A 129,641-nucleotide genomic window follows, 5' to 3' on the forward strand; every position below is an offset into this window, starting at 1 on the left:
CACTAATACAAGTGCAAAAGTGGGTTCCTGCACCAATACAAGTGGGAAAAGTGGTTTTCAATACTAACACAAGTGCGAAAAGTGGTTTTTCAACACTAACACAAGTGCGAAAAGTGGTTTTTCAACACTAACACAAGTGCGAAAAGTGGTTTTTCCACACTAATAGAAGTGCAAAAGTGGTTTCCTGCACCAACACAAGGGCGATAAGTGGTTTTCAACACGAGCACGAGCACGGAAAGTGCTTTTGCAACACCAGCTCAAGTGTGGAAAGTAGTTCTGCAACACGAGCTCAAGGGCAGAAAGTGGTTTTCAACGCCAGCATAAGTGTGGAAAGTAGTTCTGCAACACGAGCTCAAGGGCAGAAAGTGGTTTTCAACACCAGTACAACTGCGGAAAGTGGTCCTGCAACACTAGCTCAAGTGCAGAAAGTGGTATTCATCGCCATCACAAGTGTGGAAAGGAGTTCTGCAACACCAGCTCAAGTGCGATAAGTGGTTTTCAACGCCAGTACGAGTGCGGAAAGTGGTTTTTGCAACAATAACACAAGTGCGAAAAGTGGTTTTTCCACACTATTACAAATGCAAAAGTGGTTTCCCGCACCAACACAAGTGCGAAAAGTGGTTTTTCAACACTAACACAAGTGCGAAAAGTGGTTTTTCAACACTATCACAAGTGCGAAAAGTGTTTTTTCCACACTAATACAAGTGCAAAAGTGGTTTTTCAACACTAACACAAGTGTGAAAAGTGGTTTTTCAACACTAACACAAGTGCGAAAAGTGGTTTTTCAACACTATCACAAGTGTGAAAAGTGTTTTTTCCACACTAATGCAAGTGCAAAAGTGGTTTCCTGCACCAACACAAGTGTGAAAAGTGGTTTTTCAACACTAACACAAGTGCGAAAAGTGGTTTTTCAACACTATCACAAGTGCAAAAAGTGTTTTTTCCACACTAATACAAGTGCAAAAGTGGTTTCCTGCACCAACACAAGTGTGAAAAGTGGTTTTTCAACACTAACACAAGTGCGAAAAGTGGTTTTTCCACACTAATACAAGTGCAAAAAGTGTTTTGCCACACGAATACAAGTACAAAAGTGGTTTCCTGCACCAACACAAGTGCAAAAACTGGTTTTTCAACACTAACACAAGTGCGAAAAGTGGTTTTTCAACACTATCACAAGTGTAAAAAGTGTTTTTTCCACACTAATACAAGTGCAAAAGTGGTTTCCTGCACCAACACAAGTGCGAAAAGTGGTTTTTCAACACTAACACAAGTGCGAAAAGTGGTTTTTCCACACTAATACAAGTGCCAAAGTGGTTTCCTGCACCAACACAAGTGCAAAAAGTGGTTTTTCAACACTAACACAAGTGCGAAAAGTCGTTTTTCAACACTATCACAAGTACAAAAAGTGTTTTTTCCACACTAATACAAGTGCAAAAGTGGTTTCCTGCACCAACACAAGTGCGAAAAGTGGTTTTTCAACACTAACACAAGTGCGAAAAGTGGTTTTTCAACACTATCACAAGTGCAAAAAGTGTTTTTTCCACACTAATACAAGTGCAAAAGTGGTTTCCTGCACCAACACAAGTGCGAAAAGTGGTTTTTCAACACTAACACAAGTGCGAAAAGTGGTTTTTCAACACTATCACAAGTGCGAAAAGTGGTTTTTCAACACTAATACAAGTGCAAAAGTGGTTTCCTGCACCAACACAAGTGGGAAAAGTGGATTTTCAACACTAACACAAGTGCGAAAAGTGGTTTTTCAACACTAATACAAGTGCAAAAGTGGTTTCCTGCACCAACACAGGTGGGAAAAGTGGTTTTTCAACACTAACACAAGTGCGAAAAGTGGTTTTTCAACACTAATACAAGTGCAAAAGTGGTTTCCTGCACCAACACAAGTGGGAAAAGTGGATTTTCAACACTAACACAAGTGCGAAAAGTGGTTTTTCAACACTAATACAAGTGCAAAAGTGGTTTCCTGCACCAACACAAGTGGGAAAAGTGGATTTTCAACACTAACACAAGTGCGAAAAGTGGTTTTTCAACACTATCACAAGTACAAAAAGTGTTTTTTCCATACTAATACAAGTGCAAAAGTGGTTTCCTGCACCAACACAAGTGCGAAAAGTGGTTTTTCAACACTAACACAAGTGCGAAAAGTGGTTTTTCAACACTATCAAAAGTGCAAAAAGTGTTTTTTCCACACTAATACAAGTGCAAAAGTGGTTTCCTGCACCAACACAAGTGTGAAAAGTGGTTTCCTTCACTAACACAAGTGCGAAAAGTGGTTTTTCAAGACTAACACAAGTGCGAAAAGTGGTTTTCCACACTAATACAAGTGCAAAAGTGGTTTCCTGCACCAACACAAGTGCGAAAAGTGGTTTTTCAACACTAACACAAGTGCGAAAAGTGGTTTCCTTCACTAACACAAGTGTGAAAAGCGGTTTTTCAACACTAACACAAGTGCGAAAAGTGGTTTTTCAACACTATCACAAGTGCGAAAAGTGGTTTTTCCACACTAATACAAGTGCAAAAGTGGTTTCCTGCACCAACACAAGTGTGAAAAGTGGTTTCCTTCACTAACACAAGTGCGAAAAGTGGTTTTTCAAGACTAACACAAGTGCGAAAAGTGGTTTTCCACACTAATACAAGTGCAAAAGTGGTTTCCTGCACCAACACAAGTACAAAAAGTGTTTTTTCAACACTAACACTAAGTGCAAAAAGTGGTTTTTCAACACTATCACAAGTGCAAAAAGTGGTTTTCCACACTAATACAAGTGCGAAAAGTGGTTTTTCAACACTAACACAAGTGCGAAAAGTGGTTTTTCCCACACTAATAGAAGTGCAAAAGTGGTTTCCTGCACCAACACAAGTGCGAAAAGTGTTTTTTTAACACTAACACAAGTGCGAAAAGTGGTTTTTCAACACTAACACAAGTGCGAAAAGTGGTTTTTCCACACTAATACAAGTGCAAAAGTGGTTTCCTGCACCAACACAAGTGCGAAAAGTGGTTTTTCAACACTAACACAACTGCGAAAAGTGGTTTTTCAACACTAACACAAGTGCGAAAAGTGGTTTTTCCACACTAATACAAGTGCAAAAGTGGTTTCCTGCACCAACACAAGTGCGAAAAGTGGTTTCCTTCACTAACACAAGTGTGAAAAGCGGTTTTTCAACACTAACACAAGTGCAAAAAGTGGTTTTTCAACACTATCACAAGTGCGAAAAGTGGTTTTCCACACTAATACAAGTGCAAAAGTGGTTTCCTGCACCAACACAAGTGAGAAAAGTGGTTTTTCAACACTAACACAATCGCGAAAAGTGGTTTTTCAACACTATCAGAAGTGCAAAAAGTGTTTTTTCCACACTAATACAAGTGCAAAAGTGGTTTCCTGCACCAACACAAGTGGGAAAAGTGGATTTTCAACACTAACACAAGTGCAAAAAGTGGTTTTTCAACACTATCACAAGTGCAAAAAGTGTTTTTTCCACACTAATACAAGTGCAAAAGTGGTTTCCTGCACCAACACAAGTGCGAAAAGTGGTTTTTCAACACTAACACAAGTGCGAAAAGTGGTTTTTCAACGCTAACACAAGTGGGAAAAGTGGTTTTTCAACACTATCACAAGTGCAAAAAGTGTTTTTTCCACACTAATACAAGTGCAAAAGTGGTTTACTGCACCAACACAAGTGCGAAAAGTGGTTTTTCAACACTAACACAAGTGCGAAAAGTGGTTTTTCCACACTAATACAAGTGCAAAAGTGGGTTCCTGCACCAATACAAGTGGGAAAAGTGGTTTTCAATACTAACACAAGTGCGAAAAGTGGTTTTTCAACACTAACACAAGTGCGAAAAGTGGTTTTTCAACACTAACACAAGTGCGAAAAGTGGTTTTTCAACACTATCACAAGTGCAAAAAGTGTTTTTTCCACACTAATACAAGTGCAAAAGTGGTTTCCTGCACCAACACAAGTGTGAAAAGTGGTTTTTCAACACTAACACAAGTGCGAAAAGTGGTTTTTCCACACTAATACAAGTGCAAAAAGTGTTTTGCCACACGAATACAAGTACAAAAGTGGTTTCCTGCACCAACACAAGTGCAAAAACTGGTTTTTCAACACTAACACAAGTGCGAAAAGTGGTTTTTCAACACTATCACAAGTGTAAAAAGTGTTTTTTCCACACTAATACAAGTGCAAAAGTGGTTTCCTGCACCAACACAAGTGCGAAAAGTGGTTTTTCAACACTAACACAAGTGCGAAAAGTGGTTTTTCCACACTAATACAAGTGCCAAAGTGGTTTCCTGCACCAACACAAGTGCAAAAAGTGGTTTTTCAACACTAACACAAGTGCGAAAAGTCGTTTTTCAACACTATCACAAGTACAAAAAGTGTTTTTTCCACACTAATACAAGTGCAAAAGTGGTTTCCTGCACCAACACAAGTGCGAAAAGTGGTTTTTCAACACTAACACAAGTGCGAAAAGTGGTTTTTCAACACTATCACAAGTGCAAAAAGTGTTTTTTCCACACTAATACAAGTGCAAAAGTGGTTTCCTGCACCAACACAAGTGCGAAAAGTGGTTTTTCAACACTAACACAAGTGCGAAAAGTGGTTTTTCAACACTATCACAAGTGCGAAAAGTGGTTTTTCAACACTAATACAAGTGCAAAAGTGGTTTCCTGCACCAACACAAGTGGGAAAAGTGGATTTTCAACACTAACACAAGTGCGAAAAGTGGTTTTTCAACACTAATACAAGTGCAAAAGTGGTTTCCTGCACCAACACAGGTGGGAAAAGTGGTTTTTCAACACTAACACAAGTGCGAAAAGTGGTTTTTCAACACTAATACAAGTGCAAAAGTGGTTTCCTGCACCAACACAAGTGGGAAAAGTGGATTTTCAACACTAACACAAGTGCGAAAAGTGGTTTTTCAACACTAATACAAGTGCAAAAGTGGTTTCCTGCACCAACACAAGTGGGAAAAGTGGATTTTCAACACTAACACAAGTGCGAAAAGTGGTTTTTCAACACTATCACAAGTACAAAAAGTGTTTTTTCCATACTAATACAAGTGCAAAAGTGGTTTCCTGCACCAACACAAGTGCGAAAAGTGGTTTTTCAACACTAACACAAGTGCGAAAAGTGGTTTTTCAACACTATCAAAAGTGCAAAAAGTGTTTTTTCCACACTAATACAAGTGCAAAAGTGGTTTCCTGCACCAACACAAGTGTGAAAAGTGGTTTCCTTCACTAACACAAGTGCGAAAAGTGGTTTTTCAAGACTAACACAAGTGCGAAAAGTGGTTTTCCACACTAATACAAGTGCAAAAGTGGTTTCCTGCACCAACACAAGTGCGAAAAGTGGTTTTTCAACACTAACACAAGTGCGAAAAGTGGTTTCCTTCACTAACACAAGTGTGAAAAGCGGTTTTTCAACACTAACACAAGTGCGAAAAGTGGTTTTTCAACACTATCACAAGTGCGAAAAGTGGTTTTTCCACACTAATACAAGTGCAAAAGTGGTTTCCTGCACCAACACAAGTGTGAAAAGTGGTTTCCTTCACTAACACAAGTGCGAAAAGTGGTTTTTCAAGACTAACACAAGTGCGAAAAGTGGTTTTCCACACTAATACAAGTGCAAAAGTGGTTTCCTGCACCAACACAAGTACAAAAAGTGTTTTTTCAACACTAACACTAAGTGCAAAAAGTGGTTTTTCAACACTATCACAAGTGCAAAAAGTGGTTTTCCACACTAATACAAGTGCGAAAAGTGGTTTTTCAACACTAACACAAGTGCGAAAAGTGGTTTTTCCCACACTAATAGAAGTGCAAAAGTGGTTTCCTGCACCAACACAAGTGCGAAAAGTGTTTTTTTAACACTAACACAAGTGCGAAAAGTGGTTTTTCAACACTAACACAAGTGCGAAAAGTGGTTTTTCCACACTAATACAAGTGCAAAAGTGGTTTCCTGCACCAACACAAGTGCGAAAAGTGGTTTTTCAACACTAACACAACTGCGAAAAGTGGTTTTTCAACACTAACACAAGTGCGAAAAGTGGTTTTTCCACACTAATACAAGTGCAAAAGTGGTTTCCTGCACCAACACAAGTGCGAAAAGTGGTTTTTCAACACTAACACAAGTGCGAAAAGTGGTTTCCTTCACTAACACAAGTGTGAAAAGCGGTTTTTCAACACTAACACAAGTGCAAAAAGTGGTTTTTCAACACTATCACAAGTGCGAAAAGTGGTTTTCCACACTAATACAAGTGCAAAAGTGGTTTCCTGCACCAACACAAGTGAGAAAAGTGGTTTTTCAACACTAACACAATCGCGAAAAGTGGTTTTTCAACACTATCAGAAGTGCAAAAAGTGTTTTTTCCACACTAATACAAGTGCAAAAGTGGTTTCCTGCACCAACACAAGTGTAAGTGGATTTTCAACACTAACACAAGTGCAAAAAGTGGTTTTTCAACACTATCACAAGTGCAAAAAGTGTTTTTTCCACACTAATACAAGTGCAAAAGTGGTTTCCTGCACCAACACAAGTGCGAAAAGTGGTTTTTCAACACTAACACAAGTGCGAAAAGTGGTTTTTCAACGCTAACACAAGTGGGAAAAGTGGTTTTTCAACACTATCACAAGTGCAAAAAGTGTTTTTTCCACACTAATACAAGTGCAAAAGTGGTTTACTGCACCAACACAAGTGCGAAAAGTGGTTTTTCAACACTAACACAAGTGCGAAAAGTGGTTTTTCCACACTAATACAAGTGCAAAAGTGGGTTCCTGCACCAATACAAGTGGGAAAAGTGGTTTTCAATACTAACACAAGTGCGAAAAGTGGTTTTTCAACACTAACACAAGTGCGAAAAGTGGTTTTTCAACACTAACACAAGTGCGAAAAGTGGTTTTTCAACACTAACACAAGTGCGAAAAGTGGTTTTTCAACACTATCACAAGTGCAAAAAGTGTTTTTCCACACTAATACAAGTGAAAAAGTGGTTTCCTGCAACAACACAAGTGCGAAAAGTGGTTTTTCAACACTAACACAAGTGCGAAAAGTGGTTTTTCCACATTAATACAAGTGCAAAAGTGGTTTCCTGCACCAACACAATTGGGAAAAGTGGTTTTTCAACACTAACACAAGTGCGAAAAGTGGTTTTTCAACACTATCAGAAGTGCAAAAAGTGTTTTTTCCACACAAATACAAGTGCAAAAGTGGTTTCCTGCACCAACACAAGTGGGAAAAGTGGATTTTCAACACTAACACAAGTGCGAAAAGTGGTTTTTCAACACTAATACAAGTGCAAAAGTGGTTTCCTGCACCAACACAGGTGGGAAAAGTGGTTTTTCAACACTAACACAAGTGCGAAAAGTGGTTTTTCAACACTAATACAAGTGCAAAAGTGGTTTCCTGCACCAACACAAGTGGGAAAAGTGGATTTTCAACACTAACACAAGTGCGAAAAGTGGTTTTTCAACACTAATACAAGTACAAAAGTGGTTTCCTGCACCAACACAAGTGGGAAAAGTGGATTTTCAACACTAACACAAGTGCGAAAAGTGGTTTTTCAACACTATCACAAGTACAAAAAGTGTTTTTTCCATACTAATACAAGTGCAAAAGTGGTTTCCTGCACCAACACAAGTGCGAAAAGTGGTTTTTCAACACTAACACAAGTGCGAAAAGTGGTTTTTCAACACTATCAAAAGTGCAAAAAGTGTTTTTTCCACACTAATACAAGTGCAAAAGTGGTTTCCTGCACCAACACAAGTGTGAAAAGTGGTTTCCTTCACTAACACAAGTGCGAAAAGTGGTTTTTCAAGACTAACACAAGTGCGAAAAGTGGTTTTCCACACTAATACAAGTGCAAAAGTGGTTTCCTGCACCAACACAAGTGCGAAAAGTGGTTTTTCAACACTAACACAAGTGCGAAAAGTGGTTTCCTTCACTAACACAAGTGTGAAAAGCGGTTTTTCAACACTAACACAAGTGCGAAAAGTGGTTTTTCAACACTATCACAAGTGCGAAAAGTGGTTTTTCCACACTAATACAAGTGCAAAAGTGGTTTCCTTCACTAACACAAGTGCGAAAAGTGGTTTTTCAAGACTAACACAAGTGCGAAAAGTGGTTTTCCACACTAATACAAGTGCAAAAGTGGTTTCCTGCACCAACACAAGTTCAAAAAGTGTTTTTTCAACACTAACACTAAGTGCAAAAAGTGGTTTTTCAACACTATCACAAGTGCAAAAAGTGGTTTTCCACACTAATACAAGTGCGAAAAGTGGTTTTTCAACACTAACACAAGTGCGAAAAGTGGTTTTTCCCACACTAATAGAAGTGCAAAAGTGGTTTCCTGCACCAACACAAGTGCGAAAAGTGTTTTTTTAACACTAACACAAGTGCGAAAAGTGGTTTTTCAACACTAACACAAGTGCGAAAAGTGGTTTTTCCACACTAATACAAGTGCAAAAGTGGTTTCCTGCACCAACACAAGTGCGAAAAGTGGTTTTTCAACACTAACACAACTGCGAAAAGTGGTTTTTCAACACTAACACAAGTGCGAAAAGTGGTTTTTCCACACTAATACAAGTGCAAAAGTGGTTTCCTGCACCAACACAAATGCGAAAAGTGGTTTTTCAACACTAACACAAGTGCGAAAAGTGGTTTTTCAACACTATCACAAGTACAAAAAGTGTTTTTTCCACACTAATACAAGTGCAAAAGTGGTTTCCTGCACCAACACAAGTGCGAAAAGTGGTTTTTCAACACTAACACAAGTGCGAAAAGTGGTTTTTCAACACTAACACAAGTGCAAAAAGTGTTTTTTCAACACTATCACAAGTGCAAAAAGTGTTTTTTCCACACTAATACAAGTGCAAAAGTGGTTTCCTGCACCAACACAAGTGCGAAAAGTGGTTTTTCAACACTATCACAAGTGCAAAAAATGGTTTTCCACACTAATACAAGTGCGAAAAGTGGTTTTTCAACACTAACACAAGTGCGAAAAGTGGTTTTTCCACACTAATACAAGTGCAAAAGTGGTTTCCTGCACCAACACAAGTGCGAAAAGTGGTTTTTCAACACTAACACAAGTGCGAAAAGTGGTTTTTCAACACTAACACAAGTGCGAAAAGTGGTTTTTCCACACTAATACAAGTGCAAAAGTGGTTTCCTGCACCAACACAAGTGCGAAAAGTGGTTTTTAAACACTAACACAAGTGCGAAAAGTGGTTTTTCAACACTATCACAAGTGCGAAAAGTCGTTTTTCAACACTATCACAAGTGCAAAAAGTGTTTTTTCCACACTAACACAAGTGCAAAAGTGGTTTCCTGCACCAACACAAGTGCGAAAAGTGGTTTTTCAACACTAACACAAGTGCGAAAAGTGGTTTTTCAACACTAACACAAGTGCGAAAAGTGGTTTTTCCACACTAATACAAGTGCAAAAGTGATTTCCTGCACCAACACAAGTGTGAAAAGTGGTTTTTCAACACTAACACAAGTGCGAAATGTGGTTTTTCAACACTATCACAAGTGCAAAAAGTGTTTTTTCCACACTAATACAAGTGCAAAAGTGGTTTCCTGCACCAACTCAAGTGCGAAAAGTGGTTTTTCAACACTAACACAAGTGCGAAAAGTGGTTTTTCAACACTAACACAAGTGCGAAAAGTGGTTTTTCCACACTAATACAAGTGCAAAAGTGGTTTCCTGCACCAACACAAGTGTGAAAAGTGGTTTTTCAACACTAACACAAGTGCGATAAGTGGTTTTTCAACACTATCACAAGTGCAAAAAGTGTTTTTTCCACACTAATACAAGTGCAAAAGTGGTTTCCTGCACCAACACACGTGCGAAAAGTGGTTTTTCAACACTAACACAAGTGCGAAAAGTGGTTTTTCAACACTATCACAAGTGCGAAAAGTGTTTTTTCCACACTAATACAAGTGCAAAAGTGGTTTTTCAACACTAACACAAGTGTGAAAAGTGGTTTTTCAACACTAACACAAGTGCGAAAAGTGGTTTTTCAACACTATCACAAGTGTGAAAAGTGTTTTTTCCACACTAATGCAAGTGCAAAAGTGGTTTCCTGCACCAACACAAGTGTGAAAAGTGGTTTTTCAACACTAACACAAGTGCGAAAAGTGGTTTTTCAACACTATCACAAGTGCAAAAAGTGTTTTTTCCACACTAATACAAGTGCAAAAGTGGTTTCCTGCACCAACACAAGTGTGAAAAGTGGTTTTTCAACACTAACACAAGTGCGAAAAGTGGTTTTTCCACACTAATACAAGTGCAAAAAGTGTTTTGCCACACGAATACAAGTACAAAAGTGGTTTCCTGCACCAACACAAGTGCAAAAACTGGTTTTTCAACACTAACACAAGTGCGAAAAGTGGTTTTTCAACACTATCACAAGTGTAAAAAGTGTTTTTTCCACACTAATACAAGTGCAAAAGTGGTTTCCTGCACCAACACAAGTGCGAAAAGTGGTTTTTCAACACTAACACAAGTGCGAAAAGTGGTTTTTCCACACTAATACAAGTGCCAAAGTGGTTTCCTGCACCAACACAAGTGCAAAAAGTGGTTTTTCAACACTAACACAAGTGCGAAAAGTGGTTTTTCAACACTATCACAAGTACAAAAAGTGTTTTTTCCACACTAATACAAGTGCAAAAGTGGTTTCCTGCACCAACACAAGTGCGAAAAGTGGTTTTTCAACACTAACACAAGTGCGAAAAGTGGTTTTTCAACACTATCACAAGTGCAAAAAGTGTTTTTTCCACACTAATACAAGTGCAAAAGTGGTTTCCTGCACCAACACAAGTGCGAAAAGTGGTTTTTCAACACTAACACAAGTGCAAAAAGTGGTTTTTCAACACTATCACAAGTGCAAAAAGTGGTTTTCCACACTAATACAAGTGCGAAAAGTGGTTTTTCAACACTAACACAAGTGCGAAAAGTGGTTTTTCCACACTAATAGAAGTGCAAAAGTGGTTTCCTGCACCAACACAAGTGCGAAAAGTGGTTTTTTAACACTAACACAAGTGCGAAAAGTGGTTTTTCAACACTAACACAAGTGCGAAAAGTGGTTTTTCAACACTAACACAAGTGCAAAAGTGGTTTTTCAACACTAACACAAGTGCGAAAAGTGGTTTTTCCACACTAATAGAAGTGCAAAAGTGGTTTCCTGCACCAACACAAGGGCGATAAGTGGTTTTCAACACGAGCACGAGCACGGAAAGTGCTTTTGCAACACCAGCTCAAGTGTGGAAAGTAGTTCTGCAATACGAGCTCAAGGGCAGAAAGTGGTTTTCAACGCCAGCATAAGTGTGGAAAGTAGTTCTGCAACACGAGCTCAAGGGCAGAAAGTGGTTTTCAACACCAGTACAACTGCGGAAAGTGGTCCTGCAACACTAGCTCAAGTGCAGAAAGTGGTATTCATCGCCATCACAAGTGTGGAAAGGAGTTCTGCAACACCAGCTCAAGTGCGATAAGTGGTTTTCAACGCCAGTACGAGTGCGGAAAGTGGTTTTTGCAACAATAACACAAGTGCGAAAAGTGGTTTTTCCACACTATTACAAATGCAAAAGTGGTTTCCCGCACCAACACAAGTGCGAAAAGTGGTTTTTCAACACTATCACAAGTGCAAAAAGTGTTTTTTCCACACTAATACAAGTGCAAAAGTGGTTTCCTGCACCAACACAAGTGGGAAAAGTGGATTTTCAACACTAACACAAGTGCAAAAAGTGGTTTTTCAACACTATCACAAGTGCAAAAAGTGTTTTTTCCACACTAATACAAGTGCAAAAGTGGTTTCCTGCACCAACACAAGTGCGAAAAGTGGTTTTTCAACACTAACACAAGTGCGAAAAGTGGTTTTTCAACGCTAACACAAGTGGGAAAAGTGGTTTTTCAACACTATCACAAGTGCAAAAAGTGTTTTTTCCACACTAATACAAGTGCAAAAGTGGTTTACTGCACCAACACAAGTGCGAAAAGTGGTTTTTCAACACTAACACAAGTGCGAAAAGTGGTTTTTCCACACTAATACAAGTGCAAAAGTGGGTTCCTGCACCAATACAAGTGGGAAAAGTGGTTTTCAATACTAACACAAGTGCGAAAAGTGGTTTTTCAACACTAACACAAGTGCGAAAAGTGGTTTTTCAACACTAACACAAGTGCGAAAAGTGGTTTTTCAACACTAACACAAGTGCGAAAAGTGGTTTTTCAACACTATCACAAGTGCAAAAAGTGTTTTTCCACACTAATACAAGTGAAAAAGTGGTTTCCTGCAACAACACAAGTGCGAAAAGTGGTTTTTCAACACTAACACAAGTGCGAAAAGTGGTTTTTCCACATTAATACAAGTGCAAAAGTGGTTTCCTGCACCAACACAATTGGGAAAAGTGGTTTTTCAACACTAACACAAGTGCGAAAAGTGGTTTTTCAACACTATCAGAAGTGCAAAAAGTGTTTTTTCCACACAAATACAAGTGCAAAAGTGGTTTCCTGCACCAACACAAGTGGGAAAAGTGGATTTTCAACACTAACACAAGTGCGAAAAGTGGTTTTTCAACACTAATACAAGTGCAAAAGTGGTTTCCTGCACCAACACAGGTGGGAAAAGTGGTTTTTCAACACTAACACAAGTGCGAAAAGTGGTTTTTCAACACTAATACAAGTGCAAAAGTGGTTTCCTGCACCAACACAAGTGGGAAAAGTGGATTTTCAACACTAACACAAGTGCGAAAAGTGGTTTTTCAACACTAATACAAGTACAAAAGTGGTTTCCTGCACCAACACAAGTGGGAAAAGTGGATTTTCAACACTAACACAAGTGCGAAAAGTGGTTTTTCAACACTATCACAAGTACAAAAAGTGTTTTTTCCATACTAATACAAGTGCAAAAGTGGTTTCCTGCACCAACACAAGTGCGAAAAGTGGTTTTTCAACACTAACACAAGTGCGAAAAGTGGTTTTTCAACACTATCAAAAGTGCAAAAAGTGTTTTTTCCACACTAATACAAGTGCAAAAGTGGTTTCCTGCACCAACACAAGTGTGAAAAGTGGTTTCCTTCACTAACACAAGTGCGAAAAGTGGTTTTTCAAGACTAACACAAGTGCGAAAAGTGGTTTTCCACACTAATACAAGTGCAAAAGTGGTTTCCTGCACCAACACAAGTGCGAAAAGTGGTTTTTCAACACTAACACAAGTGCGAAAAGTGGTTTCCTTCACTAACACAAGTGTGAAAAGCGGTTTTTCAACACTAACACAAGTGCGAAAAGTGGTTTTTCAACACTATCACAAGTGCGAAAAGTGGTTTTTCCACACTAATACAAGTGCAAAAGTGGTTTCCTTCACTAACACAAGTGCGAAAAGTGGTTTTTCAAGACTAACACAAGTGCGAAAAGTGGTTTTCCACACTAATACAAGTGCAAAAGTGGTTTCCTGCACCAACACAAGTTCAAAAAGTGTTTTTTCAACACTAACACTAAGTGCAAAAAGTGGTTTTTCAACACTATCACAAGTGCAAAAAGTGGTTTTCCACACTAATACAAGTGCGAAAAGTGGTTTTTCAACACTAACACAAGTGCGAAAAGTGGTTTTTCCCACACTAATAGAAGTGCAAAAGTGGTTTCCTGCACCAACACAAGTGCGAAAAGTGTTTTTTTAACACTAACACAAGTGCGAAAAGTGGTTTTTCAACACTAACACAAGTGCGAAAAGTGGTTTTTCCACACTAATACAAGTGCAAAAGTGGTTTCCTGCACCAACACAAGTGCGAAAAGTGGTTTTTCAACACTAACACAACTGCGAAAAGTGGTTTTTCAACACTAACACAAGTGCGAAAAGTGGTTTTTCCACACTAATACAAGTGCAAAAGTGGTTTCCTGCACCAACACAAATGCGAAAAGTGGTTTTTCAACACTAACACAAGTGCAAAAAGTGGTTTTTCAACACTATCACAAGTACAAAAAGTGTTTTTTCCACACTAATACAAGTGCAAAAGTGGTTTCCTGCACCAACACAAGTGCGAAAAGTGGTTTTTCAACACTAACACAAGTGCGAAAAGTGGTTTTTCAACACTAACACAAGTGCAAAAAGTGTTTTTTCAACACTATCACAAGTGCAAAAAGTGTTTTTTCCACACTAATACAAGTGCAAAAGTGGTTTCCTGCACCAACACAAGTGCGAAAAGTGGTTTTTCAACACTATCACAAGTGCAAAAAATGGTTTTCCACACTAATACAAGTGCGAAAAGTGGTTTTTCAACACTAACACAAGTGCGAAAAGTGGTTTTTCCACACTAATACAAGTGCAAAAGTGGTTTCCTGCACCAACACAAGTGCGAAAAGTGGTTTTTCAACACTAACACAAGTGCGAAAAGTGGTTTTTCAACACTAACACAAGTGCGAAAAGTGGTTTTTCCACACTAATACAAGTGCAAAAGTGGTTTCCTGCACCAACACAAGTGCGAAAAGTGGTTTTTAAACACTAACACAAGTGCGAAAAGTGGTTTTTCAACACTATCACAAGTGCGAAAAGTCGTTTTTCAACACTATCACAAGTGCAAAAAGTGTTTTTTCCACACTAACACAAGTGCAAAAGTGGTTTCCTGCACCAACACAAGTGCGAAAAGTGGTTTTTCAACACTAACACAAGTGCGAAAAGTGGTTTTTCAACACTAACACAAGTGCGAAAAGTGGTTTTTCCACACTAATACAAGTGCAAAAGTGATTTCCTGCACCAACACAAGTGTGAAAAGTGGTTTTTCAACACTAACACAAGTGCGAAATGTGGTTTTTCAACACTATCACAAGTGCAAAAAGTGTTTTTTCCACACTAATACAAGTGCAAAAGTGGTTTCCTGCACCAACTCAAGTGCGAAAAGTGGTTTTTCAACACTAACACAAGTGCGAAAAGTGGTTTTTCAACACTAACACAAGTGCGAAAAGTGGTTTTTCCACACTAATACAAGTGCAAAAGTGGTTTCCTGCACCAACACAAGTGTGAAAAGTGGTTTTTCAACACTAACACAAGTGCGATAAGTGGTTTTTCAACACTATCACAAGTGCAAAAAGTGTTTTTTCCACACTAATACAAGTGCAAAAGTGGTTTCCTGCACCAACACACGTGCGAAAAGTGGTTTTTCAACACTAACACAAGTGCGAAAAGTGGTTTTTCAACACTATCACAAGTGCGAAAAGTGTTTTTTCCACACTAATACAAGTGCAAAAGTGGTTTTTCAACACTAACACAAGTGTGAAAAGTGGTTTTTCAACACTAACACAAGTGCGAAAAGTGGTTTTTCAACACTATCACAAGTGTGAAAAGTGTTTTTTCCACACTAATGCAAGTGCAAAAGTGGTTTCCTGCACCAACACAAGTGTGAAAAGTGGTTTTTCAACACTAACACAAGTGCGAAAAGTGGTTTTTCAACACTATCACAAGTGCAAAAAGTGTTTTTTCCACACTAATACAAGTGCAAAAGTGGTTTCCTGCACCAACACAAGTGTGAAAAGTGGTTTTTCAACACTAACACAAGTGCGAAAAGTGGTTTTTCCACACTAATACAAGTGCAAAAAGTGTTTTGCCACACGAATACAAGTACAAAAGTGGTTTCCTGCACCAACACAAGTGCAAAAACTGGTTTTTCAACACTAACACAAGTGCGAAAAGTGGTTTTTCAACACTATCACAAGTGTAAAAAGTGTTTTTTCCACACTAATACAAGTGCAAAAGTGGTTTCCTGCACCAACACAAGTGCGAAAAGTGGTTTTTCAACACTAACACAAGTGCGAAAAGTGGTTTTTCCACACTAATACAAGTGCCAAAGTGGTTTCCTGCACCAACACAAGTGCAAAAAGTGGTTTTTCAACACTAACACAAGTGCGAAAAGTGGTTTTTCAACACTATCACAAGTACAAAAAGTGTTTTTTCCACACTAATACAAGTGCAAAAGTGGTTTCCTGCACCAACACAAGTGCGAAAAGTGGTTTTTCAACACTAACACAAGTGCGAAAAGTGGTTTTTCAACACTATCACAAGTGCAAAAAGTGTTTTTTCCACACTAATACAAGTGCAAAAGTGGTTTCCTGCACCAACACAAGTGCGAAAAGTGGTTTTTCAACACTAACACAAGTGCAAAAAGTGGTTTTTCAACACTATCACAAGTGCAAAAAGTGGTTTTCCACACTAATACAAGTGCGAAAAGTGGTTTTTCAACACTAACACAAGTGCGAAAAGTGGTTTTTCCACACTAATAGAAGTGCAAAAGTGGTTTCCTGCACCAACACAAGTGCGAAAAGTGGTTTTTTAACACTAACACAAGTGCGAAAAGTGGTTTTTCAACACTAACACAAGTGCGAAAAGTGGTTTTTCAACACTAACACAAGTGCAAAAGTGGTTTTTCAACACTAACACAAGTGCGAAAAGTGGTTTTTCCACACTAATAGAAGTGCAAAAGTGGTTTCCTGCACCAACACAAGGGCGATAAGTGGTTTTCAACACGAGCACGAGCACGGAAAGTGCTTTTGCAACACCAGCTCAAGTGTGGAAAGTAGTTCTGCAATACGAGCTCAAGGGCAGAAAGTGGTTTTCAACGCCAGCATAAGTGTGGAAAGTAGTTCTGCAACACGAGCTCAAGGGCAGAAAGTGGTTTTCAACACCAGTACAACTGCGGAAAGTGGTCCTGCAACACTAGCTCAAGTGCAGAAAGTGGTATTCATCGCCATCACAAGTGTGGAAAGGAGTTCTGCAACACCAGCTCAAGTGCGATAAGTGGTTTTCAACGCCAGTACGAGTGCGGAAAGTGGTTTTTGCAACAATAACACAAGTGCGAAAAGTGGTTTTTCCACACTATTACAAATGCAAAAGTGGTTTCCCGCACCAACACAAGTGCGAAAAGTGGTTTTTCAACACTAACACAAGTGCGAAAAGTGGTTTTTCAACACTATCACAAGTGCGAAAAGTGTTTTTTCCACACTAATACAAGTGCAAAAGTGGTTTTTCAACACTAACACAAGTGTGAAAAGTGGTTTTTCAACACTAACACAAGTGCGAAAAGTGGTTTTTCAACACTATCACAAGTGTGAAAAGTGTTTTTTCCACACTAATGCAAGTGCAAAAGTGGTTTCCTGCACCAACACAAGTGTGAAAAGTGGTTTTTCAACACTAACACAAGTGCGAAAAGTGGTTTTTCAACACTATCACAAGTGCAAAAAGTGTTTTTTCCACACTAATACAAGTGCAAAAGTGGTTTCCTGCACCAACACAAGTGTGAAAAGTGGTTTTTCAACACTAACACAAGTGCGAAAAGTGGTTTTTCCACACTAATACAAGTGCAAAAAGTGTTTTGCCACACGAATACAAGTACAAAAGTGGTTTCCTGCACCAACACAAGTGCAAAAACTGGTTTTTCAACACTAACACAAGTGCGAAAAGTGGTTTTTCAACACTATCACAAGTGTAAAAAGTGTTTTTTCCACACTAATACAAGTGCAAAAGTGGTTTCCTGCACCAACACAAGTGCGAAAAGTGGTTTTTCAACACTAACACAAGTGCGAAAAGTGGTTTTTCCACACTAATACAAGTGCCAAAGTGGTTTCCTGCACCAACACAAGTGCAAAAAGTGGTTTTTCAACACTAACACAAGTGCGAAAAGTCGTTTTTCAACACTATCACAAGTACAAAAAGTGTTTTTTCCACACTAATACAAGTGCAAAAGTGGTTTCCTGCACCAACACAAGTGCGAAAAGTGGTTTTTCAACACTAACACAAGTGCGAAAAGTGGTTTTTCAACACTATCACAAGTGCAAAAAGTGTTTTTTCCACACTAATACAAGTGCAAAAGTGGTTTCCTGCACCAACACAAGTGCGAAAAGTGGTTTTTCAACACTAACACAAGTGCAAAAAGTGGTTTTTCAACACTATCACAAGTGCAAAAAGTGGTTTTCCACACTAATACAAGTGCGAAAAGTGGTTTTTCAACACTATCACAAGTGCAAAAAGTGTTTTTTCCACACTAGTACAAGTGCAAAAGTGGTTTCCTGCACCAACACAAGTGCGAAAAGTGGTTTTTCAACACTAACACAAGTGTGAAAAGTGGTTTTTCAACACTAACACAAGTGCAAAAAGTGTTTTTTCAACACTATCACAAGTGCAAAAAGTGTTTTTTCCACACTAATACAAGTGCAAAAGTGGTTTCCTGCACCAACACAAGTACAAAAAGTGTTTTTTCAACACTAACACTAAGTGCAAAAAGTGGTTTTTCAACACTATCACAAGTGCAAAAAGTGGTTTTCCACACTAATACAAGTGCGAAAAGTGGTTTTTCAACACTAACACAAGTGCGAAAAGTGGTTTTTCCACACTAATAGAAGTGCAAAAGTGGTTTCCTGCACCAACACAAGTGCGAAAAGTGGTTTTTTAACACTAACACAAGTGCAAAAAGTGGTTTTTCAACACTAACACAAGTGCGAAAAGTGGTTTTTCCACACTAATACAAGTGCAAAAGTGGTTTCCTGCACCAACACAAGTGCGAAAAGTGGTTTTTCAACACTAACACAAGTGCGAAAAGTGGTTTTTCAACACTAACACAAGTGCGAAAAGTGGTTTTTCCACACTAATACAAGTGCAAAAGTGGTTTCCTGCACCAACACAAATGCGAAAAGTGGTTTTTCAACACTAACACAAGTGCGAAAAGTGGTTTTTCAACACTATCACAAGTACAAAAAGTGTTTTTTCCACACTAATACAAGTGCAAAAGTGGTTTCCTGCACCAACACAAGTGCGAAAAGTGGTTTTTCAACACTAACACAAGTGCGAAAAGTGGTTTTTCAACACTAACACAAGTGCAAAAAGTGTTTTTTCAACACTATCACAAGTGCAAAAAGTGTTTTTTCCACACTAATACAAGTGCAAAAGTGGTTTCCTGCACCAACACAAGTGCGAAAAGTGGTTTTTCAACACTAACACAAGTGCAAAAAGTGGTTTTTCAACACTATCACAAGTGCAAAAAATGGTTTTCCACACTAATGCAAGTGCGAAAAGTGGTTTTTCAACACTAACACAAGTGCGAAAAGTGGTTTTTCCACACTAATACAAGTGCAAAAGTGGTTTCCTGCACCAACACAAGTGCGAAAAGTGGTTTTTCAACACTAACACAAGTGCGAAAAGTGGTTTTTCAACACTAACACAAGTGCGAAAAGTGGTTTTTCCACACTAATACAAGTGCAAAAGTGGTTTCCTGCACCAACACAAGTGCGAAAAGTGGTTTTTAAACACTAACACAAGTGCGAAAAGTGGTTTTTCAACACTATCACAAGTGCGAAAAGTCGTTTTTCAACACTATCACAAGTGCAAAAAGTGTTTTTTCCACACTAATACAAGTGCAAAAGTGGTTTCCTGCACCAACACAAGTGCGTAAAGTGGTTTTTCAACACTAACACAAGTGCGAAAAGTGGTTTTTCAACACTAACACAAGTGCGAAAAGTGGTTTTTCAACACTAACACAAGTGCGAAAAGTGGTTTTTCCACACTAATACAAGTGCAAAAGTGGTTTCCTGCACCAACACAAGTGCGAAAAGTGGTTTTTCAACACTAACACAAGTGCGAAAAGTGGTTTTTCAACACTAACACAAGTGCGAAAAGTGGTTTTTCCACACTAATACAAGTGCAAAAGTGGTTTCCTGCACCAACACAAATGCGAAAAGTGGTTTTTCAACACTAACACAAGTGCGAAAAGTGGTTTTTCAACACTATCACAAGTACAAAAAGTGTTTTTTTCCACACTAATACAAGTGCAAAAGTGGTTTCCTGCACCAACACAAGTGCGAAAAGTGGTTTTTCAACACTAACACAAGTGCAAAAGTGGTTTCCTGCACCACCACAAGTGTGAAAAGTGGTTTTTCAACACTAACACAAGTGCGATAAGTGGTTTTTCAACACTATCACAAGTGCAAAAAGTGTTTTTTCCACACTAATACAAGTGCAAAAGTGGTTTCCTGCACCAACACACGTGCGAAAAGTGGTTTTTCAACACTAACACAAGTGCGAAAAGTGGTTTTTCAACACTATCACAAGTGCGAAAAGTGTTTTTTCCACACTAATGCAAGTGCAAAAGTGGTTTTTCAACACTAACACAAGTGTGAAAAGTGGTTTTTCAACACTAACACAAGTGCGAAAAGTGGTTTTTCAACACTATCACAAGTGTGAAAAGTGTTTTTTCCACACTAATGCAAGTGCAAAAGTGGTTTCCTGCACCAACACAAGTGTGAAAAGTGGTTTTTCAACACTAACACAAGTGCGAAAAGTGGTTTTTCAACACTATCACAAGTGCAAAAAGTGTTTTTTCCACACGAATACAAGTGCAAAAGTGGTTTCCTGCACCAACACAAGTGTGAAAAGTGGTTTTTCAACACTAACACAAGTGCGAAAAGTGGTTTTTCAACACTAACACAAGTGCGAAAAGTGGTTTTTCAACACTATCACAAGTGCAAAAAGTGGTTTTCCACACTAATACAAGTGCGAAAAGTGGTTTTTCAACACTATCACAAGTGCAAAAAGTGTTTTTTCCACACTAGTACAAGTGCAAAAGTGGTTTCCTGCACCAACACAAGTGCGAAAAGTGGTTTTTCAACACTAACACAAGTGTGAAAAGTGGTTTTTCAACACTAACACAAGTGCAAAAAGTGTTTTTTCAACACTATCACAAGTGCAAAAAGTGTTTTTTCCACACTAATACAAGTGCAAAAGTGGTTTCCTGCACCAACACAAGTACAAAAAGTGTTTTTTCAACACTAACACTAAGTGCAAAAAGTGGTTTTTCAACACTATCACAAGTGCAAAAAGTGGTTTTCCACACTAATACAAGTGCGAAAAGTGGTTTTTCAACACTAACACAAGTGCGAAAAGTGGTTTTTCCACACTAATAGAAGTGCAAAAGTGGTTTCCTGCACCAACACAAGTGCGAAAAGTGGTTTTTTAACACTAACACAAGTGCGAAAAGTGGTTTTTCAACACTAACACAAGTGCGAAAAGTGGTTTTTCCACACTAATACAAGTGCAAAAGTGGTTTCCTGCACCAACACAAGTGCGAAAAGTGGTTTTTCAACACTAACACAAGTGCGAAAAGTGGTTTTTCAACACTAACACAAGTGCGAAAAGTGGTTTTTCCACACTAATACAAGTGCAAAAGTGGTTTCCTGCACCAACACAAATGCGAAAAGTGGTTTTTCAACACTAACACAAGTGCGAAAAGTGGTTTTTCAACACTATCACAAGTACAAAAAGTGTTTTTTCCACACTAATACAAGTGCAAAAGTGGTTTCCTGCACCAACACAAGTGCGAAAAGTGGTTTTTCAACACTAACACAAGTGCGAAAAGTGGTTTTTCAACACTAACACAAGTGCAAAAAGTGTTTTTTCAACACTATCACAAGTGCAAAAAGTGTTTTTTCCACACTAATACAAGTGCAAAAGTGGTTTCCTGCACCAACACAAGTGCGAAAAGTGGTTTTTCAACACTAACACAAGTGCAAAAAGTGGTTTTTCAACACTATCACAAGTGCAAAAAATGGTTTTCCACACTAATACAAGTGCGAAAAGTGGTTTTTCAACACTAACACAAGTGCGAAAAGTGGTTTTTCCACACTAATACAAGTGCAAAAGTGGTTTCCTGCACCAACACAAGTGCGAAAAGTGGTTTTTCAACACTAACACAAGTGCGAAAAGTGGTTTTTCAACACTAACACAAGTGCGAAAAGTGGTTTTTCCACACTAATACAAGTGCAAAAGTGGTTTCCTGCACCAACACAAGTGCGAAAAGTGGTTTTTAAACACTAACACAAGTGCGAAAAGTGGTTTATCAACACTATCACAAGTGCGAAAAGTCGTTTTTCAACACTATCACAAGTGCAAAAAGTGTTTTTTCCACACTAATACAAGTGCAAAAGTGGTTTCCTGCACCAACACAAGTGCGAAAAGTGGTTTTTCAACACTAACACAAGTGCGAAAAGTGGTTTTTCAACACTAACACAAGTGTGAAAAGTGGTTTTTCCACACTAATACAAGTGCAAAAGTGATTTCCTGCACCAACACAAGTGCGAAAAGTGGTTTTTCAACACTATCACAAGTGCAAAAAGTGTTTTTTCCACACTAATACAAGTGCAAAAGTGGTTTCCTGCACCAACACAAGTGCGAAAAGTGGTTTTTCAACACTAACACAAGTGCGAAATGTGGTTTTTCAACACTATCACAAGTGCAAAAAGTGTTTTTTCCACACTAATACAAGTGCAAAAGTGGTTTCCTGCACCAACACAAGTGCGAAAAGTGGTTTTTCAACACTAACACAAGTGCGAAAAGTGGTTTTTCAACACTAACACAAGTGCGAAAAGTGGTTTTTCCACACTAATACAAGTGCAAAAGTGGTTTCCTGCACCACCACAAGTGTGAAAAGTGGTTTTTCAACACTAACACAAGTGCGATAAGTGGTTTTTCAACACTATCACAAGTGCAAAAAGTGTTTTTTCCACACTAATACAAGTGCAAAAGTGGTTTCCTGCACCAACACACGTGCGAAAAGTGGTTTTTCAACACTAACACAAGTGCGAAAAGTGGTTTTTCAACACTATCACAAGTGCGAAAAGTGTTTTTTCCACACTAATACAAGTGCAAAAGTGGTTTTTCAACACTAACACAAGTGTGAAAAGTGGTTTTTCAACACTAACACAAGTGCGAAAAGTGGTTTTTCAACACTATCACAAGTGTGAAAAGTGTTTTTTCCACACTAATGCAAGTGCAAAAGTGGTTTCCTGCACCAACACAAGTGTGAAAAGTGGTTTTTCAACACTAACACAAGTGCGAAAAGTGGTTTTTCAACACTATCACAAGTGCAAAAAGTGTTTTTTCCACACGAATACAAGTGCAAAAGTGGTTTCCTGCACCAACACAAGTGTGAAAAGTGGTTTTTCAACACTAACACAAGTGCGAAAAGTGGTTTTTCAACACTATCACAAGTGTGAAAAGTGTTTTATCCACACTAATGCAAGTGCAAAAGTGGTTTCCTGCACCAACACAAGTGTGAAAAGTGGTTTTTCAACACTAACACAAGTGCGAAAAGTGGTTTTTCAACACTATCACAAGTGCAAAAAGTGTTTTTTCCACACTAATACAAGTGCAAAAGTGGTTTCCTGCACCAACACAAGTGTGAAAAGTGGTTTTTCAACACTAACACAAGTGCGAAAAGTGGTTTTTCCACACTAATACAAGTGCAAAAAGTGTTTTGCCACACGAATACAAGTACAAAAGTGGTTTCCTGCACCAACACAAGTGCAAAAACTGGTTTTTCAACACTAACACAAGTGCGAAAAGTGGTTTTTCAACACTATCACAAGTGTAAAAAGTGTTTTTTCCACACTAATACAAGTGCAAAAGTGGTTTCCTGCACCAACACAAGTGCGAAAAGTGGTTTTTCAACACTAACACAAGTGCGAAAAGTGGTTTTTCCACACTAATACAAGTGCCAAAGTGGTTTCCTGCACCAACACAAGTGCAAAAAGTGGTTTTTCAACACTAACACAAGTGCAAAAAGTGGTTTTTCAACACTATCACAAGTACAAAAAGTGTTTTTTCCACACTAATACAAGTGCAAAAGTGGTTTCCTGCACCAACACAAGTGCGAAAAGTGGTTTTTCAACACTAACACAAGTGCGAAAAGTGGTTTTTCAACACTATCACAAGTGCAAAAAGTGTTTTTTCCACACTAATACAAGTGCAAAAGTGGTTTCCTGCACCAACACAAGTGCGAAAAGTGGTTTTTCAACACTAACACAAGTGCAAAAAGTGTTTTTTCCACACTAATACAAGTGCAAAAGTGGATTTCCTGCACCAACACAAGTGCGAAAAGTGGTTTTTCAACACTAACACAAGTGCGAAAAGTGGTTTTTCCACACTAATAGAAGTGCAAAAGTGGTTTCCTGCACCAACACAAGTGTGAAAAGTGGTTTTTTAACACTAACACAAGTGCGAAAAGTGGTTTTTCAACACTAACACAAGTGCGAAAAGTGGTTTTTCCACACTAATACAAGTGCAAAAGTGGTTTTTCAACACTAACACAAGTGCGAAAAGTGGTTTTTCCACACTAATAGAAGTGCAAAAGTGGTTTCCTGCACCAACACAAGGGCGATAAGTGGTTTTCAACACGAGCACGAGCACGGAAAGTGCTTTTGCAACACCAGCTCAAGTGTGGAAAGTAGTTCTGCAACACGAGCTCAAGGGTAGAAAGTGGTTTTCAACGCCAGCATAAGTGTGGAAAGTAGTTCTGCAACACGAGCTCAAGGGCAGAAAGTGGTTTTCAACACCAGTACAACTGCGGAAAGTGGTCCTGCAACACAAGCTCAAGTGCAGAAAGTGGTATTCATCGCCATCACAAGTGTGGAAAGGAGTTCTGCAACACCAGCTCAAGTGCGATAAGTGGTTTTCAACGCCAGTACGAGTGCGGAAATTGGTTTTTGCAACAATAACACAAGTGCGAAAAGTGGTTTTGCAACACTAACACAAGTGCACAAAGTGGTTTTTCAACACTAACACAAGTGCGAAAAGTGGTTTTTCCACACTAATACAAGTGCAAAAGTGGTTTCCCGCACCAACACAAGTGCGAAAAGTGGTTTTTCAACACTAACACAAGTGCGAAAAGTGGTTTTTCAACACTATCACAAGTGCAAAAAGTGGTTTTTCCACACTATTAGAAATGCAAAAGTGGTTTCCCGCACCAACACAAGTGCGAAAAGTGGTTTTTCAACACTAACACAAGTGCGAAAAGTGGTTTTTCCACACTATTAGAAATGCAAAAGTGGTTTCCCGCACCAACACAAGTGCGAAAAGTGGTTTTTCAACACTAACACAAGTGCGAAAAGTGGTTTTTCCACACTATTAGAAATGCAAAAGTGGTTTCCCGCACCAACACAAGTGCGAAAAGTGGTTTTTCAACACTAACACAAATGCGAAAAGTGGTTTTTCAACACTATCACAAGTGCAAAAAGTGTTTTTTCCACACTAATACAAGTGCAAAAGTGGTTTCCTGCACCAACACAAGTGCGAAAAGTGGTTTTTCAACACTAACACAAGTGCGAAAAGTGGTTTTTCAACACTATCACAAGTGTGAAAAGTGTTTTTTCCACACTAATACAAGTGCAAAAGTGGTTTCCTGCACCAACTCAAGTGCGAAAAGTGGTTTTTCAACACTAACACAAGTGCAAAAAGTGGTTTTTCAACACTATCACAAGTGCAAAAAGTGGTTTTCCACACTAATACAAGTGCGAAAAGTGGTTTTTCAACACTAACACAAGTGCGAAAAGTGGTTTTTCCACACTATTACAAATGCAAAAGTGGTTTCCCGCACCAACACAAGTGCGAAAAGTGGTTTTTCAACACTAACACAAGTGCGAAAAGTGGTTTTTCAACACTATCACAAGTGCAAAAAGTCTTTTTTCCACACTCATACAAGTGCAAAAGTGGTTTCCTGCACCAACACAAGTGCGAAAAGTGGTTTTTCAACACTAACACAAGTGCGAAAAGTGGTTTTTCAACACTATCACAAGTGTGAAAAGTGTTTTTTCCACACTAATACAAGTGCAAAAGTGGTTTCCTGCACCAACACAAGTGTGAAAAGTGGTTTTTCAACACTAACACAAGTGCAAAAAGTGGTTTTTCAACACTATCACAAGTGCAAAAAGTGTTTTTTCCGCACTAATACAAGTGCAAAAGTGGTTTCCTGCACCAACACAAGTGTGAAAAGTGGTTTTTCAACACTAACACAAGTGCGATAAGTGGTTTTTCAACACTATCACAAGTGCAAAAAGTGTTTTTTCCACACTAATACAAGTGCAAAAGTGGTTTCCTGCACCAACACAAGTGTGAAAAGTGGTTTTTCAACACTAACACAAGTGCGAAAAGTGGTTTTTCCACACTAATACAAGTGCAAAAAGTGTTTTGCCACACGAATACAAGTACAAAAGTGGTTTCCTGCACCAACACAAGTGCAAAAACTGGTTTTTCAACACTAACACAAGTGCGAAAAGTGGTTTTTCAACACTATCACAAGTGTAAAAAGTGTTTTTTCCACACTAATACAAGTGCAAAAGTGGTTTCCTGCACCAACACAAGTGCGAAAAGTGGTTTTTCAACACTAACACAAGTGCGAAAAGTGGTTTTTCCACACTAATACAAGTGCCAAAGTGGTTTCCTGCACCAACACAAGTGCAAAAAGTGGTTTTTCAACACTAACACAAGTGCGAAAAGTGGTTTTTCAACACTATCACAAGTACAAAAAGTGTTTTTTCCACACTAATACAAGTGCAAAAGTGGTTTCCTGCACCAACACAAGTGCGAAAAGTGGTTTTTCAACACTAACACAAGTGCGAAAAGTGGTTTTTCAACACTATCACAAGTGCAAAAAGTGTTTTTTCCACACTAATACAAGTGCAAAAGTGGTTTCCTGCACCAACACAAGTGCGAAAAGTGGTTTTTCAACACTAACACAAGTGCAAAAAGTGGTTTTTCAACACTAACACAAGTGCGAAAAGTGGTTTTTCAACACTAACACAAGTGCAAAAAGTGGTTTTTCAACACTAACACAAGTGCGAAAAGTGGTTTTTCAACACGAACACAAGTGCGAAAAGTGGTTTTTCAACACTATCACAAGTGCAAAAAGTGTTTTTTCCACACTAATACAAGTGCAAAAGTGGTTTCCTGCACCAACACAAGTGCGAAAAGTGGTTTTTCAACACTAACACAAGTGCAAAAAGTGGTTTTTCAACACTAACACAAGTGCGAAAAGTGGTTTTTCAACACTAACACAAGTGCGAAAAGTGGTTTTTCCACACTAATACAAGTGCAAAAGTGGTTTTTCAACACTAACACAAGTGCGAAAAGTGGTTTTTCCACACTAATAGAAGTGCAAAAGTGGTTTCCTGCACCAACACAAGGGCGATAAGTGGTTTTCAACACGAGCACGAGCACGGAAAGTGCTTTTGCAACACCAGCTCAAGTGTGGAAAGTAGTTCTGCAACACGAGCTCAAGGGCAGAAAGTGGTTTTCAACGCCAGCATAAGTGTGGAAAGTAGTTCTGCAACACGAGCTCAAGGGCAGAAAGTGGTTTTCAACACCAGTACAACTGCGGAAAGTGGTCCTGCAACACTAGCTCAAGTGCAGAAAGTGGTATTCATCGCCATCACAAGTGTGGAAAGGAGTTCTGCAACACCAGCTCAAGTGCGATAAGTGGTTTTCAACGCCAGTACGAGTGCGGAAAGTGGTTTTGCAACACTATCACAAGTGCGAAAAGTGGTTTTTCAACACTAACACAAGTGCGAAAAGTGGTTTTTCCACACTAACACAAGTGCGAAAAGTGGTTTTTCAACACTAACACAAGTGCGAAAAGTGGTTTTTCCACACTATTACAAATGCAAAAGTGGTTTCCCGCACCAACACAAGTGCGAAAAGTGGTTTTTCAACACTAACACAAGTGCGAAAAGTGGTTTTTCAACACTATCACAAGTGCAAAAAGTGTTTTTTCCACACTAATACAAGTGCAAAAGTGGTTTCCTGCACCAACACAAGTGCGAAAAGTGGTTTTTCAACACTAACACAAGTGCGAAAAGTGGTTTTTCAACACTATCACAAGTGTGAAAAGTGTTTTTTCCACACTAATACAAGTGCAAAAGTGGTTTCCTGCACCAACACAAGTGCGAAAAGTGGTTTTTCAACACTAACACAAGTGCAAAAAGTGGTTTTTCAACACTATCACAAGTGCAAAAAGTGGTTTTCCACACTAATACAAGTGCGAAAAGTGGTTTTTCAACACTAACACAAGTGCGAAAAGTGGTTTTTCCACACTATTACAAATGCAAAAGTGGTTTCCCGCACTAACACAAGTGCGAAAAGTGGTTTTTCAACACTAACACAAGTGCGAAAAGTGGTTTTTCAACACTATCACAAGTGCAAAAAGTGTTTTTTCCACACTCATACAAGTGCAAAAGTGGTTTCCTGCACCAACACAAGTGGGAAAAGTGGTTTTTCAACACTAACACAAGTGCGAAAAGTGGTTTTTCAACACTATCACAAGTGTGAAAAGTGTTTTTTCCACACTAATACAAGTGCAAAATTGGTTTCCTGCACCAACACAAGTGCGAAAAGTGGTTTTTCAACACTAACACAAGTGCAAAAAGTGGTTTTTCAACACTATCACAAGTGCAAAAAGTGTTTTTTCCGCACTAATACAAGTGCAAAAGTGGTTTCCTGCACCAACACAAGTGTGAAAAGTGGTTTTTCAACACTAACACAAGTGCGATAAGTGGTTTTTCAACACTATCACAAGTGCAAAAAGTGTTTTTTCCACACTAATACAAGTGCAAAAGTGGTTTCCTGCACCAACACAAGTGTGAAAAGTGGTTTTTCAACACTAACACAAGTGCGAAAAGTGGTTTTTCCACACTAATACAAGTGCCAAAGTGGTTTCCTGCACCAACACAAGTGCAAAAAGTGTTTTTTCAACACTAACACAAGTGCGAAAAGTGGTTTTTCAACACTATCACAAGTACAAAAAGTGTTTTTTCCACACTAATACAAGTGCAAAAGTGGTTTCCTGCACCAACACAAGTGCGAAAAGTGGTTTTTCAACACTAACACAAGTGCGAAAAGTGGTTTTTCAACACTATCACAAGTGCAAAAAGTGTTTTTTCCACACTAATACAAGTGCAAAAGTGGTTTCCTGCACCAACACAAGTGCGAAAAGTGGTTTTTCAACACTAACACAAGTGCAAAAAGTGGTTTTTCAACACTATCACAAGTGCAAAAAGTGGTTTTCCACACTAATACAAGTGCGAAAAGTGGTTTTTCAACACTAACACAAGTGCGAAAAGTGGTTTTTCCACACTAATAGAAGTGCAAAAGTGGTTTCCTGCACCAACACAAGTGCGAAAAGTGGTTTTTTAACACTAACACAAGTGCGAAAAGTGGTTTTTCAACACTAACACAAGTGCGAAAAGTGGTTTTTCCACACTAATACAAGTGCAAAAGTGGTTTTTCAACACTAACACAAGTGCGAAAAGTGGTTTTTCCACACTAATAGAAGTGCAAAAGTGGTTTCCTGCACCAACACAAGGGCGATAAGTGGTTTTCAACACGAGCACGAGCACGGAAAGTGCTTTTGCAACACCAGCTCAAGTGTGGAAAGTAGTTCTGCAACACGAGCTCAAGGGCAGAAAGTGGTTTTCAACACCAGTACAACTGCGGAAAGTGGTCCTGCAACACTAGCTCAAGTGCAGAAAGTGGTATTCATCGCCATCACAAGTGTGGAAAGGAGTTCTGCAACACCAGCTCAAGTGCGATAAGTGGTTTTCAACGCCAGTACGAGTGCGGAAAGTGGTTTTTGCAACAATAACACAAGTGCGAAAAGTGGTTTTGCAACACTAACACAAGTGCACAAAGTGGTTTTTCAACACTAACACAAGTGCGAAAAGTGGTTTTTCCACACTAATACAAGTGCAAAAGTGGTTTCCCGCACCAACACAAGTGCGAAAAGTGGTTTTTCAACACTAACACAAGTGCGAAAAGTGGTTTTTCAACACTATCACAAGTGCAAAAAGTGTTTTTTCCACACTAATACAAGTGCAAAAGTGGTTTCCTGCACCAACACAAGTGCGAAAAGTGGTTTTTCAACACTAACACAAGTGCGAAAAGTCGTTTTTCAACACTAACACAAGTGCGAAAAGTGGTTTTTCCACACTATTACAAATGCAAAAGTGGTTTCCCGCACCAACACAAGTGCGAAAAGTGGTTTTTCAACACTAACACAAGTGCGAAAAGTGGTTTTTCAACACTATCACAAGTGCAAAAAGTGTTTTTTCCACACTAATACAAGTGCAAAAGTGGTTTCCTGCACCAACACAAGTGCGAAAAGTGGTTTTTCAACACTAACACAAGTGCGAAAAGTGGTTTTTCAACACTATCACAAGTGTGAAAAGTGTTTTTTCCACACTAATACAAGTGCAAAAGTGGTTTCCTGCACCAACACAAGTGCGAAAAGTGGTTTTTCAACACTAACACAAGTGCGAAAAGTGGTTTTTCAACACTAGCACAAGTGTGAAAAGTGTTTTCCTTCACTAATACATGTGCGAAAAGTGGGTTTTCAACACTAACACAAGGGCGAAAAGTGGTTTCCTTCACCAACACCAGTGCGAAAAGTAGTTTTTCAACACTAACACAAGTGCGAAAAGTGGTTTTTCCACACTAATACAAGTGCAAAACTGGTTTCCTGCACCAACACAAGTGCGAAAAGTGGTTTTTCAACACTAACACAAGTGCGAAAAGTGGTTTTTCAACACTAACACAAGTGCGAAAAGTGGTTTTTCCACACTAATACAAGTGCAAAAGTGGTTTCCTGCACCAACACAAGTGCGAAAATTGGTTTTTCAACACTAACACAAGTGCGAAAAGTGGTTTTTCAACACTATCACAAGTGCAAAAAGTGTTTTTTCCACACTAATACAAGTGCAAAAGTGGATTTCCTGCACCAACACAAGTGCGAAAAGTGGTTTTTCAACACTAACACAAGTGCGAAAAGTGGTTTCCTTCACTAACACGTGCGAAAAGTGGGTTTTCATCACTAACACAAGTGCGAAAAGTGGTTTCCTTCACCAACACCAGTGCGAAAAGTGGTTTTTCAACACTAACACAAGTGCGAAAAGTGGTTTTTCAACACTAACACAAGTGCGAAAAGTGGTTTTTCAACACTAACACAAGTGCGAAAGTGGTTTTTCCACACTAATACAAGTGCAAAAGTGGTTTCCTGCACCAACACAAGTGCGAAAAGTGGTTTTTCAACACTAACACAAGTGCGAAAAGTGGTTTTTCAACACTATCACAAGTGCAAAAAGTGTTTTTCCACACTAAAACAAGTGCAAAAGTGGTTTCCTGCACAAACACAAGTGCGAAAAGTGTTTTTTCAACACTAACACAAGTGCGAAAAGTGGTGTTTCAACACTATCACTCGTGCAAAAAGTGTTTTTTCCACACTAATACAAGTGCAAAAGTGGTTTCCTGCACCAAAACAAGTGGGAAAAGTGGATTTTCAACACTAACACAAGTGCGAAAAGTGGGTTTTCAACACTAACACAAGTGCGAAAAGTGGTTTACTTCACTAACACAAGTGCGAAAAGTTGTTTTTCAACACAAACACAAGTGCAAAAGTGGTTTCCTGCACCAACACAAGTGCGAAAAGTGGTTTTTCAACACTAACACAAGTGCGAAAAGTGGTTTCCTTCACCAACACCAGTGTGAAAAATGGTTTTTCCACACTAATACAAGTGCAAAAGTGGTTTCCTGCACCAACACAAGTGCGAAAAGTGGTTTTTCAACACTAACACAAGTGCGAAAAGTGGTTTCCTTCACTAACACATGTGCAAAAAGTGGGTTTTCCACAATAACACAAGTGCGAAAAGTGGTTTCCTTCACCAACACCAGTGCGAAAAGTGGTTTTTCAACACTAACACAAGTGCAAAAAGTGGTTCTGCAACACTAGTTCAAGTGCGGAAAGTGGTTTTCAATGCAAGCCTTCATGTGGAAAGTGGTTTTGCAACACCAACACAAGTGCTAAAAGTGGTTTTTCCACACTAATACAAGTGCAAAAGTGGTTTCCTGCACCAACACAAGTGCGAAAAGTGGTTTTTCAACACTAACACAAGTGCGAAAAGTGGTTTTTCAACACTAACACAAGTGCGAAAAGTGGTTTTTCCACACCAATACAAGTGCAAAAGTGGTTTCCTGCACCAACACAAATGCGAAAAGTGGTTTTTCAACACTAACACAAGTGTGAAAAGTGGTTTTTCAACACTATCACAAGTACAAAAAGTGTTTTTTCCACACTAATACAAGTGCAAAAGTGGTTTCCTGCACCAACACAAGTGCGAAAAGTGGTATTTCAACACGAACACAAGTGCGAAAAGGGGTTTTTCAACACTAACACAAGTGCAAAAAGTGTTTCTTCAACACTATCACAAGTGCAAAAAGTGTTTTTTCCACACTAATACAAGTGCAAAAGTGGTTTCCTGCACCAACACAAGTGCGAAAAGTGGTTTTTCAACACCAACACAAGTGCAAAAAGTGGTTTTTCAACACTATCACAAGTGCAAAAAGTGGTTTTCCACACTAATACAAGTGCAAAAAGTGGTTTTTCAACACTAACACAAGTGCGAAAAGTGGTTTTTCCACACTAATACAAGTGCAAAAGTGGTTTCCTGCACCAACACAAGTGCGAAAAGTGGTTTTTCAACACTAACACAAGTGCGAAAAGTGGTTTTTCAACACTAACACAAGTGCGAAAAGTGGTTTTTCCACACTAATACAAGTGCAAAAGTGGTTTCCTGCACCAACACAACTGCGAAAAGTGTTTTTTCAACACTAACACAAGTGCAAAAAGTGGTTTTTCAACACTAACACAAGTGCGAAAAGTGGTTTTTCCACACTAATACAAGTGCAAAAGTGATTTCCTGCACCAACACAAGTGCGAAAAGTGGTTTTTCAACACTATCACAAGTGCAAAAAGTGTTTTTTCCACACTAATACAAGTGCAAAAGTGGTTTCCTGCACCAACACAAGTGCGAAAAGTGGTTTTTCAACACTAACACAAGTGCGAAATGTGGTTTTTCAACACTATCACAAGTGCAAAAAGTGTTTTTTCCACACTAATACAAGTGCAAAAGTGGTTTCCTGCACCAACACAAGTGCGAAAAGTGGTTTTTCAACACTAACACAAGTGCGAAAAGTGGTTTTTCAACACTAACACAAGTGTGAAAAGTGGTTTTTCCACACTAATACAAGTGCAAAAGTGGTTTCCTGCACCAACACAAGTGCGAAAAGTGGTTTTTCAACACTAACACAAGTGCGAAAAGTGGTTTTTCAACACTAGCACAAGTGCAAAAAGTGGTTTTTCCACACTAATACAAGTGCAAAAGTGGTTTCCTGCACCAACACAAGTGCGAAAAGTGGTTTTTCAACACTAACACAAGTGCGAAAAGTAGTTTTTCAACACTAACACAAGTGCGAAAAGTGGTTTCCTTCACTAACACGTGCGAAAAGTGGGTTTTCAACACTAACACAAGTGCGAAAAGTGGTTTCCTTCACCAACACCAGTGCGAAAAGTGGTTTTTCAACACTAACACAAGTGCGAAAAGTGGTTTTTCAACACTAACACAAGTGCAAAAGTGGTTTCCTGCACCAACACAAGTGCGAAAAGTGGTTTTTCAACACTAACACAAGTGCGAAAAGTGGTTTTTCAACACTATCACAAGTGCAAAAAGTGTTTTTTCCACACTAATACAAGTGCAAAAGTGGTTTCCTGCACCAACACAAGTGCGAAAAGTGGTTTTTCAACACTAACATAAGTGCGAAAAGTGGTTTTTCCACACTAATACAAGTGCAAAAGTGGTTTCCTGCACCAACACAAGTGCGAAAAGTGGTTTCCTTCACTAACACATGTGCGAAAAGTGGTTTTTCCACACTAATACAAGTGCAAAACTGGTTTCCTGCACCAACACAAGTACGAAAAGTGGTTTTTCAACACTAACACAAGTGCGAAAAGTCATTTTTCAACACTAACACAAGTGCGAAAAGTGGTTTTTCCACACTAATACAAGTGCAAAAGTGGTTTCCTACACCAACACAAGTGTGAAAATTGGTTTTTCAACACTAACACAAGTGCGAAAAGTGGTTTTTCAACACTATCACAAGTGCAAAAAGTGTTTTTTCCACACTAATACAAGTGCAAAAGTGGCTTCCTGCACCAACACAAGTGCGAAAAGTGGTTTTTCAACACTAACACAAGTGCGAAAAGTGGTTTCCTTCACTAACACATGTGCGAAAAGTGGGTTTTAAACACTAACACAAGTGCGAAAGTGGTTTTTCCACACTAACACAAGTGCAAAAGTGGTTTCCTGCACCAACACAAGTGCGAAAAGTGGTTTTTCAACACTAACACAAGTGCGAAAAGTGGTTTTTCAACACTATCACAAGTGCAAAAAGTGTTTTTTCCACACTAATACAAGTGCAAAAGTGGTTTCCTGCACAAACACAAGTGCGAAAAGTGGTTTTTCAACACTAACACAAGTGCGAAAAGTGGTGTTTCAACACTATCACTCGTGCAAAAAGTGTTTTTTCCACACTAATACAAGTGCAAAAGTGGTTTCCTGCACCAACACAAGTGCGAAAAGTGGTTTCCTTCACTAACACATGTGCGAAAAGTGGGTTTTCCACAATAACACAAGTGCGAAAAGTGGTTTCCTTCACCAACACCAGTGCGAAAAGTGGTTTTTCAACACTAACACAAGTGCAAAAAGTGGTTCTGCAACACTAGTTCAAGTGCGGAAAGTGGTTTTCAATGCAAGCCTTCATGTGGAAAGTGGTTTTGCAACACCAACACAAGTGCTAAAAGTGGTTTTTCAACACATGCTCAAGTGCGGAAAGTGGTTTTGCAACACAAATACGATTGCAAATAGTGGTTTCGGAACATTAACACAAGGGTGTAAAGTAGTTTTGCAACACTAGCACAAGTGCGAAAAGTGGTTTTCAACGCCAGTACGAGTGCAGAAAGTGGTTTTTGCAACAATAACACAAGAGAGATAAGTGGTTTTCAACACTAGTACGAGCGCAGAAAGTGCTTTTCCAACACCAGCTCAAGTGCGGAAAGTGGTTTCAACGCTAGCATAAGTGTGGAAAGTGGTTTTGCAACACTAACACAAGTGCAAAAAGTGGTATTCAATGGCAGCACAAGTGCGGAAAGTGGTTCTGCAACACCAGCTCAATGGCAATAAGTAGTCTTCAACGCCAGTAAGAGTGCGGAAAGTGTTTTTTGCAACATTAACACAAGTGCGAAAAGTGGTTTTGCAACACTAACACAAGAGCGATAAGTTGTTTTCAACACGAGCACGAGCGCGGAAAGTGCTTTTGCAACACCAGCTCAAGTGTGGAAAGTGGTTTTCAACGCCAGCATAAGTGTGGAAAGTAGTTCTGCAACACGAGCTCAAGGGCAGAAAGTGGTTTTCAACGCCAGCACAACTGCGGAAAGTGGTCCTGCAACACTAGCTCAAGTGCAGAAAGTGGTATTCAACGCCATCACAAGTGTGGAAAGGAGTTCTGCAACTCCAGCTCAAGTGCGATAAGTGGTTTTCAACGCCAGTACGAGTGCGGAAAGTGGTTTTTGCAACAATAACACAAGTGTGAAAAGTGGTTTTGCAACACCAACACTTGTGTGTAAAGTGGTTTTCAATGCCAGCACGAGTGCTGAAAGTAGTTCTTAATGCCAGCATAAGTGTGGAAATTAGTTTTTGCAATACTAAAACAAATGCGAATAATGGTTTTCAACACTAGCACGAGTGCTGTAAGTGGTTTTGCAACACTAATAGTAACGCAGAAAGTGGTTTTCAACACTAGCACAAGAGCAAAAAGTGCTTTTCAGCACTGACCCAAGTGCAAAAAGTGGTTTTCAATGGCAGCACTAGTATGGAAAGTGGTTTTGCAACACTAGCTCAAGTGTGGAGAGTGGTTTTCATCGCCAGCACAAGTGTGAAAAGTGGTTTTGCAACACTAACACAAGTGAGACAAGTGGTTTTGCAACACTAACACAAGTGCAAAAAGTGGTTTTGAACACTATCACATGCGCGAAAAGTGGTTTTCAACACTAGCCCCCCCTATAACCCCCCCCCCACGTCCCTTCCCGCATTCCCCTTTAACGCAGAGGGCCACATGTGATGATCTTGATATTGTTGCAATTTTATTTTATCTTGCAATGCAATGATATTATTGCAAAAACATTACGGAAAGTGGTTTTCAATGCCAGCACAAGTGTGGAAAGTGGTTTTGCAACACTAACACAAGTGTAAAAAGTAGTTCTGCAACACTAGCTCAAGTGCGGAAAGTGGTTTTCAACACCAGCATAAGTGTGGAAAGTGGTTTTGCAACACTAACACAAGTGCAAAAAGTGGTTCTGCAACACTAGTTCAAGTGCGGAAAGTGGTTTTCAACGTCAGCATAAGTGTGGAAAGTGGTTTTGCAACACCAGCTGAAGTGGGGAAAGTGGTTTTCAATGCCAGCATAAGTGTGGAAAGTGGTTTTGCAACACTAACACAAGTGCGAAAGTGGTTTGGCAACACTGACACAAGTGCAAAAAGTGGTTTTCAATGCCAGCAGAAGTATGGAAAGTGGTTCTGCAACACCAGCTGAAGTGGGGAAAGTGGTTTTCAATGCCAGCATAAGTATGGAAAGTGGTTTTGCAACACTAACACAAGTGCGAAAGTGGTTTGGCAACACTGACACAAGTGCGATAAGTGGTTTTCAACACCAATACTTGTGCATAAAGTGGTTTTGAATGCCAGCACGAGTGCGAAAATTGGTTCTGCAAGACCAGCTCAAGTGCGGAAAGTGGTTTTCAATGCAAGCCTACGTGTGGAAAGTGGTTTTGCAACACTAACACAAGTGATAAAAGTGGTTTTTCAACACTTGCACAAGTGCGGAAAGTGGTTTTGCAACACAAATACGATTGCAAATAGTGGTTTCGGAACACTAACCCAAGAGTGTAAAGTAGTTTTGCAACACTAGCACGTGTGCGAAAAGTGGTTTTCAACACCAATACTTGTGCATAAAGTGGTTTTGAATGCCAGCACGAGTGCAAAAAGTGGTTCTGCAAGACCAGCTCAAGTGCGGAAAGTGGTTTTCAATGCAAGCCTACGTGTGGAAAGTGGTTTTGCAACACTAACACAAGTGCAAAAAGTGGTATTCAATGCCAGCACAAGTGTGGAATGTGGTTTTGCAACACTAGCTCAAGTGCGGAAAGTGGTTTCCTTCACCAACACCAGTGCGAAAAGTGGTTTTTCAACACTAACACAAGTGCAAAAAGTGGTTCTGCAACACTAGTTCAAGTGCGGAAAGTGGTTTTCAATGCAAGCCTCCATGTGGAAAGTGGTTTTGCAACACCAACACAAGTGCTAAAAGTGGTTTTTCAACACATGCACAAGTGCGGAAAGTGGTTTTGCAATACAAATACGATTGCAAATAGTGGTTTCGGAACATTAACACAAGGGTGTAAAGTAGTTTTGCAACACTAGCACATGTGCAAAAAGTGGTTTTCAACATCAATACTAGTGCATAAAGTGGTTTTGAATGCCAGCACGAGTGCGAAAAGTGGTTCTGCAAGACCAGCTCAAGTGCGGAAAGTGGTTTTCAATGCAAGCCGACATGTGGAAAGTGGTTTTGCAACACTAACACAAGTGCAAAAAGTGGTATTCAATGCCAGCACAAGTGCGGAATGTGGTTTTGCAACACTCGTTAAGTGCGGAAAGTGGTTTTCAACACTAACATAAGTGCGGAAAATGGTTTTTCTGCAGGAACACAAGTGCGAAAAGTGGTTTTGCAACGCAAACAAAAGTGCGAAAAGTGGTTTTGCAACGCAAACAAAAGTGCGAAAAGTGGTTTTGCAACACTAACACAAGTGCGAAAGTGGTTTTGCAACACTAAGACAAGTGCAATAAGTGGTTTTAAACGCCAGTACGAGTGCAGAAAGTGGTTTTTGCAACAATAACACAAGAGAGATAAGTGGTTTTCAACACCAGCACGAGCGCAGAAAGTGCTTTTCCAACACCAGCTCAAGTGCGGAAAGTGGTTTTCAATGCTAGCATAAGTGTGGAAAGTGGTTTTGCAACACTAACACAAGTGCAAAAAGTGGTTTTGCAACACTAACACAAGTGCGAAAGTGGTTTTGCAACACTAACACAAGTGCAATAAGTAGTCTTCAACGCCAGTAAGAGTGCGGAAAGTGGTTTTTGCAACATTAACACAAGTGCGAAAAGTGGTTTTGCAACACTAACACAAGGGCGATAAGTTGTTTTCAACACGAGCACGAGCACGGAAAGTGCTTTTGCAACACCAGCTCAAGTGTGGAAAGTGGTTTTCAACGCCAGCATAAGTGTGGAAAGTAGTTCTGCAATACGAGCTCAAGGGCAGAAAGTGGTTTTCAACGCCAGTACAACTGCGGAAAGTGGTCCTGCAACACTAGCTCAAGTGCAGAAAGTGGTATTCATCGCCATCACAAGTGTGGAAAGGAATTCTGCAACACCAGCTCAAGTGCGATAAGTGGTTTTCAACGCCAGTACGAGTGCGGAAAGTGGTTTTTGCAACAATAACACAAGTGCGAAAAGTGGTTTTGCAACACTAACACAAGTGCGCAAAGTGGTTTTCAACACCAACACTTGTGTGTAAAGTGGTTTTCAATGCCAGCACGAGTGCTGAAAGTGGTTCTTAATACCAGCATAAGTGTGGAAATTAGTTTTTTCAATACTAAAACAAATGCGAATAATGGTTTACAACACTAGCACGAGTGCTGTAAGTGGTTTTGCAACACTAACAGGAACGCGGAAAGTGGTTTTCAACACTAGCACAAGAGCAAAAAGTGCTTTTCAGCACTGACCCACGTGCAAAAACTGGTTTTCAATGGCAGCACAAGTATGGAAAGTGGTTTTGCAACACTAGCTCAAGTGTGGAGAGTGGTTTTCATCGCCAGCACAAGTGTGAAAAGTGGTTTTGCAACACTAACACAAGTGAGACAAGTGGTTTTGCAACACTAACACAAGTGCAAAAAGTGGTTTTGAACACTATCACATGCGCGAAAATTGGTTTTCAACACTAGCAGAAATACGGAAAGTGGTTTTCAATGCCAGCATAAGTGTGGAAAGTGGTTTTGCAACATTAACACAAGTGCAAAAAGTAGTTCTGCAACACTAGCTCAAGTGCGGAAAGTGGTTTTCAACACCAGCATAAGTGTGGAAAGTGGTTTTGCAACACTAACACAAGTGCAAAAAGTGGTTCTGCAACACTAGTTCAAGTGCGGAAAGTGGTTTTCAACGTCAGCATAAGTGTGGAAAGTGGTTTTGCAACACTAACACAAGTGCAAAAAGTGGTTTTCAATGCCAGCAGAAGTACGGAAAGTGGTTCTGCAACACCAGCTGAAGTGGGGAAAGTGGATTTCAATGCCAGCATAAGTGTGGAAAGTGGTTTTGCAACACTAACACAAGTGCGAAAGTGGTTTGGCAACACTAACACAAGTGCGATAAGTGGTTTTCAACACCAATACTTGTGCATAAAGTGGTTTTGAATGCCAGCACAAGTGCGAAAAGTGGTTCTGCAAGACCAGCTCAAGTCCGGAAAGTGCTTTTCAATGCAAGCCTACGTGTGGAAAGTGGTTTTGCAACACTAACACAAGTGATAAAAGTGGTTTTTCAACACTTGCACAAGTGCGGAAAGTGGTTTTGCAACACAAATACGATTGCAAATAGTGGTTTCGGAACACTAACACAAGGGTGTAAAGTAGTTTTGCAACACTAGCACGTGTGCGAAAAGTGGTTTTCAACACCAATACTTGTGCATAAAGTGGTTTTGAATGCCAGCACGAGTGCGAAAAGTGGTTCTGCAAGACCAACTCAAGTGCGGAAAGTGGTTTTCAATGCAAGCCTATGTGTGGAAAGTGATTTTGCAACACTAACACAAGTGCAAAAAGTGGTATTCAATGCCAGCACAAGTGTGGAATGTGGTTTTGCAACACTAGCTCGAGTGCGGAAAGTGGTTTTCAACACAAGCATAAGTGCGGAAAAATGGTTTTGCTGCACTAACACAAGTGCGAAAAGTGGTTTTGCAACACTAACACAAGTGCGAAAGTGGTTTTGCAACACTAACACAAGTGCAATAAGTGGTTTTCAATGCCAGTACGAGTGCGGAAAGTGGTTTTTGCAACAATAACACAAGTGCGAAAAGTGATTTTGCAACACTAACACAAGAGCGATAAGTGGTTTTCAACACTAGCACGAGCGCGTAAAGTGCTTTTGCAACACCAGCTCAAGTGCGGAAAGTCGTTTTCAACGCCAGCATAAGTGTGGAAAGTCGTTTTGCAACACTAACACAAGTGCAAAAACTGGTATTCAATGCCAGCACAAATGCGGAAAGTGGTTCTGCAACACTAGCTCAAGTGTGGAAAGTGGTTTTGCAACACTAACACAAGTGCGGAAGTGGTTTTCAATGCCAGTACGAGTGCAGAAAGTGGTTTTTGCAACAATAACACGGTGCGAAAAGTGGTTTTGCAACATTAACACAAGAGAGATAAATGGTTTTCAACACCAGCACGAGCGCAGAAAGTGCTTTTCCAACACCAGCTCAAGTGTGGAAAGTGGTTTTCAACGCCAGCATAAGTGTGGAAAGTGGTTTTGCAACACTAACACAAGTGCAAAAAGTGGTATTCAATGCCAGCACAAGTGCGGAAAGTGGTTCTGCAACACGAGCTCAAGTGCGGAAAGTGGTTTTCAACACCAGCATAAGTGCGGAAAAATGGTTTTGCTGCACTAACACAAGTCCGAAAAGTGGTTTTGCAACACTAACGCAAGTGCGAAAGTGGTTTTGCAACACTAACACAAGTGCAATAAGTAGTCTTCAATGCCAGTAAGAGTGCAGAAAGTGGTTTTTGCAACATTAACACAAGTGCAAAAAGTGGTTTTGCAACACTAACACAAGACCGATAAGTTGTTTTCAACACTAGCACAAGCGCGGAAAGTGCTTTTGCAACACCAGCTCAAGTGTTGAAAGTGGTTTTCAACGCCAGCATAAGTGTGGAAAGTAGTTCTACAACACGAGCTCAAGTGCAGGAAGTGGTTTTCAACGCCAGCACATCTGCGGAAAGTGGTCCTGCAACACTAGCTCAAGTGCAGAAAGTGGTATTCAACGCCATCACAAGTGTGGAAAGGAGTTCTGCCACACCAGCTCAAGTGCGATATTTCAACGCCAGTACGAGTGCGGAAAGTGGTTTTTGCAACAATAACACAAGTGCGAAAAGTGGTTTTGCAACACTAACACAAGTGCGCAAAGTGGTTTTCAACACCAACACTTGTGTGTAAAGTGGTTTTCAATGCCAGCACGAGTGCTGAAAGTGGTTCTTAACGCCAGCATAAGTGTGGAAATTAGTTTTTTCAACACTAAAACAAATGCGAATAATGGTTTACAACACTATCACGAGTGCTGTAAGTGGTTTTGCAACACTAACAGGAACGCGGAAAGTGGTTTTCAACACTAGCACAAGAGCAAAAAGTGCTTTTCAGCACTGACCCAAGTGCAAAAAGTGGTTTTCAACGCCAGCACAAGTGCGGAAAGTGGTCTTGCAATACTAGCACATGTGTGAAAAGTGGTTTTCAATGGCAGCACAAGTATGGAAAGTGGTTTTGCAACACTAGCTCAAGTGCGGAGAGTGGTTTTCATCGCCAGCACAAGTGTGAAAAGTGCTTTTGCAACACTAACGTCTAACACAAGTGAGACAAGTGGTTTTGCAACACTAACACAAGTGCAAAAAGTGGTTTTGAACATTATCACGTGCGCGAAAAGTGGTTTTCAACACTAGCACAAGTGCGGAAGTAAGAGGAATCTGCCAATACCCTTTCAGCAAGTCAAATTTAGTTACAAATTTAGCTGGGCCTATTCTATCAATACAGTCATGAATCCTCGGGATGGGATATGAGTCGGTATTGGTCACTGCATTAACCCGTTTTAAATCCGTACAACAGCAAAAACTGCCATCGGGTTTTGGAACCAACACACATGGTGAGCTCCATTCACTGCTGCTTGGTTCGATGATGTCATTCTCCAACATATACTGAACCTCCTTCCGAAGATACTCCATCTTCACAGGGTTCATCCGATAGGGGTGTTGCTTCACAGGAGTGGCTTCCCCCACCTCAATATCATGATATACCAAGTCAGTACGACCAGGTACATCTGTGAACAAATGTGCAAACTCAAAAATTAGGCTGGATAGTTGTCCTTGTTGTTCCCTCGTCAAATGACCTAATTTCTCATCTAAATGACTCAACACTTCCGAGTTCGTCAATCTGGGACAAGCCTGGTCATCAAAGTTATCAAACTTCACACCGGCCTCAACCTCTGGATTCTCTTGCACCCCATTGCAGGTGAGACAGGTGAGACAGGAACCACTTTCCCCACCGGCTTCCTCTCATAATATTTCTTCAGTCGGTTGACATTACACAGCTGCCGCTTTTTTCGTCGGTCGGGAGTTGTCACCACGTAATCTGTTTCATTAACCCTCCTTTCGATTGCATAGGGACCAAAATATCTAGCCTGTAGTGGCTGACCTGGAACAGGAAGCAACACTAACACTCGGTCCTCAGGACTGAAATTTCTTATCTGAGATTTCTTGTCATGTCTCACTTTCATTTTATCCTGTGTCACTTTCAAGTTTCTTCTTGCAACTTCACAAGCCTTTGCCAATCTGTGCCGAACCGTTGACACATACTCTACCACTATTGACTGTGACTCCTCCTGTAGCCACTGTTCTTTCACCAATTTCAATGGTCCTTGAACTGCGTGTCCAAACACAAGTTCAAAAGGACTGAATCCCAATGACTCGTGAACAGATTCCCTCGTAGCAAACAACAATAAGGGTATTCCTTCATCCCAATCCTTGTCACATTCAAAACAATACGTTCTGATCATATTCTTCAATGTCTGGTGAAACCTTTCCAAGGCCCCTTGGCTCTCGGGATGGTAAGTACTTGATCTTACTTGCTCCACTCCCAACAGGTGTACCACTTGCTGAAAAAGTGTTGACATGAAATTGGAACCCTGATCAGACTTGATGACCTTAGGTAGGCCAACCAAAGTGAAAAATTTAATCAAGGCCTTCGCAATAACTGCCGCAGTAATTTTTCTCAGAGGCACTGCCTCTGGGAACCTTGTGGAAGCGCACATGATGGTCAGCAAATACTGATGTCCAGCCTTAGTTTTAGGTGAAGGGCCTACACAGTCAATAATGACATGGCTGAATGGCTCTTCAATAGCTGGAATTGGTTTTAAAGGTGCGGATGGGACTTTCTGATTAGGTTTTCCCACCAGCTGGCAAGAATGGCAAGATTTGCAGAACTCCGCCACATCACGTCACAATCCTAGCCAGAAAAAATGTACTAATATTCTGTCACATGTCTGGTTCACTCCAAGGTGCCCGGCCAAAGGTGTCTCATGCGCCGAACTCAATATCGCCTTCCGGTACGGCGGTGGCACCACAATTTGGTAATGAAATTTCCACTCATCGTTTGCTGGCACCTCCGGTGGTCTCCATTTTCTCATGAGTATTTCCCCTTTCATGAACTAACCAACAGGTATCTTCATAGCCTCTTCCTCTGTAACGGCTTTACCAATTAAACTCCGGAGCTCCGAATCTCCGTGTTGTTCTTCAACAAGTCTCTTTCGGACCAGCACCGTTTGTTCAGCCTCGTTCCCAGATGTCTCCGACGGACACTCCATTACCTCTTTTGTTCCAGATGCCCCCTTTTCCTTCGGTTCCTTGATGTCACTCCCTTTCCTATTATCTCTTCCAGACTTTTCCTCCAATATCTCTAAGTAACCCAAATCCACATCGCCTTCCTTCTCCTTCTCTTCAGAGCACTTCCTACCCATTGCACGAGTCACTGCACAGGATGGAAATATACCCGGAATCTCCTGCTCTAACTGTGCGGTGTTATTTTCCATACTGAGCTTTTCAACCAACATTGGATTACCAGAAACTCGACCACCGGCCAAATCATTCCCGATAATAAAAGAGATTCCCTCTACAGGAAGAGTGGCTTGTAAACCTTTCGGTGACCGGTTCTGACACAAAATCAGACTTCAAATGGATGACATGAAGAGGAGCTTTAACATAGCCACCAACCCCCTGTAAAAGAACACTAACACCAGTTGCCGTCTTCTCTGACAATGGCAAAATGCTGTCAAGCATCAAAGATTGATGTGCTCCTGTGTACCCCAATACCCTAACAGGTCTCTGGTTCGTTAAGTCTCCATCCAGTGACACAAACCCCTCTGAAATAAAAGGTTTGTAACCGACTTGAACAAGGTCGTTCTGTGATGCCGAAACTTTGGCACGGGAACCTTCACAAGGCACTGTCCTCCAAGGACGATTTCTCGCATTGGCCAATGCATTCGGAGTTGCATTAGTTTGACTCCGCTCATGATTTTTCCATTTCAGGGCATAACATTGGGACATCAAATACCTAGGTTTCTAGCAAAAAGCGCAAGTAGGCCCAGAGGAAAATCTCGTGGTCTGCCTCGGGCCCCCCGGGAGATAAGTCTGTCTTGGAACTGTAGTCTTCTGACCCCTAAAAGAAGCGGTATCAGATTTGTCCCCATAGTCCTCTCTAGGCCGCCTCCATGAAAATTTGTTCTCCGAACCTGATTTTCCATAACTCCCCTGGCTAACTCTAGGCGGGAAGTTAGGTTTGTGGAACCCCATCCTGTGTGTCAAGGCATAGTCATCTGCCACAGTTGCTGCCTCATACAACTCTGGTACTTTCTTTTCATTCAAATGTACTTTGATGTCCACGTGGACACACTGTTTGAATTCCTCCACCAATATCAATTGTCACAAAAGGTTGAAGTCTTTCCCAATCTCCTTCGAGTCACACCACCTATCAAACATGGTTTCCTTCATTCTGGCAAACTCCACATGAGTCTCACTCTCCCTCTTCCTGGCATTCCTGAATTTTTGCCGGTAAGCTTCAGGGACCAATTCATAGGCTTTGAGACTGGCTTTCTTGACTATCTCATAATCTGCACATTGGTCAATCGGCAAAGCCGAAAATATACCTTGAGCTTTACCCACCAGAACACTTTGCACTAACATAGTCCAGGACCCCACAGGCCATTTTAGCATTTGAGCCACTTTCTCAAAATGTAAAAAGTATCTTGGCTACCCTCCTTTTCATTGAAGGGTGGAACCAGCCTCACATGCCTTCCAACATCCCAAGAGTTCTCACTAGTTGTCGAACTAGCCGGCATGGATACTACTTCTCTCCGTTCTCCCAGTAATTCCAGCTCCTTGAGTTTAAGTTCCTTCTTATACTCCATGTCACGTTCCTTTAACTCCCTTTCGGCTCTCCTTTCCTCTGCTCCTTCCTCTGCTCTTCTCTCCTCGAGTTCTCGCTCCTGTTCTGCTCTTTCCTTTTCAGCTCTCCTTTCCTCTGCTCTTTCCTTTGCTCTTCTTTCCTCGAGTTCTCGTTCCTGTTCTGCTCTTTCCTTTGCTCTTCTTTCCTCGGCTTTCCATTTCAACTCTTTTAACCTTTCCTGGCTCTGCAGCTGCATCTCCATTTTCCGGAGCTCCACATTTCCTTTTTCCTGGGTTAACCAATCCAAGGCTACCTCTTCCCATGTTCCTTGTCCCACTAGAGACTCCACCACCAATGTATGAATCTCTGCTTTCTTCATACTAACTCGGACCTCCAAGTTAAAATATTTGGCCAATATCATGAGTTCCGATCTTTTTAACGCCTGGAACTGTGCCTCATTAGGGGATGTCGCAAACTTTTCTGCGTCAAACACCATGGTGACTATCAGTTAGCACCTGTTAACCTTCACACAAATTTTTTTCACATTTTTAGAAAAATTTGGGAATGTTAGAAAATTCCAAATTTGGGAATTTTGGGAATGTTAGGGAATTATATCCCGGACGAGGCCCCCAATTTCTGTTACGTGCTCCTCCCCAAACCCCGGTTACGGTGTACCTCCGAGCCCCGAGAGGAGTCACGGCAGAAAGATGTGTTATTCTGTATGTCAAAGATCAATGGTGAAACCACACCAATTGTTCCCAACAAACAAGTGTTGTATTAAGGTCACACAGGAATAACAGTACAATAACAATATTAATCAATTGTACAACCAATATATCATTCCTATCATGGTACCATCAGTTTCATACAATGTAACTCACTGTGCACCAAGTGAGCGAAAAGAACATTCCCAATGTCTCTATCCCGGCATCAAGCCAAAGTCGATCCAAGCTCCAGTGATCGTCAGAACGATGTCGTATCGAGACCAGAATCCCGTTCAGTTGACAGTCACACTGCCAAACATGGGCAAAGGTGTCCTCAAGAGGCGACTGGGAAATCACACCTTCGGGTATGGACGTTCAACGGCTCCCAATCAGCGAACCGCAAATTCCCAATCAAAATCCACGTTACACACACACACCAGGTTAACGTCTGTATGCGGTGAAATGGTTGAAGCGAGGTGAAGAGCCTAGAGCGATGCGAAATCGGGCACGAGGTAAAACGGCCAACCGGCCCATACTCGAGGCGCAACGGCTCTCCAACAATTCTCTTCGGAATCAATCACAAAACCTGTCACGCAGGTTTATCTGTCACAGCGATAACAACTCTGTCGCAGGAATCCCTTTCCCAGGAAATCCAAAGTTCACTCGTGACCCCCGTTCGCCAGCGTTTGCTCAAGACCTCAAAGCAGCTCGGCTCTTCTCCACCTTACTCGCTCCGCCTCCTTTTCCTCGTCTTATTCCTCTTCTTCTTTGTCCGGTTACCGATCCAGTTTCCGGTTTCTTTTTAAAACATTAATTTTTTTAACCTTTTGAAAACAGTTATCTCCAATTCACTTAAATGATAACAATAATAGTACATGGAACCAAAAATGTTTACAGTGGATGAGAACCACAGCAACGGAAGTGACAAATCTGTAACACTACAAAGAATCCAGAAGAATTCCCATGTTTCTAAACGCACGCCATGTTAAGGTGTATAGAGCAGCTTAATAGGTCCTTCCATGGCATGCCATTCTCATTACTAAATAAATAACAAAAACAATGATAATATTGTTACGGTTCTACGCCGCCCTACTTCCCCTTACAAAGGGGGGATTAATCAATCTTAACTTATCCCCTGGACTCGGGCCCATCACACACTCACACAGGGAATTGCAGATGGGTAGATGTTCAGCCAACGCATCGACGTGGTCGTCCAGAGACGGTCCCCGTCCGGCTCTCCATGGTCCCCGCACGTCCCGCGAAGATGGCAGCAGGCGATGGCAGGAACCTCGTAGCGTGTCTCCTGAACAAGGCAGATGATGAGGCGGAAGGGCAAAGGGCGGGACTCTCAGCGCAGCGGGCGATTACACAGCCGTTTTCCTCACTCACGCGACTTAATGCATTGTATAGCGATCAGCTTCAAACTCAACCGAGCGCCACACATTAAAAGCGCGTATTTCGGTTCATGCGCGTCAGGCCTCGCCCGCGTATTTTGTACAGTTCTGGGACGCTCATAACTCCTCTTCCTCGATCCCTCCAAGCTGGTTGGTCAGTGTGTGCGAGTCCTTTGCTCATCAAGTCTTTCGCTGCAAGTCCTATCGGGTTCTTCGTTCATCTGCGAGTCCTTCGCTCATCAGTGTTCCCGCGCTAGTCATTCTCTCGCAAGTCCTTTTGAGTGCAGGTTCCTGACGCAAGTCCTCATCAATCCCTTTCACGTGAGTCCTTTCGAGGGCTTGCAGCGGGTTTTATAGCTACGCCCCCGAAACTTCTGGAACCCTCTCGAACCTTCTCACCATGCCCTGTGATGCAACGCCGCCGCCACCACCTCTGAGCCCTGATTGGCGGCTCGTGCTTACCGTCAGTGCTTCTGCCGCTCCGCCCTCGGCTCCACCCGACCTTCCTCGCCTGCCTCGTGTTAACTTGCCCAAAATGAAACAAAGTTAGCGCAAAGGGGCATGAGGCTAGGGTAGCTGGAAAGTCGGTGGAAGGAGGGCCTATTCTCCTGACTCTACTTCAACGCAGAACTCACATAGGAAAAGGAACTAAGCTCACAAATACTAAGACATAACTATACTATCGCGAGGCTACATGTTGCTTGTGTGACTAACTATGAGGGGGGAAATTTTAACCTTTATTAAACTCACTGTACAAACTCAAAACTGCAGCAATATTTTACAAAGCATTTATTACAATTCAAGCACTAGGCCTATAGCAGGCAGGTATGCTGCAAGGCCATGAAAGCCGATGAAAATTTGGTCCATTTGGACCAACGGGCTCACTGGTTGTTATAAAAGACCTGTGCACTCCCATGGTGTGAAATGATGGCGATGACAGACTGTGTGCTGGGCAAAGCCCGGCACAGCCATGCGCCAAGGTTGTGAAGATCAAGGCAGGGGATTCTCCCCACAAAAGAGATCAGATAGGACAGTGAATGTGAATTATTTTATTAATCGTAAATTATGCTATTTTTGAATAGACGGCGCTTGTGTTTCTGAATGAAAATGTCACATACATCATGTGGGGATATGGTGAAGTCATGGTGTATGTTCATGAGGGCCAGATATGCCATCTGACTTTCTCCCATGGAATTTCTTAGGTAGGTCTTCAGACGACGCAGGTAAGAAAATGAGCGTTCGGCCTCACAGGAGCCTGCAGGGAGGGTGGGTGCAATGGTGCATCCAATATGGAGTAGGACTTTGATGGATGGAAATTCGTCTCCATCTACTGCGCAGAAACAATCCATGAATGTGTTTTTGAAGCGTGTTGTTGGGCTTCCTTCTCCAAAACATCTTCCAGTCTCTAAGCTCATTGATCAGTCCTGCGGGATGTTCCATGTCGTTTTTCCAACGCAATAGCTTCTGATGTATTGCTGGAATGTCGCAGGTATCAGCGATTATTGCAGATGGCATCAGCAGAAACAGATCACTACCTTCCCGGTTTTCAGCACAGAATCGGGTGTCCATTTCCTGGCTGAGGTGGTCGAGAAATGGAATGGACATGTTTCTGAGGTGGAAGAGCAAGGGAGTATTGGCGGCAGTGTTTGGACGATGGATTTGTCGTTTTACAACTCTCGGCATTGTGACGTCACCTCCTCCAGATTCTATCATGGCCTCAGCGTGATCGAACCAAAGAGAGAATTCAGTTTCAGCATTTGACTGTAGTTGAGTGAGCGCGTCCTTCTTGTCGTCAATCATAGAGTATGCCTCCAGCACATCCATGCCGTTGCGTTGAAGAGTGGGTGGGAGGGGGGGTGCGCACCCCCTGCACCCTCCCCATCCTGGATCCGCCACTAATCTCTCATATCAATGATGTGCACATTATGATAGTTTGCGCTGTAAATAGACTTCTTTTTTTTTAAATAAAAATGATTCAATGAACTTTTGAGGTGGTCTTTGAGGATGAGACAACTTTTCCTCCAACATCCCTTTAACTCGGACACCACTCCTCAAGTCATATAACTGCATATTTAACCCCCAGTCTCAAGTCATATCACAATTATTTAACCGATAACGATATATTATCTCTTATTATGATAGAGCAAACGTATATGGTTATGTATGTACTGTATGTATGTATGCTTGCATGCATGCATATGTAGTTATATAATATGTTTGCATATGTAGTTTAAATTGTCGCACACACAAGTGGTAGAGCTAAGAGTTTTAAAAAAAACTTTTGGATAGGAGGTAACTGTACCTGCCACACTATGTTTGCAATGCAACAGTAACTGGCCCAACTTGTTGTGATTGGTACTACGTACTGCGTAGTGACGTCTGGGGGCGTGGCTTCAGTGGTTAATGGCGGCTCGTCATGATGGCCGTGTGCTCTGTGAGAGCTTGGTATCGTCTTTAATAAACCGCTTGATTAAAGGAGATTCCTGAACTTACTACATGGTGGCAGCGCGGGATCGTGAAGATCAACAAACAGTTTGACGTTTGGTCTTGTTTCCTTTGCGGATTACCACGGCGGCACGTTCCGTGTTTTTTTCAACATGGCGAAGTTCCCGACAATGGACTGGTCAAGCTCGGACCTGGCGGAGACCTTCAAGTTATTCAAGCAACGAATGAACTTGGTGCTGTCGGACGAGGGCATCGATACTAAAGCCAGACAGGCCATCAAAATTCAGATTGCTGTGGGACACGAAGGACTGCGGCGGATCAATGCATCGACTCTGAGTGAGGATGATAAAAAGGATCCGGATAAATTATATAAATTATTCGAGGATCAGTTTGACATTCATGTAAACTTTCGGATTCACCAGCTGGAAATGATGAGATTTCGGCAGCAAGAAGGAGAGTCCATTGATGATTTCGTCAACCGATGCCGACGGAAGGGAAGGTTGTGCAATTTCTCCGAAGCAGAACTCTCGGAACGGATTATCGAGTTATTGTTGCGAGCACCCCACATGATGATTTTCAAAAGCATCTGCTCGACCAGGAAGTCGGGTACGACATGGACCTGGTTTTAAGTGAGGGACACAAGTACGAAGCAATGGTAATCGGAAAGCAGGCCATCCAGAAGATGGAAGGGCCTTCATCGTCTGTGAATGCCATGACACATCGACAAAATTGCAAAACGTGTGGACTATCACATCCACCACAGAACTGCCCAGCATACAATGATTATTGTAAGTATTGTGGTGAACTGGGACACTGGGCCCGTTGTTGTGAAAATCCCAAACGAAGCACAAGATATGCTGATGGATACGAGTGGAGCCGCCGTCCTGCAATGGGTGGAAGAGGCCGTCAAGTCATCAAAAGCAAGTTGAGAGGTATGCTTCGGGGAAGTAACAATAATGGGACCTCAGTGAATGAAGTGTCGGGGGTATTGTACTGAAGGCGATGAAGACAGTTACGAAAGTGACACTGACGCATATGAACACACCAAGCTGTTTCACGTGATCAGGGTATCCGCACTGTGTATGAAGCAGACGAGGGATGAAGTGTACACACTGTTGAACATTGTATGCCCTGACATGAAATGTGTATACAAACTGCAGTTGAAAGTGGATACAGGTGCGTCAAGGAATACTTTGCTAACGCGTATTGTGAAGGACATGTATGGAAACAAATGGATGTCAAAACTGACTCCGCTTGGTGGGACCAAGCTCACTGCTTACAATGGCAGTGAGATCAAGTGTCATGGAATCCTCAAGCTTTTGTGTCGATATAAAGACTCAGATTGGTTCAAGTACAGGTTCTATGTGGTTGAAGTACCTGGACCTGCAGTACTTGGACTACCAGTGTGTGAACAGCTCAACATCGTCACCATAAACAGCATTGCTGGGCAACGGAGGACATTGCTGAAGGCTGCACCTCCAGCATCAAGGATTCCGAAACCAATGCGCCATGAGGAACAGGCCTACAAGGTGAATTCCGTGGATGATTTGAAAAGGCTGTTCCCGGACAGGTTTGACTGCATTGGGAATTTTAAAGGAAAAGTGAGGCTTCATCTAAAGCCTGATGCAAAGGCATCGATTGATGCACCAAGGAAGTGTAGTGTTCACATCAAAGGGAAGTTGAAGGAGGAACTAATGAAAATGGAAAAACAGGGTATCATCAGGAAAGTGGACTATCACACGGATTGGTGCTCTTCCATCTGTAATAGTGTAAAGAAAGATGGGAGCTTAAGAGTATGTCTCGATCCGAAACGCCTGAACTCTTGGCTGAAGAGGTGTCCACATAAAATACCGACATTAGACGAGCTGAACCCAGAATTTGCTGACGCCACAATATTCTCAAAATTAGATGCTCGGGCTGGTTATGGGCTGTGCATCTGGATGAGGAAAGCCAGGCTTTGACCACATTCTGCACACCTTTTGGGCGCTGGTGCTTCAAGAGATTGCCTTTTGGGTTATGTGTCAGCCAGGATCTGTTCCAGAAAGCCATGGACCGCATACTCGAGCAAGCACCAGGCTGTATTGGTATCTCCGATGATGTGGCAGTATCAGGACGAACTGAAGAGGAGCATGATCGTAATCTTCTGAACCTGATGAAAGTAGCACGAAGAGAGGGTCTGGTTTTCAACTCTTTGAAATGTATCATCAAGACCGACCGTATCAACTTCTTCGGCTCGATCTACAGCAAACAAGGAATCTCACCTGATCCTGGGAAGATCTGCGACATCCGGAAGATGCCGTCACCACAGGATAAGGAAGACTTGAGCCGATTCATTGGACTGATGAACTATCTGTCACCACATATTCCCCACTTTGCAGATAAAGTGGCACCCCTCCGAGATTTACTGAAGAATGGAGTGCCATTCATGTGGCAGGAAGACCATCAGTTTGCATTTGAGCAACTGAAACAGAGTGTTGATGCAGACGCCTGTCTAACATACTATCATCATGACAAGGAGACAGTTTTGGAAGTGGATGCGTCACAGAAGGGACTGGGTGCATGCGTTTTGCAGGATGACAAGCCTGTTGCTTTTGCGTCACGTACTCTGACACCCACTCAGTCTGCATATTCAAACATTGAACGAGAAACCCTGGCCCTTGTTGCTGGCATACAGAAGTTCCATACTTATGTGTTTGGGAAACGCTTCAAGGTATACACAGACCACAAACCATTGGTCATGATCATCAGCAAACCGCTTACAAGCGCCCCTCCACGGCTTCAGCGCCTTCTTGTGAAAATCCAAGACTACGATTTTGATCTGGAGTATAAGGCCGGCCGTGAGATGATGCTATCAGACACGCTGTCGAGGCTACCGAACCCAGAGAACAATCAGGAACTGCAGTTGGACACACGTGTAGATGGTATTGAGCTTGATGATGTGGATGATCATCATCGCTTTGACCTCATTGATTTCAGCTCAAGGAAACAGGACCAACTCAGAGAGTGTGGAAAGGCTGATAGAACCTTTCGAGCATTGCAGCAGGTTGTTCATGGAGGGTGGCCTGCTAGGATTACAGAGCTGCCTGTGGACCTACGTCCGTACTGGCCATACCGTGATGAAATTGGTATTTGTGACGGTGTTCTCTTCAAAGGTCGACAGGTACTAATTCCAGAGCAGCTACGGAAGGATATCCTCGACCAGCTCCATGAGGCGCACATGGGGATCGAAAAGACAAAACGTCTAGCACGCGAATGTGTTTACTGACCAAGTATATATCTGGACATTGAGAGAGTTGTCAGAACATGTAAGGCATGTCAAGAGAACCAACCAGAACAAACGTGTGAGGCTATGATAGCTCATGAGATACCAGCGGTACCATGGACAAAGGTAGCCAGTGATATGTGTGAGCTACACGGGCAGACCTACCTCTTGGTGACGGATTATTACACCAAGTACCCAGTTGTGAAGAGAATGGAATACACGACGAGTAGTGCAGTAGCCAAGGCCACATCGGAATGTTTCAGTATGTTCGGCCCACCTCTGGAGATCATATCAGACAATGGACCTCAATATGTGGGTAAGCCATACCGTGATATGTGTACCAAATGGAATGTAAAACACACGACAACATCGCCGAGGTATCCACGCAGTAATGGATTGGTTGAGAGACAAGTTAAAACAGTGAAGAACATGATCAAAAAGTGTATTAGATCAGGGAGTGACATAGATATTGCACTACAACACCTGAGGTGCACACCTGTAGATTCCCACCTCCCAAGTCCAAGCGAAATGCTGTTCAACCGGCCCATACGCACCAACCTACCAAGTCGTCTGTTGGTTCCTGCACAACAAAGGCATCAGGAAATTCAGGAACGATTGAAGGAACGTGGAGACCGGATGGCGAAGCAATACAACAGAACGGCTGGGCCGCAATTACCTGAATTGGCTATTGGACATCGGGTTCGGATTCTGAACAAGGACACGCACCAATGGTACCCCGGGAAAGTTGTGGCTCGCTGTAATGAACCCCGCTCGTATATAGTACAGACGCCTAACGGGACGCATCTTCGAAGAACCAGGGCACACTTGCGTGAACTTCATCCACCCGATTGTGGCGCCAAGTGGAAGGACGAACCGACCCGACCAACACATCAAAGTCTACCAACTGCTCGACACGTACATTTCAACAACGATGCTTCACAAATGGAAACTAATGGCTGCTCCAGCTCCAAGGATGACAAGAGTGCTGAGACAACAAGGCCGGACAACTCTCCGTACTCGACCAGATCAGGCCGTGTGATTCGAAAACCATTGAGATATCGTGATAGTGAATAACGACCATCAGAAATCAGCCCTTGTAATATTGGTGCAGAGACAATGCGTTGATTGGAATGATTCTGTGTTTTCTCTGTTTTAGCTAATCATACTGAGCAGTAATTACATTTTGGTTAAGAGTTATAACAGTAACCCCCGATCCAATCTATGTGTGGTTCAAGTTGTGTCTGATTGTGTTTATTATTTTGATTTAGTTTAGTAGTGTTTTGTTGCATACAAACATAATAATTTCAATGTAAGGGAGATGTTGCGATTGGTACTACGTACTGCATAGTGACGTCTGGGGGCGTGGCTTCAGTGGTTAATGGCGGCTCGTCATGATGGCCGTGTGCTCTGTGAGAGCTTGGTATCGTCTTTAATAAACCACTTGATTAAAGGAGATTCCTGAACTTACTACACAACTCACCATGCGTCTCGCATGTGTGAACGACTCGGGACGAGGCTGGGGAAGAGAAGGGGAATTTTGCGGTGCTCAGAGGCAATGGCAACCACCATACAGGTCCCTTAGTGCCGTTATTTCCATAGTGTAATATTAGAATAGCTCCTTCCCCTTCTATTCTATACTGTAAAAGGCACCGTGCGTGCGTGCATCCGTCCGAGACAGCAAAATGTCCCTTCTGTTTCGAGACAGCGAAATATATAGACTAGCACATCATCTTTAGGGCAATTACCCCACAGGTGATGTGCGAGTCTATATTATAATAGCAAAGCTACCCAGCGTTGCCCGGAAAATATATAGTCAGTCACTCAATTTAGTTTAGTGGGCTTTTTATAGTCAGAGGAAGCCACGCCCCTTGGGCACGCACAGCTGCCACGCCCCTTGGGCACTCCCCTAGTCTAAATCTGATGCGCCCATGTTTTATGTCATGAAAAGTTACCCCCCATGGATCCCCTCTTCCCTCTCTAAGTCACTTCCTTAGGCTGTCCATAAGGCATAACCAAACAGAGACGTTCACATTTGTATGCATAAAATCATACTAAAATACGCCATTTGTGTCTGTCTGATGAATTTTTGACGCCAATACATTCCGTCCTTACTTATCCAATCTCAAGCAAACTTGACAGGATGACCAAGGGTTACATAATGAAGGTTGTAGCGCATTCATTTGCGCCCTCCCCAAGGGGGTTTCCCCCCAGTGGGTTTTCCCCGCCATTGCCGCCAATGGGTTGCATGTTGAGGTGTATAGCCATATTAAGTTAGCTTTATCGTGGCGTTTTTCCAAGGCCGCTTCGAATAACAAAACTAACGATAATGACATAATATTAATGTTATTACAAAACAATATTAATACCAATAATATCCCACCTCCCCAAGGGGGTTTTCCCGGCGAGTCAATGTATATAAATAGCTTATCATTGCGTTTTCGTGGGAGCAACAGCCTCTACCAGAAGTAATGAACATTAATGAACAGTAATTAATATTATGAACCACAAACACATATGATTAGCTTTTTTAAAAGTCGCAATGCTGTTTATAACACTAAATGAAGAAATTTGGAGGAATCCCGACATCCGTGAGGTAAGTTTTACTTACAGAACTGAGCGAAGATCTACTGTACTCTAGGTACCCCATATGTGTTGGGTTCATAACATGACCCTTCCTGGCGCTAATGTGGCGTTTTTCGTAATGAACTTTTGAAACTCGCTCCTTCTGTTTAAAACGAAACTGAAAGGGAGGAAGCCTGTGGTGCGCTCATTTACCAAGCAGCTAGCTAGCGCTTGCCAAGCCAACCATTCCTTAACGGTTTTGAATGGAGTGCTTGCTCGAATGCTTAAACCACTTGGCGATCTCTCCACAAGAAACTTGGTAAATGAACACATACCCAATGTTCTTGAGACCCGACCATTGATCGACTGTAATCTATGTACCCAAAATAGGATTGACCCTTTCTGCCCCTCCCGTATTGGCGGGTGTACTAGTAAAGATAAAGTTGTAATCTTTCTACCTTTCCGTCCATCAATAGAATCGGTCACACAGGTAGTCGCCCCCACATATTGTATACCGTTGGAAACCTCTTGGCTAATGGAGATGCAACAAAACATTTTCAAACCTACAGTGTAGACATTAAACGCAAATAATTAAAATATATATTTCTTGGAAACCGCTGAATGGAAAAATTTGAAACCTGGCACATTGTCAAGTACTTCCAATAGGGAACAAAAGCCTGATAATGGTGACATCATAGGTGAAGTGGTATACCAGTCAAAAATGTTTTAATCTAATTCCTTATCGTAAAAATCTGAAATTGCATGCACATGATCTATGACCCATTTGTATTGCAACATTAAATGTATGACATCATAGGTCACATGGTTTGGCAGCCATATTGGATTTAACCTTAAACACTAAAAAAACATCTTCTCCCAAACCACCAAATCGATTGATTTGAAACTTTACATGTATTATTGACTAGGTATGGCGATTAAAAAATTATCAAGAAAACATCATTGGTCACATCGTGTGGCAGCCATATTGGATTGAAGGAAAATATTAAATAATTATATCTCTGAAACCACTTATCCTATCGATGCGATTTTTTACAAATATCATCCAGCACCATTGCTACATATCTTTTGAAAATGATGATGTCGTACGTCACGTGCTTTGGCAGCCAGTTTGGATAGAAAAACGAAACTTTTCCGATCAAAATGAAACTTCACAAACGTCATACCATACATATGCAGAGTGTACATTTTTTAAGGTAGTATGTCACGTGGTATGGCAGCCATATTATCTTGAAAGGTGGTATTTAAAAAAAATCCCTTCTTTGAAACTGCTTCTGGTGGAGAAGATTGTCATGGGGCCCACAAGGCTAACCCCCGCTCTAGCAGGGAAAATGGCCTTAAAATGCCTGTTGTTGTTGTGTGTCTGAAACTGCTTCACCGATTGATGTGAAACCTATCATAGCTGGTGAAAATGTGATACTTGAAAACAGCTGGAGGGATTTAAATCAAACTTGTTTATTTTTAGGACAGTGAACGATGGCATCTACCCGTTGTGGGACTATGCGGAGGCATATTGTCGACACAGTCGAATTGTTCTATTTTTTTTTTTAGAAGCTTGTACAAAGAAGACATGATGTTGGCGAAATCCAAAACAAAGCGGTGAAGGAAATTTGCGAGGCCTATGAATGACTGCAATTCCTCTCCGTTTTCAGGGGCCGCTGCTTGTTGGATTGCTTCAAACTTCTGTTTCATAGGGAAAATCCCCACAGCCGAAATACCAAACCCAACATGCTCAATCTTGTCCAGCATGAGGTGAAACTTGTCACTTTTTCTGGTAATTCCATTTTACTCCAGCCTTTTCAAAACCCCATGAAGGTTTTGTAATATGGCTGCCATCACTATACCCCGTAAACAGGACATCATCAATGTAAACGCAGCACCCAGGGAGATATTTTAGTAAATTCTCTATGGTACGTTGAAATGCTGGGACCACTGTATTCACACCAAACGAGAGCCTTCGGTACTGGTACAGCCCCTGGTGTGTATTTACCATAGTATACTTATTGCTTCCAGGAGCCAACACCAAGTGGTGGTAAGCTTGAGAAAAATCAAGCTGTGTATACTTATTTCCACCTACTAACTTGTTCAACATTTTTTCCAGGGTAGGTACTGGGTATTGCTCCAACTCAGAATACCACAAATCACCACAAATCCACAACTGACCATGAGGTTTGATGACCAACAGAGTGGGAGAGGCCCACTCTCACTGCCGAACTTTTCCAATTCCACCACCCATTTCAGGTTTGTCCAAATTCTGGTCAAACCTTTCGCGGATGGCAAAAGGAACAGTTCTTGCCTTCATGAATACAGGATTGTCGTCCTGCACCTTCAGAGTAACCTGTACTCCTTTCAGCTTTCCCAAGGCGTAACTGTAGAACAACTTGGGGCTATTGCTTAATGATGTAATCGGTGGCAATAGGAACAACAACATTGAAAATATTTTCCAGGGAAAGGAAAATTTCGACATAAATATCTCGACCCAGTACTGAAGGTCCCACGCCATCAACTACACGTACTGTAATAAAACTACGTTTCTCCCCAATTTGAACACACATTTCTTTCTCACCTAAGTATTTGATGATATCACCAGCGTAGCTTTTCAGTAATATTGTAGCTGGTTTCAAAGTATTGATGTCACCGGGTAATTGGTGAAAATAATGTCTGTTAAGTAGAGTAGCTAAACTACAGACTTGGCATTTAATATGGAATTTTTTTTTTTTCTTGACTTGGGTTTACTTTCTGAACTCAGTATGTCAATCTGGTGAGTTTCTTTTACCCTTCGGTGATGTCTTTGTTGAAAGAACCATGTCACTGATTGTCTTTTGCAGCAAGAAGTCAATAACAGGATTATATCACAGGTGGCGTGACAAAATGTAAGGACAGGTATATTTGACGATTGGCTTCACAATCGGGTATATAAGGGTTGTTGCGTTCTGTATTAGTGGAAAACCACTGCTGCACGTCTACAAACGTTATTGCCGCTTCCTCTGGAGATGGTCCATCAACTTGACAATGCTGTTTGTCATGGAGTGGTGGCTTTACGAAATTCTGGCATGAAACAGCGTGCTATTGCTCGGCAGTATGGCATCACTCAAGGTCAGGTGTCAAAGATCCTGAAACGAAATGCTCAGAGGGGTGTGCCTACTCCAATACCGAGGCCAGGACGTCCACGCAGAACCACAAGGAGAGATGATCACCAGCTGCACCGGTTAGTCTGCAATGGCCGTACCAAGTCAGCTAATCGGCTTCGGGCTGAGTGGCAGCAACTGACAAATGTGCCTGTATCGAGAAGGCTAGTCAACCAACGACTGGTTCAAGCAGGCTATCGTGCCAGGCGTCCCCTGAGAAAGCCACGCCTGACCAGACAACACAGCCAGCACCGATTGCAGTGGGCCAGAGAGCACCGTCAATGGCAGCCAGGACACTGGAATCACGTGACCTTCAGTGACGAGTCTAGATTTCTGGTCTATTGTCAAGATGGCCGCGTCCGAGTGCGCAGACAAGTGCATGAAGCCCACAACGAAGATTGTATAGTGCCAAGAGTCCAAGCTGGAGGTGGTGGGGTGACCGTTTGGGCTGCTTTTCATGCAGGGGGCAAAACTGACCTGGTTGTTCTGAATGGAAACCTGAACCAGTTCAAGTACAGGGTCATTCTGGAAGAATCCCTCCCACACTTCTCCCTGCTCTCAAATGTTGTGGTTGTGTGCTTCCCCTTCTCTCCCCATCTTGTCTTCCGCTCCCTCTTTTTGTATATTTTGTTTGTCTGGTTGATTTGTTTGTGAAATAAATGTTAGCTCTTTCACGAGCCTCGATTCAGTATACAAAAAAAAACAAAAAAAAACATTGCTTCCATTTGCTCGTGCAGCCTTTCGAAGAAACTTTGTCTTCCAAGATGGCAATGCACGGCCTCATCGTGCTCACATGATCCAACACTTTCTTGCTGACCGTCGTGTAGAGCATATGGAGTGGCCTGCCATGTCCCCGGATATGAATCCGATAGAGAACTTGTGGGGGAGAATTAACGTGTCAAATCGACAACTTGGACCAGCAGCCTACATCTGTGTGTGAATTGCAGCAGGCTATTGTAACTGCATGGCAAGCGATTCCTGTCCAAACCTTGGCAAATCTCGTGAACAGCATGCCTCGACGTGTACGTGCTCTCCTGAATGCTCGTGGGGGTTACACGAAGTACTGAACTGTAATTTTACTGTCCGTAATCCCAGTCATAATTTAGCTTTTGTTTTTGTTGAAAAAAAATTTGGCTAATGTGCAAAATAAAGAGATACTTCTGGAAAACGTACAGAAGTTTAACACAGTACTGTCCATGAATTGAGTTTGATATCAGTTTACATCACTTTCAAGGATCAATTTATTTGCTTCGAAATGTCAAATGTGGTTTTTGTTTCTTTTAAAGGTCACATTAACAAAATCTAGAATAATTTCAACATAATGCCAATGAACTTTTGGTTCTAAGTCATCTTGAAAAGTAGGTTCACCCCCACAAAAAAAATATTCCATATTAAATGCCAAGTCTGTACTTGCATCAATTTCTATCAGGATCTCCGTTCTGTCACTGGGGATTTTGAACTGGCACGGTCGTGAGGAGTCATGTCCTTAAAAACAGATGTACATTTAATATGTATTAAATGCACCGTATTCGCCTCGTTCTCTGACTCATCACTGGAAGCTGCAACGTGATGGGTTTGTTTTGAAAGGATGTTTTACATTTCATTGTTTCTTCAAACACGCTTTCGCCAGGTGACCTCACACTGGCAGTATCCACAGATAGTACGAACATGTTTACATGTATCAGCCTGATGTTCTGTAGACCCACATCTATAGTGATGTTTTCACTTTGAAAATGGCAGTCGCTTTTTCTGACCGTTCCTTGTAAAGCCTACCAGAAGTAAAAAAAAAAAACAAGAACAAGCCTACCAGAAGTAACTAGAACAATGCGACTGTGTCACCAATATGCCTCCACATAGTCCCACAATGGGTAGATGCCATCGTTCACTGTGCTAAAAAGAAACAAGTTTGATTTAAATCCCTTCGGCTGTTCTCAAGTATCACATTTTTACCAGACATGGCAGGTTTCACATCGATCTGTGAGGCAGTTTCAGAGAAGGGATTTTTTTAAATATCGGCTTTCAAGCTAATATGGCTGCCATACCACATGATATATGACCTTAAAAAATGTACACTCTGCATATTGTCGCGATCCCGGCTGTTAAATGCTTCCAGCCCGGAATACGGACGTTAATGTCTGGGCTTCAAGTAGTCCACGGGGTGGACAAAGAGAACTCAATAAACACAACTGTGTTTTAACCGGCCTCTAGGGGTAGGCACGATGATTTATTGGCTCGATCTCAAAAACAATGGATGGTAACAGAGTGGAATACCCAGCACAAGGCCTGCAGGAACTGTCGGCACCAGAAGCTCCAAACACGACACAGGCAATATGACTCACAGTTCCAATCTACGATATCCGGGAATCACTCGTTCTCTTCCGGAGTTACTCACTCTTAAAATACAGAACTATAAACGATCAGCACAACTCGGCTGTCGTGAGGCTTAAAAAATCCCCGTTTTCTATTTTCCACTCGACGCCTTCGAGCCACGTCCGTCGCACAAGATGGCGGCCGGCTCTCTCACCCTCCACCAATCGCGTGCCGAAATCGCCACCCAATCACGTGAGGCTGAAAGGAGGTCACGTGACGTGGTGGGCGGGGCACTAATTTGGTGAGAACCAGGTTGTTTCTCACAGTCCTCCCCACCTAAGTAAAAAACCCGTCGGATAGACGGCGTTTTGAAACCAGTATTTGTAGTAGGTGCAAATCACATGGCAATATGATGGCGGTAATTGTTAACAGGCTTATACAATGAACAAGGTTTATCCACAACACAATATTAAACACAATACACCACATTAATATCTACCCCACAAGAGTTACACTTCACACAAAGCACAATAGAGAGACAAGGGGGCCAAACTCAAGTTGGGGAAAGCGTTTACAGGAGGGAAAACGGACCGAGGAGCAAGTCTCGCGACATGGCGGCCATATGAACTGATTCTTGACCTTGGCTAAGGTCTTGGCAGCTCCGACATGACCCGAGGAAATATTGTCATGGGCCAATTGCATGACTGACTGACGATGCCTCCCCGGTACGACAACTCGGTGTCGAACCTTCCACGTCTGGGTGGAGGACATGTTCTTTGGGGAATACTTATGCATCAGCACACCTGCACCATTCACATAGTAGCCTGTTCGTCCCGGCTCGGAGTCGTCTCCCATTTCCCAGAGGATGGCAAGGGTGGGATCGAAGTGCTGATCCTCCACTAAACTGGTTACCGCAGACAATGCGGGAGTGACTTCCGGCCCAGAACTGAGGTCGCTAACCGCCTCGGAGGACTGATCCTCCTCCCCGGATTCGCCGACCGGCGAACACGTAGCTGGGGTCCCCGTGTTACAGGCGGGAGCGGTCCCTGAGGAGCACGGCACCTGAGGTTGGCTTGACGGGAGGCTCGGGTGGACTTCAACTGACGCAACGTCACCGCCGGGAACTGGAGTCGAGGCGCTAGGCTCCTCGGGCCAGAGTGAAGATATGTCTGACTCCGCCACTCTCTCCGCCTGTTTACTCTGGGATCTAGTGACCACCCCACAGGTCAGAGTCAATGACTCCTCCCTGGCCATGGCATCATTGCCAATCAGCAAGGAGACCCCGGGTACCGGGTAGTAGGGTACCACCGCACAGGTCATTGGACCCGTAAAAATGTCACTCCGGACCTCGAGGAGGGCAAGGGGATACCGGCCAGGAACCTGGTTAATGCCCCGAAGGATGATATACTCGCCGGTATAACGCATCTGAGAGGCCGGAACTACCCCCGCCCGGAGAACACACAGTGTCGCCCCAGTATCCCGAAGGTATTGGGCCTCAAACTTCAGCACCGAATCAGGGCCACCCACTAAGGCTGTCCCTGAATAATCCTGATACAGAGGATGAATGGAATTAGCCTCGGTGGCAGTGACCTCTGTCACCGATGCGACCGTCGTGTGCGAGGGCCCAGTTGATGACCTCCACTGACCTCCCTCCGATTTAACAGCAGGGTTGCCTCGGTAGGCCGGACTAGCTGGGTTAGAGAAGCAGCGGTCTCCACCGTGCCCCACGCGTTTGCAGAAATCGCACCAGGGCCGTGCCCTGGCCTGCAGCTCGCGACCGCCACCAGTGGAGGGCATCGGAGAACCCTTCCCCTCGATCCAGCCGCCGGGCAGACGGGGGGCGGTCTCGATCGCAGAATCCTCCGTCTTACGACGCGACTGCGTGACTTGCAACATTTTGCACGCCAAAACATGTTTATCAATAAGGTTGACGCAGTCTGACAAGGAAACAGTGTCTTTGTCGACAAGAAACAACGCTAAGTCAGGCGGAAGCTGTTGATCGATACGGTAACGCACCAGGAGTTCCGCAACCGCTTGAGGTAACTCAACCTTGCTCCCCTTGAACCATCTCTGCAGCTGTTCCAACAAGACCCGCAAATGTTCCTCATAGGTTTGACTAGACTGACGAGTCCAACTGAAAAAATTACGCCTATAAATACACGCGGACACCGCATAGGCGTTCAAAATCTCGGCCTTCAATTTCCTGTATTTGTTTGCGTCCTCGGTTGCCATCCTCGCATATACCTCCCTCGCCTTCTCAGATAGATGGCTAACAAGATGGCCGACCCACAAGCTCTCATCAATGCCACCGGAAGCCAACAACTTCTCCGCCATCTCCAGATACGCTTCTGGCTTCGTGTCTCCCGTCCAGTCCGGCAAACGAACATGAACAGTTTCCGGGACGCTTGCAACAGACACCTCTGCCCGCAGTCGTTCAGTCAACATTCGCAACTCATGCTCTCTGACGCGTTCAGCTTCTGCTGCCGCATGCTCTCTCTCTGCTGCCGCATGCTCTCTCTCTGCTGCCGCCTGCTCTCGGTCTTCTCGCTTAATACGCTCTGCCTCTGCCCTGTCATTCTCCCTGTTATACATGTCGAGTTGTTGAACCGGAGTCAGCCCGGTCCAGAAGGTCGAACGCATGCATTTAGTCATGATGGGATCGCTTCCTAACATATCGGGTTTAGTGACCGGGTCAAGGCTGATTGCGTCGCTCACATCGCCACCCACGTGACTGTCAACATGATCAGGTTGAACTCTCACTTCTCTGGTCGACATAGCTTGGCTACGAGTTATCATAAGACAAGGCACAAAACACTGAGTCTAAAAGGAGGCTGGATCGAAATATTTCAGCAATATCTTTCACCACATGGGACGGCAATTCACCCAGGGGAGGCAAACAATATTGGGGTGGTACACGTAATTCAAACACAACGCTCTGTTGGGGAAATACGACACGAACTACACAATATCACCAACGCACATCAAATTGCCAATGAGAAAAATGCAACGTACAAATAACTCACGTTTTTTTTTTGGTTTTTTTTTTGTCGGTTTGTTTGGAGGGATCCGGAAACTATTCACTTATCCGGTAGTGAAGTACCACACAAGATAGCGTCCTATGGTGAGAAAGTTCCTCCAAGATGGCGTCTGCTGGTGAGAAGGTTCCTCCAAGATGGCGTCTGCTGGTGAGAAGGTTCCTCCAAGATGGCGTCTGCTGGTGAGAAGGTTCCTCCAAGATGGCGTCTGCTGGTGAGAAGGTTCCTCCAAGATGGCGTCTGCTGGTGAGAAGGTTCCTCCAAGATGGCGTCTGCTGGTGAGAAGGTTCCTCCAAGATGGCGTCTGCTGGTGAGAAAGTTCCTCCAAGATGGCGTCTGCTGGTGAGGAAACGATGAGCAGATGCAGGAAGATGTCGTCCACTGCAGAATTCCCGTCTCAGTTCGAATGTCTCTTACTTGAATGATCCTTGGACGAGCAACCCATTTGTCGCGATCCCGGCTGTTAAATGCTTCCAGCCCGGAATACGGACGTTAATGTCCGGGCTTCAAGTAGTCCACGGGGTGGACAAAGAGAACTCAATAAACACAACTGTGTTTTAACCGGCCTCTAGGGGTAGGCACGATGATTTATTGGCTCGATCTCAAAAACAATGGATGGTAACAGAGTGGAATACCCAGCACAAGGCCTGCAGGAACTGTCGGCACCAGAAGCTCCAAACACGACACAGGCAATATGACTCACAGTTCCAATCTACGATATCCGGGAATCACTCGTTCTCTTCCGGAGTTACTCACTCTTAAAATACAGAACTATAAACGATCAGCACAACTCGGCTGTCGTGAGGCTTAAAAAATCCCCGTTTTCTATTTTCCACTCGACGCCTTCGAGCCACGTCCGTCGCACAAGATGGCGGCCGGCTCTCTCACCCTCCACCAATCGCGTGCCGAAATCGCCACCCAATCGCGTGAGGCTGAAAGGAGGTCACGTGACGTGGTGGGCGGGGCACTAATTTGGTGAGAACCAGGTTGTTTCTCACAATATGTATGGGTAGGGGATCACGTTTGTGAAGTTTCGTGTTGATCGGATGAGGTTCGTTTTTCTATCCAAGATGGCTGCCAAACCACGTGACGACGTGTAATTCATATGACATCATAATTTTCAAACTATATGCAGCAATGGTGCTTTGTAAAATGATATTTCATATTTGATATTTGATACAATGTTATTTATAAAAATTCGCATCAATAGGGTGAGCGGTTTCAGAGATATAATTATTTAATATTATCCTTAAATCCAATATGGCTGCCAAACCATGTGACCGATGATGTCATAAATTTAATATTTCAATACAAATGGGTCATATATCATGTGCATGCAATTTCAGATTTTTAGGATACGGAATTTGATTAAAACATTTTGGCTGGTATACCACTTCACCTATGATGTCATCATTATCATGCTTTTGTTCCCTATAGGAAGTACTTCACAATGTGCCAAGTCTAAAAAATTTCCATTCAGTGGTTTCTGAGAAATATTTTTTTAATTATTTGCTTTTAATCCAAGATGGCTGCCATACCACGTGAACTATGACATCAAAATTATCATAACAACATTCTGCATGGGTGTCACTCATACCCTGAAAGTTTCGTCTCAATCGGGCATATGGTTGCTGAGAAAAACTAGGTTTAGCCCGTACGGACGGACAACCCGAAAACATAATGCCTCCAGCGACTTTGTCGGCGGAGGTATAGAATTATTATAAACCATAAACATGTATGAATACCTTTTTAACCAGTCGCTACTGCTTGTTGAACACTAAACTTCCTCTCCGCTCCCACCTTTTGTTCATATGTGTTCTGTACCGTCCTCCAAACAGTGATGAATCCATTTACATTTCGCTGTCTGACAACATGGTCCAACTTCTATCAACTCATCCCAACTCTCTCTTCCGCATATGTGGCGATTTCAACTGTCATCATGCCAGCTGGCTGGGTGTGGGTTCCTCTCTCACCAGCCACGGAACCTCAGCAATGGACTTCTGCGACTCATTGGGACTGACACAATCTGTCAATTTCCCGACACGGATCTCAGTCAATGGAGTATCTTCTCTTCTCGACTTGGTTATGACAAACTTCCCTGCAAATGTCTGCTGCTCTTCTTCTGCTCCAATCAGTTCTTCTGATCATGTGCTTGTTAAAGTGGACATCTCTCTGGCCATTCTCAGAGAGCCTCCTCAGCATCGACGAGTTTGGCATATCACTCAGGCCGACTGGCACAGTCTGCAAGCAGCCATCAATCATCTGGACTGGTCTCCCATCTCTACTGCCTCCAACATAACATCAATTCTTCCTGGGAACTCTTCCAAAGCAAACTGCTCTCTCTCATGCACAGATTTATCCCATCTCGTCTTCAGTTGTCATACCCTTCCTCCCGTCCATGGTACACTGAATCTTGTGGTGAGGCAGTTTTTTTTTGTTTTTTTTTTGTTGTTTTTTTGGGATACTGAATCGAGGCTCGTGAAAGAGCTAACATTTACTTCACAAACAAATCAACCAGACAAACAAAATATATAAAAAGCGGGAGCGGAAAACAAGATGGGGAGAGAAGGTGAAGCACACAAACACAACATTTGAGAGCAGGGAGATGTGAGGAAGGGAGAGGGCTTGGGGGGAGGAAGTTGCCCTGAAACAACTTGCCTTTGCCTCTTGGAAGGCAAATCCAAATGAAGGCAATCTCAGTTCCTTCCACCAACCTCGGACGAACAAGTGTGTGTCTACCCTCAGGAGTGCCAGGAAGCACTATCTCTCCACACTCAAGAATGAACTCTCAAACCTGTCTCCTTCTCCAAATCCTGGTGGCGTCTTGTCAAATCCGTTTCTGGTGTTTGTTCCCTCTCCATCCCCTCCCTTACCTCAAATGGCTTCACAGTTGACAACGCACGTGACAAAGCCGAATGCCTCAACTCTGTGTTTGCCTCAAAATCTTGTGTCCCAAACCATCTCTATCTGTTCCCACCTTACCCATTCGAACCCAACTGCTCCTGGACTCTGTGCCTTCTCTCCTGACAAGGTGGAGAAGTTTTTGTCAAACCTCGACTCTGATTCTGCAACTGGTCGAGACGGCATCGGCCCACGGGTCCTAAAATCATGCTCGACCACTCTACCTCACCCTCTCTCTGTTCTTTTCACCCTCTCTTTTGTTCAAGGTCATCTGCCAGCATCTTGGCAAACAGCAAACATTACCGCTTTACACAAAAAGATGCAAAAACAGATCCTTGCAACTACAGACCAATCAGCCTGCTCCCAATTATCAGCAAAGTCGTGGAATCCATCATTGCTTCGGATATCAAATCCTTCCTCTTCTCCAATGGCTTGATCTCCGATCATCAATTTGGATTCAGACCAGGTCATTCTACTCTGGACATGTTGCTTCTGCTGTCTCAATAATGGATGGAGGTTCTCAATGCCAAACAGGAAATCAGAGCTGTCTCCCTTGACATATCACGTGCCTTTGATACAGTCTGGCACCCAGCTCTGCTCACCAAACTCTCCTCCTATGGTATCCATGAAAATCTCCACGCATGGCTTGCGGACTTCCTCTCTGGTCATAGTCAACGTGAGGCCCTGGATAGATTTCTCTCATCTCCCCTTCCTGTTCTGGCTGGAGTTCCCCAAGGTAGTGTTCTGGGCCCTGTGCTTTTTCTGGTCTTCATCAATGATCTCTCCGACTCTCTGGAAAATCCTCTCTATCTCTTTGCTGATGACTCCACTCTCTGCCGCTCCATTCCTCATCCCTCAGATCGGCAGTCTGCAGCCTCCTCACTCTCTGCAGACCTGGACAAAATCACAGACTGGTCAAACAAGTGGAACATGTCTTTCAATCCGGACAAATCTCACACTCTTACTGTGTCTCTCCAAAAAGACCAACTGGAAAACCCTCCCATCTTCTTTCTCAACAATCCTCTCCAAGAAGTTCTGTCGCTCAAGCGGGTCTCACTATCTGCCATGATCTTTCTTGGGAAAACCACATTTCCAAGCTGGCCTCCAAAGCCAGTCGCCGACTGTGTATCCTCCATCGTGCGAAGTCCTTCCTTGGCACACCTGAGCTTCTCACCACATACAAGGCTTTCATCCACAGCTCAATGGAATACTGTTCCCCCCTCTGGACCGGTGCTCCTGCCTCACACCTAGCTCGGCTTCACACTGATGAAACCAAAGCTTTCAGAATCATTGGAGCTCCTGCGATGAAGCCTTTCACTCACTCACCGCAGGCAGGTTGGTGGTCTTTCTGTCTTCTACCAACTCCTCTCCGGCCTTGCTCCCCCAGCTCTCTCTGTGCTCTGTCCCCCAAATATTCCTACAGGTCGCACAAGATCTGCCAGCAACCCTCTTATGGTTAAACTACCAAAATCTAGGCTCTCTGCTCACCTTCACTCTTTCATTCCCCTTTTCTCCCGCCTCTGGAACAAACTCCTCCACTCCCTTCAATCTCACTCCTCCCTCCAGGTCTTTAAAACAGCGGTTCGCCACCATCTCTTATCTTCCCCCATTCAAAACCTTGATCTTTTCTACCCCCACTAATTCACCCCAGATCCACTTTTTTGAAATTTCAACTTCTTTCCTGGAAGTCCTTGCAGTGTCCATATGTTTTATACCTCTTCCACCTCCCCCCAAGCCCTCTCCCTCCCACAGTTCTTTCGATGTCCTTGCTCTCAAATGTTGTGTTTGTGTCCTTCCCCGTCTCGCCCCATCTTGTCTACCGCTCCCCTTATTTTGTGTTTTACGTGTCGGTTTGCCTTTTTGTGTGATTAATGTTAGCTCTTCCACAAGCCTCGATCTTTTATACAAAAAAAAATAAAAATGAAAATAAAAAACTGAAAGAAATCTGGAGGAATCCTGAAATCCTTGAGGCATTCGATGGTTATCGCGTGATCGTGTCCACCACAGACGAACGGACCCGAGCCTAGATCTACTGTAATCTATATACTCCAGACAGAATTAAACATGACCCTTCCTGCCGCTCCCGCAGGGATTGGGTGTATTAGTACTGTATATTAAATCAGTGTTCCGTTTATATAAACCTTTTTTTTTTTCTATTGTTCATAGAGTGCTTTGAATTTTTGCCCCATTATATGTGCTCACACAACATGGTATAAGGAGCTCCAGGTCTTCCTGAGTGAGGTTCGAACGTTAACTGTTCAGCCAGGTGGAGGTAGAGCCCTTCATACACATATGTTTATGTTATGTTATGTATATGTGTATGTATGGGTGGAGGTATGCTCTCTAACGAGTGCCTTACTAGTTTTTTAATCTTCTTTTGTACGTGGATAAATTTGAGTGGTGAGTTAACCACAGCGAAGCCTGGTGTCGCTTAGCATCTTGAGGTCCTGATATTGTGGCGGACACGAAAGCTCACTGGCGCGAGGGCATCATTCCGCGCACCAAGTGGGCGGCGGCCACGCCCGAGGGGTAGGCGTGGCCGCGGGATATACACCGGGCGGGCAGCCCGGAACGCTCCAGTGTTACAGTGGAGCTCTTGAATAAAGACTCTTACAACTTACCGCGTTGTCCGCTTCCTCCTTGCTTACAAGCAGCGCGCGTAACACCACGCTTCATTGGTGACTCCGACGTTCTGGTCAGCCGTCACTGACCACCCGAACCCGCCACAGCCATGGCAACCAAGGCGGTAGCGATAAAGCTCCCCGAGTTCTGGGAAGCTCAGGCGGAGATCTGGTTCCTGCAGGCCGAAGCCCAGTTCAGGCTTCGAGGCATCACGGCAGACGAGACACGCTACTGCCACGTCGTCGCCTCCCTCGGGGCCGGCACGGCCGCCCGCGTCGTGTCGGTCCTGAGGAACCCACCGGCCGACGACAGGTACGAGGCGATCAAGCGTCTCCTCCTCGCCACGTTCGGCCTCACGGTGGACGCACGGGCCGATCGCCTCTTGGACCTCCCCGAGCTCGGTGACACGTGACCGTCGGTCCGAATGGACCATATGCTGTCGCTCATGGGCGACGAAACCCCGAACGCTCTATTCCGGGCGTTATTTCGATGCCAGCTGCCGGCACGAGTACGCCTCGCGTTGGCCGGTTCTGCGACAACGGAACCCCGAGCGCTCGCGGCCGAGGCCGACAAGTTCTACGCGGCTTTGGACATGCAGGCGAGTTTCGGTGCGGCCGTAGCGGCTCCCGAGCCCGAAACTGCTGCGGGTGCCCACCCCTACTACGCGACGCACAGCGTCGCCGCTGAACCTCCTGCGGGTGCCCACCCCTACTCCGAGGGGCGCCTCGTGGCGGCCGCCACACCCCGCCCACCACCACCACGGAAACCGCGGCCTCCGGCTTCGCCGCAAACCTGGTGCCATTTCCACGCTAGGTTTGGCCACGAAGCCCGCCAAGTGCCGGTTCGGTGTCGCTGAAATCGACTTTTTGGGGCACCGTGTCACCAGGCACGGGGCCGTCCCCCTACCGGCCAAGGTGGAGGCGGTGAAGGGGTTTCCACGCCCCCGCACGATCAGGGGGCTCCAGGAGTTCCTGGGCATGGTAAACTTTTACCATCGGTTCCTGCCCCGCATCGCCCAGCTCCTGCGCCCCCTGCACGAGGCCCTCCGAGGGAAGCCGGGCAAAGGTGACGTTACCTGGACCGAGCAGATGGACACGGCATTCGTGGGCGCAAAGCTCGCCTCGGCTAATGCCACCATGGTCGCGCACCCGGCGCCCGATGCACCGATCGCCCTCACCACCGACGCCTCGGACTACGCGGTGGGCGCGGTGCACGAGCAATGGGTGCGTGGAGCTTGGCAACCGCTGGCGTTCTTCAGCCGGCAGCTTCGCCCGCCCGAACGCCGGTACAGTACCTTCGACCGCGAGTTGCTCGGGCTCCACCTGGCGGTCAGGCACTTCCGCCATCTGCTCGAGGGCCGTGCGTTCACAGCCTTCGTCGACCACAAGCCACTGGTGTTCGCGATGGGCAAGGTCGCCGAGCCGTGGTCAACCCGAAAGCAGCGTCACCTCTCGGCCGTGTCCGAATACACGACGGACATCCAGCACGTCGCAGGGAAGGACAACCCGGTGGCGGATTGCCTTTCCCGGTCCGTTGCCCATGCGGTCCACCTCGGCATCGACTATGCCCGGATGGCAGCAGACCAGGCCGCCGACCCTGACGTCCAGGCCTTGCGGACCGCCGTTACGGGCCTCCGCGTCACCGAGGTGCCATTCAACGGCGCGGGCACGGCCCTCTGGTGCGACGTCTCCCTCAGGCGGCCTCGCCCCATCGTGCCCGCGGGCTGGCAGCGCCAGATTTTCGACGCCATCCACGGCCTGTCCCACCCGGGCACGAGGGCCTCCCAGAGGTTGATCGCCGACAAGTTTGTCTGGCATGGCCTCCGGAAGGCCGTCCGCGGCTGGGCCAAGACGTGCCTCGCGTGCCAGCGTGCGAAGGTGCACCGACACACCCAGGCCCCATTGGCCCCGTTTGCGGTGCCCGAACGTCGGTTTTACCACGTTCATGTGGACCTGGTGGGACCTCTGCCCCCCTCGCGGGGTTTCACCCACGTCCTGACCATGATGGACCGCACCACCCGGTGGCTGGAGGCCGTGCCTTTGGCGTCAACGACGGCGGCGGACGTCGCGCAGGCGTTCATCGCCACCTGGGTCGCCCGGTTCGGCGCCCCCTCGGACATCTCGTCCGACCGCGGCCCCCAGTTCACCTCGGAGCTCTGGGGGGCGGTCGCGCGGGGGCTCGGGGTCCAGCTGCACCGCACCACGGCCTACCAGCCCCAGGCTAACGGCCTGTGCGAGCGGTTCCACCGCTCGTTGAAGGCCGCGCTCCGGGCGACCCTCCGCGACGGCAGCTGGGTCGACAGGCTCCCCTGGGTGCTGCTGGGCCTCCAGACGGCGCCCAAGGATGACCTGCGCACATCCGCGGTGGAGTTGGTCTTCGGGCAATCGCTGCGGGTGCCGGGCGAGTTCCTCCCCGACTGCACGGCACCATGGTCCGCGGCGCAGGAGCGCTCCGCGCTGCAGGAGACCGCCCAGAGGTTCGCCCCGGTGCCCACGGCGCACCACGGGCACCCACCTATGCACGTCGCCCCGGAGCTTCGCACCGCGGAGTATGTCTTCGTCCGGCACGACGCCCACCGGGCACCACTGCGGCCCCCGTACGACGGGCCTTTCCGCGTGCTGGAGACCGGGGTGAAACATTTCACCTTGGACATCGGCGGCACTCCTGACCGTGTCTCCATAGACCGCCTCAAGCCGGCCCACCTCGACGTGGACCACCCACCGCCGGTGGCTCGGCCCCCGCGTCGGGGCCGCCCCCCGGCGGGCGCACCCCCGGCACCGCCCGGCCCCACCGCCCCCCGAGCCTGCACCCATCCCGGGTGCAGCCGGAGGCATCCCAGCTGGCATCCCTGCACCCCGGACACCGCCAGTCACCAGAGGGCGCTTCGGCCGGGTCATCCGTTTGCCCCGCAAACTGGCCCTCCAGGTGCGCGGGAATTATGGGGGGGCGCGTGTGGCGGACATGAAAGCTCACTGGCGCGAGGGCATCATTCCGCGCACCAAGTGGGCGGCGGCCACGCCCGAGGGGTAGGCGTGGCCGCGGGATATACACCGGGTGCGAAGCCCGGAACGCTCCAGTGTTACAGTGGAGCTCTTGAATAAAGACTTACAACTTACCGCGTTGTCCGCTTCCTCCTTGCTTACAAGCAGCGCGCGTAACACCGCGCTTCAATATGATATATGATATATGATATGAGTTCGACTTCGAGCCTCTGTCATGTCGTTGTTTTTGCTTGTTTTCCGCCATTTTGCAATTGTTTGCAATTTGTTTGCAATTGTTTGCAATTGTTTGCAAATCCGCTTGTTTGCAATTTGCTTGTTTTCTTGTGACGTCATCGGAGCACGCGCGCAGGGCACCCTGGGACACCTCAGCCATTTTGATACCCTCTCGAACAACGTCGTCAGCGGATTCACATTAAATAGTTTTTGTTCACGACCAGTCATGCCAATTTGCGGCGTATTTCGTTGTTCAAACAGGCCAGGCGTTAGGCCAGGAGTCAAGTTTTACAAAACGCCCAAACTTCTACTGAATCAGGGTGAGGAAACAAGAAATTTAAGTGAAGAGAGGCGGCGTTTGTGGAAGGCTGCCATCAATCGCAGTGACATCCAAACAGAATCACAGTGGGATCGCACACCTGTCTGCTCCGAGCATTTTGTTCAAACAGTAAGTAAGAACATGTTTCATTGTATAACCATACAATTACTATAATCATTAATGATATTGACTACAATACATACATTTGAACAAATGGAGGGCACTTAATCAATCAGGTCCATAACATTAACACAAGCAGCTTTAAAAAATACATGTTTGTTTAATATATTAATACCTTGGATCGAATCAAGTGGACGTCATTCAGTTCTTTGTGTAGGATTTGTCGCACCCATCCATCTTGGTACAACCTGTATGCCTCGAGGGATTTATACTTCTTCAACTCATCTTTGGTATTGGCCGATTTGCTGAACAACAGGTAGTTGATCACGTCGATGTGGGTCACCTGAGGCCACTTGCTCACATTCTTCTCAAATTGATCATTTGATAGACCATAAGGGTCACACCCAATGACAGAAATATTCTCTTTGTAACGAACAAGAACGTCCGGGGGGAGCGTCTCTTGGTAGCCAAGGTTGGTCACTCGCACTGCTAGCCATACTCAAGCTTGGATCTACCGTATCCTTACGTACACTCCAAGTCTGTTATACAGGTAGTTGGTTGCAGGTTGACCCACTGCCCAGGTGTTCACCAGTTCACTGGTCCACGGCAAACTTAAACCGAATGTTCTGTGTTTGTTGGGCAACAATACGTAATATAAACTAGATGGCACCACACTCCACATGAACGTGACAAAACAAACAAAATTACTTTATAAAACAGACTTTTTGCGATCCGCATTCACCATAAACCAACGCAACAAATCAATATCAGCGCACACGGGCAGATTAGCTTGGGTATCAAAATGGCCGCCGCGCAATGCGAGATGGGTAATTTGTGACGTCAGTGAAAACAAACACCAGGGCCGTTGATTCAGCCTGTTCATCCTTCCGAGGTCGGCAAAATGAGCACCAGCTTACTGGGACGAAGAAGCCAATAGACGAATAGAGTATCCTGCATTGTGCCCCCTAGCCAAAGAAAACTGCATCACAACCCTGAACTGTATTAAGATGTGTCGGCAGTGTTCTTTCCCGTCCGCTTCTTCTTCTTCCGCTTTTCCCGCTTCTTCTTCTTTTCCCACCGTTCTTCTTCTAAACGTGTGCGCGTTCATATCTAGTCGAAGAAGAATAGGGTAAGTAGTATACTTGTGTCTTTAAAGGATTTTTAATTTTTTGTTGATGTGTTTAATCTTATATTGCATTATTTACAATGTTAAATTAATGAATTTGAAAAATCTCTTTAAAAATTAAAAAATTTCACTTCGGTTTATCATTGCAGTAAAAAGGGTATGCAAATCTTAGAGTTCTTTGAGGGTCCGATCTGCAGCCCTCTGATTAGCTTCGGTTGCCACAACTACTCTATATCCTCTCTTCAGGACGGAAATGTAAAACAACAACAACTACCACAACAACACTGGTTTGAGCTCTCGCGTGACGTCACGTTGCTGTCGATGGTTCGTGGTGTGCGCCGTTCCGGAACTGAAAGGAGCGATCGCCATGGATTATGAGTATGAAGAAGACAAACTGTGAGTGTGACAGTCACACTTTCCTGTCATGTCTCGGTTACTCTTTCCTTCTGTGGGGATTGCGCCCTATTACGGGCCCGCGTTCTCCATGGTTTGTAGTGACTCGCTTCCGGAACTGTGATGGTGACGTGTGACATTACGTTAAACTCCGGAGCTTGTGTTGTGGTGTGATCAAAGTGTCGCATCTTTGGTTCAGGGTCGCAGCACCGCAGCACCTTGACTTAGAACTATTTAAATCTTGGTTTAAGGCCTGCCGTGGATTTTATCAACTAAAATCGATTTAAAATATATTTCTAGGTTTTGTTTAAGTTTGCTATTGCAGTTCGTTTTCAGACAAGTTTGCAAGGGGGGCAGTGTTGGAGCTGTTTTTGGGCAATGTGTGGTGGCGAAAGGTGGAAGTAGGTGTGCATTTGGGGACAAGTGACCACAACACAGAGCGAGCAAGGATTTGTTGGAGCGAACAGAGTTGGAGTTCGGCAGGATGGACAAAAACAATGGGATTTCAATTGGGAAGATTTGAATGAATGAGGACTGAGATGGATGATTATAGATTGGGTCAAACTAACATGAGTGAGGAGGGCAATCTGTTCTGTATTAATGGGTAGTGTACCCCTCTGACCCGTTCCTTCAGAGTACCCTCCCCCTCCGACCCCAAGTCCTCAGCTTCCCCCTCCGACCCCAAGTCCTCAGCTTCCCCCTCCTACCCCAAGTCCTCAGCTTCCCCCTCCTACCCCAAGTCCTCAGCTTCCCCCTCCGACCCCAAGTCCTCAGCTTCCCCCTCCGACCCCAAGTCCTCGGCTTCCCCCTCCGACCCCAAGTCCTCGGCTTCCCCCTCCGACCCCAAGTCCTCTGCTTCCCCCTCCGACCCCAAGTCCTCTGCTTCCCCCTCCGACCCAAAGTCCTCTGCTTCCCCCTCCGACCCAAAGTCCTCGGCTTTCCCCTCCGACCCCAAGTCCTCGGCTTTCCCCTCCGACACCAAGTCCTCTGCTTTCCCCTCCGACGCCAAGTCCTCAACTTTCCCCTCCGACCCCAAGTCCTCAGCTTTCCCCTCTGACCCCAAGTCCTCAGCTTTCCCCTCCGACCCCAAGTCCTCAGCTTTCCCCTCCGACCCCAAGTCCTCAGCTTTCCCCTCCGACGCCAAGTCATCAGCTTCGCCCTCTGACCCCAAGTCCTCAGCTTCGCCCTCCGACCCCAAGTCCTCAGCTTCGCCCTCCGACCCCAAATCCTCAGCTTTCCCCTCCGACCCCAAGTCCTCAGCTTTCCCCTCCGACCCCAAGTCCTCGGCTTCAGCCTCCGACCCCAAGTCTTCTGCTTCCCCCTCCGACCCCAAGTCCTCGGCTTCCCCCTCCGACCCCAAGTCCTCGGCTTCCCCCTCCGACCCCAAGTCCTCTGCTTCCCCCTCCGACCCCAAGTCCTCTGCTTCCCCCTCCGACCCAAAGTCCTCGGCTTTCCCCTCCGACCCCAAGTCCTCGGCTTTCCCCTCCAACACCAAGTCCTCTGCTTTCCCCTCCGACTCCAAGTCCTCAACTTTCCCCTCCGACCCCAAGTCCTCAGCTTTCCTCTCTGACCCCAAGTCCTCAGCTTTCCCCTCTGACCCCAAGTCCTCAGCTTTCCCCTCCGACCCCAAGTCCTCAGCTTTCCCCTCCGACCCCAAGTCCTCAGCTTTCCCCTCCGACCCCAAGTCATCAGTTTCGCCCTCCGACCCCAAGTCCTCAACTTCGCCCTCCGACCACAAGTCCTCAGCTTCGCCCTTCGACCCCAAGTCCTCAGCTTTCCCCTCCGACCCCAAGTCCTCAGCTTTCCCCTCCGATCCCAAGTCCTCAGCTTTCCCCTCCGACCCCAAGTCCTCAACTTCCCCTCCGACCCCAAGTCCTCAGCTTTCCACTCCAACCCCAAATCCACAACTCCAACCTCAAATCTTGAATTCGAACCCCAAACTCCTCAATCCCACACCTGGTGGAAGCTGCTATTACAAGTACTCATGTAATACACCCGAGACATAAAAGTGAGGGAATTATGAACGAGTTATTTGCGAGTTAATCAAATGCATAAACATAGCAGCAAACTGAGACTAATTTCAGCAATGAAAGATACAAAACAGACATGCAAGTAATATTTAAAAAAACATAATAGTGAAACCTTTTAAAGTAGTTTAAGGGAGGAGTCGGCTCATTGAAATAGTACAGGGAGACGTTTTGTGACGAAACTGAGATCACAGACTTGTTGAAGAGTTATTTTGCTTCATCATTTGCACATGAGCATATAGGAAATTTAATAGCAGCAGAGACGATCTATCTCAGAGGCGATGAAGTGCTGTTAGACAGAGACGACTTGGAAAGTTGTGTTAAAACAAAGCTCATGGGCCTGATAATCTGCAACTGAGGTGTGAAACAAGGGAGAAGTCATGAGGAGTACAAGAGACTGAACCTCTTCCAGTGGTTGACCATAGAAATGGACAGGTGGGTTAGTTTGACCATCCCTCCGGAGCGACATGGTGATGGTGAGATTTTCCAGGATTGAAGGACGTGCTCCATTTGTCAGACCTGCGTTTAATCTTTCCCAGATCAAAATGCAGTTTGTCCAAAGCAGCAATAATTTCAGCTTCCGTCAGGCAATATGTTGTTGCTGTTGTCGGGTCCACTTTGGTGAGAATGTCTTCAAGTGGGATGGTGAGAATGTCTAGTTTGTAGGGGTACGAAAATTATGGTGAGGTTCTCTCTGATCTGGGGGTTGGGGAAATTTTTTTTAGGGTGATTACTTCATCTCCAATTGCTCGAAGGTTGCTCTCCTCCAACCACCAGGAGTTGGTGTATTTGCTCTTAATACACTTTTTCACCTAAATAACTGGCAAGTTCTTTTTTTTCATTCATGTTATATGAACATCCTGAAAGGTATGCTCTACCTTTAACCAGAAAGAGAGTTACAGGTCAATAGGCGATCCTGGAAGAGAGAAGAGAAAAATAACCGATATTTTGTAAAATAAGTTGCGGTATTATTAAGAGCAAATCCTTGGTTATTTTTTTTCTTCATTAACTGTGAATATCGAAACTGCTGTATCAATGGAATGCAACACTTTACCAATATGCCTGGTGTTGGCTTAACGGTTAAGGTGGCTGGCTTAAGATTTTAGGGTCTTGAGTTTGATCCCCTGTTGTGCTGTTGAAATCACACCATGTGGGTTGTTGTTGTTGTTGTTGTTGTTGTGTAGCCCCTGACTTCTCTCGAACAAGCCCGTGGCACGGAGACAGCCAATAGATCTCCCAGGAGCCCGTTGCTGCAATGATCTTTCCTGGGTAAATCACATTTCCAAGCTGGCCTCCAAAGCCAGTCGCCGACTGGGCATCCTCTGTCGTGCAAAATCCTTCTTTGGCACACTTGAGCTCCTCACAACATACAAGGCTTTCATCCGCAGCTCAATGGAATGCTGTTCTCCCCTCTTGGCCGGTGCTCCTGCCTCACACCTAGCTCGGCTTCACGCTGTTGAAACCAAAGCTTTCAGAATCGATGGAATCTCCCACGATGAAGCTAACTCCGAGGGCCTTTCACTCACTCACCACAGGCAGGTTGGTGGTCTTTCTGTCTTCTACCGACTCCTCTCCAGCCTAGCTCCCCCAGCTCTCTCTGTGCTCTGTCCCCCAAATATTCCTACAGGTCACACAAGATCTGCCAGCAACCCTCTTATGGTTAAACTGCCAAAATCAAGACTCTCTATTCACCTTCACTCTTTAATTCCTCTTTTTTCCCTCCTCTGGAACAAACTCCCTCTCTCTTCAATCCCACTCCTCCCTCCAGGTCTTTAAAACAGCTGTTCACCACCACCTCTTATCTTCTCGCATCCAAAACCTTGATCTTGTCTACCCCTGTTAATTTTTTTTTTAATTTTTTTTTTTTGGTATACAAGATCGAGGCTCGTGAAAGAGCGAACATTAATCACACAGAAAGACAAACCGACACATAAAACATAACATGGGGAGCGGTAGACAAGATGGGGCAAGAGGAGGAGGAACACAAACGCAACATCTGAGAGCAGGGACATCGAGAGATCAGTGGGAGGGAGAGGGCTTTGGGGGGGGGGGGGGTAGGCATGGGAAGGGGGCGGGATGGGAGAGGCATAAAACATATGGACACTGCCAGGACTTCCAGGAAAGAAGTTGGAATTTCAAACAAGGTGGATCTGGGGTGAATTAGTGGGGGTAGAAAAGATCAAGGTTTTGGATGGGGAAAGATAAGAGATGGTGGTGAACAGCTGTTTTAAAGACCTGGAGGGAGGAGTGGGATTGAAGGGAGTGTGGGAGTTTGTTCCAGAGGCGGGAGAAAAGAGAAATGAAAGAGTGAAGGTGAGCAGAGTGCCGAGATTTCGGCAGTTTAACCATCAGAGGGTTGCTGGCAGATCTTGTGCGACCTGTAGGAATATTTGGGGGACAAAGCACAGAGAGAGCTGGGGAGCAAGGCCGGAGAGGAGTCGGTAGAAGACAGAAAGACCACCTACCTGTCTGCGGTGAGTGAGTGAAAGGCTTCATCGCAGGAGCTCCAATGATTCTGAAAGCTTTGGTTTCATCAGTGTGAAGCCGAGCTAGGTGTGAGGCAGGAGCACCGGCCCATAGGGGAGAACAGTATTCCATTGACCTGCGGATGAAAGCCTTGTATGTGGTGAGGAGCTCAGGTGTGCCGAGGAAGGAATTCGCACGACGGAGGATGCCCAGTCGGCGACTGGCTTTGGAGGCCAGCTTGGAAATGTGGTTTTCCCAAGAAAGATCATGGCAGATAGTGAGACCCAAAAGCTTGAGCGACAGAACTTATTGGAGAGGATTGTTGAGAAAGTAGATGGGAGGGTTGTCCAGTCGATCTTTTCGGAGAGACATAGTAAGAGTGTGAGATTTGTCAGGATTGAAAGACATGTTCCACTTGTTTGACCAGTCTGTGATTTTGTCCATGTCTTCAGAGAGTGAGGAGGCTGCAGACTGCCGATCTGAGGGAAGAGGAATGGAGCGGCAGAGAGTGGAGTCATCAGCAAAGAGATAGAGAGGATTTTCCAGAGAGTCGGAGAGATCATTGATAAAGACCAGAAAAAGCACAGGGCCCAGAACACTGCCTTGGGGAACTCCAGCCTGAACAGGAAGGGGAGATGAGAGAAATCCATTCAGGGCCACACGTTGTCTACGACCAGAGAGGAAGTCCGCAAGCCATGCATGGAGATTTCCATGGATACCATAGGAGGAGAGTTTGGTGAGCAGAGCTGGGTGCCAGACCGTATCGAAGGCACGTGATATGTCAAGGGAGACGGCTCTGATTTCCTGTTTGGCATTGAGGACCTCCATCCATTGTTGAGACAGCAGAAGCAGCATGTCCAGAGTAGAATGACCTGGTCTGAATCCAAATTGATGATCGGAGATCAAGCCATTGGAGAAGAGGAAGGATTTAATATCCGAAGCAATGATGGATTCCATGACTTTGCTGATAATTGGGAGCAGGCTGATTGGTCTGTAGTTGCAAGGATCTGTTTTTGCACCTTTTTTGTGTAAAGCGGTAATGTTTGCTGATTTCCAGGATGCTGGCAGATGACCTTGAGCAAAAGAGAGGGTGAAGAGAACAGAGAGAGGGTGAGATAGAGCGGCAGAGCAGGATTTGAGGACCCGTGGGCTGATGCCGTCTGGTCCATTTTGTAATGTTCTCAGCTTTTGGGTTCAGTTGGGTTCGACTGGGTAAGGTGGGAACAGAGAGAGATGGGTTTGGGACACAAGATTTTGAGGCAAACACAGAGTTGAGGCATTCGGCTTTGTCACGTGCGGTGTCAACTGTGTAGCCATTTGAGGTAAGGGAGGGGATGGAGGGGGAACAAACACCAGAAACGGATTTGACCAGACGCCACCAGGATTTGGAGGAAGGAGACAGGTTTGAGAGTTCATTCTTGAGTGTGGAGAGATAGTGCTTCCTGGCACTCCTGAGGGTAGACACACACTTGTTCCGAGCTTGGTGGAAGGAACTGAGATTACCTTCATTTGGATTTGCCTTCCAAGAGGCAAAGGCAAGTTGTTTCAGGGCAACTGTCTCACCACAAGATTCAGTGTACCATGGACAGGAGGAAGGGTAAGACAACTGAAGATGAGATGGGATAAATCTGTGCATGAGAGAGAGCAGTTTGCTTTGGAAGAATTCCCAGGATGAGTTGATGTCAGAGGCAGTGGAGATGGGAGACCAGTCCAGATGATTGATGGCTGCTTGAAGACCGTGCCAGTCGGCCTGAGTGAAATGCCAGACTCGGCGACGCTGAGGAGGCTCTCTGAGAATGGCCAGAGAGATGTCCACTTTAACAAGCACATGATCAGAAGAACCGATTGGGGCAGAAGAAGAGCAGCAGACATTAGCAGGGAGGTTTGTCATAACCAAGTCTAGAAGAGAAGATACACCATTGGCTGAGATCCGGGTCGGGAAATTGACAGATTGTGTCAATCCCAGTGAGTCGCAGAAGTCCTTTGCTGAGGTGCCATGGCTGGTGAGAGATGAACCCACACCCAGCCAGCTGGCATGATGACAGTTGAAGTCGCCACATATGAGGAAGAGAGAGTTGGGATGAGTGGATAGAAGTTGGTCCATGTTGTCAGACAGTGAAATGTAAATGGAGTCATCACTGTTTGGAGGACGGTACAGAACACATATGAACAAAAGGTGGGAGCGGAGAGGAAGCCGTAGCCAGAGGTACTCTTGGGGGTGAGGTGGAGAGAGGGCAGTGCAAGGAGAGTGAGGAAGAGAGTTTTTGATAAAGATAGCCACCCCACCACCAGGACGAGGCTCAGGTCTATCATACCGGAGGAGGGAGTAACCAGGAAGAGATATTAAGGAATCAGAGACATCTTGAAGGAGGAAAGTTTCTGTTCAGCAGATCAAGTCTGGATTGTCAGAAGCAACCTGTATGGAGAGATCAGTCAGGTTTGAGCGAAGGCCCCGGATGTTTGAGGTCCATTCCGTTAATGAAGAGAGAGGGAGAGCATCGGGTACAGGACAGGGTAGGGGAGAGGTCGGGTAAGATAAAGGATGAGAGGGGGAGGTTGGGAGAGCAGTTGATAGTGTGTCAGAGATTACAGAAGAGTTACAAGAAAGGGAAGGATGAGGAGAACGAAAGGTTTGATGGGGAAGGGATGAGGCACAGTGAGGGGTTGTTTGAGGCGGGGCAGAGGAAAGTAGATGGGGAGGAGGCAGCTTTGAGGAGGAGGAGGGGGGAGGGAGAATTGGAGAGGAATGGTATGGGAGGAGATTTGAATGGGAGGGGTTGGGGGGGAGTTTTGAAGGGGAGGAGTGAGGGGGGAGTTTAGGAGGGGAGGGGCAAGGGGGGAGTTTAGGAGTGGAGGGGCAAGGGGGGAGTTTAGGAGTGCAGGGGCAAAGGGGGGGATTTGGAGGGGAGGGGCAAGGGGGGAGTTTAGGAGTGGAGTGGCAAGGGGGGAGTTTAGGAGTGGATGGGCAAGGGGGGAGGTTAGGAGTGCAGGGGAAAGGGGGGGGGGTTTGGAGGGGAGGGGCAAGAGGGGAGTTTAGAAAGTGGATGATTAATGAAAGATGAACATTGATAACAAATTGGGTTTATTGTGATTTTCAAGTCAGCAATCCGATTAAGAACGATGGAGGAGGGATGGAATGAATGTGAATTTCGAGCATGCAGTGATTTAGAGTTATAAGGGATTGAATTTTTTTTTTTTGAAGTGGAATGAGTTGGAGAGGAAATTGAAAGAAGCCTTTTAAATATGAAGAAAAACAGCGTGTTGTAATATACCACTGAATAAAACACTGAAGGGGAAAGTTTAAACATATTTAAATAATATTTAAACAGAACCGTGAACAATCTTAAATGCACAAAATTCCAACAGGGGGAGGGCCGAGAGGGACCACCACGAGTCACGTGAACAGGGCAAAAGGTGGATGGCAAGGAGATAATGGGTGTGGGATGAACAGCACACCTGGACAGAAGTACAGGATGAGACAACAGCACACGTGGAGAAAGGAAAATAAATGGTTTTGGTTATTTCTTTATTTTTTATTTTTTTATTTTTTTGGAGGGTGGGGATTTAAAACGTCAGACAAAGAGTAGTATGTTCGGGGTAGAAGGGAAAAATCTAAGAGCCAAGCAAAACACGAAGTAGGGGACTAAAGTTAACAAACACCGACGGGGGTACAAGGCCGCACACGAGGAGCAGAACACGATTAATTACGGTATTTGCCAGATGGTATTTAAAACGTTAGACAAGTGGTCGATGTTCGGGGAAGTTAGGGGGAGAAGAGAAAATCTAAGAAATAAGCAATACAGCGAAGGAAAGAACTTAAATTCACAATACACCAATGGGGGGAGGGAAGCCGAGAGAAACCAGGCCGCGCACGTGGTGGGAACAGAAAACGATTAAATTATACAAAAGTTTGCATGAATTGCAAATCAACACCAACTGGAAAACACACTGCAACACATGCACAATAAAAAACGAGTAGAAATTGACAAAGACACGAATGGAAAAAATGCTTTAACTTGCTGCCGTGCAGAGGTCGAAGTCGCTTCCTTGCTCGAGGGACCGGAAACGGAAGATCCACTTTTTCATCCATCCACCTCAGATCCACTTTTTTGAAATACTGACCTATTTCCTGGAAGTCCTTGCAGTGTCCATGTATTTTTTTTACCTTTCCCATGCCTCCTCCCCCCAAGCCCTCTCCCTCCCACAGATCTCTCAATGTCCCTGCTCTCCATCTTGTCTCGTGCTCCCTTTATCATATTTTTATGTGTCAGTTTGTCTTTTTGTGATAAATGTTAGCTCTTACACGAGACTTGATCTTGTATACAAAAAAAAAAAAAAAAAAAGAGCAACCCAGCGATCCCCCACATTCAGGATGGTGTACCCCCACCTTCACAAAGATAGGGCTACAACAAAGTTGGAGAGAGAGAGAGACGCAGACAAGAGGGGAAAGGCCCGTCCATGGGGACCTCTCGGCACTCTGATCATGACCGCACTGCCCAAACAAATCTGGGCAACAGCGAAGAATGAGGAAGATTTGGCCCCCTACTTGCATTGGGGAGGTATAACCACCATGAAGAGGCGTCCCCGATAGTTGTCACACCATGCGGGTTGACTCCTCCTATCATAAATTTGAGGTCGTCAAAATGAGTACCAGCTTACTGAAACAGGGGGCACTGCATCAGCGGCACAGCCGTGCTCCCAGCAGTGACGCAACCAGCAGCCACACGCTGCATGCGAAATAATAAAAACACTTTACCAAGCACCAGTAAACTAAAGGGCCCTGCTGCACAGACTGCTTGCAGAGTCACTGAAGCAGGAAGCACCCTTTTGTGGTTTGTCCATTCATTTTTCAAAATTACATTTATTGAATGTCCAATGGCCTTGGGTTATGTGCCATTTGGGACCTCCTACCTCCTTTCAAGTTTCTGTGCAGCAGTTTGTTCAGATGATTGACAGAAAAAAATTTGAAAATTTATCATGTAAAAGTTGTGTGAAGTCAGGTTAATTTTTAACTCTCAGGGTTTATTATCCCAACGGCCTTTAAATGCTTGCTTTCATTTATTTGTGACCATAAAGCTCAGTCTTCAAAGGCCTGAGTGCCACATAGCGGCCATCCTAGTTTGGAGGTGATGTGTTGGCATAATTTATGCACATGACATCAGCATCATGCCACATTTAGTCAGAATTGCTCTTTTATTTAATTTATCCTTCCTGACTGTATATATATATATATATATATATATATATATATATATATATATATATATATATATATATATACTGTTACGGTTTTCGCCACCCTTCCTGCCCTTACCAAGGGGAGATGAAGCCCCTTGTTCTTTTTGAGTCGGCACAACCGAGAGACTTGAAACGCCCCTCGCAGGCAAACGCAAGGTATGGTTTCGGGACAATTCTCGCACCGCGCCACCGCGGAAGCGGGGAATACCTGCGCCACCGCGGAAGCGGGGAATCAAGCCTCGCACGACCCACGTGTAATTGGAGTACACTGAGCGGATTGCGTACCACATGGTCCGTGCATTTACCTTTGGTATTGGAACCCGATTAGAGCGGTTTTGTTCGTACCACGCTTAGTCAATGATGGAAAAGACGAGACGGTCGAATAAAGGAAGAACACAGGTTTAATTACTATTATGTACAATGATCGGTAGAAGCACAGAGACACAGAGCAGTCTTAATCAGTCTTATGTTAAGCCCAGACATGGGCCTGATCACACTCACAGGAAAAATGAAAGGAGGATGATGTTCACTCGCTCTGAATGGCCCACTTGGTCATCCAGGAACGGCCCCGCCCGGCGTGGCTTTCTCCGGTCACAGCACGTCCCACGATGAAGGCAAGCAGGCGGTAGAAGGGATCCTTGCAGCGCGTCTCTCGAACAAAGGGGCAGAGCAGGCAGGCGGGAGAGAAATGTATGCGTCTCTCGCCAGGCTTGGCGGTTTTCCACAGCGCAATTAATTACCGGCGTGCTCTCACTCGCGTAACCCAATAGAGGCTCTGCCTCGAGCTCAACCGAGCGTCCAATTTGTAAGAGCGCTTATAACTCGGTTCATGCGCATCTTATCTCAGAACTCAACTCTCACAAGCGCCTCTCCCACCAGAACTCTCAGAACGCCGAACTTGTTCAAGCGCCTCCCTCCACAGAACTGCGGTGGGGGCTTCGCGCAACGGGTTTTATTGCCAACCCCCTTAGCTCTCTCGAATGTTCTAACCACGCCTTGTGACGCAGTGCCGCAGCCACTCCCTTCGAGCCCTGATTGGCGGCTCGCTCTTACCGTCGGCTTCTTCTCCGCCCTCGTTTGGTCTTGCCTCGATTTGCCAGGCCTGCCTCGTGTTAATTTGCACCAAAAAGCCAAAAGCGGAATAAGGCGGCATAAGGCAATGAAAGGACCTACCTCTCATTTTTCTACTCAACGCAACACTAACACAGGAAAAGGACTATGCTTACACATACTAAGAAATAACTGAACTATCGTGAGGCTACTTGTTGTAATGTGACTAACTATGAAACTATGAGGGGGAAAATTAACCTTTATTAGTACAAACTCAAAACCGCAACAATATACAGTCACGTGAAAAAGTAAGTACACCCCATGTAATGTTTTGACTTTTTCAACATATTTCAACATACAGCTATTTGATCTTCATTTCAACAATATTGATAGATAAAGGTGATATAATATAACAAATTTCATGAAACATTTACATTTTGTAGTCCATTGTATAATTTAAATAAACATAAATGCAAATTTCGCATGTGGAAAAAGTAAGTACACCCTTGACTCTAATAGGTGGTATTGCCCCCTTTGGCAGAAACAACCTCAAGTAGGCGTTTCTTATAACTGTCTACCAGTCTCTGACATCGACTGGGACAAATTTTTGCCCACTCCTCCATGCAGAATTATTTCAGCGGTGCGATGTGTGAGGGGTTTCTTGCATGCACAGCTCGTTTCAAATCCCCCACAACATCTCGATGGGATTTAAATCCGGGCTTTGACTTGGCCATTCCAGAACCCTCCGTTTCTTTGTTTTCAGCCATTCCTTGGTGGATTTACTGGTATGTTTAGGGTCATTGTCATGTTGCAAGGTCCACCTTCGGTTGAGCTTCAACTTTCCGACAGATGGCCTCACATTATCCTCAAGCACCCTCTGGTACAATGAAGAATTCATAGTGGATTCTCTGATGATGAGCTGCCCAGGCCCTGATGCAGCAAAGCTGCCCCAAACCATAATATTTCCACCACCATGCTTTACAGTTGGTATCAGGTTCTTGTGGTCAAATGCTGTCTTTGGTTTTCGCCAAACATGTCTTCTGGTACTGTGGCCAAATAGCTCTACCTCTGACTCATCTGTCCAGAGCACATTGTTCCAGAAGTGCTGGTCTTTGCCTCGGTGTTCATTGGCAAACTTTAGTCTTGCCCTGATGTTCTTTCTGGACAGCAAAGGTTTCCTCCTGGCACACCTCCCATGTAGATCAAATTTGTGCAGCTTCTTTCTAATGGTAGACTCATGCACTTTGACATCAACAGTGGCAAGAGCTACCTGTAGGTCCCGTGATGACATTCTGGGGTTCTTCGAGACTTCTTTCAGCATCTTGCGGTCTGCTCTCGGGCTGAACTTACTGGGGCGCCTGGCCTGAACAAGTTGGCAGTTGTTTGGAATCTTCTCCACTTGTAGATGATCTTCCGGACAGTCGAATGATTGTTTTCAAATTGTTTGGAGATCTTTTTAAATCCCTTCCCAGACTCGTTTGCATCTACAACCTTCTTTCTGAAGGCCTCAGAGAGCTCTTTTGATCTAGGCATGGTGACGCCGCACACTTCAACAACAAAGAGCAAACCAAACTAAATGTCTGAGGTTTAAATAAGACAGGTTCCTCCAAGATCCTCTCGAACGATGTTCTAATCATTTGCACCTGAGCTGGTGCACCTGATTCTAATTTTAGGTATTTGAAGTAGTGATAAATGTAGGGGTGTACTTACTTTTTCCACATGCAAAATTTGCATTTATGTTTATTTAAATTATACAATGGACTACAAAATGTAAATGTTTCATGATATTTGTTATATTATATCACCTTTATCTATCAATATTGTTGAAATGAAGATCAAATAGCTGTATGTTGAAATATGTTGGAAAAAGTCAAAACTTTACATGGGGTGTACTTACTTTTTCACGTGACTGTATATATATATATAGATATATATGTATATATATATATATATATATATATATATATATATATATATATATATATATATATATATATACATACATATATATATATATATATATATATATATATATATATATATATGTATATATTAGTAACACAGTTTGTCTTCCTTGAGCTTCTCCCAAACAAATGGGGATTGAGAGATTTATTATGGTTTAATTTCACAATTGAATTAATAAGTGCTTAATTTGACAGCTTGGAAACAAAACATTAATATACTTGCACTTTTCTTGGAAATTTGTCATCATTGTACATACAGGGGAATTCCCATAGTTCCTGGGACTGTGGTACTGCAGAAAGATCCACAGAACATGATTGGTATCAGCATTGGAGGTGGTGCTCCGGTCTGCCCGTGTCTCTACGTGGTTCAGGTACATGCAGTGATTGGCAAATGTGGATTGGACTTGCTTTGATAAGCCAAGAACACTAATGCAAACATTGAGATGTCTAACTCTGTTTATAAACTGGGACATAATTTTCTACATGGTTTATATGTCATGAAAGGGCTATTTAAGGATGACTGGAATATAAGACCCACCACTTCGCTGACGGGAATACCAATATTATAGAGAGAGATGGATTTACATACGCACGTGTGAAGAATTTTTGAGGTCACCTACATCCTCCTTTCCATGAAGCACCGCGTCGCATCAGTCCGCCAACCCTCACGTATGGAGAATACAGTGCAGATGGGAAGAGGGGAATTCTGCCATTTTTTCTTATGTAATAAATAGATGGTATAATATTTTGACCGACTGGTTTTCAGTGAAAATAAATGAAAATTAACTTTCCCCCTTTAAAAATTGTGTGAATAACTTATTTAAATATCAGCTTCTTTTTGTCCGTATCCTCTTCTCACCTGTGTTGCAAGTCGAGCGACCTGCTTTGTGATGCTATAAAAGGCGGTGTATAATCAGAAATACTGTTTGATAGGGTGATATATTACTGTTATATGAATAAAATGGAAATGCTGAAAAAAGTGTGACTATAATAAGCGTTTTCTGAATCTACTCGATATGAGAAACAGGATTGAAAGAGACTCACCATTATGTGAAGAAGATGAAGGAGGAAGAGTTTTTGTTTTAATCTAATTTGAAACGAGCTGATCTATCCTCACCTTGCTCAACTGTATCATACTGTTTGCAGATTGCCTATCATCTGATTGATAAAAAGATTGTAATCAGAATTGATGGCGAGCATACGCACGGCGTATAAATCTCTTGTAGGATAATTGTTGACTGGTCTCATGGAAGAGAAAGGTGGTGGCAATAAAGGGAGTTGGTTTAGAGAGGGATTAATATTATATGGGTAATGAAAATTGTGGGTGTAAGGATGGGGGATTACATGAGATTGTGTTACACTTGCCTGCTTGAAGCCCTGGAGGGAAGAGTGAAGCAGAACAGCCTCTGGAAGGTGGTTCTGTAGATGGTGGAAGCGAAGAACAAAAGAGTTGAAGCATGCAGTCAGCCTGGATTTTGGAAATTTAACCAGGAGGGGGTTACTGGAAGAAAGCATACATGTTGGAGTTGTTGAGGCAGGTTAGATGGCTGAGAGAACAGAGGAGGCTAAATTAGAGGAGAGGTGGTAAAAAGATAGACCACTGACCTGCCTGCAATGTGAAAGCAACAGGCCTTGTGCTTTGGCCTCAACATGGGATAGTCAAATAATATTAAGAACTTTAGATTCCACATAATTCAGAAGTCATGCGATGCTGGGGCACCATCCTGCAGGAGTTATCAATATTCCATTGAGCTATTCATATATAGAATGTGACCAGTTCTGATTTTTCAAGGAAGAGTTGGAAGGATTGAGGATGCCCAGTAGTCTGTGGCTGGCTCTGGAGACCAGCTTTACTATGTGGCCAGCTGAAGGGAGGAGTCATGGCTGATAATGAGACTTCGAAGTTCAAGAGATGGAACCACTTCCAGGTGCTGACTATGAAGAAAGATGGGTGGGTTTATTGATGATACAATGATACACATCCATAGTGACAGGGTGAGACTATGGGATTTTCCAGGATCGGAGGAAATATTCCATTTTATCAGACCAGAATCTAATCAGAGAGAGAGAGAGAGACAGGCAGACACAGACAGACAGACACAGACAGACACAGACAGACACAGACAGACACAGACACAGACAGACACAGACAGACACAGACAGACACAGACAGACACAGACAGACACAGACAGACAGACACAGACAGACACAGACAGACACAGACACACAACCGCTTACAATGTGATGGGGGGTATTCTACAGTACAGTGGAGAGTCTTTTGCCAAAAGCAGGAAAGGGTTTGCTCACATGCCCGTTCGTATTTGGGGCAAAAATTTGGAATATGTTCAAGGTGCCGTCAATAACTTGCCGACTCTTTACAAAAAACACCGTGTGGTCCTTAACGTCCACTAACTAATGCTAGTAGACGAGTTCCCATCTTATCATCCATCCGAAGGATTACACATTTTGTGATATGACACCCTGCCTGTGAAATGCAAATCCGACAGTTTATCAAATCCAGCCTTAGCAGCTGAAGGTTAAGTGTGCTGTTTCTGTACCATCCTGTTGGACTTTAATCATATTTATAAGATTTAAAAATAAAGCACCTTCAGGTTTATCCTGTAAGCCTGGTGTTGGCTTAACGGTTAATGTGGCTGGCTTAAGATCTTGGGGTCTTGAGTTTGAGCGCCTATCGTGCCGTTGCGTAACACCAGGTGGATTGGCTCAGCCTGTCATCCTTCCGAGGTCGACAAAATGAGGACCAGCTTACTGGAAACGGGGCACTGCATCAGCGGCACGGCCGTGATCCCAGCAATGATGCAGCCAGCAACCGCAGGCTGTATATGAAATAATACCAAGGGGTATCTTGTGATTGTGTGACCTTTTCTTTATTTGATTATTATCGACCCTTTGATTAAAGCTCACGGATCTTTAACGTTAAACAATGAAGAGACCAATGAGCGAAAACGGGTCTTTATTTTTGTTCTTTCTGGTTGTATTACTCTTACCTTTTTATATGGATGCTGTCTGGTTTGTCCTCTAGTAATATAAATTGGAAGAAAGAGTATGTGTGTAAGTGAGAGATGCTTAGCAAGGTTGCTCTTGGGTGTCAGATATGCCAAACTGCTTTCAATCATTTCTTTTTAGGTGTTTGACAATACTCCAGCAGCACGTGATGGCACATTAGCTGCTGGTGATGAACTTGTTGGAGTCAACGGGAAATCTGTGAAAGGGAAGACAAAGGTTGAAGTTGCCAAGATGATCCAAGCTGTGAAGGTTATGCGATGCTTTTATTGGAAAATATTTTAACCATTGTTTTGCAACGATGTGTTCCTGGACTTGTTCCTTCGACCTCATGACTGAACGGTAGCGTTGACTTAATAGTTAATGTTATGATAAACTAGCAGAAGTACCTGGCATTGCCGGGCGGGGGAGGGGAAGGGAGGGGAACGGGGAGGGGAGGGGAACGGGGGGGAGGGGAGAAGAGGGGGAGAGGGGAGAAGAGGGGGGGATGGGGAGGGGAACGGGGGGGAGGGGAGAAGAGGGGGGGATGGGGAGGGTGAGGGATGGGAGGGGACCTGGGGGGAGGGGAGAAGAGGGGGGGATGGTGAGGGATGGGAGGGGGAAGGGGGAGGGGGAGGGACCCGGCAGAAGTACCCGGCATTGCCCGGCGGGGGAGGGGAGGGGAACGGGGGGGGAGGGGAGAAGAGGGGGGGGAGGGGAGAAGAGGGGGGGGAGGGGAGAAGGGTGGGGGAGGGGAGACGGGGTGGGGGTAGGGTGGAGGGGGAGGGGGAAAAGGAGGGGGGAGGGGCAGGGTGGAGGGAGAAGGGAGGCGGAGGACGGAGGGGGAAGGGGAGGGCCAGTCAACAATGACGTTGCAGTTCTCATGGTTGGAGAGCAGCACAACAATCGCGACATAGTCCTGCATATTCCCAACAGCACGAAGCGGGTTTTGGAGACTCACCGATCCTGTGACGTCCTCCAGTACCGGCGTTGCCGGGCGGGGGAAAGGAGACCCATACATTCCCAACCCGTACATTCGCCCTCTCGACTCAAGCTCACTCGGACAAAAGCCTCGCACAAATTACACCGTGAAGGCCCAATGGTCATGTCTATGCCACAAATCACGGGCGCACTGAATTGAAAATATATAGAACGCTCATACTCCGTGAAAAGTGAAGCCGCCGTGTCGCCATCTTGGTCAGCACGACTCGACCAACTCGCTTCGCGGATCTCGTTTTGTGCGGCAATAAACTGCTCCAATCGGTTACGGAAGGGTTGTGGAAAGACGTTTCACAGCTGTTTCAAAGACATTTAATTCATATCGCACAAAATCGATACAAAACACGATCGCATAAAAGGTGAAAAAACGTGTGATGTGTGACGGGATGGAACATCACGTGATCGCTCTGAGCGAATCAGCGAGCTGCTCTGGAACCGGCTGAGATTAGCGGGTACTTCGCTGAAATGCGCTGAGATAAATATGAATAAAAAATATGGATCTCGTCAAATATGGTCTCGGCCATGTTCGTCCCAGGCTCAATGGCTATGTCTATGCCAAATATCAAGTACGTGAGCCTCTCCGTTTAGGAGTCTATCGGTAACATTACACACACACACACACACACACACACACACACACACACACACACACACACACACACACAAACTGTGTTTTATAGATATAGATAGAAACAATGTGATGGAGTTTTAATGGCAAAACGTCATAGTGGTTCACTAGCTATACAGCAATCGCATTGTTTCGTTGTACATTGTTCAAGTTGTGTTTGTGAAGAGGAAAAAGCATATCCCATACGAGTATGTTCCATTCGTTTGACTAAATGCAATTGGTGCTTAGTCCGTGCAATGATAAACTGTTTACACAGAAAAACTCCATCAATCTTTACTTTATATTGTTACGGGTAACAGGATTCGAACCAGGGTCCCAAACGTCGCTCCTGACTACGAGGGTTACAGTTGGTGAGGTCAACGATCCTAGGTCCTATTCCCAGCCCGTCAGGCTGAAGCTGCAACTTTTTGAAATATCATGCTACACTACCGGTCAAAAGTTTTAGAACACCTCAATTTTTCCAGTTGTTATTGAAATTTACACAGTTTAATGTCTCAATGTACTCTGAAATTAAGCATAGAACAAATAAACAATTGGAGATAAAAAAATAAATCATAGAATCATTTTGTTTAACAAAATTGAATTCAAATTTTTGACTCGGCAAAGTAGCCACCTTTTGCAGATATAACCGCCGAACACACTCGTGGCATTCTTTCTACAATGGAAATCAAATATTGTTCAGGAAGTTCTTCCCAACACTGTTGCAGAAGTTCCCACAAATGTGTTGCACTTGTAGGTTGCTTTGCTTTCACCCTTCTGTCCAGTTCATCCCAAACCAGCTCGATGGGGTTTAAGTCTGGAGACTGTGCTGGCCATTCCATGATTTGAAGCCCACCGTCTTGTTCTTTTCTTCGAATTAGTTTTGACATAGCCTGGTGGTGTGTTTAGGGTCATTATCTTGCTGTAGAATGAACCCCTGACCAACTAGGTGTATACCAGAGGGTATTGCATGGCGCTGCAAAATGCTGTGGTAGCCCTTTTGGTTCAGGGTGCCAGTCACTCTGTGCAAGTCGCCGACTCTGGATCCAGCAAAAGAGCCCCAGACCATCACGATTCCTCCTCCATGTTTGACAGTTGGTGTCACACACTGAGGAACCATCCTATTGCCTACTCGACGGCGTACAAAAACCCTGCGTGATGAACCAAAGATTTCAAATTTTGATTCATCGGTCCATAAGACCTTCTTTCAGTCTTCAGTAGTCCACTGGCGGTGCTTCATGGCCCAGACAAGCCTCTTTTTCTTATTTTGCCATCTTAGCAATGGCTTTCTTACTGCCACTCGACCTGTCAAACCTGCAGCTCGAAGTCTTCTCTTCACAGTTGAAACTGACACTTGCTTACTTCGACCAGTGTTAAGCTGTGCTTGAAGCTGTTGTCCTGTGAGCTGCCTATCACGCAAGCTATTGACTCTCAGAAACGTGTCTTCTGATTCTGTTGTGGCTTTGGGTCTGCCAGACCTCTTCCTGTCAGAGTTTCCTCCAGTTTCCAAGTGCCTTTTGATGGTGTAGGAAACTCTACTCACTGACACCTTGGCTTTCTTTGCAATTTCTCTAAAGGAAATACCTACGCTTTTAAGGGTTATAATGGTCTGTCTGTCTTACTGCTTACCTTTGTACCATTTCAGGTTTTTCACTGGACTTGAATTGCTTAAATTTCAATAAAAACTGGAAAAATTGAGGTGTTCTAAAACTTTTGACCAGTAGTGTGTATCTCGTTTTTGGCCCGATCACTCAATGGTGAAGAATCACTTTTTTAAAAATGCTCGTATCCGAATCTGGATCTTCATCAAAATCGGATCGTTTCGTCCGTGTCACATACCCAACCTCTCCACCAAATTTCATCCAATACATCCATGCCTTTTTGAGGTATCCTGTTCACCAACAGACAGACAGACAGACAAACAGACAGACAGGGGTGAAAACATAACCTCTGCCCATCTTCGGTGGTGGCAGTAATAATAGTGCAAAAACAGTTCAACTTAAGTACAGGCTCACTGGCTTGCTTAGAATCCTTAAGCAAAATGATGGAATCTATCATTACAGCTGACATAAAGTTGATTATTTTCTCAAACAGCCTGATCTTTGACCAGTTGTGATTCTGTCCTAGCAACTTATGTTTAGATAAGTTTCTAGCTCGCTCTCTCTCTCTCTCTCTTTCTCTCTCTCAACAATGGCTGAAGATGCTGAATCTCAACCAAGAGGTCAGGGCTGTCTCTCTGGACATATGGGTATGCGACATAGTCTGGCACCTTTCTCTGCTTACCAGGCATTCTAGCTGTGGATTACAAGGTCACCTTCTTTCCTTGTCTGCTGACGTCTTACACTCACACTCTCAGTACATACCTGTCAACGGACTTCTCTCATCTGCTCTCCAGGTGGAGACTGAAGTATGCCAATGTAGCGTTTTTGGCCCAGTGCTGTTCCTTGATTGCAGTAATGAACTCTCAGATACTCTGGAAAAACTCTCTTTTCCTCTTTGCAGGTGACTGCACATTATGTTGTACAATTCCACAATAACAGCAGCAAATTAGCTCTTTGCTGACCTGGAGAGGATCAGATGCTGTTCTAACACTTGGAACGTGTTTTTAAATCAAAGGGAATCTCAAATTCTCCTCCCCTCCCCCGCCACTCCCCCCAACCTCCCCTCCCTCACTCCCCGTCTTTCCAGAAGAATTGTCAAATTAACCCACCTACCTATTTCAACAATCAATTGAATGAGGTTTATTCCCTAAAACTTCTGAGCCTCACCATCAGCTTTGACCTCTCTGGAGCAGACCAGAGATCAACGTGAGTCTTCCAAACCTACCGCAGACTGGGCATTCTCAGTCGTGACAAAGTTCTCATAACCTACAATGCCTTTGTCCACAGTTCATTGAAGTCCTCTCCTCCTCTAAGGGCCGGTGCTTCTACTTCACACTTATTTCTCCAGGATGCTGTGCAATCTAAAGCTCTCAACATTTGCATCTCCCACAAGGCAGAAATCCAAGGCCTGCTGCTCTCCGATCGCAGACGGGTTGGTGGCCTTTCTGTTTTCTCTTGCGTCTCTTCAAGTCTTCCTCTGCCCTTTTATTCCTCCCCAGTCGACCTTTACGTCACACCCCTTCTTTCAACAACACCCTCTTTGTAAAGCTCCCAAATCCAGTTTTACTGCTCACATTCACTCCTTTTTTAAAAATCTTTTCTCACATTTCCAGAACCTCCTTCCTCAGTCTGTTCAAGCCCCCTCTTCTGTACAGGACTTGAAGATGATAGTACACCACCCTCTCTTCTCTGATCAGCCTCCATGCTACCCATCATGCCTGTAATCTTTTCTTTCCTCATTAACCCCCCCCCCCCAATCTCTCCCCATATACATGCCAGTTCCACTTATCATGCATGTTACTGAATTACTTGTAATATCTGGTACCTTATAATGTTTAGTACCGTAGTTATAGTGTATGTCTAGTAATATTAAACAATCTTGAATTATTAAGGTAAATGTCCAACACACAATGAGCAACAATAAACTGGCACTGCCTGATTGAATGAACTTAGGACACCACTTAAGATTGTGGCCCCGCTGCTCGTAGATGTTGTGAGATTAAAGGGTTGAAAGCTCGATAAAGAATGGTTTCCAGGTGATTATCCAACGGGCCATTGAGTCGGTCATTTACAAGGGCAATTAATTGTTTTCATTGTAATTATTGAATACTGATAGAAATGCAAGTTTGCCTTAATGATCGGTGGTGTTTGTTCGGATTTTCTTTATTGGTTGTATGAGTGGTTGTTTGAATGTTTCTGTCTTCTCTGAGTGTTGTTTCAGTGCAGGACAAGTTGAAGGAATTATTCAGATCTCTCTCCTAATTCTTGTTTGTTTATCTTGTAGCATTCACCTCTTGTCATACTACCCCACTCTAAGTGGATAGTGGCTGTGTTACCTTGTTCTTCCATGGGTTTACATTTTGATTACAAAATGAGGTGGTCACATTGCGGAGCACACCGTCGGTCAGACAGGGATGCCCATCACATCAGGGTTTTTTTGAGAAAAAAAAATAGTATTCTTTTGAAAAAAAAAAAACATTCTTTTGAAAAAAAAAATTGGCAAATACCTTGGCCAAGTTGCCTGTTTATTCTGGGTTGTATGATCCTTACCTGCATTAGGTGCTTGTTATAGAATGTGCATGTCACAAATACAATGGGCCAAATGCTATCCCCCTTTGACACAATTGTCTGTGATTACCTTGTCATGGTGAAGTTTTCTACCTAATCCTGCTTTCTCTGGGTATTTCTTCTTACTTTTGCAGGGTGAGGTTACCATGTACTACAACAAACTTCAAGCAGATCCAAAACAGGGAAAGACTCTTGATATTGGTATGATTGTAGTCATGCATAAGAGGGGTGGGTTTTGGAGGGTTGGTGTGGGATGATTGGTGGGAGTTTTTATAGAAATGTAGAAATTATTTGAATAACTCGATTGGGATTATGTTTGTTTTAGTATGAATGTATTAAACAAAACTTTGTTGAACAATACTTGGAAGTTGGTTAACAGGCAGAGAAAAAGAGGAACAAATGAGTGGAGGTGAGCAGTGATTCTGGATTTGTGTAGTCTCACCAGAAGGAGGTTGATGGTGGACCATGTGAGCCCTACAGAAACCTGGGGGTGACGAAACACCGAAAGAGCAGAGGGTGTACGACCAGAAAGGAGGTGGTAGAGGACAGAAACATAGGGGCAATACCCCTGGTGCTCACTTGGTAGAATAAACAGTATACTGCACCCACTAAGGGTATTTTAAACCAATTTCAATGGTTGCTAGAAGACAGGGCAGCATGTAGAACCATAATAACATAATCAAAAGACTTTAAACAAACAAAGAAAAACATACCTATTTTGGGGGGCAACCCCACTTCCCTCAACCCCATATACCTCCGAAGACCCAATTTTTCTAATGCCTTGAACAACCATTGGTACATCATGGGTGATTACGGTTGTGGTGAAGTTTCATCGAAATTACGTGTGTAGTTTCTGAGAAGTAAGGAAATACCTATTTTGGGGGGCAACCCCCCCCCCCCCCCTTGTGGACCCTTAAAGGGGGCAGACTTTTTTTTTATGCCGCGAAGAAGCTTTGGGACATCACGGGTGGTGAAGGTTGTGGTTAAGTTTCATCAAAATTGTGTGTGTAGTTTCTGAGAAGAAAGCAAATACCTATTTTGGGGGGTCAAACCTGGACCCACTTTGACCCCCCGTAAACCACCCTCGACCTTGATTTTCTTAGTGCCGTAAACAAACTTCCGTACATCACGGGTGATGAAGGTTGTGGTCAAGTTTCATCAAAATTGTGTGTGTAGTTTCAAAAGAAAAAGCAAATTCCTATTTTGGGGGGTCAAACCTGGATCCACTTTGACGCCGGAAAACCTCCTTAGACCCCGATTTTTTTTAATGCCGTGAACAAACTTTAGTCACAACACAACAAATATAATTTGTGCCAAATTTGGTCGCAATCCCATCAGCGGTTTTGGAGAAGAAGTTTCAAATGTGGACGGACTGACGAACGGACTGACAGACGGACAACACGCCATCACATAAGCTCCACTGAACTTCATTCCAGGTGAGATAAAAACCACCGATGTGTCTGTGGTGGCGAAGTGGTAGGCCCGTAGACTCAGCTTCATTGTGGGAGATTCCAATAATCTTAAAGGCCATGGTTTCTATGGCATCAAGCTGAGCAATATGTGAGGCAGGGGAGCTAGCCCAGAGGTTAGAGCAGTACTCTATCAAGCTGCAGATTAAAGCCTTGTAGGTGAATAGCAGTTCAGGTATGCCAAGGAAGGACTTTGTACGAAATACATTCGTCAATTTCAACTTATTTTTTAGAGAAAATTGTGAGTTGTTTGAAAAAGTGCAACGGTGCCAATATTTTTGGCCAGGACTGTATGTCTGGAGAGATGGCCCTGTTCTCATGTCTGGTATTGAGGGCTTCCATCCATTTTTGGGTGGGTAGAAGCAGCATGGCCAAGGTAGAGTGGCCTGGTTTGAAACTAAATTGGTGATCTGAGATGAGGTTGTTTGAGAAAAGGAAAGATTTCATCTCAACTGCGATGATGAATTCCATGACCTTGCTGATGGTTGGAAGTAAGCTGATTGGTCTGTAGTTTTTTTGATTGGAGGATCCGTTTTTGTACCTATTTACCTAATGCAGGGATGTTGGCAGATTTCCAAGCAGATGGAAGATGACCAAGCACAAATGATAGGGTGAAAAATGCCAGAGAAAGGATGAGAAAGAGCAACAGAGCAGATTTTTAGGACCCGTGAGCTTATGCCGTCCGGTCCAGTAGGAGAGTCCGAGTTGAGGGTTTAAATAACCTTCTCCACCTTTTCAAGTGAAAAAGACACAGAATCTAGGAGCATTTGGGTGCGACAGGGAAGGATGGATACAGAGAGTGAGTGGTTGGGGACACAATATTTGGAAGCAAACACAGAATTAATTGAGGCATTCAGCCTTCTCACAAGCAGAGTTTGGCTGTGGGTCTATTTTAAGAGAGGAAAGGGATTGTAGGGAGCATACTCCAGAGCCAGATTTAACAAGCTGTCACCAGGCTTTCGAGGAGGCAGAAGAGATTGCCTTAGGTCGGCTTTGCTTATCAGGAAGAGAAGGCAAAGTTGTGTCAGAGCAACTGCCTCACTACATGATTTAGTGTACCATGGGTAGGAAGAAGGGTTGGATAATTTAAAATGAGACGGGATGAATCTGTGCATGAAATAGAGCAGGTTTTCGTGGAAGAATTCCCCAGCTGAGTGAACATCTGGAGCAGTGTTTATATCAGATGAACCAATTTGAGCAGGGAAAGGGCAGGAGACATTTGTGGGAAAGTTGGTCGTGACCAAGTTCAGAAAGGTGGAATTGCCTTTGGGAGGAATCCGAGTTGGAAAGTTCACAGATTGAGTCAGTCTCCTGGATTCACAGAAGTCATTTGTTGAAGTACCATGGCTGGTGAGAGTGGTACCAACACCCTGCCAAGTTGCATGGTGACAATTTAAATGGCCACATGTGAGGAAGAGAGAGTTAGGATGAGTGCTTAAAAGTTTGTAGATTGAGCTCTTTCCCATCCTCTTTCTGCCATTTACTAAAGCCCCTGTCACCTTGACGATTTAGCCAGCGTATGCCGACGTATCAAAATTGAGTGCTGGTGTGAGTCATATGCTGGCATACGTCGACCAATTTTGTGCATGCACAAAATTTGTCGACGAGCTCGGCGTACTACAACGTATGCCAGCGTGCTTCAGCGTGCTCTTAACGTAGCCAAATTTTTCATATGTCAGCATACGCTGGCTAAAACGTCAAGGTGTGACCGGCTTAAGGTAGGATGTAGATAGAGTCATCACTTTTTGGAGGATGGTGCAATGCATAGATGAGCAATAGGTGGCAGCAGAGGAGAAGCCACAGCCAGAGGTACTCCTGGGGAATGGGAGGTGTAAGATCAGTAGAAGAGCAGTGAGAAATTTAGTTATTGATATAAAGTGAAATTCACCGACGGGGTGTGGATTATGCCTATCAAATTTGGAAGAGACAATAACCGGGGAGAGAGACACGAAGGAGTCGGGGACTTCCTGTGGGAGGAGATGATGTTTGGTTTATCAGCAGCGACTTTGATTGAGAGAGCTGTCAGGTTGGAGCAGAGACTTCGGATGTGTGAGGTCCACACAGTCAGAGATAAGGGGGAGAAGGCATTGGGATGATGCAGGATGTGGAGGGGAGTCTTTGTGGGAGGCAAGGTGAGGCTTTGGGTGGGTAGGGTTTGGGGGAGGGTTTGAGTGTGTGGGGTGCATGGGAAGGTTTGAGTATGTAGGGTGCGTTCAGGGGAGCAGGTTGGTGGACGAGGTGCAGAACAGGCCAACACCTCAGATAAATAATCCTTTTGAAGAAGAAGAAGAGACAAATATTGTGGTGAAGAAGAACACATGTATAATTTATGAAGGAGAGAAGGGTTGAAGTGCATTCTTAAAATGATTTTTTAAATTTTATATTAAAGACGAAGCATTTATATTTAATGTAGATTCAGTGTGGAGAAAAGGGGGAGGGGTGTAGAACCAGTAACAGAAGGAAATTTAATTGAAATGAGAATCATTATGGAGTGAAATATGTTTTTTTTGTTGTTTGTTTTGATTTTTGAAACAAGGAGAGGAAATAGGATCGTGTTGAGGAAATGGGAGCAAGATATCTGGGAATATACCCAGGACAAAAGCAAGGTGTGCTTTCTATCCGAGAGAAGGCCTTGAAGAAGGTCGTTCGGGCCTTGACAATACAAAATTTATTGCACAAAACAAGGAATGAATTAACATAAAATATTGCACGGGATAAAACAGCAACAATTCGACGAATGACATAGCATAAAATACGACGAATCCGGTTCGGAAAACTCAGCTTTATTGAGGTGGAAGCGGGAGCTGCAGATTTGACCAAAAATCCCCAAACCAGAACCCTTTTCTTAATTATTAGGGTGTCTTCCACTGCATAGAGAGGAACAGCATTATTAATATATTATTTTTTTAAAGTATATTAATATACTTTTAAATACCCCAAATTTGTGATGTCTATGCTAAAGGCCATTAATTTTTACGTGTTAAAAAATTAACGGGTTCATTTGGGATCCCTGGTGGGACTAAAATGTAATCGGCCTGTTTTATAACCAACCGGTGTGCTGATATAACCCATTTAATAGACTAGTACTGAATCAAGTGCCGATGTCGCGGTGCTGACTCCCAAAAACAAGTGATCGTTTAGCTATCCTTGAAGCCTCGGTTTCAGTGTGACGGTCACAGTGTGGGCCTGGTTGCATCGTGCCAGGAGGTTGCCATCCACGCAACAGTATTTATGTTGGTAGAGTTGAAGATATAGAAAGCTCGACTGTGTGAGTTGTGACGAGCCATGATATGTTCTCTTTCCTGAACGTGACAGTGATGAAGAAAGTAAAACACCGGTTCGTGGAAGGAATGAGTTCGGGTACAGCAGATTCTCTTGGTTTGAGCCGTGCCATCCTTTGCAATGGTAACACACCCAAGCCACTTGTTGATATTCCTGTCAAAACCATAAATAATGAATAATTCATACACAACATGCAGGATCAGATTGCATCATAATATGTAATGTAGACCATGGGGTTATGCATTGTGCTCGAGTTTTATTTATTTATTTAAATGTGATGTATTTCGAACCGGCTTAGATATTCTTACTTTGGATAGCATTTCTTTCTTGTGCCTAATATTCAGTCAGAAATGGTCCTGAAATTGAGGGGTTTTTCTATTTCACTTTCTTTCTGCATAAAAGCGATTTTAGGTTTAGCATTTTATTTTTGTATGGTAAATTCGAGATTTGGAACATTAGAACTGATAAATGGGAAAACATTGAATACCCTGTGACTGGCATTAATTATATAGACATTGTTTTGATTAACAATAACTTTAATACTGTTAGGTTTGGGGGGGGGGTGCAGGGGGGGCAGGCAATGGAATACCTTAGGCCAGGTAGATTGTATAGGGTAGTGTGCTCCGTATGTCATGTAAGCCACCTTTATGTACTAGAGTCAGGCCGCATGTCCGGTAAGATTGTATGTTTGTCTCCATTCGAGGGGTGGAGCTATGCTAATTAGTTAGGGTATAAGTGATAATTCCCTGTATGTAAATTGTCTCTGTGGTTTTCCCTTCGTTCCTTATGACACTCGCAACACCAGCCATGCACTCCGCATCTATATTAAAAACACCATATAAAGCGACCGGATCCGGACATTCAAACATTACCACTGACGCCACCAGCTGAGTCATCTGGATGGGCGTGAAGAGGGCCGTCAGGCCCCGCCCCGAATGGTGATGATTGGTCAGGGCGATGGACTGCTACGATGGCGCTCGCTGATTGGCGCCCGCGTGATATCATCGATCGTTCCAGCACGAGGGACAAAAAGGACACGTCCCGCCATTTTCTCTCGCTTGGTTCGTTACCAGCATTACGAGCGGTCGCAGATACTCTCTCTTGGTTCCGACATTTACCACAGGCAGACGGATGCATTGTGCTCCTTCTCTCTTGGCTCTGGCTTTTCGTAGCGTGCAGTGCACGTCTCTCTTGGTCCTGGCTTTCGTCATGAACAGTCGCATTTCGCATATTCTCTCTTGTGCTGGGTTTCGTATTATGGACTCGATGAATTGCTCTCTCTTGGTTCCGACATTGGTCTTGGGCTGTCGCAGTTTGTGCACTCTCCGTGCTGGCCTTCGCTGCGAGCAGTCACCTTTCCGATCCCTCTATTCCTGGCTGCGAGTGAAGGCGGACGCATCCTTCTCTTCTTCGCTCTCTCTCTCCTTGGTGTAGGCTCGTGACGGTGGCGCGTGGTGCCGGGTGCGCCTGGGAAGAATGTCGGGGCTCAGTGCTGCAGAGCAGGTGGGACGAGGAGGGAGCGAGGGCCTGTTCGCTTCACGTCGGCAGCTGGCGGGTGAAAGCGACTTGGTGCCAATGCATGTTTTCCCCATGCAGGGACACGGGATCTACGACGACCCTCGACGGTCACGGATGTCAGGTGGAGTATCAGGCAAATGCACCACACACATTTTTACTTTCGTTATTTTATTTATCCCTGTGTCTGTTTCATGAGTCAGTGTGGAGACATCTCAATTTAGAAATTTTAGTTTTACCGATCAGTTTGTTATCCTGGCATTTATTTTATTAAACCCATTGTTAGTTGAATTTCATTTCCTTGTCTTGTCTGTTTATTTGTTGTGGGTTTTGAATAACCCTGTGCCGCATCCGTCCATCCAGGTAAGCTCTCTGCCCTCCACTACAACCTCGCGCGTACAGTCATGTGAAAAAGTAAGTACACCCCATGTAAAGTTTTGACTTTTTCAACACCTTTCAACATACACCTATTTCATTTTCATTTCAACAATATTGAGAGATAAAGGTGATATAATATAATAAATATCATGAAACATTTACATTTTGTAGTCCATTGTATAATTTAAATAAACATAAATGCAAATTTCACATGTGGAAAAAGTAAGTACACCCTTGGCTCTAATAGGTGGTATTGCCCCCTTTGGCAGAAACAACCTCAAGTAGGCGTTTCTTATAACTGTCTATCAGTCTCTGAAATCGACTGGGAGAAATTTTTGCCCACTCCTCCATGCAGAATTCTTTCAGCTGTGCGATGTTTGAGGGGTTTCTTGCATGCACAGCTCGTTTCAAATCCCCCCCACAACATCTCGATGGGATTTAGATCCGGGCTTTGACTTGGCCATTCCAGAACCCTACATTTCTTTCTTTTCAGCCATTCCTTGGTGGATGTACTGGTATGTTTAGGGTCATTGTCATGTTGCAAGGTCCACCTTCGGTTGAGCTTCAACTTTCCGACAGATGGCCTCACATTATCCTCAAGCACCCTCTGGTACAATGAAGAATTCATCGTGGATTTTATGATGGTGAGCTGCCCAGGCCCTGATGCAGCAAAGCTGCCCCAAACCATAATATTTCCACCATCATGCTTTACATTTGGTATCAGGTTCTTGTGGTCAAATGCTGTCTTTGGTTTTCGCCAAACATGTCTTCTGGTACTGTGGCCAAATAGCTCTACCATTGACTCGTCTGTCCAGCGCACATTGTTCCAGAAGTGCTGGTCTTTGCCGAGTTGTTCCTTGGCAAACTTTAGTCTTGCCATGATGTTCTTTCTGGACAGCAAAGGTTTCCTCCTGGCACACTTCCCATGTAGATCAAATTTGTGCAGCCTCTTTCTAATGGTAGACTCGTGCACCTTGACATCCACAGTGGCAAGAGCTACCTATAGGTTCCGTCATGACATTCTGGGGTTCTTAGAGACTTCTTTCAGCATCTTGCGGTCTGCTCTCGGGCTGAACTTGCAGGGGCGGCCTGGCCTGTACAAGTTGGCAGTTGTTTGGAATCTTCTCCACTTGTAGATGATCTTCCGGACAGTCGAATGATTGATTTCAAATTGTTTCGAGATCTTTTTAAATCCCTTCCCAGACTCGTAGGCATCTATAACCTTCCTTCTGAAGGCTTCAGAGAGCTCTTTTGATCTAGGCATCGTGACGCCGCACACTTCAACAACAAAGAGCACACCAAGCTAAATGTCTGAGGTTTAAATAAGACAGGTTCCTCCAAGATCCTCTCCAACGATGTTCTAATCATTTGTACCTGAGCTGGTGCACCTGATTCTAATTTTAGGTATTTGAAGTAGTGATAAATGTAGGGGTGTACTTACTTTTTCCACATGTGAAATTTGCATTTATGTTTATTTAAATTATACAATGGACGACAAAATGTAAATGTTTCATGATATTTGTTATATTATATCACCTTCATCTTTCAATATTGTTGAAATGAAGAGCAAATAGCTGTATGTTGAAATATGTTGAAAAAGTCAAAACTTTACATGGGGTGTACTTACTTTTTCACGTGACTGTATAAAAGGCACCACCATAGTTTTGGTATGCTTCGGAGTTAAAGCTCGGTTGGCCACCCGTCACCAGGGGTGTTAATCCCGGTGAACACGACAATACATTTGCTGAATAATGTCAGTTGATTAACAGGGGACCATTTATTGGTGACTTGTGGCTGGTCTTAAAATTAGTGATACGACTTGGCTGCTTTGTGTTTGCATTCTGTGTATATCCTCAACATAAGGTGAATGACTGACTGTCATTTGTATGCTGTACTCATACAATGTACGTTTGCCATGATTTTAATCTTTCGTTGTAGATTGGCTGATGTTTCAGCAAGGTCGTCGTGGGTTAAATTTGATGTGCGGTGGAGGGCTATAGAACACGTGCACAAACGCTGCTAAGACAGCAGAGGTCGCTCCATCAGAAGAATTGCACTGCATGCTTTTTCTCACTGTTAATTAAAACCACCGTTGTGTAATGTAGCATCAATTAGGAGCTCAGCTTGATGTAATTTGTTCCCTATGGCAATGACGCAGAACGTCAGAACTCAGCATTGATACAAACATTCTAGGTATTGTACATTTGGCAAAGCCTGTGCAGTTACTTCCATCAGAGCAAATACTGTAGAACATCTACAAAGCCTTCATGTAGAGTGTCATTCAATATGGCTACCCACTGTGGACTAACGCTGCTACTTCTGATCTCGCCCCCACCTCCTTGAGGCCCTGGATTCTAAGACCCTCCACATCATCAGAATCTCCTGTTAGGAGGCGCTGGGTCTGTTTTCTTACTCACCATGTGCAGCTTGGTAGTCTTGCAGTTTTTGTTTTATTTTGCTGGTTTTATTCTGCCCTTACTCCTCCTGTAATCCCCTCTATTGCTTCCCCTTGATGTAGCACACATTCAGCCAAAAAAAAACATTTCCTTGTTACTCTACCAAGTTGAAACTCGACGACTACCTCCATTCTTTCAAACCTATAAAAAAATTAACATTTCTGTAAATTTACTTTTCGAAACATTTCTGAATTTGCAACAACTTTTCAGAAGATTCTTAAGGGGTCAAGTCAAGCTGGAGCTTATTTTGATATTGGTTGGTTTGAGATGGAATGACCAATTTCTTCCTGGATATAAATGACCAATTTCTTCCAGTTGCAGTATTTAAGACTTTTCTTTTTTCAGAGAAAGCAACCTGCCATTTATGCTGACCTCTCTCAGCCATCAATTCAATGTTCATCCACCAGTGTTTCTGATCAACAAGCTGGGAAGCTGCATTTTGTCACCCACAAGAAGTATGCTTCCAATTATTTTAGTAAGCAGCACTCCAATGATGCTCTGATGTTTATCACTGGAGGTCCACACTGCAGTGAAGCAGGTCATCAGTGCGTACGGAGTATCTGACCGTACTGTGGTCAATGTAACCCTCTTCTCCCCTCTCACAGTGGAGGCCAGAGTTCCTCAAGGCAGTGTTTTGAGCCAAGTCTTGGTCCTCATTTTTTTTTTCTACTTTACTTGATGTGTGCATGTTTTAACCTACAGCATGTCACAGGTCTACAAGAGCTCCGCATGTTGTTTGTTGTTGTTGTTGGGGGTCGATTTTTAAAAACAAATGTGCACCCATTAGTCGGACAGCTGTCGGGCCCCACCCACATTTGTCGCTTGACTTCACCCACCATTGCCATGGCACCCAGACAAAATGGGAACGATCTGCCATCTTGGACTAACGTTTGGTTTTCTGGTGGGCCAAAGACATCAGGCCTGTAGGCCTCTGCTGATTATATAATGCCTGGGTTTTTTGCATCATATTTCCATTGGCTTTGTTTGGGTCGAGTGTTGCTCATGATGAGGTACCCCGAAAAATCTAATCATTGTCAAATAAAAAATATTAAAAACGTTGAATCAAGCCTGTCAGCACGCACAGTACACGGCTCCCTAAAAAATAGCATTGTGTAATTTTTGATTGGCCCATTGGGGTTAAACAATCCGTGACAATGTTACGAATCGGCTCGTTCTGATAAAACCGTGGTGCAGGCTGTCATGGATGAGAGGTGTCGATTTGATCTTTTAATAGCGTATTAAATGTTTCCCAATTGCGCTGTTCATCTTTTAAGCGTGCTTTTAATGCACGTTTCCCAATCGTCCGGATTTTGTCGCATGTTGTGACCACAGTGCGATCATTCTTAATATATATCCACCATGGCCGCTAGCTTATATTAACAGGAAATGATAGGAAATCAAAAACCTCTCAGTCTCATCCATGGATATTTCTCATTACCTCCGCCACCGAAGGTGGGTGGAAGTTATGTTTTCCACCACTGTTTGCCTGTCTGTTTGTGGACAGGATATCTCAAAAGTTTGTGGATGGATTCAGACGAAATTTGGTGGAGAGTTTCTGTATGTTACAAGGACACAATAATTAGATTTTGATGAAGATCCAGATTGGGATCCGGATACTATAATTTCTCAAGTGATTCATCACCAGATTTCAAGTGATTAGATTGAGAGATAGAGCCAAAATCAAAACATAGCAGGATATCTCAAAAAGTTATGGACGGATTCAGACGAAACCTGGTGTACAGGTTGTGTGTGTGACAAGGATGAATCGATTCGATTTTGGTGAGATCCGAATACGGATTCGGATTCGAGAATTTTTTAAAAGTGATTCTTCACCATTGAGTGATTGTGCCAAAAGCGATTTATAGCATGATATTTCAAAAAATTGTGTACGGATTATGACAAAACTAGGTGGATGAGTTGGTTAGGCGACAAGAACAAGCCAATTAGATTTTGGTTCATGTCTGAATCCAGATCTGGCCTATCAGTGGGATACAAAGCATGAACTGTTGAGCCTGACGGAGATATGCGCTCTACCGAGTGCCGTTCTAGTATTTTATCTATTTCTGTGAGTCTGATTCGCATTCAGGAACAGAACAGTTGTGTTTAACTATTTTGAAATTGCTACTCTTTTGTCTAAATGCTGAACATTATGTTTAGAAAGCCATTTGAATTAGTCTTGTTCCTCGTATATATAAATGACACCTCTAATGCTCTGGAAACACCCTTCCTTTTTGCAGATGACTCCACATTGTGTTGCACAGTACCCCGATCCCTCTAATAGGCAGACAGTAGCTGCGTCCCTCTGGTGATTATCTGGACGTGATTAGACTCTGGTCTGGTAAATGGAACATGTCCTTCAATCCTGGAAAATCACACTGTCTCACCCTGTCACTCTGGAAGTATTGTCACATAAACCCACCTATGCATTTATTTGTTCATCCACTCGAAGATGTTCAGTCTCCCAAACTTCTGGGCTTCAGCATTAGTCATGATCTATCCTGGGCTGACCACATAGCAAATCTGGCCTCCAAAGACAGCCACAGTCTGGGCATCCTTTGTCGATCCATGTCTTTCCTTGGAAAAGCAGAGCTACTCAGTCTACAAGGTCTTTGTCTATAGTTCAACGGAGATGCCAGTAATATTCTGACATCCTCACTTTTTAAAAAAGAAAGAAAAGAATAATAAAATGTTTCCCCAAAAATGTTGAAAAATAATTTGCAAACATTACAGATACTATTATCACACTTCTCTCTCTGGCTGTAAGTGAACAATCAACCCCCTCCTGTCCCGACCATCAATCTGGGATGGTGGACCCCCATATCCACTTCCTATCCATGACTTTGCATTAAAAAAAAAAATAACGACACCATGCCAATACACAGTGTTTTATCATTACAGTACATAAGATAAGTGAGTAATCATAAAATTATCATTAATCTATATTAATCAAGTTGGAGGATCTCGGACTTTCACTGAACATTTCCCAATCATTTCCTTTCTGCCACTCAATTGTAAAGTGGATTCATACCCACACTCACATGTCATTTCGCTGTTCCATGAGCTTATCAGTTAGGGAATTTTATAATTTTTTTGAAAAATCTGTGAAAAAATTGCTTACCAATAGCTTTCTTCACCAATGTGTTCATGTAGGTGTCTACAAACACCTCTCAATTTATTCCTTCCCAAATCCTTGGGGAAAAGTCAAAATTCAAAATGGCGTCCAAAATGGAAAAATTGTGGATAAAGTCATAGTTTGGCCAGAAATTTAATACTTAATATGGGGAAGAAACCACAAAAATATTGTTCTAGGACAATTGTGAACTCTTGCTAAGCATATTTGTATTATTATCTTGCTTTATATCCAAGATGGTGGCCAAAATGATGTCCAAAATGGCCGCTAAAATGTGAAAATTGTGGATAAAGTCATAGCTTTATATAGAAATAGAAATGTATCTCAATTGAAACCTCGGTTAGTCAGTTCTCTCGTTCACCCTACTCATCCTAATCCCCAGCATATCCCACACTCCTCTCGTCATCTGGCTGGTTGATGTTCTGGCAAGAGTTACCATGACAGTTGCCGCAAGCAGAAATACACTTGACTCCTTGCTTTTTACAGCAGCACCTGAGTGTGCTACATTCCCCCTCACAGTTGCAGCAGACAAACTTCAGAAGATAGTCCGGTGCGATAGGGTCTGTTGTAGGGACCGGCACATAACCTTGGTCACCGAGTTTCCATCCGTAGTCCAGGACATCCAATGATGGAGTTTGCAGCAGCAGCCAATCTCTAGTCTGGAGATAAGCCCGGAGAGAGTGCTGTGCTGCAGCTTCTGTTGTCGGGGGCAGTTTCTCAGGTTTGATGCTCCCAGCAGCGGCCCGCTTGCTGAAGATGTCAAATCTCAATTCCCCTAAATCTTTGGATGGGTTCCCGTGGAACATGAGCTTGAATAGTTCACAGCCGGCTTTGATGATGTTATCTTTCTTGGCTCGGATGTCCAGAAACACGTCCATGACCCTCTCTGCTTTGTCAGTCTTGCAGAGCTTGGTTAGCAAAGTTGATTTGCTAAACCCAGAAATCGCGGACACTGTATCGCAGCCGGAGAAGCTGTGCAAGAAGATCAGATACTTCCGGTATCTCTCTGGGAGGGCCTCCCGGATCTTTCCGACATCGTAAGATGTGTCTTTGGCTGTTGTGAGGAAGATCGGGTGGTCTGCAGCATGATGAATCAGCAAAACCATGATGTCGGTGTCCTCAGCCCTCACCTCAACAGGGGACTCTCTTGCCTCATCTAGAGCTGCCCGGACGATAGAGGTGTCTGCATCATCGGGGCATTCCTGTACACTGATCCCATTTCTACCGAATGTCTCAGCAAGTAGCCGAATGAGCTGGGTCTTGTTGCTCTTGTTGTCGAGGAACTTTTCTCTTGGAACGAGGCTTTTGATGTCTGGGCGAATCAGAATGTCGCAGCATGCGTTCTTTGTTCGTCTCAGGTGATCATGGTCCTTGGTGGAGCTGCCGTATCCATCAAAGACCACAGTGATCCTGAGGCAATGGCTCCCCATGGACTTCACAAACTGGAGGTAGCTCTCAGCGATGTCCTTCCAGGTGAGCTTAGCCTCCCATCTGACGTTGTGCAGGAGCCACCCACCATCAATTACCAGGCTCGTGCAGGGGTGTTGTTCAACGGGTTCCACAAATGCTTTCAGGACCCTTGCTAGGGCAGCCTTGTCTGGCTTTCGCAACTTCTGGTCTTTATCAAATAGAGACATCGGTGTTGGCGTCAACTCAAATTGCAGGGCTTGTTTGGTCTTGACTTCACGCTCACTGATGATGATGAGGCGGTTGAAGAGCTTGAGTGAGTCAATAACCAGCTTCTTCCCATTGACTTTGGGTCCACTTCTGAAGCTCTCTAATGATTTGACCTTGTGCTTAGTTTCCATTGTATCCAAAAAAGTTTTTCCATCCATCTTGGCCTGCATGGCTCTGCCAACCTCCTCTGCCTGATCAGCATTGACTGGGTTCTCGGGAGTGCTACTGAACCCCGTGGAGAAGGATACCAGGGTCTTCGAGTCCCGTGTTGCATCGAAGGGGTTAACCTCCTCCAACCATCCAACAATGGCGTTGACAGCGTTGGCAGTTGACAACTGCCATGACATTGACATTGCCATTGCCATTGACTGCCATTGCTGCCATTGACAGCAATGGCGTTGACAGTATATGGTTTTGGACTTGGAGCTGCCGGCACTTGAAGTACTTGACCCAGAGAATACCCGTCGTCTTTTCATCCTGCCTGACCTTCGGTCCTCCTCATCTTGTCCTGGGGAATGGATTGTGTAGAAAGGTAGTTTTGGTTAGTTTTTCTCCATTTGCAACATCACAACTTATAACAGATTGGGATCGAAATCTCTGCAAGTGGCTACTTCTTCTGAATGATAATCTAAAAACTTACGATTAGCAGTTGCAGTTGCAGTGGATATACTTTTCACACAATTGTATAACTCGGTTCTGCAATCCAAATGATATCTCAACTTGGGGTCATCTCCGTTTTTCCAGTCCTTATTTAGTCTCCTGATCAGCGCCGCATCGTCCACGCAGTCAGAATATGATAACATCTGTGAGTGGCCTTTTTGGGTGACTTTTGACAGCTTCTGCATCTCAGTCCCAGGATCATCACAGATGAAACACCTCAAGCCATGGCCAGGTGCAGCTATTACATCCCCTTCCATACTGAATCAATTGAGAGGTCTCAGTAGACACCTATTATTGAAGCAAGATAATAATTATTACATTTCTGGCCAAGCTATGACTTTATCCACAATTTTCACATTTTAGCGGCCATTTTGGACATCATTTTGGCCACCATCTTGGATATAAAAATAACCACCTTTAGAGGCCATTTTTCCCCGCAAAGCGGGGGTTGGCCTTTTTCGGGCACCGTGGTTGTTGTTGTTTTTCGGTCCCCTTTTTGAAGCAATGTTTTACGGCCGGATGCCCTTCCTGACGCCAACCCTTTTTGCCGCCTTTAACGACAAACAGGGAATTACCAGTGAACTGGTACTCAATTAGCCGACCTCGGAAGGATGACAGGCTGAGTCAACCCCCCTGGCGTTAATTCAGCAATCGACCGGGATTCGAACCCAGGATCCTTGGATCCTAAGCCGGCACCCTAGCCGCTAGCCCAACACCAGGGTTGGATATAAAGATATTGGATATAAAGATATTGGATTATTGGATAATACCATCTTGGATATAAAGCAAGATAATAATACAAATATGCTTAGCAAGAGTTCACAATTGTCTAGAACAATATTTTTGTGGTTTCTTCCCCATATTAAGTATTAAATTTCTGGCCAAACTATGACTTTATCCACAATTTTTCCATTTTGGACGCCATTTTGAATTTTGACTTTTCCCCAAGGATTTGGGAAGGAATAAATTGAGAGGTGTTTGTAGACACCTACATGAACACATTGGTGAAGAAAGCTATTGGTAAGCAATTTTTTTCACAGATTTTTCAAAAAAATTATAAAATGCCCTAACTATATATTTCTGAAAACAAGTGATCAGAGTTTATTTCGTGAAAGTTTCCAGCAACTATTTAATGAACTGCATGTCAGTTTTGCGTATACGAAAACCAATAAACAAGACATTTAAAGTGCACCTCGTTTGTATTGGTACCTCGGAAAATACCATTTTTGAGTGAAGCGGAATTAAACAGTAATGGGTAAAAGGGTGACATTGAGAGTGAAGGAATCATCTTCCCGTCAGTGTGTGAGAATCCACTTTACAAAGCGGTGAAACAGTCCTAGAAACAGCAGTTACTTTTCATCCTGCGTCACTTGCCCTTCCATCTTCTTTATGGAACTGTTGAGTGAAAGGATTTTTGTGCAAGCCTGTGCATGTCCACACCGTTAAAATAAACAAATAAACCCCAATGTCAGCCCTTTCATCATCTTCTCATGTTCTTGTGAGAGTGAAAATTGAAATAACTAGCCGAGTTGAACGTGACGTTTGCTGACATATTTAATCTGGCAATGACAGATTTGCAAAAGTTTAAGATTGTATTGCCAATCATGCACCGCAGCTTTGTGAGGCAGTTTTTGGTCTGTTGATTAATGAGATTACAGTTTTTATTTACTGACATATATTTGCTTGTTGGAATGTCACCAGCATTTATTTTGTCACTTTGGACTTGCTGCTTCGTGTGCTTTTCAGATGGCCTTGTTAAGAAGCTGGATGAACTGGAAAAAACGGCCGAACTCTATAAGGGTATGATCTGCAGTCTTTCCGGATCTAAATCTATGTACTCTGCCATGCAGAAGGCACTGCCATGATGCACTGTCATACTGAATGTCCTTTGAGTGTTTTATTGCATTCCTTGAAGTAAATCATCATTTTAAAGCTCCACAGAATCAGAAGTTAAAAAAACAAAATTGATGTGATGATATTGATTTGTAAGTAACAAACAAAGAACTGAACATGGTTTTTAATTACATTTATTTTTTTGAGGTGTTAGAGTTAAAAAAGACAATCTGGCTCGTGCCCTCTCCTAAAGGGAGGGAGGTCACCTCTCCTAAACATTCCAGAAGATCATTGTGTCCTGTGTGATGTCATCACGAGTACAATTGTCTGAGCACGCCAAGAATAATGGCCGCACAACTCACTTAAGACTCGTCCAAAAGTGAATTTGACGAATAATTTGCGGATTAAGAATACTCAGATTACGACGATAGTCAAAATCATAATGTGGGAAGTGCTGTCAGACCGTACATGTATGAACTCGAGGTGGAAATTGGGGATGACCGTGCATGAAATACCTGGCGTTCACAACAATCGGGACGACGTCGAAGAAAGACTCGACAATAACAACTGTCCTTTTGCTTATTTTTCATTAGATTAAAATGATTATAATCTTCGTAGGGATGGTGTTGGTTTTCAATCGCTTCAAAAAAAATTCTAGTCGATGACGCGATTACGGCGTTACTAATTACTATATATACACAAAGAATTAAGTTAAGCACCCCTACACAACGAATTAAGGTAAGCACCCCCTAATATATATTCTTTGTGTATATGTATACATTGGCATATATTCTAAGGTATGTGAGATCAAATAATAATTGGTATGACATTAGTTATTGACGTTATTGACGTTATTGACGTCACTTACACGTTATTGACATTACACGTTATTGACGTTATTGACGTTATTGACGTTATTGACGTTATTGACGCAAAGATCGCTAGAGGTCTTCTCAGAACGATGACTGTACGTTAGAAAACATAAACGTCATCCACACTGTCCGTGATGGACCTATAGCTCCATACTTAAATTGAGGTGAAAATATGCCTAAAATTCCCAAAAAAATTCACCTTAAATTATGCAGAATAAAATATTGAAAACGGCATGATTGTTATGTTTTTATGTGACCATAATATCACTTCTCCAGAAAATATAGCAATATCATGGGTATATTACACTGTTTTGACGACAACAAACTTGTAATGTGCGAGGTTGTAAAAAAACGGGGGGGGTGCTTAACTTAATTCTTTGTGTATATAAAGCGTATGTATGCCGCACGAAAGCTCAAGTCCAAATGTTCTGAAGAATATGTAGTAGGTCACGTGATAATGACGTAATTCCATTGGAGTTTTGTGGTGGTGGGGGCAATCGAGCATACAAATATCCCCCAAAAAACACTAAAATCTTCGTTTCAAGATATTTATTTAAGAAAAAAACAATGATTAAGTGTTAAATGAAGCCATATTTATTCATTGAACCAAACATGAACTTATGATTCTGTGGAACATTAAGCCATTGTGTTGACTAGGCAGTCCTTATTCACATGGTTTTTTTATTTTATTTTTTTATTTTTTTGAATACAGAATCGAGGCTCATGAAAGAGCGAACATTTATCACACAAACAAATCAAACAGACAAACAAAGTATATAAAAAGGGGAGCGGTAGACAAGATGGGGAGAGAAGGGGAAGCACATAAACACAACATTTGAGAGCAGGGACATCGGGAGATATGTGGGAGTGAGAGGGCTTGGGGGGGGGGAGGCGTGGGAAGGGGAGGGAGGGGGTGGGAGAAGTATAAAACACAAGGACACCAAGGACTTCCAGGAAAGAAGTTGGTATTTCAAAAAAGTGGATTTGGGGTGAAATTAGCGGGGGGTAGAAAAGATCAAGGTTTTGGATGGGGGAAGATTAGAGATGGTGGTGAACAGCTGTTTTAAAGACCTGGAGGGAGGATGTACGCCACAGATGGTTATGTCACATCTTGTATTTGTGATTGGTAACTACTTGTAAATTTCTGTTAGCAAGATGCATTTGTAGCTGGGATGACAAACATATACAATGAGAAGTCACTTTTGGAAAATGAGGAATATTTCCATGATTCCAGTGGGTACAATAATTACTTGGGCTGATGCACAAGCATAAATTTCTTCACACATAAAGGATTCATCCCACCAAATATTTTTCTGGCTCAGGTCCAACATCTTGAGTCATTTCCTCCTTATCTTTTCTTAATTTTATTTGAATGTCTCTTGAAGCTATGAAGTGTGTGAGAGTATCAGTTATTGGCGCTGAGGAAGCGCCTTTAGCGATTGACTTCCAGCCAGTGTAACGCTAATTCCTGTCACAGGAATTCTGAGATCATATAAGTGGGCGTGGCAGTTCCTGATTGGTTCGTGTTGGGGAACGCCTTCTCGCTGCCGACGTGACGTAAATTCGCGCACGCGCACTGGTGATTGGCGCTGAGGAAGCGCCTCTAGCGAATGACTTCCAGCCAGTGTAACGCTAATTCCTGTCACAGGAATTCTGAGATCATATAAGTGGGCGTGGCAGTTCCTGATTGGTTCGTGTTGGGGAACGCCTTCTCGCTGCCGACGTGACGTAAATTCGCGCACGCGCACTGGTGAAGCTTACTCGATCTTACTCGATCCCATATTACATGTACTTTCATTGCATACAAATTATACTTCCTCCTAGAAATTCCATGCCCGAACCTCAGCGCAATCCAAGAGGATTCACTTGTTATATCACATCTTTGTAGTCGCTGATTCTAAGAGTGATGGGATAAAAATGAAAGGAAAGTGGAAGAGGAGGTGGGGCACTGTACATTTTTGTTGTTGTTGTTTTTTGGAATACAGTGTCGATGCTTATGGATGAGCTAGAAAGCAGAATGGAGCAGTAAGTAACATAATGAAAACAGCAGTAGAAAGAGAAGGGGGGCAAATTGGGAGTTTCACCAAATTTGCTTTTGGGAGTTTCACCAAAAGGGAGTTACTGGCAGACCGCGTGTGCCCTGTAGACACCGGAGGGTGGGCGACACTGAAACGGCAGAGGGTGCAAGCCCAGAAATGAGGTGGTAGAAGACAGAGAGACCAGCGACCTGTCTGTGATGGGAAAGTGATAGGCCCGTAGACTCAGCTTCATCACAGGAGATTCCAATAATTTTGAATATCTTGGTTTCCATGGCATCAGGCTGAGCGAAGTGTTAGGCAGGGGTACCAACCCAAAGAGGAGAGCAGTACTCCATGAAACTGAGGATGAAGGCCTTTTAAGTGTACAAGAGTTCAGGTGTGCCAAGGATGAATCTTGTATGAGGGAGAATGTCCAGTCTAGCTTTGGTTGCCCAGTAACTTAATGTTAAAGTATGCATGCTGTTTATCCTATTTTATTTTCTCATTTACTAAAGTAAACAACAACAAACAACAGGCATTTTAAGGCCATTTTCCCTGCAAGAGCGGGGGTTAGCCTTGCGGTCCCCATGACAATCTTCTCCATTTTGCCCTATTTTCTGCATCTCCCATTGTTAACCCCCTTGCCCACATTTACTAAAGTAAATCAATCATTAAAAAAAAATCTAACATGTACTTATGCATTACAAGCAGGGGTACCCGGAGTTGCCCAGTCTATTTTTTGTGGGGGCCGAAAACACTTCCCTACCCCCACAAAGGAATGGCTCCCAACACACTTCCCTACACCCATGATAGAGCGATTAAAAGAAAAAAATCCCCAAAAGTGCAACTTTTTTTCAAAACCTCACTGATGAACTTCTGAAAGTTTGCCGAAGATCCGTTCAGCCACCTCTGAGAAAAATGGTGATGCACACACATACAGTCACGTGAAAAAGTAAGAACACCCCATGTAAAGTTTTGACTTTTTCAACATATTTCAACATACAGCTATTTGATCTTCATTTCAACTATATTGATAGATAAAGGTGATATAATATAACAAATATCATGAAACATTTACATTTTGTAGTCCATTGTATAATTGAAATAAACATAAATGCAAATTTCGCATGTGGAAAAACTAAGTACACCCCTACATTTATCACGACTTCAAACACCTACAATTAGAATCAGGTGCACCAGCTAAGGTGCAAATGATTAGAACATCATTAGAGAGGATCTTGGAGGAACCTGTCTTATTTAAACCTCAGACATTTAGTTCGGTTTGCTCTTTGTTGTTGAAGTGTGCGGCGTCACCATGCCTAGATCAAAAGAGCTCTCTGAGACCTTCAGAAAGAAGGTTATAGATGCCTACAAGTCTGGGAAGGGATTTAAAAAGATCTCCAAACAATTTGAAATCATTCATTCGACTGTCCGGAAGATCATCTACTAGTGGAGAAGATTCCAAACAACTGCCAACTTGTTCAGGCCAGGACGCCCCAGCAAGTTCAGCCCGAGAGCAGACCGCAAGATGCTGAAAGAAGTCTCAAAGAACCCCAGAATGTCATCACGGGACCTACAGGTAGCTCTTGCCACTGTTGATGTCAAAGTGCACGAGTCTACCATTAGAAAGAGGCTGCACAAATTTGATCTACATGGGAGATGTGCCAGGAGGAAACCTTTGCTGTCCAGAAAGAACATCAGGGCAAGACTAAAGTTTGCCAATGAACACCTAGGCAAAGACCAGCAATTCTGGAACAATGTGCTCTGGACAGATGAGTCAAAGGTAGAGCTATTTGGCCACGGTACCAGAAGACATGTTTGGCGAAAACCAAAGACAGCATTTGACCACAAGAACCTGGTACCAACTGTAAAGCATGGTGGTGGAAATATTATGGTTTGGGGCAGCTTTGCTGCATTTGAAGGTGTGGAGGTTGAAAGACGTGACAGTAAGGGAGGCATTAAAAGAGAGGCTGAGTAGGGTAGAGGATGATGTGGTTGAGCTTGAAAGTGGATGGATGTCGATGAAAGCTAGTCTGTTGGGAGCCATTGGTGAGGTATGTGGATGGACAAAAGGACCACCGAGGCACTCGGAAACATGGTGGTGGGATGATGAAGTTGGAAAGAGGATTGACAAGAAGAGGAAGAAGTTCAAGGAGTGGCAGAAGGCAAAGGGTATGGGAGCAGAAACAGCAGAGCATAAAAGTTATAAGGCTGCAAAGAAAGAGGTAGCAAAGGCGCAGGAGGCATGGAGGAAAATGTTCGGAGAACGCTTGGATTCAGAAGAGGGTCAGAGAGCAGTATTCAGGATTGCAAAGCAGATAGCGAAAGAGAGGTGTGATGTGATGGGGGTGAGTTGCTTGAAGGATGAAGTGGGACAAATCGTTGTGGACCCAGATGGAATTAAAGGAAGATGGAAGAGATATATGGAAATGCTGTTGAATACAGAGAATGAATGGGATGGCAACATAGAGAGTAACCCAGTTTTAGGACTGGCAGAGAAGATAACTGAGAAGGAAGTTGAGGAAGCGATAAAAGCAATGAAGAGTAGAAAAGCGGGAGGGCCGACGGGAGTTGTGGGAGATATGTTGAAGGCAGCAGGAAGTTGGGGTGTGAAGAGAATGACAGAGATCTGTAATCTGGCGCTGAAAGAAGGCCGCATTCCAGTGGATTGGGAACTGAGTACCCTCGTCCCTCTATACAAGGGGAAAGGTGACCCTCTAGAGTGTGGCTCGTAAATAAAAATGTTTAATAAAAAGAAATGGCATTGACAATGCCATTGACAAATGGCATTGATCTGGAGAAAGCATTCGATAGGGTTCCACGCGAAGTATTGACATGGGCATTGAGGAAGTTAGGAGTGGAGGAATGGTTGATCAGAGTAGTGATGGCAATGTACAAAAGAGCGCGCACAGCTGTAAGGATGAAGGACGGGAACAGTGGTGAGTTTGAGGTGAAGGTGGGAGTGCAACAGGGGTCGGTACTAAGTCCACTACTATTTGTAGCTGTGATGGAGGTGCTAGCTCAGAACGTAAAGGAGGGTTTACCGTGGGAGTTGTTGTATGCAAATGATCTGGTGCTGATTGCGGAAAGTATGGATGGACTGAAGGAAAAGATGAACAATTGGAAGGAATGTATGGAGACAAAAGGTCTGAAGGTGAATATCGGAAAGACGAAGGTGATGGCAAGTGGTAAAGCATGTGGTGAGGTGGAAAGAACTGGGAAGTGGCCCTGTGCTGTGTGCAGGAAGGGTGTCGGAGTGAACTCCATTCAATGTACAATGTGCGCTGAGTGGGTTCATCAAAAATGTAGTGGTCTGAGAGGGTCATTAACCAGTGTGGCAGCTACATTCAAATGTAAGGTGTGCACAGAGGGAGCTGCACATGGAGGAAATGTTGAGTTGGATTTTGGAGACGGCGTGAAGCTGGAAGGTGTGAAAACATTTTGCTACCTCGGAGACATGCTGAATGGAGAAGGTGGATCAGACTCGGCAACGGTTGCTAGAGTGAGATGTGCATGGAAGAAGTTTCAGGAACTGAGTGGCATGGTGATGAGGAGGGGAGTGTCGTTGAAGCTGAAGGGAAAGGTGTATGCTGCATGTGTGAGAAGTGTTATGATTTATGGGAGCGAGACATGGGTAATGAATGTAGAGCAGCAACGAAGGTTGGAAAGGGTGGAAATGCGAATGGTTCTATGGATGTGCGGAGTATCATTGAGAGATAGGAAGACAAATGATGAATTGCGAAAAATGATGGGAATAGAGCCTGTGATTGATGCTGTGAAGAGGAACAGGTTGAGATGGTTTGGTCATTGTGTTGAGGAAGGATGAAAGTGACTGGTTGAGAAGAGTGATGGAAATGAATGTCGAAGGAAGTAGAGGACGGGGAAGACCGAGAAAGACTTGGGTAAAGATGGTGGAAGAAGAAATGCGGGCAAGGGGGTTAACAAGGAGAGATGCAGAAATAGGGCAAGATGCAGAAGATAGTCATGGGGACCGCAAGGCTAACCCCCACTCTAGCAGGGAAAATGGCCTTAAAATGCATGTTGTTGTATTGTTGTGCAGCTTTGCTGCATCAGGGCCTGGGCAGCTCACCATCATAGAATCCACTATGAATTCTTCATTGTACCAGAGGGTGCTTGAGGATAATGTGAGGCCATCTGTCGGAAAGTTGAAGCTCAACCGAAGGCGGACCTTGAAACATGACAATGACCCTTAACATACCAGTAAATCCACCAAGGAATGGCTGAAAAGAAAGAAATGGAGGGTTCTTGAATGGCCAAGTCAAAGCCCGGATCTAAATCCCATCGAGATGTTGTGGGGGGATTTGAAACGAGCTGTGCATGCAAGAAACCCCTCAAACATCGCACAGCTGAAAGAATTCTGCATGGAGGAGTGGGCAAAAATTTCTCTCAGTCGATGTCAGAGACTGGTAGACAGTTATAAGAAACGCCTACTTGAGGTTGTTTCTGCCAAAGGGGGCAATACCACCTATGAGAGCCAAGGGTGTACTTACTTTTCCCACACGTGAAATTTGCATTAATGTTTATTTAAATTATAAAATGGACTACAAAATGTAAATGTTTCATGATATTTGTTATATTACATCACCTTTATCTATCAATATTGTTGAAATGAAGATCAAATAGCTGTATGTTGAAATATGTTGAAAAAGTCAAAACTTTATATGGGGTGTTCTTACTTTTTCACGTGACTGTATACGTGCACACATGGAGGTCTCCGTTTCACCTTTTGAATCGCACATATGGAGATAACACCCAAACACACACAGAAAAACAGCTCTCTTATCGTATAGATTCCAGAGTTTTATAGGAGTTGCCTTTTAAATATTGTGATGAGCTGTTGCTGATTACGAAACGGTGCCCTCTGTTTGCCTTGGAGATAATTGTGCCTTCAACTGTAGGAGGGAGAGTATGTAAATACTCTTGGCGTTATCAGAGCATTTACTTGAATTGGAGCTTCTTGCTTGCGTATTGAATAAACAAGATAACAGATGGTGTGTAGGACAAGCAACGCTTCGAGGTCATCGTATAAATTTAGTGATAGAAAGCGTTAGAGCACAGAAATTACTTCTTCTGTGGCCGTTTATGAAAAATACATTTATCTTGTTCGTTATTGTGAATTATTTTCATTGAATTGGATAGCTAAAACTTTGCAGTTCGAATTATATTTGATACGCTCCAAATCTCATCTGCTCTGTGTGTTTTTTTTCAACTCTGAATGGAAAATAATTGATTATGGCCTTAACAATTAACCCCGTACCAAAAAAGCAAAAATCTTTCCTTGTCTGTTATTTTGAGGAAAATCTTTGTAACATTGCATATGGTCATGTAATGTAAACATTGCTGAACATGCTGGTTATTTGTGGAATATTTTGTCTCCCTAGGACTCATGGAACATGCAAAGAGGTTACTCAAAGCATTTTTTGAGCTGGCTCAGACACATAGAGGTGAGAGTGACTCTAAGGAATGAAGAATGGCCATGAGGGAGGGGAATGGAGGAGCGTAGGAAGTAGTTTTCAGTGTGTTAACTCCCAAAAAAAATTTTCTCATTTGCATTTATTTTTGTTTTTCTTTGTTTATTCCATATTTCCTCTTTAGCTGCTTTTTTACATGGACTTGGATTAAAAAGAAAGCATGTAAATAGTCCTTTGTACTGATCATTTGATTCATTTCAGACATTGTTTAGTGAAATATTATAGAAGTGTGAAGTTAGTTTTTGTCCTTTTCTTCATGCCTGATCCTCCTTGCTGTAGCTGGGTTGCTGTACTATAATTGTTCGTACAGTTTGCTTTCCTTCATTCAGTGGAAACATGTAGCTTCCCACACCGAGTGCTGAATATGTTCACTGATAACTGAACCACATTCTGTGCAAGCGAGATTGAGGCAGAAGTATAGTTCACACAAAACCCTTCGTTGCCCAATTGGTGTGTTGACATTTTTCAAACTGGAAATTTAAATACAAACAGCACACAATTGAGAAATAGGCAGTTTTGACTGTGAATCCATCGGAACTATTTTTGGCACAAATAAATCTATAATCTTTGTGCATTAATAAATTATTCATGGTTCAAAACTCAATGGAATGTTTTCCTGCAGTATATGTCTAACCATTAAGTTGCCTTGAACAAATGGTCTGCAATAGCATCACAATGCAGTGAAAGCTGTGTCAGTATTGGCTTTTGTGATATGCAGACAAAATGTCATTGCATATATTGATGTTGCATGATGTTGCATGAAAGCTACTGGTGGGAATACGACTAAATTGAGAATAAGATTGGGAAAAAGAGGAGTGGAAATGAGATTAAGAGGAAATGCGGTGGGGAAAGGGTGAGGTCAAAATTGTACTATTTTGTGTCTGTAATATGAAGATTCCATCTCCTGTTGAATGATTATTAAGCCTCCCCCTATAGGATAGGAACAACCCCTGCTGTAGGGTTTGTTTCTGCAAATAGTGCCCCCAATTTTTAATGGTACCTCATAGTTCCTTTGACCCCACTAGGTGTATTAATCCATCATTTAGGTTTTTTACCGAAGGTGGACGGAGGTTATGTTTTCACCCGTCTGCTTGTCTGTCTGTCCATCTGTGAGCAGGATATCTCAAAAAGTTATGGATGAATTCAGACAATACTTGATGGACTGGTTGGGTGTGTGACAAGATCGAATTAATTAGATTTTGGTGAAGATCCGAATCCCTCTCTGGATACGAGATTTATTTATTTTTTTCTAAGTGATTCTTCACCATTGAGAGATGGGGCCAAGAATGATATACAGCATGATATTTCAAAACGTTGTGGATGGATTCAGACGAAACTTGTTGGATGAGTTGTGTATGTGACAAGAACAGGCCGATTCGATTTTGTTTAAGGTCCGGATGCAGATCCACCCTATCGGTGGGTTACAAAATGTAAATGTATCGCTGGGCTATGGTGGGCTTTTTGTCCCCCAACGCACCGCGGAGCGAAAGGGGGGCTATGGTTTTCCCGGGCGTGCGTGCATGCGTACGTGCGTGCATGCGTACGTGCGTGCGTGCATGCGTGCGTAGGCGAAGGACCGAATTCTAATTTGGTGTGTGGGTGCAACCCACGTCAAAATCCAAGATGGCCGCCGCCATGTATGGCTGAACCTTGTGAGCGGAATATCTTGAAAAAATAAGCGAAGTACCAACTTCTAATCTGGTGTGTGGGTGTTTCTAGGCATAAGGAAGAACGCTATTGAAAATTGGGTCGCCACATCAAAATCCAAGATGGCCGCCGCCATATATATGTCTGAAACTTGTGAGCGAAATACCTTGAAAAATAAACGAACTACTAACTTCTAATCTGGTGCGTGGGTGTATCTACACATAAGGAAGAACGCTATTGAAAATTGGGTCGCCATGTCAAAATCCAAGATGGCCGCCGCCATGAAAGTCTGAACCTTGTGGGCGGAATATCTTGAAAAATAAGCGAAGTACCAACTTCTAATCTGGTGTGTCGGTGTATTGAGGCATAAGGAAGAAGGCTATTAAAAATTGGGTCGCCAAGTCAAAATCCAAAATGGCCGCCACCATATATATGTCTGAACCTTGTGAGCGAAATATCTTGAAAAATAAGCGAAGTACCAACACTTCTAATCTGGTATGTGGGTGTATCTCGGCACAAGCAAGAACGCTGTTTAAAATTGGGTCGCCACGTCAAAATCCAAGATGGCCACCGCCATGTATGTCTGAACCTTGTGAGATGAATATCTTGAAAAATAAGCGAAGTACCAACTTCTAATTTGGTTTGTGGGTGTATCTCGGCATAAGGAAGAACGCTATTGTAAATTGGGTCGCCACGTTAAAATCCAATATGGCCGCCACCATATATATGTCTGAACCTTGTGAGCGAAATATCTTGAAAAATAAGCGAAGTACCAACTTCTCATCTGGTGTTTGGGTGTATCTAGGCACAAGGAAGAACGCTATTGAAAATTGGGTCGCCACGTCCAAATCCAAGATGGCCGCCGCCATGTATGTCTGAACCTTGTGAGCGGAATATCTTGAAAAATAAGCGAAGTATCAACTTCTAATCTGGTGTGTGGGTGTATCTAGGCATAAGGAAGAACGCTATTGAAAATTGGGTCGCCACGTCAAAATCCAAGATGTTCGCCGCCATGTATGTCTGAACCTTGTGAGTGAAATATCTTGAAAAATAAACGAACTACTAACTTCTAATCTGGTGTGTGGGTGTATTTGCGCATAAGGGAGAACGCTATTGAAAATTGGGTCGTCACGTCAAAATCCAAGATGGCCGCCTTGCGTCGTCTACTTTGTCAACTCGCATCACTTCACCGACGGGGGACCTGGGCGTAACGCTTGCTGATCATAACTGGAATAGTTTTCCTCAATTTTCATGATAAGTTTTATGGATAGATTGTACATGGGGACACATTTTCTTTATTTACACTGTACTCCTAAATGTTAAAGATCACATCATATGGTGGTCTGAAAAAATATGGCCATTGTTGGATCACTCATCCAGGGGGAGGTTTACTTTTGGCAATCGCTTTGTGATCGCAGATATCTAGTGTTCCTACTTGTGCCCATTTCTGCTTCGTAGATGAAGTGACTGCATCAAAAGGCTTTGCACTGCATTACTCGTAGATTATATTTTATTTTGGTCTGGTGGAGAAAATTATTTTGCAACTGTTTATTATTTTGGTTTTATTACATGCATGTATGTCATTAGTATGGCAGCGAAAACATGAGACTTTTTTTTTTACATATAACAACAAAAGGAGAATAGAATTTGATGAATCGATGTTGCAGCACACAAAATGTGTGATTACGTATACACACACACACACACACACACACACACACACACACACACACAACGAAAAAAAAAAAGTATGCAATGATTGGAGCAAGCTTGGAGACGAAAACATCAAAAATGCTCACATTGTTGAAGTTGGAAATGGGTTTGAATGTCTTGGTGAAATAAATGTAAAAAAAAAAAAACCCTGCCGACTTTATGTAAAAATGTAAAATTTACAGTAAAATAATAATTGCCCACAAAAACCCTGCAGTTAAATATTTGTCCAAAAAGGAAAAGCAGAAGCATTTCTTCCCATGGGAGGATGAGGAGGTCAAAGAGTAGAGACACTCTTAAGCAGTTAGAAGTGCCCAAGCACAAAACACGAAAGGCGTCACCGCAAGCACATTCATTCTTCATTTCAAAAGTCACGTATTCTACATCCCTCCAAAGTCACGTATTCTACACGCAGCAGCGTTGCTGACCTGGAAAAGGTCAGATACTAGTCTAACACTTGGAATGTCTTTCATTCCAGGTAAATCTTGCATTCTGATCTTGTCTCTCTGGAAGGATTGTTGATCCAACAAAAATGTTTGGTTTTCTTTTTTTTCCACAATTAACCACTGGAATAAGTCCGATCTTTCAAACTTCTGGACCTCACCATCAGAAACGTCGTCTTTTGTGCAGACTATACAGGGTGAGTCAAAAGTAGCGCCCGATTTCTGTTTTTTAGGCTGTCAGATTCTTTCTGGGATGTCATGTTGTTAATAATTGTCTTGCAGATTATTAATTTTCTAAAAATTTTTTTTTTTTTTTTTTTTGCAGGTTATTGCTGAGAGTTTGGAAAGTTACTGAAGTTGCACCAAATTGAACCATGAATTACCTTTCAATGAATCAACGCATTGCGGCCATGAAACATTACTACAAATGTAATGAACAACCAACGATGGCGGCACGCCGTTTGGCACAGGAATTCGATATTAACCCACCCCAGAGAAGAAACATACGATTGATTGTCGAGAAATTTGAAGCAACAGGGTCGGTAGCCACTGCAAAGAAGTCCGGTCGTCCGAAAACGGCAACGAATGTAGCTAAGGGTTTCCCCCGTAATAATTTTCCGTAATAATTTTCCCCCGAATGAATGGTGAGATAAACATGTCATTCATTTATTTCTACCGTCTTGTACACTGTAATACAAATGGCAAACAATCAACTGACAGAAATATATATGTATGTATGTATATATATATATATATATATATATATATATGATATATATATATATATATATATATATATATATATATATAATCGTTAGATTAAATAAGACGCGGACGTAGCTTCAGGACGTCGATCTTTAATTGTCGACAAGCTTTCGACCAACAAAGGTCTTCTTCTGAGTCAGCCCCAAGTTCAACGGAACTTGGGGCTGACTCAGAAGAAGACCTTTGTTGGTCGAAAGCTTGTCGACAATTAAAGATCGACGTCCTGAAGCTACGTCCCTGTCTTATTTAATCTAACGATTATTTATTCAATACAAATGAGACGCCCTGCTCGTACTTTGGAGTTTCTACTATTTCTTACAGTTATATATATATATATATATATATATATATATATATATATATATATATATATATATATATATATATATATATATATATATATATATATATATATATATATATATATATATATATAATCGGGAGGTTAAATCAGACGCGGACGTAGCTTCAGGACGTCGATCTTTAATTTGACAAGCTTTCGACCAACAAAGGTCTTCTTTTTCGTCGTCCCCAAGTTCAACAGAAGTTGACTAAGAAGAAGACCTTTGTTGGTCGAAAGCTTGTCAAATTAAAGATCGACGTCCTGAAGCTACGTCCGCGTCTGATTTAACCTCCCGATTATTTATTTAATGCAAATGAGACGCCCTGCTCGTACTGTGGAGTTTCTGCTATTTCTCACAGAAATAGAAATCTGCTATTGCTGCTAAAACAGAAACCTGCTATTTCTGCTATTTCTGCTTTTCTGCTACTTTCTGCTATTTCTCATATATATATATACAAAATAGATATATTGTACAGGGTGATTGAAAAGTAACTCCCTATTTTAAAATACTTATAATTTATTTCTTAACTATAATTTTTACAAGAAATGGATATAAGAAGAAAGCGTATAGCATGAAGTTTTATTTAAAATTCGATATGGGCACCAGAATTCGCCACCAGCTTCTCAAGCCGCCCGGGAACCGCGTCAACTGATTTCACCAGGAACTCTTGTGGGATGGAAGACATAACTTCTCGTATTCGCCTTTCAAGTTCTTCCAAAGTCGTTGGTTTTGTACAGTAGACTTGCTCTTTTACCCAACCCCAAAGAAAAAAGTCACATGGTGTTAAGTCAGGGCTCCTGGCTGGCCATTCATACGGACCACGACGACCCATCCATCTCCCAGGGAAGTGGGCATTCAGCCATTCATGAACAACAATAGCAAAATGTGGAGGAGCGCCATCTTGCATGAAAATCAAATCTTCAACATTCTCCAAAGCACTGATAATTGGCCAGATTTCGTCTTGCAGCATGGTGAGGTACCTTTTGGCATTCATGGTATCGCGAAGAATGAAGGGACCTACAATTCTTTCCAAAGTCATTCCACACCACACCTTTACCTTGGGCCGATATTGCGTTTTTTCAGAAATAACATGAGGATCTTCTCCTGTCCAGTAATAGCAGTTGTGACGGTTCACAAACCCACCGATGTGAAATACCGCTTCATCAGACCAGAGGATATTTTTAAAGAGATCAGACCAATCTTCATACCACTAGCTGGGCACGCTCCTGCAGGGTAAGACGTCCAGCCATGTTTGTAGGGCTTCCGAATTTCAAACAAAAAATAATCTGAAAAAAAACCAACACAGATTAAATTCTCATACCTTAAGGAACAAACACTAAAAATTTGAGAAAAATATTACAATAAATAAATAATTTCTAAATATTTTAAAATAGGGAGTTACTTTTCATAAATACAAGCAGAAGTACCCGGCATTGCCGGGCGGGGGAGGGGAGGGAAGGGGGGAGGGGAACAGAGGGGAGGGGAACAGGGGGAGGGGAGGAGAGGGGGGGAGGGGAGAGGGAGGGGGGAGGGGAGGGCAGAAAGGAAGGGGTAGGGGGGAAAGGGAGGAGCATGGGGGAAAGGGAGGGGGAGGGGAGGGTGGATTGGGAAGGGGTAGGTCGGAAAGGAAGGGTAGGGGGGGAAAGGGAGGGGCATGGGGGAAAGGGAGGGGGAGGGGAGAGGTGGGGAAGGGGAGAGGGTAGGGTGGAGGGAGAAGGGAGTGGGAAGGGTAGGGGGGGAGGGGGAGGGGGGAAAGGGAGGGAGGGGGAGGGGGGAAAGGGAGAGAGGGGAGGGGAGGAGGGGGAGGGATGGGAGGGGGAGAGGAGTGGGAGGGTGGGGTGGGGAGGGAGGGGGTGGGAGGGATGGGAGGGGGTGGGGGAGGAGAGGGGGGAGGGGAGGGGGAGAGGAGTGGGAGGGAGGGTGAGGGGGTGGGGAGGTGGAGGGGGAGGGAGGGGGAGGGAGGGATGGTGGGAGGGGATGGGGGAAGGGGAGGGGAAGGGGGAAGGGGAGGGGGAAGGGTAGGGCAAGGGAAGGGAGAAGGGGAGGGGGGGACAGGAGGGTTGGGGAAGGGGGAGGGGGAAGGGGAGGGGTAGGGTGGAGGGGGACACGGGGAGGGGAGGGGCGAGGGGGGGAAAGGGAGGGAAAAAGATGGTTACTGGCAATTGATCACATCCAGAAATGATGTAATCCACACAATTTATGTACTTCACATAACGTTAATAGGAATACATGGCCATGTAGATGGGAAATACAGTTTGTTTGAAATAAATCACAAATATCAGATGAAAGTGAAAAAAAACCTATGTGGTGTGAATGGCAATGTTCCTCGCTGAAATGTGAAAAAACTGAATTACGTGCGAACGCATAACTGTGAGATTATGGCGGCAAAGTTGGAACATCACATGATCCTAGCAGAAGTACCCGGCATTGCCGGGTGGGGGAGGGGAGACCCGTACATTCCCAACCAGTACATTCGCCCTCTCGACTCAAGCTCGTATTCGATTCGTATTCGAAATCGAAAGGGGAAAGGGGAAATCCTTCGTATTCGAATTCGTAAACACGAAATCTATATATATAAAACACAGTTTGTGTGTGTGTGTGTGTGTGTGTGTGTGTGTGTGTGTGTGTGTGTGTGTGTGTGTGTGTGTGTGTGTGTGTGTGTGTGTGTGTGTGTGTGTGTGTGTGTGTGTGTAATGTTACCGATAGACTCCTAAACGGAGAGGCTTACGTGCTTGATATTTGACATACACATGGCCATTGAGCGTGGGACGAACATGGCCGAACTCAAAATATTTGACGATCCATATTTTTTATTCATATTTACCTCAGCGCATTTCAGCGAAGTACCTGCTAATCTCAGCCGGTTCCAGAGCAGCTCGCTGATTCGCTCAGAGCGATCACGTGATGTTCCATTTCCGCCGCCAGACTGATTCGCTCAGAGCGATCACGTGATGTTCCATCCCGTCACACGTCACACGCTTTTTTCACCTTTTATGCGATCGTGTTTTGTATCGATTTTGTGCGATATGAATTGAATGTCTTTGAAACAGCTGTGAAACGTCTTTCCACAACCCTTCCGTAACCGATTGGAGCAGTTTATTGCCGCACAAAACGAGATCCGCCAAGCGAGTTGGTCGAGCCGTTCTCGCTCAGAACGATCACGTGATGGTCCATCCCGTCACACGTCACACGTTTTTTCACCTTTTATGCGATCGTGTTTTGTATCGATTTGTGCGATATGTATTAAATGTCTTTGAAACAGCTGTGAAACGTCTTTCCACAACCCTTCCGTAACCGATTGGAGCAGTTTATTGCCGCACAAAACGAGATCCGCGAAGCGAGTTGGTCAAGTCGTGCTGACAAAGATGGCGACACGGCGGCTTCACTTTTCACGGAGTATGAGCGTTCTATATATTTTCAATTCAGTGCGCCCGTGATTTGTGGCATAGACATGACCATTGAGCCTTCACGGTGTAAATTTGTGCGAGGCTTTTTGTCCCGAGTGAGCTTGAGTCGAGAGGGGCGAATGCATGGGTTGGGAATGTACGGGTCTCCCTTCCCCCGCTCGGCAACGCCGGTACTGGAGGACGTCACAGGATCGGTGAGTCTCCAAAATCCGCTTCGTGCTGTTGCGAATATGCAGGACTATGTCCGATTGTTGTGCTGCTCTCCGACCATGAGAACTGCAACGTCATTGTTGACTGGCCATCCCCTTCCCTCCCCCTTCCCCCTCCCCCCTCCGTCCCCCCTCCACCCTACCCCCTCCACCCTACCCCTCCCCTTCTCCCCTCCCCCTCCCCCCTCCCCTTCTCCCCTCCCCCTCCCCCCTCCCCCTTCTCCCCTCCCCCTCCATTTTCCCCCTCCCCTCCATTTTCCCCCCTCCCCCTCCATTTTCC

The 129,641-nt window shown here is 43.7% G+C and overlaps 2 protein-coding genes across 2 annotated transcripts; one reads left to right on the top strand and one right to left on the bottom strand.

The window, feature by feature from the left end:
• Positions 1-46,370: 46,370 nt before the first annotated feature.
• LOC144891215 (uncharacterized) lies at positions 46,371-74,281 on the bottom strand. The gene is made up of 4 exons (XM_078773594.1): positions 74,269-74,281; positions 73,187-73,296; positions 46,843-46,983; positions 46,371-46,478 (listed from the first exon to the last, which is right to left on the bottom strand). Exons 1-4 carry the CDS (start codon positions 74,279-74,281, stop codon positions 46,371-46,373), a joined length of 372 nt encoding a protein of 123 aa, XP_078629720.1.
• Positions 74,282-74,401: 120 nt separating this feature from the next.
• LOC137423357 (PRKCA-binding protein) lies at positions 74,402-121,440 on the top strand. The gene is made up of 7 exons (XM_078774302.1): positions 74,402-74,533; positions 87,535-87,646; positions 90,424-90,552; positions 96,189-96,255; positions 100,839-100,928; positions 112,368-112,421; positions 120,747-121,440. Exons 1-7 carry the CDS (start codon positions 74,505-74,507, stop codon positions 120,830-120,832), a joined length of 567 nt encoding a protein of 188 aa, XP_078630428.1. The 5' UTR covers positions 74,402-74,504; the 3' UTR covers positions 120,833-121,440.
• The last annotated feature ends 8,201 nt before the right edge of the window (positions 121,441-129,641 follow it).

The sequence above is a fragment of the Myxine glutinosa genome, chromosome 3 (assembly GCF_964187855.1).
Source record: "Myxine glutinosa chromosome 3, kmMyxGlut1.1, whole genome shotgun sequence".
NCBI classification, from domain to species: domain Eukaryota; kingdom Metazoa; phylum Chordata; class Myxini; order Myxiniformes; family Myxinidae; genus Myxine; species Myxine glutinosa.

Excerpts from the sequence above, each read along its gene's own strand:
- LOC144891215 (XM_078773594.1), bottom strand. Across the intron at positions 46,984-73,186 it reads TCCACTTGATTCGATCCAAG|GAGACACGCTACGAGGTTCC; the intron begins GTATTAATATAT and ends TGCCTTGTTCAG. Across the intron at positions 46,479-46,842 it reads ACCCATCTGCAATTCCCTGT|AAACCGGAAACTGGATCGGT; the intron begins GTGAGTGTGTGA and ends TGTTTTAAAAAG.
- LOC137423357 (XM_078774302.1), top strand. The coding sequence starts at position 74,505 with ATGGATTATGAGTATGAAGAAGACAAACT. Across the intron at positions 100,929-112,367 it reads CCGTGCCATCCTTTGCAATG|ATGGCCTTGTTAAGAAGCTG; the intron begins GTAACACACCCA and ends TGTGCTTTTCAG. Across the intron at positions 112,422-120,746 it reads AACGGCCGAACTCTATAAGG|GACTCATGGAACATGCAAAG; the intron begins GTATGATCTGCA and ends TTGTCTCCCTAG.